Raw genomic sequence first — 121,896 nt, 5'->3', positions numbered from 1 at the left:
TCTTTCCTATGCTTTTAGAATTGTGCCTGTGTACATGTGAACACCTGAGCCAGATTCCGTGTGAAGGTCAGAAGCCAACTTCTTTTGGTTTTTGTTTTGTTTTTTGTTTTTCAAGAAAGGATTTCTTTGTGTGGCCTTGGCTGTCCTGGAGTAGCTTTGTAGACCAGACTGGCCTTGAACTCACAGCGATCCTCCTGCCTCTGCCTCCCGAGTGCTGGGATTAAAGGCGTGCGCCACCATGCCCAGCTTAGAAGACAGTTTCTAGAAGTCCGTTCTCTCCTTCCACTCCGTTGAGGCAAGGCCTCCCGGTTTCTCCGGCTGTGCTGTGTGGTACAGGCTAGCTGGCTTATGAGCTTACAGGGGAATTCTGCCTTAGGAGTGTGGGCTCTGGGATTCGCGCCTCTACATCCGGCTTTTCACATGAGTCTTGGGAAGCTTGCCTCATCAGGACCATGCGGCTCATCCTCCCCAGCATCCTTTGCGCCCCTCCCACGGGCACTGGCGACCTTGAACTTCTGCTTCCAGTGATTCTGCAAGGCTAATCCGTATGAACTCTCAACACCTTAGTGTGATAAATGTGTGTTTCTTTTCTACTGGGGAACATAATTCTACCCCTACATAATTCTGCCAGGACAACAGGGGCATGTCATCAAATATACAATTTACTCTTTTATGATGTTTTATTGGCCAGGCGGTGGTGGCGCAGAGGCAGGTGGATCACTGAGTTCGAGGCCAGCCTGGTCTACAAAGAGAGTCCAGGACAGCCAGGGCTATACACACACACACACACACACACACACACACACACACACACACACACACACAAACCTTGTCTGGAAAAAAACAAAATTAAAAGCAACCAAACAAAATTAATGTTTTATTTACTATAACTCTGAATTTTGGAATGGGGCACGGGCACAGGCTCTCTCTGTAGCCCTGGCTGGCCTGAGGCTCTCTATGAAGCCCCAGAGGGGCCTCAAGTCTCAGCAATCTTCTTGTGCAGTGTCAGCCTCCCAGGTGCCGAGAGACCCATGCGCAGTGCACGCCTGGCTCTGATTGTAATGACTCTGAGAGAGACTGGGCTGGCACTGTGATGCTCTGGCCGACGCCTCTAAAATACCGGGGTTACAGACTCACCCCGCATCGAAGCCCTTCTTCCTCTTCTTTGCGTTTTTTCACATTTATTTTGTGTGTGTGCTTTGCCTTCATGCGTGTACGTACATGTAACACATGCATGCGGTGCCAGTGGAGGTCAGAGGGAGGAACCCAGGTCCTCGGCAAGAGCAGCCGGCGCTCCGAGCTGCCCAGCCATCTCACTAGCCCGTTCTCTATTTTTAATCCTGTCTTTTTGTTTTCATTGGTTCATTTGTTTTGCTGTTGTTGTTTTATTTTGTTAAGACCGGGTTTCACTAGGTAGCCTTGGCTGTCCAGGAGCTCACTGTGTAACCCAGGCTAGCCTTAACCTCAGAGAGATTTGCCTGCCTCTTTCCCCGCCCTGCCCTGCCCCCCCCCATCCCCTAGTGCTGAGATTAAAGGTGTACACCACCACACCTAGGTTTTCTTTTCTTTCTTTCTTTCTTTCTTTTTTTTTTTTTGTTTTTGTTTTTGGTTTTATTTATTTATTTATTTATTTATTTATTTTTGAGACAGGGTCTCTCTGTGTAGCCTTGGCTGTCCTGGAACTCACTTTGTAGACCAGACTGGCCTCGAACTCACAGTGATCCACCTGCCTCTGCCTCCCGAGTGCTTGGCTTTTCTTTTCTATGACACATTTTCCTCAATACACGCGTGTGTAACAATATCTCTTGTGAGATTTTTGACATTTGCATGGAACCCCACCATTTTTGGTGGGTATAGACAGGAGAATCTGAAATTCAAGACTAGTCTGAGCAACTAAAGCTGCACAGAGAAACCTGTCTCTGAAAACAAAACAAAACAAACACAAAACAAAAAACCCAAAAACTGGGCTGGAGAGATGGCTCAGTGGTTAAGAGTGCCACCTACTCTTCCAGAGGTCCTGAGTTCAAGTCCCAGCAACCGCATGGTGGCTCACAACCACCTATAATGTGATCTGATACCCTCTTCTGCAGATAAAGCACTCATATGCAATAAATAAAATAAATAAATCTTTAAAAAACAAACAAACAAACAAACAAAAACAAAAACAAAGCAGGTCATGGTACTCTTTCCTGCAATCAGAGTTTTTAGGACGCTGAGGTAGGCAGGAGGATTTCTGGGAGTTTAGGGGTAGCCTAGGCTATAATGTGAGATCATGTCTCAAAACAAGGGCTGGCACTGCAGCTCAGCGCTGAAGGGCTGCCCAGAAAACTCGAAGCACTAGGCCCAACCCTAACGTCAACCGCAAAAGCAACCAAGACGTCAGGTGGCCACACCTGTCCGACACAGGGGGACCGCAAGCCTGAGGCTAGATAGTAGTAAAATCAAAACAGAACCAAAGTTCCAGCCTTTCCCTTGGTCCTTATAGGCGCTTGGTGTGTGACTTCTAGAGCTGGAAATCCTTGCTGGATTATTCTCCGGATTCTCATTAACCCGGAATCATTTTTTGTTTTGCTTCCACCAGGCCTCAGAGACTGTTGTCATCAGGGCTGCCAGTGACCTCCTGGTCACAGTCCCCTCTTAAGCCTTTATCCTGTTGTCCCCTTTGTGGCATTTGACCCCAACGACCTCTCTCTCCTTCCTTGGAAGTCTCTCATCTTTGACCTCAGAGGGTTATTTTTCTCCTGACAGAGACAAGTGGCTTAATAAATATTTCTCAAATCTGTGAATGGCTCCCTTAGCCTCTCCTTAAGTGTGGGTGGTCTCCGAGGTCACGTCTTTAGACACCCTCTTTTGCTATGCATTGACTCTAACAGCGATAAGGCCCACCCCACTACTCCCCCACGACCCCCCCAACCCCTCCATTACAGCAAGTGCCTGTGTACTGTCATCAAGAAGCTCAGGTGTCCAGCTAAGGTCTCTGTTGAGCTTGAGTCTCACATAGATCATGATTTGCTGGGTACGTCCATTTGATTTTTATGTACAATGTGTGCCTTTTTTTTTTTTAAGCTTTCTGTTTGTTTGTTTTTTGTTTTTTGTTTTTTATTTTTTTGGTTTTGGTTTTTCGAGACAGAGTTTCTGTATAAGAGCCCTAGCTGTCCTGGACTTGCTTTGTAGACCAGGCTGGTCTCAAACTCAGTGATCCACCTGCCTCTGCCTCCCAAGAGCTGGGATTAAAGGTGAGCACCACCACGCCCGGCTTGTTTTTGTTTCTTGTTGTTTGGGCTTTGTTTGTTTGCTTGCTTTGTTTTTTCAGTGACAGACAATTGTGAGCCACCATGTGGGTGCTGGGAATTGAACTCAGGACCTCTGAGGGCCGCCAGTGCTCTTAACTGCTGAGCCATCTCTCCAGCCTTGTCAGGGTTACTTTTAATATGTATTCACTACTCAGTCTAAAAACAGGAATTTAGACAGGTATGGTGGCGCACGCCTTTACTCCCAGCACTCAGGAGGCAGAGGCAAGTGGATCTCGGTGAATTCTAAGGCCAGCCTAGTCTATAGAGTGAGACTGTCTCAAAAAACCCAAAACAAAACAAAACCAAAACAGCCTAAATAAATAAATAAAAACAGGAAATTTGCTCTTCCTGTTCTCCATCTTGGTGCAGGATCAAGTTGAGAAGAACGGGGCACAGGATGTTCATGTCCACATGCTCGCCCGCAAAGTCTGTGTGGGAGAGCAGAGACAAGCTGGCCTGGGCAGCCAAGGCCAGACACCAAAGCTGAAGACACCAGCAAGTCCTTAGGCCTCAGGAAAAATGAAAAGACTGCTGTTCACTGCAGAGGGGCCAGGGCAGACAAAAATTCTGGAGAAGGCGCTGTTACAAAAAGGGTAACTTCTCAGAGGCCGGAAGCTGCGGGGTTGGAGTCCAGGAACAGACTGAACTGGGCATCAAATACGGCTTCTGTGTGGCACTGGATAGGCCAGGTTTCACTGTCACAGACCAGAGCGCAGGACAGGCTGCATTGGAGCCAAACAGAGAACCAGCAAAAAGTCCAACAGGAGCCAGGCAGTGGTGGCGCACACCTTTAATCCCAGCACTCGGGAGGCAGAGACAGGCAGATCACTGTGAGTTCGAGGCCAGCCTGGTCTACAAAGCGAGTCCAGGACGGCCAAGGCCACACAGAGAAACCCTGTCTCAAAAAACAAAACAAAAAAACGTCCAACAGAAGTATGATGAGTCAGCTTCTGACTAATGAAGCCAAAGGCCGATACATTCTTCTCAGAAAAATGTAATAAATAAATAAAAACAGAAATTTTGGTTAAAAAAAAAAACAGGAAAAAAACCAACCAAACCAGGACAGCATGGCAGGGTGTCATTCTATAACCCTGCTGGCCTGGAAGTCGCTGTGCTGTTTGTCACTGTGTAGCCACACTGGGCTTTTGTTTGTTTGTTTTTGTTTTTTCGAGACAGGGTTTCTCTGTGTAGACCAGGCTTGCCTCAAACTCACAGCGATCCACCTGCCTCTGCCTCCCGAGTGCTGGGATTAAAGGCGTGCACCACCACACACAGGTCCCCCTTTCCTTCCTAAGAATGGTGTTTTGTCAAAGGGACAGAAATTCTGAGACAGGCCAGTGAGATTCTGCCTCAAAGCAAGTGAACCATACCAAGTTCCTGAGTATGACATCAGAAATTTCCTCTGGTCTACATATGCACACACATTCATTTAAAAGATGCCAGGGCGTGGTGGCGCACGCTTTTAATCCCAGCACTCAGGAGGCAGAGGCAGGTGCATCACTGTCAGTTTGAGGCCAGCCTGGTCTACAAAGTGAATCCAGGACAGCCAAGGCTACTCAGAGAAACCCTGTCGGGGTGGGGGGAGATTTTATGCGTCTGTGTATGCCCAAGTGTATGCTTGCCTCCTGTGTTTATGCAGGGGACTCTGGAGGCCAGCGAACATTGGAACCCTGGAGCTGGAGTTGCAGGCAGTTGGCTATATATATAACTTTTTTTTATTTTATATGCACTGATGTTTTGCCTGCATGTATGTCTCTGTGACAGCGTCAATCTTGGAGTTACAAACAGTATAAACTGCCATGTAGGTGCTGGGAGTCGAACCCTTGTCCTCCCGAAGAAGACTCAGAGCTCTTAACCACTTAGCTGTTCTCCAGCCCCGGTGTGGTTGTTTTTTGAAACAGGGGCTTCTCTATGCAGCCCTGGCTGGCCTGGAGCTCACTGGGTAGACCAGGCTGGCCTTGAACTCGGAGAGCCACCGTCTCTTCCTCCAGAGTGCTGGGATTAAAGGCGCGGTTTTACCTCACTGGAGACGCGTCCTGTAACAGCTGCTATGCAGGCCTCCGGCCTCGGGTGTTTCAGCTCGATGCTGCCACCTGCCGGCCACATATGAATCAGCAGCCTTAGCCTTGGCACCTGCCTCCTGCAGATACCGAAGGTGGGGACAGTCTAAGCCAGCCTTACCTGCCAGGGCCTCAAGATGGTTGTGATAACTCTGCCCCACTACACCGCTCGATCGTCTTCGGTACTTCCCTTGCTGCCTCCCACATTAAAAACTCTGCTTTCTCCATGGCCCTCGGTACCACAAGAACATTAGGCAGCAAGAAAGAAGCAGACCACTTAGGTGGGGGGCGAGCTGAGTCCTTTCCAGCTCAGAGCTGCCACCGCCTGTAGAATTCCATCCCTTCTGACCTTTGTCTAGGCTGCTCTTAGGGCACAGGGCCTTCTTGGTGACAGTTGTGATGAACCGGAGGTGGAGAGTAGGTAGGCGGGACTTGGGGTGGGGCTAGACCAAAGGGCCTCTGACTTAGGAGCTTCTCTATTCTGTTGGCGCTGAGGAACATCCAAGGCAAGGCTGGCACCCAGCACCCGGCAGGTGAGAGAGTAGAAATGACAGACGGGCAGCTTTCTGGGGGACAGAGACAGGGCATCCCCACCCCCTTTACCCTTACCTTTCTTTCCATTTTGTGACACTCTCACCTGTGGAAATCTTGTCATCTCTTCCCTCCCCCGCCCCTCCCCCCAAACACTTTCAGTGGATGGAGGGAGGTGTGTCTGAGAGTGAGACCGGGCTTGGGGTGAGGGCTGAGGGATGGAGGTGCACGTCAGGGTGTGACAGAGGCTTAGGCGTGTAAAATATCTTCAGACATTGGAGTTCAGTGACTCGAAGTGAAAGCTTGGCTAGGCTAGAGGTTCATGAGGATGACTGAGAGGCTAGAAAAAGAAAGCGAGTGACAGAAAGCTTGAGTCCTCGGAGAGCCGAGTGGAGGAGACGCAGCAGGGGCCACAGAGAGCCAGGGAACAGGAAGGCGAGGCGGGAAGGAAGGGGTGCAGGCTCATCAGAGCGGTCACCTCCACTGTGTGGGACAGTCCGAGGAGCTCAGGGCGAGCCAGTGACAAACCAAGATGGCAGCTCCCCATTGGGATGCCTCGGCTGGGGAGGGAGGCCCCCGCTGGCCTCCCTCTGCCTCCTCAGACTCCTGTTTTCATTTGGGGGGAGAGGGTGAGGTTGCTCCGCACTGCGGTCACAGCCACATCCTGCAGAGCAGGGGAGGGGGAAGTAACAAGTAAATCAACAGAAGACGGGCAGCCGGGGACCTCGGGGAGAGGACCCTGGCCTCAGGCACAGGCTGTACCACCGGCCGGAGGTGTTGGCTCTCCCTGGGGCTGGAGGTACAGGCGATGGTGAGGTGTCTGTGAGCGGCTGACCCGTCTCTCCAGCCCCCTGCAGTCATGTCTACTAGGCCAAGCTGCTTTCGATCTCTTAGCCCTGCTGGGAAGTGGCCTCACACCGACCTTAATCCCAGCACTTGGGAGGCAGAGCCAGGCAGATCTCTGACTTCAAGGCCAGCCTGGTCTACAGAGCAAGTTCCAAGACTTGGTTCCAGGGCTACACAGAGGAAACCCAGTCTGGGGGGTGGGGGGGTGGGGCAGTTCTTTTAGCTTAGAGATTTTTCACTGTAAAATGGGACTGTTACCCTAATGGAGTTGGGAAACTGACACGGTCCATACCAAGTACTTGGCATCCAGTAGGTTCTCAAAGAAAAACGCCAAGGGCTCTTTTTAGGATTCTGGAGACTGTATCTTCTTCTAAGGCTAGACGGAGCCCCCGCTGACATGGCCTCGTGATCCCGAGCCTGGAGACAGGGCAGCTGTGCCAATTCCCTGCCCAAGGGGAATATCATGCTCTCCATGTGGCAGTAGCCCCGACCCGCCCCTCCAGCCAGGCCTCCCCTTGCTCTTCTGGGCTGTTCTGGAGACAGCACGAGAGGGAAAAAAGCAGAAGCCGGGCTCACAGGATGGAGGGGGCCAGGGGAGAGGGAAGGCAAAGCCGTCAGAGCAGTGAAAACGGGGGAAAGCCGCTTTTCTCTTCTTCTCTAAGGAAGCGGCCTCTTCTGGTGACTGACGTGACTGACCACACGGCCACCCCAAGTACCATGGAGTCCTTCAGCTCCAAGAGTCTGGCTCTGCAAGCGGAGAAGAAGCTACTGAGTAAGATGGCCGGGCGGTCAGTGGCTCATCTCTTTATCGACGAGACCAGCAGCGAGGTCCTAGACGAGCTTTACCGGGTGTCCAAAGAGTACACGCACAGCCGGCCCAAGGCACAACGGGTGATGAAGGACCTCATCAAGGTGGCCGTCAAGGTGGCCGTGCTGCACCGCAGTGGCTGCTTTGCTCCCGGGGAGCTGGCTCTGGCTACACGGTTTCGCCAGAAGCTACGGCAGGGCGCCATGACGGCGCTCAGCTTCGGGGAGGTGGACTTCACCTTCGAGGCTGCCGTGCTAGCGAGTCTGCTCACCGAGTGTCGGGACACGCTGCTGCAGCTGGTGGAGCACCACCTCACGCCCAAGTCACACGAGCGCATCAGACACGTGTTCGATCACTACGCCGACCCGGCCCTGCTCGCCGCCCTCTACGGGCCTGACTTCACTCCGCACCTGGGCAAGATCTGTGCCGGGCTGCGCAAGCTGCTGGACGAGGGCAAGCTGTGAGGGCCTCCGGCAAACCCACTGACGGGGCAGCCGAGGCTCTCTAACCTGCACTGACGCTTCCCCGTCCCCTGGCTTTGTCCTCTTCCCGGGGCGTTGCTGACACCTTCGCCACCCCCACTCCCAAACTGCTGGCTGAGCTGAGCGAGCCGCTCTCCCAGGCAGTGCCGGCAGAGGAAACAGCTGACTGAAGAAGAAGAAGAAGTGAAACTAGGATCTGCTTCTCCCGGCAGGGCTGCCCGGAACAGGGGCGCCTCCTCCTCCACAAACCCAAGGAAGGGGACAATGAAGGCCAGAAGCAGGTGGCCATCAGAGACCTCCTGGGTGTCCTGGAGCTGGCGGCAGCACTCGGACACATACCAGAGGCTTCGTTCCAGGGTTCCTAGCCGGGGCTGGGGGAGGGGAGCCACAGGGAAATAAAACCACCAAACCACGCACAGGCTCGCTGTTTAATCTCCGTAGCGCCACACTCAGGCAGAGGCCAAGAAACACATCTCAGCTCTCCCCTCGCCGGAGCAGCACACAGGCCGACTCCCAGCACCACTGAGCTGCCATGTCTATTTCCTCAGCTTAAGGAACGAAAGACAAACTGTCCTGCAGATCAGGGCTACAGATTACAGATAAATACGAAGTGAGAACAAGGCATAGGCAGGTTTGGGGGTGTGTGAGAAAGACACGACGTCTGGGACTGTCCTCCTCTGACCCCCACGGCATCGTCTTCCACCCCTTAACCCCACCGTGGGCCGAGCAGAGGAGGGCTGAGTTGGCCTGCGGAGAGCTCAGTCCGCACCTACTCTGCTGCTGCTTCTCAGAGCCAGGAGGGGAAAAAGGTTTAGGAATTACTTCATTCCGACTGAGCCCTATCCTTTCGAGTGGGGAAGGGGCCAGCACAGTGCACCCTTCCACCGCACTGCCTCTCCCGGCCGCCGCGGCGCTTGGCTAGGAAGGGGGGAGAGGTGAGGAGCCAGTCACCCCTCACTCGCTGCTCGGGTTTTCCCTCTCTTCAGTGATACGGAAACCCCATTTTTTTTTTCTTCAGTTAAGAGGAGGAAGGAGTTGGGTATAGCAAATAAATATTACTTCAATATAGCACCAAATAAATTAGGTAACATCACGGGAGATGGCGAGGGGGTCTCTGCTTCCTTGCTCTAAGGCCAAGGAATAGTAAAAGGGACAGCAAGGGCACACAAGGACCTCTGGATCTAAAGGACAGCTCCAGATTCAGCCCGTTCCCTACTCTACCAAAAAGTGTCCCTGGCTGAGGAAATCTTGACAAAGAGGTTGGGCAAGAGGGCTGGAGGGAGGTGAGGCAGGCTGGGAGCTCTGCGCATGAGCCTCACCTCAGACTCCTCTCTGCCTCCAGCTGCTCCCTCAAACACCCAGCTTCTCTCGTCAGTCCTGGGAACATCAGAGTTTAAAGATTTCATCTTCCTGGTCCCGTAGTGTCTGGGTCCGAGATGTCCGGGTTAGAGGCACAGGACCAAGGACGGCTCGCTGCTGCATCCGAGGGGAGCTGGGGAAGAGACCTGCATCCTCCTCGAGTATCCTGCGGGTGAAGAAAGGGAAAAGGAGCAACAAATGGCAGCAAGAACCCAAGAATGGGATGGTGTAGTGGGGCGCTGCCCTCCTCTCTGCATAAGCTGGATGGAGTCTCAGTGTCTTCTGGGAAACTAGTCCTGGGCCTGGAGAGATGGCTCAGAGGTCAAGTGGGCTGGCTGCTCTTCCAGAGGTCCTGAGCTCAATTCCCAGCAACCACACGGTGGCTCACAACCATCTGTAATGAGATCTGCTGCCCCCTTCTGGCCTGCAGGTGTACATGCAGCCAGAATATTGTGCACATAAGACACAAATCTAAACAAACAAAAAACTAGCCCTAACACTTGGGCACAGTTCTTGCATTAGGGAGAAGACAGCACCCACGGAGCCTATCTTCACCCCGCCTCATCCCACTCCAGCCGCCACTGGCTCTGTTCACAGTCTTGTAATCAGAGGGGGGAAAGATCCCCTCTTGCTTCCTCGGCGGCACTTTGGCTACTTATTAGTTTATGCAGGGACGTACAGGGGCCGGCTGGAGACTCACCCACTTTCCCCTCTCCTCAGCTTCCGGGCGGCAGCCTTCTTTGACAGGCTGATTTGTGAGTCAAGCTTCTTAAGAAAATCAGAGGCAGAGAGGTCGTGGATGGGCGTGGAGGTTTCCTGGCGAGGTGGGAGGGCCGCGCCATTGGCCGGGCCTGAACTGGGCTGTTCACTCTTCCCCTTCACTGACTGTGAGCCGACAGCATCCTTACTTGGGTGGACCTCTTCCTCTCCATCATTTTCCTCCTCGGAATCCAAACCATTAAACAGGTCTCTGGGCTCTGTCAGGATGGGGATGTAGACAGTTTTCCTCAGGAAGATGGAGTCGTTGGTATAAAGGCGATTTGTACGCTTAATCTGTTCCATCTTTAAAAAAAGAAAAATCACCCGAAGTCAATGAATGACAGTAAAATACACTGATCTTATATAACATATCAAGTTTTTTCTTTTTTTCCCTTTATTTTCACTGTGTAAGCCAGGGGAAATCTTGGGATCTGCCTGGTTTAGCATCTCAAACTTTTATTACTGGTGTGTGTGCTGGGGAGACATGCACACTTGGGTGAGAAGCCTGAAGTCGGACGTCCCTTTCTTTTCTTTCCTTCTTCTTTTTATTTAATTTTTTATTTTTCTAGACTCGCTATGTAGACCAGGCTGGCCTCAAACTCACAGCAATCCATCTGCCCCTGCCTCTTGAGTGCTGGGATTAAAGGTGTGCTCCACCATGCCCAGGCTCATACTTTCTAGTCTTAAGACACCTTCAGGGCTGGAGAGATGGCTCAGAGGTTAAGAGCACTGGCTTCTCTTCCAAAAGTCCTGAGTTCAATTCCCAGTAACCACATGGTGGCTCACAACCGTCTATAATGTGATCTGATGCCCTCTTCTGTCCTGCAGGTGTACATACAGGCAGAACACCGCATACATAATAATAAATAAATCTTAGAAAAAAATCAAACAAACAACAACAAAAATAAATAAATAAAAGACACCTTCATATTTCTAAAAATTGAGGGGGGGAAAAAAGAGAAACTAACAACCAAACCAACCCACAACCCTTTCATTTATTTATTTATTTTGATTTTTCGAGACAGGGTCTCTCTGTGTTAGCCTTGGCTGTCCCAGACTCGTTTGTAGACCAGGCTGGCCTCGAACTCACAGTCTCTGGGAATAAAGGCGCCTTTCATTTATTTAAACACTACCAAAACAGGTGTGGTAGTGTAGGCATATAATCCCAGCCCTCTGGACATACAGTGGGAAAGAACTTGAATTCAGGGTCATTTTTGGGTGCCTGAGTTTGAGGCTAGCTGGGGTTCCTTGAGGCCCTGTCTGAAACAAAACAAAACAAGCTACTAGTATTTAAAGTCCTCCTAACTAGCCAAGTTTCGAGACCCTGTCTGGAAAAACCGAAAACAGAAAAGTCTTCCTAACTAAAGCTGAGGGGCTGGAGAGATGGCTCAGTCTGGCAGAGGAGGGTTCAGTTCAGCCATCTGTAACTCCTGCTCCAGAGGATCCAGCTCTCTTCTGACCTCTGTGGACACCAGGCACACTCATGGCACACAGACATACATGAAAGCAAAACACTAAAGCTAAATTTAAAATAAAAAATAAACAAATAAAGCTGAGCCAGGTATGGTAGTGCACTTTTTATTTTTATTTTTTGAGACAGGGTCTCTGTGTAGCCTTGGCTGTCCTGGACTCGCTTTGTAGACCAGGCTGGCCTCGAACTCACAGCGATCCGCCTGCCTCTGCCTCCCAAGTGCTGGGATTAAAGGCATGCGCCACCACGCCCAGCTTTTTTTGTTGTTGTTGTTCTTTTTTTTTTTTGGTAGTGCACTTTTTATTGAGACGGGGTTACTCTGTTTAGCCCTGGCTGATGTGGAACTCACTGTGTAGACCAGGCTGGCCTAAAACTCAGAACTCCACCTGCCTCTGCCTCCCCCGAGTCCCCGAACTGGGGTTAAAGGTGTGTGCTACCACTCCCTGCTAATAGTGCGTATCCTTTCTCCCAGCACTTGGAAAGCAGAGGTGGGCAGTTCTCCCAGTGTGAAGCCAACCAAGCTACATACTGAGACCTTGGCTAATGATAGACAGGCAGACAGACAGACAGACAGATCAATCTGGATGGGTGTACAGTTATAGCTCCATAGTACAGGGCTTGCCTAGTATGCGCAAAGTCCCTAGCAGACCTCCAATAATAAATAAATAAAAATCTCACACGCAGCCAGACGTGGCAGTGCATGCCTTTAATTCCAGCACTCGGGAGGCAGAGGCAGGAGGATTGCTGTGAGTTTGAGGCCAGCCTGGTCTACAAAGTGAGTCCAGGACTGCCAGGGCTACACAGAGAAACCCTGTCTCGAAAAACCAAAAAAAAAAAAAAACCCCTCACATGTGTTTTCACATTCTTGCCCACAAACACCACACTTAATTGCGCTTCCTCTTTCAAGGCCACATGTCTTTACTAGAAAAATCAATCTGATTAACCCTCTAGCTGGCTTAGCAACTTCCTATGGCTCCTCCTCGCTGCCTAAACAATAAAATCCAAATGAGGACTCGAGGACTTTCTCCATGCAGCCCCCACAGGAAGTGTCTAGCCTTGTCTCTTTTCTGCACCCTACCACTGAGCTACACCTTTACCTTCCACCCCACCAGTTCCCTTGGGCCGCTGTGTGCGCGTAGCTGGCCCCACTGTGTGTGCGCGTAGCTGGCCCCACTGTGTGTGCGCGTAGCCTTCGCATGCTGAGGGCTGAGACAATAGGTTTGTGTCACCAAACTTGGCTTTCAGACTCCACCCCCACCCCCACCCCCCGCATTAAGAAAGGGTTTCTCTGTGTAGTCCTGTCTGTCCTAGAATTCACTGGGTAGACCAGGCTAGCCTTGAACTCAGAGATCTGGCCGCCTCTGCCTCCGAGGGCTGGGATTAAAGGTGTGCGTTGTCATGCCCCGGAAGCTTTCAGGGGTCTCCTAACGTCTATGTGATTGGACACCATGCCAGAGCTGAGAGACATAAAGTTAAAAGGAAACTATTCCTGCTCGGAAGGAGTTTGGGGACTGCTAGGAGACAAGTGGGTTCAGCAGATGTGCCGAAGGGAACAGAGGGAAGGCTCTAAGTCTCCAAGGCCCAGAGCAGCGCTACTCCTAAAGCCTACACTGCAGAATGCAGTGGTCACACTCCAATCTCAGCACTCATGAGGCAAGAACACCGTAAATCCAGGCCAGCTTGGGCTACACAGCAAAGAACTTTCTAGAAAATCCACCCTTCCCCGAAAAAAGCACATCAACTAATACTCACTTCTAAGCAAAAATCAGCTGGACGGTGGTGGCGCACGCCTTTAATCCCAGTGCTTGGGAGACAGAGGCAGGTGGATCGCTGTGAGTTTGAGACCAGGCTGGTTTACAAAGCGAGTTCAGGACAGCCGAGGCTAAAACATAGAAACCCTGTCTCAAAATACCAAAAAAAAAAAAAAAAAAAAAAAAAAAAAGCCAAAATTTAGAAGTTTTGGATTTCCCACCCCTTGTGAGTATTCTTTATGCAATCGCTGCTTCTTCCCCATTTCTCATGAGAATTTAAATTACACGAGTACACCAACATACATTCATGCTTTATCTCCAAGGAGGGTTAGCATCAAGCTTTAAGTACAGCAAGCACTGTCTAAATTCAACATGTCTGTATGTGGTAAAACAGGATATAGACGGGAAGGCTGAAACCTTAATGCAAATATATATATATTTTTTTGGTTGGTTGGTTGTTTTGGTTTTTTGAGACCAGTGTCTCTCTGTGTAGCCTTGGCTGTCCTGGACTCTTGTAGACGAGGCTGGCCTTGAACTCACAGCGATCCGCCTGCCTCTGCCTCCCGAGTGCTGGGATAAAAGGTGTGCGCTACCACGTCCAGCTGCAAGATGTATTTTTTGTGCCCATCAAACCTGACCTGAAATACTTGGTGTCTGTAGAGGGTACACAAAGAAGGCAGAGCGCTGGAGTGGAGATAGGACTAGGGTTAGTTACCTAGGGAAGCTAGCTCTTCCAGCCTGTAATCCCAGCACTCGGGAGGCAGAGGCAGGAGGATCTCTGTGAGTTCGAGGCCAGCCTGGTCTACAAAGCGACTCCAGGACAGGCAAGGCTGCACAGAGAAACTCTGTCTTGAAAAACCAAAACAAACAAAACAACAACAACAACAAAAAGGTGCTCTTCCTTACTTGCTGTAGATATTTAGTAACTCTCTGTTTTGTTTTTTTCTGCATGGTTAATCCTATAGGCCTGAGAGTCAGACAGATCTATCTGACACTCGAGTTACTTGACCTCCTTTTTTATTTTTTTAAAGATTTATTTATGTTATGTCCTATTACAGATGGTCATGAGCCACCATGTGGTTGCTGGGAAATTGAACTCAGGACCTCTGGAATGCTCTTAACCGCTGAGCCATCTCTCCAGCCCTGGTTATCAGACTTAAGTTGATAGAAGCCCCGCCCCCACACCTCCCCCACAATCCACAGGCTCTGCTCCTCCTACTGGGATAGTAGAGCAGACGCGTCCCAACTAGATGGTGCTACACTGAGATGTGGAAACAAAGTACGGGAGGGGGTTAAATAAAACAGACCGTAATATAATTAGACTGTCGGAGGCGGCGGCTTAGCGGGACACCCACTTTCCCTTGGGCACCGCATCTCTCCTAAATGGTCCCCACATCTCAATCCTACAAGACTCACCGTCACCCCATATTTGAGGGCTAGTCCAGCCAAAGTGTCTCCAGGCTCCAGGTGATGCTCCAGGCGCCTTTCCCTCACCGGGGAGCAGGACGACTGGACCAGGCTTCCGTAAGAACGCGCACGACTGCCGCGCAGCAGCCCCGACCCCCCGAGTGGAGGCTGTCTCGAGGGGGAAGCCATCTCCTCGGGCTGCCAAGATCTAGGCTCGCAACCGAGCAAAGCCCAGCTGAGTGTGGCCAAAAATGCCGGCCGAACCCAAGGATCCAGGGGATTCGTTTTCTCTTCTCTCCTCCCTCTTCAGTTTCCCCGCTCTCGAGAGACTACATTCGTCCTCCTCCTCCTCCTCCTCTTGCTGCCGCTTACCGAGCGTGGGGTTACAGTCCGCACCCTAAGAAGTATGCCGGGACGGTTCCATCTGTCCCTCCTCAAGCCCTTTGCCCACACTCGCCTCGCCCGAGCCGTGAGCCGCGGACGCCTCTGGCTTTCGACGCCCCCTCCCCAGCTCCCCGCAAGCCTGAGCCCTGGGCCCCCTCATCAACACCCTCCCCTCGGCGTGTGTCCCCCGACCTCCAGCAGCCGGGGCGCCGGGAGCCCCCACATCCTCCCTGTTCCAAGTCAGGGCCACCACCCAGGTAGGTTGTGGCTGCGGAGGGTGAGCCCGAGGGCGGCGAGAGTCCGCAGCGTACTGTCCGCCGCGATCCCCGACGCCTCGCTCCGCATCAGGAGGGCCCCACTCTGAAACTCCAGCTCCTCGTACTGGGTCTTAGACCCCTGAGCACCTGGATCCTTCGAGATGCGAGGGCCTGAGTCCAGGTGAGCGGTAAGCTCGTTGAAAAAAATAAAAATAAATAAATAAATAAGTAACCAGAAGACTTCATTTCCCAAAAGGCACAGCGTCCTCAGTGCATCATAGGAAATGCAGGCCCCGCTCAGGGCGCTGGAGGCGGGCCTTCCGGCTCGCGCGGTGCATGCGTGGAAACTCATCCCCGGAAGTACTCAATCCGAAAGAAACCGGAAGCAGGGGAGGCGATAGCGTACTCTTCCTACGGTGGCCTAAAGGAGCGGCGAAGTCGCCGTAGGAGAATTTGCCATTTCTGGGTCTCACAGTTGCGATGTCTTTCAAGAGGGAAGGGGACGACTGGAGTCAGCTCAATGTGCTCAAAGTAAGCCCTGTGAGAGTCTGACCAGCGTCAGCGCCCTGTTGCTTTGTTTTGTTGCTCGGGCGACACCGGGGGGCGGGGTTTAGGGGGCCAGGACTGAGTGACGACCCCTTCTTCTTCTACCCTAAGATCTGTGTGGCTCCGTGGCGTTTGACTCCCTATGCATGTTATTTCCCTTGCATCCGTCCCTCTTACTCATTTCTCCTGTCCTGCAGAAACGAAGAGTCGGGGACTTGCTGGCTAGTTACATCCCGGAGGATGAGGCGCTGATGCTGCGGGACGGACGGTGAGGGCGAAGAGTGGATCAAGCCTGGGGGTTCAGAGGCTCAACAAACTTAAACTTCTTTACTAAGATGATCAAGAGTATAATAAGCCGGGCGGTGGTGGTGCACGCCTTTAATCCCAGCACTCGGGAGGCAGAGGCAGGAGGATCGCTGTGAGTTCGAGGCCAGCCTGGTCTACAAAGCGAGTCCAGGACAGCCAGGGCTACACAGAGAAACCCTGTCTCAAAAAAACAAACAGACAAACAAACAAACAAACCAACAAACACACACACAAAAGTATAATAGGCTCCCTGGCGGGAAGTGAGCGTTGAGAGGAGATGAAGATCGGGAGAGGGGGGAGTTGGCGGGGCGCTGGGACCCGCGAATACTGCAGGCTCTGACGCACACACCGGTTTATCATCACCACTTACTGTTTGTTTGTTTGTTTGTTTGTTTGTTTTTCTAGACAAAGTTTCTCTGTGTAGCCCTGGCTGTCCTGGACTCACTCTGTAGACCAGGCTGGCCTCGAACTCACAGAGACCCACCTGCCTCTGCCTCCCGGGTGCTGGGATTATAGGCGCAGGTGCCGCGACACCGGCCGTCATTCCCTTTTCTTGTTCCCCTAGTTTTGCTTGTGCCATCTGCCCCCATCGACCAGTACTGGACACCCTGGCCATGCTGACCGCCCACCGTGCAGGCAAGAAACATCTGGCTAGTAAGTGTAGGAGAAGCTGGGAGGGTGGGAGGAGAGAGAAAGCTCGCGAAGTTTTGGCAAGCCCCCGGCATTGTGTTTTCATTCCCTTTGCTTTATTTATTTATTTATTTCTTATGTATACCATGCTCTGCCTGCATGTACACCTGCAGGCCAGAAGAGGGCGCCATATCACATTACAGATGGTGGTGAGCCACCGTGTGGTTGCTGGGAATTGAACCCAGGACCTTTGGAAGGGTAGGAGGGGCTCCCAACCACTGAGCCATCTCTCCAGCCCCCCTTTGCTTTTCTCCTCAGGTCTGAAGCTGTTCTATGGCAAAAAGCAGTCGGGTAAGGGAGCAGAGCAAAATCCAAAACCTCAGACTGAGCCGAAGACAGATAGCAAAGCTGAGGTGAGAGAGAGCAGGTCAGATGTTGTTCAGACAGGGCTGAACTGCACCGAAGACTTGAAGGGACCTTTGCTCCTCACAGCTCTGACTCTCTCTTCCCTCCATAACCAGGCTCCTTTGCTAACCCAGACCCGACTAATCACCCAGAGTGCTCTACACAGAGCTCCCCACTATAACAGCTGCTGCCGCAGGAAGCACAGGTCTGTGGAGTGGGAAAGCCCGCAGTGGGAGAGGGAGGAAGAGCTTGACCGCTCGAGAGTTATTGACTTCCAGATCGTATTCTGAGAAACACTGATCTGTGGAGATGTTGTTTTTTTTTAAAAATGGTTTATGATTTTAAATTACATTTTAGGAAGCGGAGAATTGCAGCATTGTAATCCTATTTAAGAATAGTAACGTTGGGCTGGAGAGAAGGCTCAGGGGTTAAGAGCACTGTCTGCTCTTCCGGAGGTCCTGAGTTCAGTTCCCAGCAACCATATGGTGGCTCACAACCATCTGTAATGAGATCTGGTGCCCTCTTCTGGCGGACAGGCACTTGTGCAGGTGGAACATTGTATAATAAAAAACTTTTTTTTGTTGTTTTGTTTTTCGAGACAGGGTCTCTCTGTATTAGCCTTGGCTGTCCTGGACTGGCTTTGTAGACCAGGTTGGCCTTGAACTCATAGCGATCCTCCTGCCTCTGCCTTCTGAGTCCTGGGCTTAAAGGCGTGTACCACCACGCCCAGCCCCATAATAAATAAATCTTTAAAAAAAAAAATAGTAACATTACCAGGCAGTAGTGGCTCACACGTTTAATCCCAGCATTCAGGAGGCAGAGGCAGAGGCAGACAGATCTCTGAGTTTGAGGCTAGCCTGGTCTACAGGTTATAAGACAGCCAGGGATACCCAGAGAAACCCTGTCTAAGGGGGGAAAAATCAAATGTGGTGGGGGCAGGGATAGTAATGTTAGCTGGGCTTGGTTGTACACTTGTTTTGTTTATTTGTTGTTGGGACAGGGTCTCTTTTTGTAGCCCTGCAGGTCCTGGAACCTTGCTATTTAGACCAGGATAGCCTCAGTCACAGAGATCCACCTGCCTCTGCCCCTCAGGTGCTGGGATTAAAGGCATGCGTCACCATGCCTAGCTGGAAAACCTTAAGACAAAAGCTTAGAAAGATTAAGCTAGTTTTCCTCAAATTCCTTTTTTTCCTTATTTATGTATTTATTTATACATTGGTGTTTTGCCTGCATATATGTCTGTGTGAGGGTGTCAGATCCCCTGCAGGTGGAGTTGCAGACAGGTGTGTGAGCTGCCGGGTGGTTAATGGGTATTGAACCAGGTCCCCTGGAAGAGCAGCCAGTATTCTTACCCTCTGGGCCATCTCTCCAGCCCCCGCTTTTCTCAGATTCCTAATTTCAAGATCTTTCATATGTAGAATACTTGAGATCTTAAGAAACTAGAACCAGGTCATGGGGGCGCAGCCTGTAACCCCAGCACTCGGGAGGCAGAGGCAGGCGGGTCGCTGTGAGTTCGAGGCCAGCCTGGTCTACAGAGTGAGTTCCAGGTCAGCCGAACAACACACAGAGACTCTGCCATGTTTGTTTGTCTGGTTTTTCCAGACAGAGTTTCTTTTCTTTTCTTTCTTTCTTTCTTTCTTTCTTTTTAAAAGAGATTTATTTACTTATTATGTATACAGTGTTCTGCCTACACAGAAGAGGGCACCGTGTGGTTGCTGGGGATTGAACTCAGGAGCTTTGGAAGAGCAGCCAGTGCTCTTAACCTCTGAGCCATCTCTCCAGCCCTCCAGACAAGGTTTCTCTGTATAACAGCCTTAAGGGTCCTGGGCCTGCTTTGTAGACCAGGCTGGCCTCGAACTCACAGCAATCCACTTGCCTCTGCCTCCCAAATGCTGTGATTACAAGCGTGCGCCACCACCCCCGGCATGAAGCCCTGTCTTGAAAAAAGAAAAAAAATCTTGAGGAGCTCAGCTTTGGCACCACTGCGTTCTGGGCTCGGGAGGCCGCGGGAAGCCGCTCTTTCCCTCCGCTGCTTTTTACCGCCTCTTGTTCTCCGTCCAGACCAGAAGCCCCAGCTCCCTCTGTCCCCGCTTCTCCTTTGCCAGCACCAGAGGTCGGACTCCGGAGTTCAGCGACAAGTAGGGAACCCGAACCTAGGGCAGGATCGCGTGCCAAAGAGTCAGCGGCTCCCCTGGCTTCCGCACCCCTGAGCCCCACAAAACGACGGGCCCTGAACCATTACCTCACCCTCCGCAGGTGAGTCTGTGCGTCCGCTCCTCGGCTTCCTTCTGTCTCCCCTGACCTGCCTTTTTTCAAGCCAACTCAACTGCTTTTTTCTTATCACCAGTTACTTTTTAAAAATTATATTTGCCTATTTATTTATGTAGGGGCATGCTTATGTAAGCCAGAGGGCAGCTTCTAGGACCGGGATCTTTCTACCCCGTGGGTTCCCAGGATGGGATCGGCACCATGAACCTTTTTCATAAAAGCATCCCTAACCGGCTGTCTTTGCGCTCATGTTTCCAGCTCTGGATGGGTCCCAGATGGGCGAGGCCGATGGATAAAAGATGAAAATGTTGAGTTTGACTCTGATGAGGAAGAACCCCCCGATCTCCCCTCGGATGAATAACCCTGTTCGTTCCACAAATAAACCTACAGTGGGGTCCTGGGAGTACACCGGCCCTCGAGTCACGTTCCTTGTTCAATTTCAGGATTTCAAATCTGCTCATCCTCAGGCCGCCCCCCCCCTTTCCCACAATGCACATGGCTCCCTTACTTCTGACCCCTCCCCCACTTTCTCCCAGCCAAGCGTCAGCTGCATTCAGCCCGGTGCCCTATTAATAAGTCTGTGAGAGCGAGGTCGCTGCCTTTCGTGTGGTCTGATCCCTCCCTGCCACCACGCTAAATTCTCTTCAGATCACAGGTCGACTGTGGGTAGGGCACTGAGGGGCTCCGGCCACCCCTGTCTGCAGAGAGGACTGAGGCCAAGTACCCTGTGGAGGGACTAAAGCCTTTGGCAGATTTATGGGGAGCACAAGGGGCAGCGCCCCTCCTGCTGTAACCTGAAGCTCCCGGCCTAGTGTATAAATAATCCGAGAAGAACTGGCAGTGACCCGCGGAGGGCAGCGCCAAGATCCACCCGGGAAGGAGACGGGCGGCGTGAACAAAAGGGATTTTATTTACAGGAAAGGGGAGAGAGACTAGGGTTCCTGTGTCCGCGGCTCTCGCCTCTTGTGGGGAAAAGGGAAAGGGAAGGGGAGGCTATGTCTTCTTCTGCTGCCGACCTGTAAAGGGAGAGTAGTAAACAGGTCCGTCTCTTGTTTGGACAAGGCCTGTTTCTCTTCCTCCTTTTCCTTAGGCGCGTAAGGGCCTCTGCCTCTGCCTCTGCCTCGTGCCACCTGATGGGCCTGTTCCATGTTAACAAAGCAAAGTCTGGAACACACCCTGAGCGTAAAGGGGCCGCGCCTCTGCAGGTTCCCCGCACGCTGGCTGCCCACCTCGTGTGGCTGTGTGTCAGGGAGGAAGGCTTTTCTGCCTCCACCTGTGTGCCGGCCGCCCATGACGTCACGACGCCGGCCTTCAGGGCCCGCGCTGTCTCGGCCCCTGCCCTCCTCCCCCTTCTCCCCCTCCTCCTCCTCCCCCTCCTCCTCCCCCTCCCCCTCCCCCTCCTCTTCCTCCTCACGCGCGCGCGGGGTCGGAGTTACTCACGCAGCTCGTTGTTCCGGGTCATGGCCTGGGCCGCTCGAGCTCGTGGTCCTTGTTGTGTGAAGTGGTACCCGAAACGGACAATAGAGGGACACTGCTCCAGCACGGTGGCCATCTCCATCTCCACCGCATCACCAGGCCACTGGCGCTGAGGGGGAAAGGGTGAAGCCATCAGATATGTGTGGCGGTCACCGCCCCAGCCGCGGGCCTCTGAGCGCTGCGCTGGCTCCGCTCGCTCGATGAGCGGCCCGCGCTGACCTGGTTGTCCACACGGAGCTCGGTGAGGGTGGCGTTTTCCCGGACCGCCTTGAGCACAGCCATGAGGCCTGTGCTGCTGATGAAGTTGGACTCAATGTTCAGGCTCTGGAGACTACGGTTCTCACGCAGCATGGCGGCCACCGCCTGTGAGGGAGGGGCGCGTTAGCCTTCGGGCCAGTTTCATAGGTGACTGAGGAGACAGAATAGGCGCTGGGCGACAGCCGGAGGGAGACAGCGCTTTGAGGTGACTTGAACTGTGAGGCAGGACGCACCAGGGTTGGGGAGTTGGTAAAAGCATGGAGATTAGGTTGCTGGTGGGAGTCATAGCAAGTTCCAGGGCAGCCAGGGGTAGGTGTGGAGAGAGACCCTGCCTCAAACACAGCTGAGGAGGAGGAGGGGGAGGGGGAGGGGGAGGAGGAGGAGGAGGAGGAGGAGGAGGAGGAGGAGGAGGAGGAAGAAGAAGAAGAAGAAGAAGAAGAAGAAGAAGAAGAAGAAGAAGAAGAAGAAGAAGCAGAAGCTGCAGCAGCAGCCAAGGGGTGGTGGCCCACGCCTTTAATCCCAGCACTCGGGAGGCAGAGGCAGGCGGATCACTGTGAGTTCGAGGCCAGCCTGGTCTACAGAGCGAGTCCAGGACAGCCAAGGCTACACAGAGAAACCCTGTCTTGAACACCCCACCCTCAAAAACGTTACTGCAATCGAGGGTGTTGAAGAAGCTTGTTTTGGGGGGAAAGGACTTTGGGAGTAGTGAGCCGGGGCGGTAGGGTAGGGATTTTGAGGGCTCCCATAAGAAAACCCGATGGGAACAGCACCCCCTAGTGTGACCCCTAAAGGTGGCCCTTGCCAGGGGATGGGAAGAGGGTGGGGGTGCCAGCTGGCCTTACATTGGCGATGGGGTCCCCACTCTTTGTGGCCACCAGACTGAAGCTCCGGACATACGTGTTAGTCTTCATGGCTTCACACAGCTCACTCAGCACAGGTATCGGGATGTCCTGTGGGGCGGGGACGGCGGGCTGAGGGGCCTCAGCATCAGGGGGCGCGGGGGACGGCGGGCTGAGGGGCCTCAGCATCAGGGGGCGCGGGGGACGGCGGGCTGAGGGGCCTCAGCATCAGGGGGCGCGGGGGACGGCGGGCTGAGGGGCCTCAGCATCAGGGGGCGCGGGGGATGGCGGGCTGAGGGGCCTCAGCATCGGCAGTTACTCTTGATACTATCTGGGGAAGGCCGCCAAATACCTGTATATTATTGAGGTTCACCTCCTCCAGCTCTTTGTCATTGCTTTGCACCCTCTTTAGCATTTCCTCAATGTTTGTGGGGTTTGGGGGTTCATCCGGTACCGGCTTGTACTTGTCAGGCTGCACCACACCTGGGGGTGTAAGAGCAGAAAGGGAGCCCCAGCATCCCAATGTCACACCTCCCCACGGGGCGGGGCAGGGCGGTCAGGGTTCCCCAGCGCACTCACTGCTGATGCCTTCCGTGTTGCAGATCTCTCCACTGCAAATGGCATCATAGTATTGCTTGTTGCTCATTAACGTGTACATGCCCAGGATCGCTGGTGAGGGTAAGCAGAGGTGCACGGCAGGTAAGGTGCACGCACGCCCAGCCCTGCCTCCTGCCTCCCGCCGCTGAAGCCGGTTTAGATCTTGCAGAGTTTCTCACCCCCCCTCGGACATAAACCTGCTGTGGCAGTGATTTCTAAGACACAGAGGCCTCAGAAGGCCCTTCAGGAGCCAGGGGGCGGAGGGGGACGGGGGAGTGAGGACCACCGGCAGACAGCCCCGCTCTCATCCCCCTCACAGTCCCTGTAAGGCTGCTCTTGAGATGTTAACTTACTAAATTAAAAAAAAAAATGAAGCCAGGTATGGTGGCGCACCCTTTAATCCTAGCACTCGGGAGGCAGAGACAGGCAGATCTCTGTGAGTTCGAGGCCAGCCTGGTCTACAAAGTGTGCTCCAGAGCCAGGGCTACACACGGAATCCGGCGGGGGGGGGGGGGGGGAGCACCGCCTGAGGCTCAGGCCTGCCCTAGTTAAGATAAGGACGCCATAAGCTCCATCCTCCCTCAGCTCCCCACAGCCGCCCACCTGCAATGTCACACATTTCAGCATCTGTGGCATGGGACAGCGCCTCCTCCAGCTCAGGCTCCAGAGTGATCTGTTCCTGTGCTGGAATTTCTCTCTTGGGCTGAATGTAGGGTTTTCCTGATAGAGAGATGAAGGACAGTTCAGGTAGAGGTGACTTCTTCCAGGACGGTGACCTCATCTTCTGTCCCCTTGTCCATGTGGGGTCAGACTAGATCACCAGTGGACACCAGAAAGCCTGAATTCTCTAGAAGCACCGGGCTCTTCGGTCCTCTGCTCTCTCATAAGAATTGAAGAGTAGGGCTGGTGTGGTGGCTCACGTCTGTAATCTCAGCATTCAGCAAGCTCAGGGAGTCCTAGTTCAGGGCCAGCCTGGGCTACACAATGAGATCCTAGCTCAAATATTAAAAAACAAAACAAAACAATAACAACTGAAGAGACTAAGTTAGCAGGCCGCTGTCCTGGGCCTGAGCCCTGACCCAGTAGCTGCTGGAAGCGGTGAGGGACGCTAACGGGGAGATGCAGCAGATGGCCACCTTGTTCCTCGGGGCACAGATGTTAGGGTGCCATACCCTTCTTTTCGCCGGTGAAGGGCACCAAGTCATCACGCTCTTTGACTTCTAGCGCCTGTTGCTCCAGGTATTGCAATAGGGCGTCTCTGTCTAGCGGCCCTGTCGGGCTCTTCTTCGTCTGGTCACGCTGTCTCAGTCCGGCTGGCAGGAGCATATTCTTAGGGATGAGTTTTGGGAGGAACAAATCAGGACTCTCCAGACATCTTTTCTCCTGGCTGTTGATAGTCTTATTCTTAGGTACCCAGCACCCTCTCCTTCCCACATGTGCAGGGACACCCTGACCCCTGACCCCTACCTCAGGCCCTGGTCACAGCCACCAAATACGCACTCCTTCCCACATGTGCGGGGACGCCCTGACCCCTACCTCAGGGTCCATTTCTTGTAGCTCGCCGTCCAGCTGTTCTAGCTCCTCGGGGCTCAGGGACCGCAGGATCTCATCTTCATCTATGTCTCTGTATTTCTCCAGTTCCTTCTGATATGATGACATGGTGGCCCCTCCCCCCGCCCCGCTGTGTGACACTCACAGCCTGGGGGAACACAGGAAAAGTTGTTGGACATGGACACTGAGGACACAAAAAGTCCAGCCATAACTAGAACACAGACCTAGAGGCTACCAGGGATGGGAACATCAGATATGTCACTGTGACAATTAGTTTCCCTCCCGGTTTGGTTCCTGCCCTTGCCGGCCAGTCTACATGGGGACTCTGCTCCAGGCTGGGTCTGTCTGTCCACCACGGTGTGACAGAGAAATGCTGGCAGCATCCACCCCTCCAACCCTACCCGGCAGTGTCTCTTGCTCTAACACAGCTGCTGAAGGTCCTGTCAGCACAGCTGGCTCCTTGCCCAGTTCCTACCGAAAGGTGGGAGGGGGTGGCAGAGAGCTTCGTGGCCTCCCTCCCCCCCTCCCCGTCACCCAGGCCTTTTTTGAAAGCGGCTTTGAAGCAGGCAAGGCTGGCTGGGTTAGAGCGGGGGCCGCCTATGCTGCCCTCATCTTCTCCTTTACCGGAAAGGACCAAGACTTCACTTTCTGCGTTGGCTAAAATTCTGAACCCTAAGGGAAAGTAAGGCTTGGAAGCCAGGGCGCTTCCAGACTGGGGGAAGGGCAGTATGGCCTCAGAAGGCGTTCAGTTCCCATAATCTGTCACCAGAAAGGTGACACTAGAACACTGGGGGGAAAGTCTTCTAAATGGGGTAGTGGGGTGATTAAACTTGCACAATCTTTTAGTGTGAAAAATGCACTCGAGTCCTAAATATACACCATGCCAAATATGGAAGGTGGTTCTGAACGTGAGACACTGACAACATAAGCTGTACAGGGTGCACACAGGGCAGTGACAGAAACGCACACGGAGTGACAGCGGCACGGACACACCAGCTCACTTCCCCCAGGGCCACTCTACCCATCTCCCACCAGTCTCTGGCCCCTAGGACCCCTCCTTTCCAACCTACCAGTCCTAACGGCCACCTCTCACCTCCCCTTGTCAGTTGGTCCGTCTGTTGTACTGGGGCACTGTCCGGTCAGCAGGAGGAGCCTGGTGCCGGGGGAGAGTGGGGGAACAGTGAGCTCAGCATTTTATTATTTTAGCTCTGGCCAGGTGGGGAGTGGTGGGAGATCACATATACACAGACCCCATACCTTGCCCAGCCCTGAGAGCCCCTAGTGGCCAGTATCAGCCATGACACCTCCTCTTCTCCAGTGGAGATCAGATGACCACTGCAGGGTACCTGTTCCCTTCAAAGCACTGACCGTACCAGGCCAGGCCCAGTGCGTCTCATCTGCGTTCCTTCCATCGGGGAGGCTGAGGCAGGGCTGCTACAAGATAAAGAGCAGCCTGGACTACGTGGTGAGCTCAAAGCCAACACGGGAATCATAGCAAAACCTTTTTTAAAAGGGGGAGTAGGCAGCAGGGCTCAGTGGCGCACGCCTTTAATCTCAGCACTCTCGGGAGGCAGAGGCAGGCAGGTGGATGCGAGTTCGAGGCCAGCCTGGTCTACAGAGTGAGTCTAGGACAGCCATGTTACACAGAGAAACCCTGACTCAAAAGAACAAAAACCAAAAAGGGGGAAAGGGTAAGGCAGCTGGGCAGTGGTGGCACACAGTGTCTGTGAACTTGAGGCCAGCCTGGTCTACAGAGCTAGTTCTAGAACAGCCAAGGCTACAGAGAAACCTTGTCTTGAAAAAAAAAGGGGGGTGGGGTGGGCTGAGGAGCTAGTTATGTCAGGTGCCTGGGAGTGTTTGCTGCACAATTGTAAGGACTAGAGTTAAATTCCAGCACCCACACACTGGTCATCTGGCACGTGGCTGTAACCTCAGCTCCAGTGGCTGGCAAAGACAGTATAACTGGGGGCTTGCTGGCTTCTGATAGCCTAGAAAACATGAGCCCAGGTTCAGAGAACCTGCCTCAAAGGAACAGGTAGACTTACAGAAGACACTGGCTGGCCTCCGCATGTGCATACCACCCCTGCCACATGCTCAAATAGACACACACATCCCTCTCACTCTCTAAGGTAAGCATTTTGTTTTGGTACTTAACTTTAGTTGAAAGACTAAATATGGATAACCTAGGTAAACGTAATAAAAATATATAATAACTTGAATAAAGGCATCTTTATGAAGCCCATACTTTGTGACTATATGCTATTTAAAAAGGACCAAGCAGGCCAGGTGTGGTGGCGCAAGCCTTTAATCCTAGCACTCGGGAGGCAGAGACAGGCAGATCTCTCTGAGCTCGAGGCCAGCCTGGTCTACAAAGAGAGTTCCAGGACAGCCAGCACTATTACACATAGAAACCCTGTCTTGAAAAGCCAAAAACATAAAAATAAAAATAAAAATAGGACCAAGCAGCTAACGGAGGTCCGCACCTCTAGGCCTAGCACAGGGAAGGTTGAGATGGAAGGATTGCTTGAGCCCAGGAGTCTGAAGTTTGGGACAATTCATAGCCTGTACAATTTAGCAAGAACTTGTTTTAAAAAAAACTTTTTTTCAAGACAGTTTCTCTGTGTAGCCTTAGCTGTCCTGGACTTGCTTTGTAGACCAGGTTTGCCAGAGAACTCACAGCGATCCACCTGCCTCTCTGAGTGCTGGGATTAAAAAAGTGTGTGCCACCATACTGGCTAAAAGTTATTTTTAAAAAGGGAGGCTGGAGAGATGGCTCTGGCTGCTCTTCTAGAAAACCAGGGTTCAATTCCCGGCACCCACATGGCAGCTCAGTGTCTGTAACGTCATCTGAGGCTTCGATGCTGTGGTCTAGCCTCTACGTGCACCATGTATGCATATGGTGCGCACGCACAGAGAAGAAGGAGGGGGCCCGCTCACAGCTAGTGCCGTCTAACAAGGAAAGGCCAAGCCTGCCTGTGGCAGCACACTAGCACTTGGGAGCAAAGGCAGAGAGAGCGTACCTGAGGCCAGTCTCAAAAGAGAGAGGAGAAAAGGAGACAAAGAGGAAGAAAACAAACAATGGTCATCTTAGTGGGGGAACAGCTGTCCAGCACAAACAAGGCCACGTGTTCAATGTTAGTGAAAACAAAGCCCAAACAAGCCAAATATGCAAATACACTCACATATTCATAAATACATCAGACATAAAGGAGTTTTACCATTTTATTAGATTAAAAAAACAACAAAACAAAACAGAATAAACTAGGGAGGAAATGATGAAAACATCAGAACAGAGATCAGTCGAGGCCGTGTCATGAGAGGAACCTGCCGACCTCTCTACTTGATGACAATTTTCTGACGCAAGGCTCGGGGCCCAGCACCAGGGAGTGGCTCGGGGGGTGGGGGGCCAGGGCCCAGCGCTGAGGCAGCGGGCGGCAGTCCATGGGCAGTGATGTATTTCTTGTACGCCTCACGGATGATCTTGAAGGCTCGAGCAGTGGCGTAGGGTATGTCTGTAACAGGGTCCCGGTATAAAGCGGGACGATGGGTCACTGGGCAGACCTCCCGTACGGGGACCTTTGGGGGTCGCCCCTGGGGGAACCACTCTTCAAATGTCGCATCGTCACTGAATGTGATGAAGGTGCGTGAGCAGTAAGCAGGGGCGACGGCAGGCCCAGGCCCGGCGCGTGCAGTCAACGAAGAGGACGCAGGCACAGGGTCAAGTCTGTGGGTGAAGAGGAGCAGGGAAGAGACACAGGAAGGAACAGGTTAGGCTGGGGGTGGGGGGGAGTTGGGGGTCCTCAGCGGCATGGGTGGGGCAGAGAAGAGGAAGACGGCTGCTCTCTGGGAGGACATGGGTTTGAGTCCTAGCTCCCAGACAGCGCTCACAACCACCTGGAACTCCACTTCTGATGAACCCGTCACCCTCTTCTGGTCTCAATGGACACCAGGCTAGAGGTACATGCAGGCAAAACACCGACACACTTTACAAAAAACAACAAAATACAATAGAAATGTGGGTGCGGTGATTCACATTTGTGCTCCCAATACTAAGGAAGGAGAGGCAGGTGGACCATGAGTTTTGGACTAGCCTGGGCTACATAATGACTTCCAGGCCAGCCAAAGCTACAGAGACCAGCTCAAGAAAACAAGACACCAGGAAGGAATCGGCTGAGGTCCAGACCGAGTGCAGCGAAGCCAGGGGCGCGGGAGTCACTCACCCTTCCACGTCCACATTCTCCTCCTTGGGCGCAGGCTCCCCTACGAGGGGCACGGCCAGCGAGTGGTAGGTGACCACTGGCCCCGGGCACTTGCGCTTCTTGTGAACCTGCTTCTTCTTGTCAGCCTCCAGCCTCTCATAGGTCTCTTCAGATCAAAGTGAGAAACGACAGAGGCTCAGTTTCCCTTTCCCCGCACTCTGCCTCTCGCCCGGGAGTTAGTCATGTATTTATGAATGCGCCAGTCTGTGTGTGCACGGGACACACGTGCATGCGTGTGTAGAAGCCGGAGGACAACTTGCTGGAGTCAATTCTCCTGCTTGTGTCATGTGGATCACAGGGATCAAACTCAGAGCCACACGGTTGGTGGCAAGTTGCCTTCACCCACCAGCCACCACAGATCCCACTGAGCTCTGTCCTGTGATTTTGTTTGTTTTCATTTTTTTTTCTTTTGTTTGGTTTTTTTCGAGACAGGGTTTCTCTGTGTAACAGCCTTGGTTGTCCTGGACTCGCTTTGTAGACCAGGCTGGCCTCAAACTCACAGAGATCCTCCTGCCTCTGCCTCCTGAGTGCTAGGATTAAAGGTGCCTGCCACCACTGCCCAGCTGCTTTAGATACTCTTTACTGCCTGATGCCCTGCTACCAGTGCACGCTCTCATTTCGTCTTTGTGTGTGTGTGTGTGTTTTCTTTTTCATTATTTGAGACAGCTCTTCTATGCAGCTCTGGCTGGACAGGAATGAGTTAAGCAGACAGGCTGGCTTTCAACTCCCCAGCACTGGACTGTTAACTGTGAACTTTCCCCACTTCTCCCAAGCACCTCAGTGTCTCCCCCAATTTCCCCAAACCAGACTGACCAAGTGAACGTAAGTTGAGCTCCTCAGTGATCTTGGCCTCCCTGAGCAGCTCTTCCTGGGTTAGTGGCCGCTCACAGTGGGGACCCTTTCGCCTCCGGGACTGTCCTTGCCGCTCTTGAACCCGAAGGAACGTTTGTCGTGTGTGCTCAGCCGTGGACTGACGCATGGACTTCCGACCTGCAGAGAGTGGACGGGGAAGAAGCCTCTGAATTAATTTCTATTTTATTTGCTTCCGCCTCTGGAGCACTGGGATTAAAGGCCCCTGCCACCTCATCTGGCATATTTCTAGTTTCTTTTCCTTTTCTTTCTTTCTTTCTTTCTTTTTTTTTTTTAATTATTTATTTATTATGCAGAAAGGGCACCAGATCACATTATAGGTGGTTGTGAGCCACCATGTGGTTGCTGGGACTTGAACTCAGGACCTCTGAAAGAGCAGCCAGTGCTCTTAACCCCTGAGCCATCTTTCCAGGCCCCTTTCTTTTTTTTTTTTTTTTTAAAGGGGTGGGGGTTCAAGACAAAGTTTCTGTGTGTAGCTCTTGAAACTTGTTCTTGGACCAGGCTGATCTTGAACTCTGTCTCCTGGGTACTGGGTCTATAGGGGTGTGCCATCTTGCCTGGGTTGGCCCAGGAGTAGTATTTCCTTTCTTTCTTTTTAAGATTTATTTATTATGTATACAGTGCTCTGCCTGCATTACACCTGCAGGACAGAAGAGGGCACCAGATCTCATTATAGATGGTTGTGAGGCACCATGTGGTTGCTGGGGATTGCATTCAGGAGCATTGAGAAGAGCAGTCAGTGCTCTTAACCCTCCAGCTCCGGCCCAGGTGTATTTCTAAGAACAAAGACTTTCCTGGGCTAAAGAGCTGACTCAGTGGTGTTAAAAGTGCTTTTTGAGGGGCTGGAGAGATGGCTCAGAGGTTAAAAGCACTATTTGCTCTTCAGAGGTCCTGAGTTCAATTCCCAGCAACCACATGGTGGCTCACAACCATCTATAATGAGATCTGGTGCCCTCTTCTGTCCTGCAGGTGTACATGCAGGCAGAGCACTGTATACATAATAAATACATCTTTAAAAAATAATAAAAAATTAGCCAGGCATGGTGGCACACGCCTTTAATCCCAGCACTCAGGAGGCAGAGGCAGGTGGATCGCTGTGAGTTTGAGGCCAGCCTGGTCTACAAAGTGAGTTCAGGATAGCCAAGGCTACACAGAGAAACCCTGTCTCCAAAACAAAACAAAACAAAAAAACCCCAAAAACCAAAACTAAAAAATAATAAAAGATTTAAAAGGTGCTCTTCGGGCACTCATGAGCACTGGAGCTCAGGTAAGAAGCCTGCAACTCTAGCTCTTCTGGCCCATGAATGCACATACACTCAAGCAGGCAGGCAGCAGGACTCTCTCACATAACAGTTACTAACCTTAGGAAACTTCACACAGAGCAAACAGTTAATTGTGACATTTAACTCACCGTCAGAACTGTCATCCTGTAGTTCCTGCAGCAGCAGTGTCTTCTCCTCTCTGGTCTTCTGAGAGCTACTTGCTGGGGTGCTGACCTTTCGGGGCCTCAAGCTCTTTAGCGGCTCCTGGGGACAAATTAGAAAAAGTCACCAGAAAACAAGAGAGATAAGGGTGAAGGTGAGGATTTTATCAGAGAAAACTAACCTAGTAAGAGTAGGAGAAACACATTAAGATAGTCAGACCTGGTGTAGTAGTGCACGCCTTTAACGCCAGCAGTTGGGAGGCAGAGGCAGGCGGGACTCCTGGAGTTTGAGGCCACCCTGCTCTACACAGCAAGATCTTGTTTCAAAAACAAACAACTCCCCGCCAAAACAAAAACAAAAAACCAAAATCCCACCCCACCCCACCCTGCAAGGGGGAAAAAAGGTACAAGGAAACCAAGGCCCCTTTTGTACCTTATAGGCTTTGGTGACGACTCTGCGCTTCCTCCTCGGCTCCTCGGCTTCCCCATCGCTGGATGGCTCGTCTCCTTCATCAATGTCGAAGTCAGAGTCCACCTCGTCCTCTGTGTCAGACTGGTCCCCTTGGTACTCATCATCTCCAGATTCCTGCGGACACAGAGCGGTGAGGACCGCTGGCCATGGCACTGCTAATGTTCCTTGAGGAGGAAGTGGACTCATTCACTCCCCACAGACAGAGCCTTTCCAGGACCACTGCCTTCCAGTGTTCCTGACCTCTGACCTCGGTCATCCAGAAGCCATGGGAGTTCCTGGGGACCCACAGCACGTGGCTCGCCCTCCCTCACTGTAGGGGGACCCACAGCACGTGGCTCGCCCCCCTCACTGCATAGAATCCACAGCACGTGGCTCGCCCCCCTCACTGCATAGAATCCACAGCACGTGGCTCGCCCCCCTCACTGCATAGAATCCACAGCACGTGGCTCGCCCCCCTCACTGCATAGAATCCACAGCACGTGGCTCGCCCCCCTCACTGCAGAGGGACCCACAGCACATGGCTCGCCCCCCTCACTGCAGAGGGACCCACAGCACGTGGCTCGCCCCCTCCCTGCAAGGGGACCCACAGCATGTGGCTCGCCCCCCTCACTGGAGGGTAGGACATTGTTCTGAAGAAGCTGTAGCTGAGCCACGGGACATGATGAATCGTGACTACAACCCCAGCATGAGGGAGGCCGAGGCTCGAAGAGGGCTGCTGTGAGTTGGGGGGAGCTTGGGTTACAGTGAGGTCGGGCTGCTGTGAGTTGGGGGGAGCTTGGTACAGTGAGGTCGGGGACAGCATGAGCTACAGAGTGAGATTCCAAATAAATAGCTAAGTTATAACAAAGAAATAGAAATAAAATTCCTTGGCTTACTGGAGGGTCAGATCAAGCCTGAGGCTGGGAAACTCTTTTTCTTTAGGATTTTATTTATGTGTGCATGTGTGTGTGTGTGCATGTGTGTGTGCGTGTAACTGAGTTAAGAGCTGCTGGGTAAGTGCTCTATCACTGAGCCGTCGCTCTGGCCCCTTGGTTTTTTTTGTTTTGTTTTGTTTTAATAAAAACAGTCCCACTTTGCTCAAGCTTGTCAAACCCTACGTAGCCAAGGATGACCTTGAACTCCTGATCCTCTTGCCTCTTCGGCCCAATCGCTGGGGTTACAGGCCAGCAGGGAAGCTCTCTACATAAAGTGGCACATTGCAGCAGGCAGCGGGGCTGTGTGGTGGCGCCCGCCTTTATTCCCAGCACTCAGGAGGCAGATGTTTGTGAGTTCGAGGCCAGCCTGGTCTCGAGTCTAGCACGCGTGCTTTCTCTTCTATCAGCCACACCACTGATGGATTAACTGTGTACACATGCTGCCAAAGCAAACGAATAGCAAAGGGCTGCAACTCCAAGCCAGCCAGAGTTCAATCCCACACAGATGATCACTGTTTTTCCTAACTAAAGTTTGTGAAAGAGACTCAGAACACACCGAGTCCCTCAGCTCCACTCTGGAATTAAACCACATCACCAGAGGGCACATCACATTCCCGCAAGGTCACTGCCCTATCTTAGTGTTCTGACTGCACTAAGATTTGCTGTCGTAGCATTACGCTCTTTTCTAGTTCTTTGTTTTTGTTTGTTTGTTTTGTTTTTTGGTTTTTCGAGACAGGGTTTCTCTGTGTAGCCTTGGCTGTCCTGGACTCACTTTGTAGACCAGGCTGGCCTCGAACTCACAGCGATCCACCTGCCTCTGCCTCCCGAGTGCTGGAATTAAAGGCGTGCGCCACCACGCCCGGCTCTTTTGTTTTTTTGAGACACGGTTTCTCTATGTGGCATTGGCTGTCCTGGACTCACTTTGTAGACCAGGCTGGACTTGAGCTCACAGAGATCCACTTGCCTCATCCCTCTGAATGCTGGGATTAAAGGCGTGAACTACCCCTGCCTGGCTCTTTTCCAGTTCTTAACACCCAACAACGGAATGTTCTACATGTACCAAATCCCTGATTACTTTAGTTGTACCTCGTAAGTAATGAGAAATTCTCCCTAGAATCTCCCTAGAATTTAATGCTAAGTAAGTTTGTTTTTCTTTCTTTTATTTTTTATGTTTTTCGAGACAGGGTTTCTCTGTGTAGACCAGGCTGGCCTCGAACTCACAGAGATTCTCCTGCCTCTGCCTCAAGTGCTGGGCTAAAGGCGTGCGCCACCATACCCGGCAAGTTTGTCTTTCTTGAATATCCTGTATACTTCAGTCTTATAAAAGGACAAATTCAGTTTGGCTGCTAGGAAACACAAGGCTATCAAATGCCATTTCCATTTTCGCATAGATTGTTGGCAAAATTACTTTTAATTTTTAAAACAAATACATATTTGTATTTATTCTTTGAAAATGTCATACCTTGATGCAGTAATTCTGCTCTGCTCATTTTCTACTTTTACTGCTCCTAACTTTCGTTTCTATTGTAAGCCTCCTTAAGTCCTTTTTGGAAGCATGAGGTGCACATATTAAATAACGACTCATAAAACGACAGGAATAGGAAAATGAACCTTGGAGGAAGAATGAGAGAGACCTATTTTAAAACTTGTTGATTAAGGCTATGTACGTAGCAGCTCCTAGTTAGTCATGAAGTCTTAGCCACTCTTTTTCAAACACTTTCAGTCCTATTCAACACTGTCCCATAATCCACCTCCACCCAACCAATCTTTATTTTCAGAGAAGAGCAGACGTAGGAGTCACTCCAGGGCTTGGGTGTCTCCACACTCCACCTCACCTTCCCCAGCTGGGCCGGACTCTCCACCTCACCTTCCCCAGCCGGGCCGCACACTCACCTCACCTTCCCCAGCTGGGCCGCACACTCACCTCACCTTCCCCAGCTGGGCCGCACACTCACCTCACCTTCCCCAGCTGGGCCGCACACTCACCTCACCTTCCCCAGCTGGGCCGCACACTCACCTCACCTTCCCCAGCCGGGCCGCACACTCACCTCACCTTCCCCAGCTGGGCCGCACACTCACCTCACCTTCCCCAGCTAGGCCGCACACTCACCTCACCTTCCCCAGCCGGGCCGCACACTCACCTCACCTTCCCCAGCCGGGCCGCACACTCACCTCACCTTCCCCAGCCGGGCCGCACACTCACCTCACCTTCCCCAGCCGGGCCGCACACTCACCTCACCTTCCCCAGCCGGGCCGCACACTCACCTCACCTTCCCCAGCCGGGCCGCACACTCACCTCACCTTCCCCAGCCGGGCCGCACACTCACCTCACCTTCCCCAGCCGGGCCGCACACTCACCTCACCTTCCCCAGCCGGGCCGCACACTCACCTCACCTTCCCCAGCTAGGCCGCACACTCACCTCACCTTCCCCAGCCGGGCCGCACACTCACCTCACCTTCCCCAGCCGGGCCGCACACTCACCTCACCTTCCCCAGCCGGGCCGCACACTCACCTCACCTTCCCCAGCTGGGCCGCACACTCACCTCACCTTCCCCAGCTGGGCCGCACACTCACCTCACCTTCCCCAGCCGGGCCGCACACTCACCTCACCTTCCCCAGCTGGGCCGCACACTCACCTCACCTTCCCCAGCCGGGCCGGACTCTCCACCTCACCTTCCCCAGCCGGGCCGCACACTCACCTCACCTTCCCCAGCCGGGCCGCACACTCACCTCACCTTCCCCAGCCGGGCCGCACACTCACCTCACCTTCCCCAGCCGGGCCGCACACTCACCTCACCTTCCCCAGCTGGGCCGCACACTCACCTCACCTTCCCCAGCTGGGCCGCACACTCACCTCACCTTCCCCAGCTGGGCCGCACACTCACCTCACCTTCCCCAGCTGGGCCGCACACTCCGCCTCACCTTCCCCAGCTGGGCCGCACACTCCACCTCCAGCGCTTCTCCCAACCAAGGCCTAGTTCTCATAATTCCCTCAGTTCAAGGGCTACTTCCTTCCCAGGGCTGACTAACCCTGAACAACTAACCCTTCATGATGGCTCCGTAGGCAAAGGAGCTTGCTGGATAAGCCTGACCTCCTGAGTTTGGTTCCTGGGGCTCCTATGACGGATACAGAGACTGAACTGCACAGGCACACAAATATAATACAATTTTAAAAACAAAATAGAGGCTGGAGAGATGGCTCAGCAGTTAAGGGCACTGTCTAGTCTTCCAGAGGTCCTGAGTTCAGCTCCCAGCCGTCTGTAAAGGGATCTGCTGCCCTCATGCATATAAAGCACTGATATACGGTGGTGGTGCACGGTAATCCCAGCCCTCGGGAGGCAGAGGCAGGTGGATGGATGTGAGTGCGAGGCCAGCCTGGTCTACAAAGTGAGTCCAGACAGCCAAGGCTACACAGAGAAACCCTGTCTCAAAAAACAAAACAAACAAAGCACTCATATACAATAAATAAATCTTAAAACAACAACAACAAAAATATAAGCATCTCACTTGTACCATAGCAATCTATGTGTCTTTGACATTAAGTCTTTATCATACCATATCTTAATAGGCTGTGAGCCCAGACACTTTCACTGCAGGGTGGGGCTTCCTTTTTTTGTTTTTAATTAAATTAAATTAATTAAAAAATTTTGTTTCGTTTTTTGAGACACAGTTTCTCTCTGTAGCCTTGGCTGTCCTGGACTCGCTTTGTAGACCAGGCTGGCCTCGAACTCACATCCATCCATCGCCTCTGCTTGCCAAGCGCTGGGATTAAATGTGTGGGCCACCACCACCACCCGGCCCGTGCCCTGCCCCCCACACCCCCTTTTTAAAGTATTATTATGTATACAATGTTCTGCCTGCATGTACACCTGCAGGCCAGAAGATGGCATCCGATCACATTATAGATGGTTGTGAGCCACCATGTGGTTGCTGGGAATTGAACTCAGCACCTCTGGAAGAGCCGACAATGCTCTTCACCTCTGAGCCATCTCTCCAGCCCAACGGTTTATTTAAATTATTTTATGTGCACTGGTGCTCTGTTTGCATGTATGTCTGTGTGAGGGTGTCAGATCTCGGAGTTAGAGCTGTGACTTGTCATGTGGGTCCTGGGAATTTAACTCAGAGACCTCTGGAAGAGCAGTCAGAGTTCTTAACCGCTGAGCCATCTCTCCAGCCCCAAAGAACAGTTTCTTTCTTTGCTCAGTGTTTTTCGAGACAGGGTTTCTCTGTGTAGCCCTGGATGTCCTGGAACTCAGAGATCCGCCTGCCTCTGTCTCCCAAGTGCTGGGATTAAAGGCGTGCGCCACTGTTCATGGCCAGTGATCGCCTATTAATAAAGATTAGACAAGTGTCACCCCCTGAACATTTAAAAAACAAAACAAAACAAAACAAAACTGAACCCTATTGTCACAGACCTTACAAACAGACCAGAAAATGAAAAGTAAAGCAAATTTAATTGCAAACTGAATATTTTGTTTCTATGACGGAAAAAAAGAAAGAAAGAAAAAAACCACGGGGATTCTGTTTGGACACTCAATAAAAGATCATCTAAGTACGCGGTGATGAAAGCTGAAAAGAGAGGTACTCTAACTTTGTTTCTGGAGCGATTCCTTTTTATAAATACTTCGACAGGAGGACAAGACAACTGCAAAGCCGACACGCGGACACACACACAGGACAGGACAATTGCGAAGCCGACACACGGACACGCGGACACACAGACACGCGGACACACAGACACGGGGACACACAGACACACACACAGGACAGGACAATTGCGAAGCTGACACGCGGACACACGGACACACCGACACGCGGACACACGGACACACGGACACACAGACACGGGGACACACGGACACGCGGACACACAGACACACGGACACGAGGACACACAGACACGGGGACACACAGACACGGGGACACACAGACACGCGGACACACGGACACACAGACACGCGGACACACAGACACGGGGACACACGGACACACCGACACGCGGACACACAGACACGCGGACACACGGACACACCGACACGCGGACACACGGACACACAGACACGGGGACACACAGACACGCGGACACACGGACACACAGACACGCGGACACACAGACACGGGGACACACAGACACGGGGACACACAGACACGCGGACACACGGACACACAGACACGCGGACACACAGACACACGGACACGAGGACACACAGACACGGGGACACACAGACACGCGGACACACGGACACACAGACACGCGGACACACAGACACACGGACACGCGGACACACGGACACGCGGACACGCGGACACACAGACACGCGGACACGCGGACACACGGACACGCGGACACACAGACACGCGGACACGCGGACACACGGACACACCCACGCGGTCAGGAGCGCGGCTTTCAAAGCCTCTCACTCCCCGCCCCCTTCCTCTTTGTCCCTCTAGACTCCTCCGCTTCCTCCCCGCCTCTTCCTGGGCCCGGCTCTTGCCTCAGTGAAACCCCCGTAGGTCGTCTGGTAGAACTCATCTTCCTCCTCTGCTTCCAAGAGCCCAGAGAGCCGGTTCCCGGCGGTTTTCCGCGGGGCGCGGCCCCCGGCCAAGCTCATCCCACCAACAGAGGCTGCGCCGCAACCGCAGCCCCTCGCTCGGCTCCGGTTCTCGGCGCTCAACACTGTCACCTGCGTGCGGCCGCCGTTGGCGGAAGTCCGGCGTCTGCAGGCAAAAGCAGCCGAGCGCCGAGCGCCGAGCGGCCCTCCCTCCCGTCTCTAACCTTTCTACACAGCGCTGCTTTGCCGGGTCTTAGGCGGCGCCTAGAAGTAATACCAGGGTTCCCTTCCGCCTCACCCACCTTTTTATGTGCCCCCCCCCCCCGGTTTTATTTATTTTTGTTTTTTCGAGACAGGGTTTCTCTGTGTACCTTGATTGTCCTACACTTGCTTTGTAAACCAGGCTGGCCTCGAACTCACAGCAATCCTCCTGCCTCTGCCTCCCGAGTGCTGGGATCAAAGGCGTGCACCACCACGCCCAGCTTTTTTGTTTTGTTGGGGGGGGCGGTTGGTTTGTTTTTTGTTGTTATTGTTTTGTTTTGTTTTGTTAGACAGAGTCTCAATTAACACTTCTGGCTTGCCTGGAATTATCTCTGTAGAGCAGGCTGCCCTGGAACTCATAGAGACCCTCCTGCGTCTGTCTCCCAGTGCTGGATTTAAAGGGGTGCACCACCAGGCCCCATAGCAAGCTCCTTCTCCCTCCCCACCCCCACTCTGTTTTGTTTTGTTTTGTTTTGTTTTCTGCTAATAGCAGCCTTTCTAAAAATCCTGCCCTCTTCACTCCGCTCCTCTGAAACTCCCGTGGCAGCCAGGCCTATACTCTCAGTAGCTCTGGGCATGAGAATCACGAGTTCAAGACCAGGCTAGGCAGTGGAACAGAATTCTGTTTCAATTTTAAAAAATAAAAAGGAGGCTGGGGTGGGGATAGCATAGTGGCCCCCTGGATTTTATCCCTATGCAGGCCCAAAACAAAGCAAAACTCCAACAATTCTGTGATTAAGAAAAGAACTTCGGAGCCTGCTGAGGTGGCGCACGCCTTTAATCCCAGCACTCGGGAGGCAGAGGCAGGAGGATCACTGTGAGTTCGAGGCCAGCCTGGTCTACAAAAGTGAGTCCAGGACAGCCAAAGCTACACAGAAAAAAAAAAAAATCCCAACAACAACAACAACAAAACCTGTCTTGAAAAACCAAACCAGAACAATACAGAACCAGAAAACTAAAACAAACCCACAGGCAATTAGTTACCTGCCCTGGTGTTACACACCTTTACACCTTTTTGATTCTAACACTCAGGAGGCCAGGGAGCTCTGTGATTAAAGAGGCCAGCCTGGTCTACATAGCAAGTTCCAGGCCAACAGGGGCTACAGAATGTGAGGCAGCCTTGTAAATGAACAGTAACAAAACCAAGTAGCAGCAGCAAAAGCCCAGCGTAGTGCCTTAGGCTTGACGTCCCGCCCGCACTTGCGAAGGAGACCGAACTGGAAGATCTGGACAAACAAGACAAATCCATAGACCTCGCTTGAAAGCCCTTTAGCAGCGTGACCCAGACTGAATCACACAGTTTTTCATCTGTAAAATGAGACACGATCTCTACATTTTGAAGATTTGTTGAGATGAAGGGATATAATCCTTGTAAACTGCTTAGACTACAGTTTAGTAAGCTCATAGTAAACATTCATAAGAAATGATGATTACAGCTCGGGCTGTTACACAAGAGGCACCATGCTCAGGAAAAACCTTCAAAAAGCTGGGCGTGGTGGCACACAACTTTAATCCCAGCACTCAGGGGGCAGAGGCAGTTGGATCTCTGTGAGTTTGAGGCCAGCCTGATCTACAAAGTGAGTCCAGGAGAGCCAAGGCTACAAAGAGAAACTCTGTCTCAAAACAAAACAAAACAGAACAAAACAAAAAACCCCAACCAACCAAACAAACAAAAGAAATGATGATTAGAAGGTCATCGGTATGATCTTCTAGGTCAGAGGTTTACTGTGTCTCCATCCCTTTGGAGGTCAAATGACCCTTTCACAGGCCTGTCCCCATTTGTGAGTGTGTGTGTGTGTGTGTGTGTGTGTGTGTGTGTGTGTGTTCTTTCTTGGAGACAAAGTCTGTATAGCCCTGGCTGTCCTGGAACTTACTCTGTAGACCAGGCTGGCCTCAAACTCACAGAGATCCACCAGCCTCTGCCCCCTGAGTGCTAGGATTAAAGGCGTGCGCCACCCCCGCCCTGCTGTTTTCTTAAAACAGCGTCTCATGAGGGTCTCTCTATGCAATCCAAGAAAGTTTGGAGCCAGATGCACCCAGGCCAGTCTCAGACTGATCAACTGGTCTGCTTTAGTCTTCTGAGTGTGTCATGCTACTAGGCTGAGGGAAGATTTGGGTTTTTTTGTTTTTTGTTTTTTTTTGTTTGTTTGTTTTTTGCTTTTTTGGTGATTTCCACCACCATCTCCATCACTGGGAATTGAACCCAAGGCCTGAGGAATGCTAGGGAAGCACTCTATTACCGAGGTAAATCCTGAGCGAGGACAAGGGTTGTATCCATCTCTACTAGGAATTCTGAGTGCCTGGGATAAAGCTAGGAAAATCACTGAATGAAGAAGGTAGTTATTCATTTACTGTTTTTGTTGTTGTTTGTTTTTTTCCAGTGCCAGGGATTAAATTCAGGGTCTTGTATAAGATACGCAAACTCTCTTAACACTTAGTTACAACCCTTGTCCCCGAAGGTGCTTTGATAAAGCGCGCTCACATGCACTCAAGACAGGATGAACGGCCTCCTGTGAGGTCACCGGGTTGCCTCTCTTTTCAAAGTATGCACTGGTGAACTCCCTTTTCCATTTCCTCAGAATCACCGAGCCAACCCGGGCGGCTCTGCTTCCACGCCTGCTGCCTCACCCGGCTGACTCGGCTATGCTTGGAATGGTTGTAGGAGAGCAGCCCTGTGACTCAGGGGATACCTCCTCCAGGATGGAGACAGAGCTGCGGCAGGCTGGCTCAGGGGTACAGTGGAACCTGCTCCCTAAACATCCCTAGCTCTCCCTTTTGTGTATTGACGGTTGATAGAAGGGCATGCTATTTTGCCTATTGCCCAGGCTCTTCTAGAAATAAAGATTTTTTTGGGGGGGGGTAAGAAAAAGGGAAGGAAACTCAAAGGACCTTAACTCTCTGAGTAGCTGGAACCTCAGGCATGTGCCACCACACCCAAATGTTCAAAACACAAATTGTTGTTATTATTACTATTATTATTACTATTAGACAGTCTCACATATAACTGTGGCTATCCAGGCATTGGCTACGTAGACTATATTGGCCTTCAACTCACAGAGATCAGCCTGCCTCCTACTTCCTAAATTCTGGGATTAAAGTCATGGCCTATCGTGTCTAGCTCCACTACATATCAATTCCAACTCTTTTTATTTTTATCTTTTTTTGGGTCTCTCTGTGTAGCCCTGGCTGTCCTGGACTCACTTTGTAGACCAGGCTGGCCTCGAACTCACAGCGATCCTCCTGCCTCTGCCTCCCGAGTGCTGGGATTAAAGGCGTGCGCCACCACGCCCAGCCCTGTTTTTGTGTGTTTGTTTGGTTTTGGAGACAGGGTCTGGGAACTCACACTGTGGAGCAGGCTGGCCTCTGCCTCTGGAGTGCTGGGATTAAAGGCATGTACAATCACTTCCCTGCTGAAAATTCTGTTTTTAACTGCCTTAGTCATTCAAGGTTTTTTGGCCTACTTACAATTTCAGAGTCAGGAATAGTAATCTCTACCTCAGCTGATTTTTAGAGCAATTTAGGAAATAGAATTGACTGAATTAACACTTAATTAAAGTGTGTGTGCACTTGGGCACGTGGAGGCTGGAGGAAAGCTGCAACAAACAACTCTTTTTTTTTTTTTTTTTTTTTTTTTTTTTTTTGGTTTTTCGAGTCAGGGTCTCTTTGTAGCCTTGGCTGTCCTGGACTCACTTTGTAGACCAGGCTGGCCTCGAACTCACAGCGATCCTCCTGCCTCTGCCTCCCGAGTGCTGGGATTAAAGGCGTGCGCCACCACGCCTGGCAACAAAACAATTCTTTTATCCCATCGTGGGTCCCTTAGGGACATAACTTCGGGCATCGGGCTCGGAACCTCTATCCGATGAGCCGTCTTGACCGTCCCAGGGAACTGAATGCCTTTTCTGGTAATATGGACACTTGTTTATTTATTTTGGTTTTTCCAGATAGGGTTTCTCTGTGTAGCCTTGGCTGTCCTGGACTCACTTTGTAGACCAGGCTGGCCTCGAACCCACAGCGATCCGCCTGCCTCTGCCTCCCGAGTGCTGGGATTAAAGACTTGTGCCACTAAGCCTGGCTAATATGGACATTTTATTCAACAGAATTTACTGAGTGCCTAAGAGACACGTTTGCCTGTGAGTGGAAAGCACGAAGTCTAATTGCAGTGCTCTTCAGCTGGGCGACGGTTTCCGGTACAGCACAGCACCCAACACTTCAGTGCTACTCAGAAGCAATGCGGTTGAATTAGGAATGCTGGCTCTATTCGATGAAGTTTGTCTACTTTCAGTACCCAAGGGAGCACAAAGAATCCAGCAGATGGCAGTAAAGGAAACAAAAATTTCAGCTCTTGAAGGAAGAGGAAGAAATCGGAGTTTAAGGAATGGGAGATATCTGCTGCGGGCTTAGGGTCCCTTTGAAGGAACATCTGGGTCTGGGGGTTGTTTTTCCATGCGGTCTTTTAAAAAAAAATTCATTTCACAAATAATCATTGAGTGCCTGCCTTGCACAAAGACGTGACAGGCCGCGGACCTAAAGATGAAGAAGCAGCCGTTGCCTTTCAGAAGCCGTTTGTTCAGTGTGGGCCTCGCTAAGGCTCCCACAATGTTCCCAGCCGCCGAAATTCTCTGTAAAAACTGGGCAGAGTCCATATGCAGACCAGACTAGAACGGAATCCCTGTGTTTCTGTGCCCTTTGGAGTATAGATAAGTAGCAATGGACGCTAAGGCCGACTTTGGATGAACTTTGTGTGATACCATCTGATCAAGCTCTGTAGACTTTGTGACAGGTCTTTTAAACTTCGTTCTGACGTACTGTTGCTTCCCTTATTGTTGTATTGTTGACAAATCCTCACGGGCTTATTTACCAAACATTTGCATTTACTGAGCTCTTGTCACTAGCACTGTTTGACTCGAACAAAACGTCTATTTTCCTGTCCTGCAAAGGGAAGTCCCACAAGCCCTCACCTTAAACGGTAAAGCCGGGAAGAATTCTTGGTGGTTGTGATGTTTTGTAGGACACAAGTGCTTAGCGTTTCGGACTTGACAGCAGGGCTGCTGCAGTCGCGCGCAGCGTTCTTCCCAGGGCTGTCATCCGAAACGCCCGGTCCTTCGCAGCCCAGCCGACTTCCCCAGCCGAACGCCGCACGGTGGTCAAACACCACGAACCTATATTGGCCCAACCGAGCTACCGTAGGCGCACGGACTTCCGCCCGTGGATTCCTTAGGGTGTGGCGAGCTGGCAACACGTGACCCCACAGCCGCCTCCGGATTGGCTAGCATTTCCGGCTTGACGGACGGAGGCCGGGAGAAGGTGGGGCGCATGCGCAGTACTGTGGTTTTTTTTTTTTCCCCCCCCTCTTGGCCGCCCACCCAGAGCGGAGCCGCGGAGTTGGCGATAAACAGGCAGCGGCTGGGCAGGCGGGGGAGGGGGGCGAAGGCTCCGAGGGGAGACTCCGGTGCCCGGTCAGCGGGGGCCGCCCGGCAGCCGACGCCAATGTTTCCCGTCTTGCGGGAGAAGACAGCTTCTGTGGAGAACGGTTCAAGTTGCTAGGCGGGTGCGAGACCGGCGCGCTCCCTCCCCCCGCGTCCCCCCCCCCCAATGCCGGACGAGTGGTGCGGTCCTGAGCTTCTCCCCGAGCCCGAACGACGCCCGTGAGGAGCCCGCAGAACGCGGGTTCTGTGAAGAGACGTGGGGAAGATTCGATTCGGAGGAGAGGAAAAGCGGGATTGAGACGGGGAGCGAGGCCGCTGACGGGGAGGGGGCGGCCAAGATGGCGTCCGCCTCCTCTGGGCCGGCGGCGGCCGGGTTCTCGTCCCAGGATTCCGGGGTCCCTGCCGGTTCCGCGGGTGAGTCCGGTGTGGCCCGGGGGGGGGGCAGCTGGGGAGGTGACGGGAGCTGGAGCGGGCGAGTGCTGGGAGGAGGGGACCTGTAGCTGGGGATGCCCGAGGGGCTGTCGCCGCTGAGGAGGGCAGGACCGGACTTTGAAGTAGGAGGCCATTCTCCTGTTAGAGGAATTCGGGAAGGATGGGTGTCACGGAGAGAAGGGCAGCCTGTGGAAACACTCAACACTGTGTCTGAGGGGCGGCTTCGTCTAGAACTTTGAGGAGGGAGGATGGAGATTGAAGGTTGGGAGTTGAGAGGGAAACGGCAGAAATAGGAATGGAGAAACTCAGAGTTAATGGAGGCTGAGTCTTGTCCAGCACGCATCAGGCAGTGGGTTCAGCCCCCCAGGATCTTGATCAAACAACATAACCTAAATGGGGTATTGGTAGAGAGAGGGGGATCTCTTAGTGTGAGGTAGAGGCCAGGTTGATTGTGAAATTAATAGATCAAAATGTTCCGGGGGATTATGGGACTTAAAAGTATTGAAGAGTGCTTTTGACTGCTGAGGAGTTAAGTAATTGTGAATTTTACCGGAATTAAGAGTTACTGGAGTGGCCCTTACCCTCAGGCTCCCCTTAATGCGTCATTCCTCCCACCGTCAACTCTTGTCCGCTGCGGCGGCGCAGACACACACACACACACATACATACTTTCTCAAATTAACTCTTTTGGTGATTTCTATCTCTAGGCTGTACAGCTTTGGAAAGGAACGGGGAGTTTTCGTTGTTTGTGTTTTAAGACAAGGCACTTCCTAATGCCTTCCTGACAGGCTGAGATCCCTAGCGCTGGGATTACGGGAGCGCGGTACAGTCAGCACAGAAGGAAACATTTGAAACATGTGAAGGGTGAGAGGGGAGGTTAGGGTCAAGAGAGGGGATACATGAAATGGAGCCCGAGTCAGGCCCATGGTTTTAGGCTTTCTAAAAAGATGGGGAGGGGTGTGTGTGAATCTCAAGTGCTGTGGGGACACATTGCATAATAGGATAGAGCCTGCAGGAGTGCTTGGGGTGCTGTAGGAAGAAATCGCAGGGACTGGGCAGTGGAGAGAGGTCAGAGTGGTTAGGGATGGAGCGGGCTTGGGGGCTGAAAAGGCCCAGGAAGAAAAGCCACAGATTGTCTGTGGGAGGGAAGCTGTGTGTGCGGTGAATCAGAGCTGTTCTGGAGGCTCTGCCGGGAGTGCCGGGTGTTCTTCCTAACTGTGGGCCACTGGGCATCACATTCTTTTCTTGAGGGTTGATTTCCCACCCCCACCCCCGTGATTTTTTTTTTTTTGAGACAGGGTTTCTTTGTGTAGCCTTGGCTGTCCTGGACTCCCTTTGTAGACCAGACTGACCTTGAACTCACAAGGATCCGCCTGCCTCTGCCTCCCGAGTGCTGGGGTTAAAGGCGTGCGCCACCACGCCCGGCCACCCCCGTGATTTTTGTCCTTATCATTTTGAGTTGGCTTGAGTTCCCCCTTAAACATGACCACTTTAGAGGAAACATAGTCATAGATACCGTCCTCATAAGCTGCGATTTTATTTATGTGCCTCTATTTTTAGTTTCTTGGAGAGGGGACTTCTGCCTTTCCTCTGAAAGTATTAGAGCATAGCAGCTCTTGTTGCTTTCTAAATGTGAAAAAGGCTGATGTTTATAAAAGTGACAGTTTTTAAAAACTTGATTTATTACTTATTTGAGGGAGAGAGAGAGAGAGAGGTGGGGGTGGAGTGGGGGGAGGGAGGCTGTGTCGAGGCTGGTTCTCTCCCTCCATCTTTGTGAGAGTTCTGGTAATTGAGCCCAGGTGGTCAGGCCAGGACAGCAAGCACCATCACCAGCTGAACCGTCTCTCCCACTAGGATAACTTTTTTTCTTTTAATGCAGTGCCTTCTTTCCCCCCCGCCTTCCCCCCCGAAACAGAGTTTCTCTGTGTGGCCTTGGCTATCCTGGACTCACTTTGTAGACCAGGCTGGCCTCAAACCCACAGCGATCCGCCTGCCTCTGCCTCCCAAGTGCTGGGATTAAAGGCGTGCGCCACCACGCCCGGCTTGCAGTGTCTTCTTGAAATCTTACCTCATTTTCTAGCCAAGCATTTTCCTCTGCACCCACGTAGGGTTTCTCTGTTTTGTTCTGTTTTGTTTTGTTTTATCAAGACAAGGTTTCTCTGTGTATCCCTGGACTGTCCTGGAACTCACTTTGTAGACCAGGCTGGCCTTGAACTCAGAGATCCACCTGCCTCTGCCTCCCGAGGGCAGGGATTTGCTGCTGCTGCTGCTGCTGCCACCCCTCCCCTTTGTGTTTTTAAATGTCACTTTTAGAATTTCATTTTGAGAGTGTCTGTGTGCGCCTGTGAGTGGAAGCCAGAGGACAGCTGACAGGCGCTGCTTTCTCCTGCCATCGTGTGGGTCCTCCGCTTCCTCCTGTGTTACTTGTTGGCAAAAGCTTTTACCCACTGAGCATCCTTCTGGCCTAATGTAAACCACAACAAAGAACACTGGGCCCTACTGGTTGGCCCCTGGACTCCTGAGTCTTGAAGCAATCCTTTTGCCTTGTTCTACTGTATCTAGTAGCTGGTATACAGGTACACGTAGCTGCGCCTGGCTTTTCATAGTGTCATTGTTTTGTATTAAATGTTTATTTTTGCCATGGCTGTTTAAGCTCAGGGTCAGGTATAATTATAGTTTATTTTATAGGTGGTTAGTATCTGAGATTAGTTGGTATGTGTACTTAAAAGTTAGCTTTGAGAGTCAAAATAGTATGTTTTACTTGTTGCTGTCTGTGGACTCCTGGGTGATGCTAACTCTTCTGATTAATACCTTTGCTGAAGTCTGTGCTACCTAAAAGCTAGTAAATATTTTATTAGCTTGTTTTCTTTCTTTCTTTCTTTCTTTCTTTCTTTCTTTCTTTCTTTCTTTCTTTCTTTCTTTCTGGGATAATATAATGGAGACTATGCCCTGTGGTATGAATAGAGGTAACAAGAAACCCAGAGATGGGTATGGGGGACAAGGGTGTCTTTTTCTCTTGCTTGCTTGCTTTTTTATGAGGGAGATTTCACTAAGGTCTGTGAGCTTCTGCCTCCGCCTTCCTAGAGTTGGTTGAGACATCCACACTGAGCCATGAACTCTGGCTTTTTCCTGCCTTGAGATAGTCTTCCTGTCTTACCCAGGTTGGTCTTTAATTTATAATCTTCCTGCTTCAGCATCCTGAACTGAGAGTACAGGTGGGTACCACTGTCCTAATGTGACTTTTATCATTTTAAGTTCCACCTTTTTCTCTTCTAAATTTCTTTTTCCCCTTTGAGACAGTTTCACTGTGTAACCATGGCTGTAGAACAGAGTTACTTCTGGTCAGTAAGTAATTCAGTCTGCCTCTGCCTTCACCTGCCTTAGAAGTTTTGCGTATCCTTACTTTACGTGACATGAAGAAGATAACAAGATCGTGCACGCACACACAGTGAGCGCACACACACACACACACAGTGAGCACACACACACACACACAGTGAGCACACACACACACAGTGAGCACACACACACAGTGAGCACACACACACACGCACAGTGAGCACACACACACATACACACACACACACACAGTGAGCGCACACACACACACACACACACACACGCACAGTGAGCGCACACACGCACAGTGAGCGCACACACGCACAGTGAGCGCACACACGCACAGTGAGCGCACACACGCACAGTGAGCGCACACACGCACAGTGAGCGCACACACACACACACACAGTGAGCACACACACACGCACAGTGAGCGCACACACACACACACACACACACAGTGAGCACACACACACACACACACAGTGAGCACACACACACAGTGAGCACACACACACACGCACAGTGAGCGCGCACACGCACAGCGCGCGCACACACACACACACAGTGAGCACACACACAAAGTACATATAAAGTAAGTGAGTGGATGAATGAAGGCAGGAGGGCAGCTTTGGTGGTGGACAGTCCTTAGTGCTGACACTTGAAAGTGAAAGCAAGAGAATTGGGTAGAAGCCAATCTGGGAACATGAGACCCTGTCTTAAAAACAAGAAAGATTAAAACTACAAGCTCCCTTTTTTTGTCTCTTCTTTCTGTGGGTGCTTTTTTCCCCCAAAGATAAAAACTGTGACGTACAGTTTTTTCCATAGTGAGCCAGGTGGAGGGAATTTTTTTGTATATTCCAAACTAATCCCAACAGAGTCTCAGAGACATGTTGGCTAGATGACGGGGTCGGGGTGTGTCTGGGGAGAAGGCAGAGGCCTCTTAGAACATGTAATTAACTACAGAGTATGAGCCCATCTCTGTGCAGTGTAAACAGACTTGCTAAACACCAAGTTCTCACGGCCAAGAGCTCTATAAAAGGGACCATGCATTTATCTATTTGCAGCTCAGGGACCATTTTGTTAGCATTTAAGGGAAAACAGTAGGGCAGACAAGCTGAAAATCCTAGTACCTGCCAGGGAGGAGGTGGGAGAAAGTCAGGTTTTTGTTTGTGTGCGTGTCTGTGTAAGCCCTGTGTTCAGGTGCCTGCAGAAGTCCGAAGATGGCTGAAGATTCTTGGGGCAGAAGTTGCAGGTGATGGGAACTGAACTCCTATCCTCCGGAAGAAAGGCCAGTAACCGTTGAGTCCCCAGAATCATGCCTTTGAAGTTAGGCGTGGAGGTCAGAAAAACTGAGGCAGTCCAGTGCTTCAGAGAAAGCATCACTCAGCTTTGGACCAGTATCTGGAAGAAGGAAAAGACAGAATTAGGGTTTTTGATTCTGACTCAGGCAGGCTGCGTGGAGAAAGCTCCATAAGCAACTGCCTATTTGCGGGTGGAGGGAAGTGCTGTTTGGGCAGTTGGTGCTGGTTCTGCCATTTTAAAGGGTAAGCTTTTTTCCTTATATAAGCATGCATTTTGTTCATCCCTAGCCCCTTCCCCCACGTGCCTGGGATTGAATGCAAGCAGAAGCTAGTAAGCTAGTAAGCTCAACCACATTTCAGTCTTGGAGTGTGTGCGTGATAGTCAAGCAGAGCTCCAGATAGAACTGGGGTGGAGTGTGATGTGGCATATGCCTGAGTTTATCAAATTCCCAGGACTCAGGCAGAAGCAGGAATATTGCCACAAGTTTTTTTATTTTTTCACAGAGATCTGCCTGCTTCTGCCTCTGCCTCTGCCTCTCAAGTGCTGCGATTAAAGGCATGCACCACCATGCCTGAGTCTGGTGGTGGTATTTTAAGACAGGGTTCTCTATGTAGCCTTGGCTGTCCTGGAACTCACTATGTAGATCTGGCTGTCCTGGAACTCACTATGTAGATCAGGCTGTCCTGGAACAAAGAGATCTATCTGCCCGCCTCTGTCTCTCAAGTACTGGGACTGAAGGTGTGTGCCACCACCATACCTGGCCAGTTGTAAGTTTGTTATTATTTAACTTCTTTTTTCTTTTCTTTTCTTTGTATTTTTTTTGGTTTTGAGACAGGGTTTCTCTTTGTAGCCCTGGCTGTCCTGGAGTCACTTTGTAGACCAGGCTGGTCTTAAACTCACAGTGATCCCCCTGGCTCTGCCTCCCGAGTGCTGGGATTATAGGTGTGCGCCACAACACCCGGCCTTGTTTAACTTCTTGAAACACAGTCTTCCCGTGTAGCCTCTTTTGGCTGTGAGCTTGAGACCCTCTTATCTCTTTTCTCAGTACTTAGATTACTGGCATGTGCCACCACATGCCAGAATCATTCCTTCTCTTTCTTTTAACATTGTCACTTAAAACTGCGTGCTCCCTCAGTACTTCTCAGAAGCATGCTGGTATTTCTGAGTATTTTCATTTGGAGAACATTACTGTGCCTCCCACCTGAAGGAGTATAGCTATAATGATTCTCAGTATTCCAGATTAGGGGAGCAAAGAGGTGCTCTGGACAGTTCGACAAACACACTAGCGGGTGTGTGTTTGTTGCTTTAGAGAATTTTTAGCTTTTGATTTTGCTGGGTGTTTTGTTTTGTTTCGAGGCAGGGTTTCTCTGTGTAGCCTTGGCTGTCCTGGACTCACTTTGTAGACCAGGCTGCTCTCGAACTCACAGCGATCCTCCTGCCTCTGCCTCAGTGAGTACTGGGATTACAGGTGTGCACCACAAAGCCTGGCTTTAGTTTTTAATCTTTGTAGCTCTTGATCTTATCAAACTAGCTCCTAAGAGCATGTTGACTTTGAAACATTTAACTAGTAGTATTGGTAAGCATTGGATTGAGTTTCTGGAGGTGCCTGATGGGTGCAAGTTGGCTAGCCTCTAGCATCCACAAATTACGTGTGTACTTCAAACACTGAAGTCATTCATACAGCGTCTTTTGGTTTCTTGTCTGGTAGATGATGTCATCTCATCTCCAGGAAATGCTTCTCCTCTGAAAGTGTTGGGAGAGGTTTCCTATTGAGGCCAGAGCTGTTTGTTCCACATACTAGTGAGCCAGCTCACTTCAGAGCTACTTACTGTCTGAAAATAGCTCCTTTAAATTATCATCTTTATTTTTAAAAATTTGCTTTTATTACCTTATGTGTTTGTGTGTGTGTGTGTGTGTGCGTGCACCATGTGTATGCCAGTGTCCAAGGGGGCAAGAGGAGGGCATTGGGATCCTTTGGAGCCTGAGTCACAGGCTGGTGTAGCCCCCTTGTGTGTGCTAGTAGCTGAACTCACATTTCTCAGAATTACATTGATAATTTTTCTCTCCTGTTTCTTCTTTGACTTTTTTTTCAGTTTAGTGTTATTTTTACCATTATAGGTATTTTGCTTTCACCTGTGTCTGTGTACCACATATGAACTTGGTGCCCACAGAAGCCCGAGAGGATGTTGGATCCCCTCAAACTGGAGTTATAGACAAGTGTGAGTCACCGTATGGGTGGCTGAGCCCTGTGGAAGAGCAGCAATTCTCTTAACTGCTGAGCCGTCCATTGTCCCTCTATCACACGCTCTTTTTTTTTTTTTAAGTTTTCTATTTTTCTTCATTTGAAATTTTAGTTTCAAGTTGCCTGATATTACCAAGCAAATTTATAGAGATTAACAATGATGTTTTGCAAAGTGACTAGAAACCAGTCCTTCAGTATCTTTTTCTCCACAAACATAAGAAAGGGTCCTGCAAAGGACCAAACTGGACGGCCTCCCTAACTGATAGAGAGCTGTTGAGATGGTTTGAAATGGCTAGGTGTGGTGGTGAACGCCTGTCATCTTAGCTACTTGAAAGACTGAGGTAGGAGGACTACTGTGAGTTCAAAACCAGATTGCTACACAGCGAGTTCCAGGCCTCCTGGTGATAAAGTAAGGTGTGTTTTTGTTGTTGGATTATGTTTTTAAAAAAGGGCAGAAAGCCAGGCATGGTTGAACACGCCTGTAATTCCAGCAGTTGGGAGCTGGAGGCAGGTGGATCACTGTGAGTTCGAGGCCAGCCTGGTCTACAAAGTGAGGCCAGGACAGCCAGGGCTACACAGAGAAACCCTGTCTTGAAAAGTTAAAAACGGGGGGTGGGGGGGGTGGGCAGGAAAGGTGGCTGCTCTTCCAGAGGACTGAGGTTCAGTTCCCAGCACCCATAATGGCAGATCTCAGTTAGCTGTAGCTCCAATTCCAGGGCATCTGAAACCCACTTTCGGCCTCCACAGACACTGGACATACACACGGTGCAGGGACACACAGCTAGGTAAAACAACCCATAAGGTAAACATGCAGGTGTACATCTAAGAGAGAGAGAGTTATGTTGTGGGGTGTACATGCCTGTAGTTCTAGCAACTGGGAAGCAGAGGCAGGAGGAGTGGGAGGCCGGACCGAGCTGTCTGAAAAGACCTTGCTTAAAAAACTGCAAAGGAGGGCTGGAGAGACGGCTCAGTGGTTAAGATCACTGCCTGCTCTCCCAGAAGTCCTGAGTTCAGTTCCCAGCAACCACATGGCGGCTATCAACCATCTATAATGAGATCTGGTGCCCTCTTCTGGCCTGCAGGGTACATGCAGATAGAGCACTCAAAATAAATAAATAAATCTTCCAAAAAAAAAAAAAAAAAAAGCCCCAACCAACCAAACTGCAAAGGTAAGTAAGGATAGGGAGAAAGAATTGATTGCCTGCACTTTGGTATTTGATATGGCTCCTTCAATTGTTCTGACGTCATTTTGGTAATAGTGGTTTCTCATCTTATTTTTATACCTTTAAAAAAAAAATTTAAGATTTATTATGTAGTGTTCTGTCTGCATGTACGCCTGCAGGCCAGAAGAGGGCACCAGATCTCATTATAGATGGTTGTGAGCCACCACGTGGTTGCTGGGAATTGAACTCAGGACCTTTTACATGCCTTTAATCCCAGCACTTGGGAGGCAGAGGCAGGCAGATCTGTTACAGTTAATTTACCAATATGGCCTAATAATGTTTATTATTAGGCCTATAATTATTATTACAACAGTTTTTTCTAATCCATTAGCAGTCAATCAAGACAGACACCTGTTATTTATTTTTGTTTTTTTTTTTTTTTTGTTTTGTTTTTTTGAGACAGGGTTTCTCTGTGTAGCCTTGGCTGTCCTGGACTCGCTTTGTAGACCAGGCTGGGCCTCGAACTCACATCAATCTGCCTGCCTCTGCCTCCCGAGTGCTGGGATTAAAGGTGTGCACTGCCACACCCGGCTGACACCTGTTATATTTTAAAATAGCTTTAGTTATCCTGGGGCAGGGCAGATATTAATCCCCTAAACTATTTCCCACAGTGGGGCATTGATCGGATCCCTGCCCCAATCCCATGCCATCTGCTTCTAATAATTTCTATCAAGCTACCTCCCATCCATAATCCCAAATACTTGCTCATGTTCTTCATCTGGGCCAAGTCTCCATCCACGCTGGCCACGTGCTTCTCCACCTACCCTATGGTGGCACAACCTTCCTCTCCTCTCCTCTGGTGTCTCTTTTTCCCAAGATTCTCTCTGTTTCCCCAAGCCCAGGAACCTTAGCCACGCCTATCCCATTTGCCCTGCCCAGGTGTGATGGCCTTTTATTGGTCAAACAGGTTATGCTCTTAGGCAAGGTAGGCCACAGAGACAGCAGGCAGCATCAAACACATCAGACCAACTCCAACAGATCTCTGTGCATTCGAGGCCAGCCTGGTGTCTCGCCCTCCCGCCGGCAGGAACGACGCAGACACCAGGATTCTTCTCAATCGCGCTTTATTGGGATTGCCCTTGAAGCTGAAGCGAAAGACCCCGAATGCCCACGAGCACGTCGTTTAAATACTGTTTGTACGTGGCGTGTCAAAGTCTCATTGGTTGCATTTGGATGCCTCATTAGCATGCCCACAGTCGAGAGGGCCGTGTTGGAGTGCTTCATTTGCATACCCCTGTTCGGGAGGGGTGCATTGAGAGGGCTCATGTCTGCGCATGCCCGGGTGCGTTAACGGTCGCCGCCGTTATCGTGTGCGGCTGCTTCTTACAGCCTGGTCTACCAAGCGAGTCCAGGACAGTCAAGGTTACACAGAGAAACCCTGTCTCAAAAAATCAAAACAAAAACAAACAAAACGAAGATGGTAGGGTATCCCATAGTAATATGACCTTATGAAAGATGGTCTGATATATGGACTTGCTACTTTTTTACCTTGTTTTATAGGTGCCATTGGCGGCGACGGCTGTTTCTCCATCACTTACTTTATTCCCTGTGTAACAGTGTTTTGCCTGCATGTAGGTCTGTATGAGGGTGTTGGTTCCCCTGGAACTAGAGTCACAGACAGCCATGAGATGCCATGTGGGTGCTGGGAAGTGAACCCAGGTCCTCTAGAGGAGCAGCCGTCTCTCCAGCCCCTGAAAGACTCTTTTGTTTTTTTAAGATTTATTTATTTATTATTATGTATACAGAACTCTGACTACTTATACACCTATAGGCCAGAAGAGGGCACCAGATCACATTATAGGCGGTTGTGAGCCATCATATGCTTGCTGGGAATTGAACTCAGGACCTCTGGAAGAGCAGTCTTAAACTCTGAACCAACTCTCCAGCCCACAAAGATTCTTACTTTGAATTATGTGTGTACGTGTCTGTGTGGGTATGTTCACTTGAGTGCAGGTGCCCTCAGATGCTAGACGCATAAGATCCCCTGGAACTGGATTGGCCATTTCTCCAGCCTCCTCAACTATTTATTATTAATTTTTTTAAATGCCCCCCTCCCGTGTGTGTGTGTGTGTGTGTGTGTGTGTGTGTGTAAGTGTGTGTAAGATATGTAGGAATCAGTTCTCTTTCTTCCCCGACCCACATCAGTCCCAGGACTAAACTCAGGTTGGCAGGCACATGGCAGACACCTTTACTGGTTGGTCCCTAGCCGTATATTTTCAGTTTTCCCTTTTAACTTATTTTGTAGCATAGGGCAGTGCTTTTGTTATGAACTTGAATTGATGTGTATCTGGGTGCTTGGTGGTGGTTGGGTGGGTGGATGTTGAAGTAAGGCTGTAAAGCAGAGAATGACACTGCCGCCCACATTAGCATACTTCTTGGGCTGGAGAGACGGTGCAGCAGTTAAGAGCACTGGGGGTTTTTCCAGAGGACTTAGGCTCAGTTCCCAGCACCCACATGGGGGCTAACAACTGTAATTCTGGTTCCAGAGAATGCAACACCCTCATCTGGCCACCAGGGCACAGGCATACACGTGGTGCACAAACATACTTGCACCCAGAACACTTATAAAATAAAAATAAATCAATCTTAATCCAGGTCGTGATGATGCACACCTTTAATCCCAGCAGGCAATCTCTGTGAGTTCCAGAACAGCCTGGTCTACAGAGCAAGTTCCAGGACAGCCAGGGCTGTTGCATAGAGAAACTCTGTCTTGAAAAACAAAAAACAAAATAAAACAACCCCCGAAGAGTGGGGTTTTTTTTTGTTGTTGTTGTTGGTTTTTTTCTCTTTGACACAGGGTTTTTCTGTGTAGCCTTGACTGTCTCGGACTCGCTTTGTAGACCAGGCTGGCCTCGAACTCACAGAGATTCGCCTGCCTCTGCCTCCCGAGTGCTGGGATTAAAGGTGTGTGCTACCGCCTGGCTAGTATTCCATTTTTTAAAAATACTTTATTTTTATTTTGTGTGCATTCATGTTTTGCCTGCATGCATGTCTGTGTGAGGGTGTCGGCTCTTGGAGTTACAGACAGTTGTAAGCTGTCATGAGGATGCTAGGAATTGAACCTAGGTACTTTGGAAGAGCAGTCAATACTCTTAACTGCTGAGCCATCTCTCCAGCCCTGATTTATTTATTCTTGTTTACTTTCCAAAACAGTCCCTGTACATTTACACTTACTACATATAATGCTGCAGTGACTGTCCCTGTATAGAAGCCTGGGTGTGCAATAGCTTTAGAGCTGGAAAGTTCCTCCAGTTGGAATTCACTGGAGAATAAAATGATTTTGTGTCAAAGTTCTGTGACTACTAGATTTTCTTTCTCATTTTGTGTTATTTTAAAAAATGAAAATCCTAGCCGGGCGTGGTAGTGCACGCCTTTAATCCCAGTACTCGGGAGGCAGAGGCAGGAGGATCACTGTGAGTTCCAGGCCAGCCTGGTCTACAAAGTTAGTCCAGGACAGCCAAGGCTACACAGAGAAACCTTGTCTCGGAAAACAAACAAAACAAAACAAAACAAAAAGGCTGGAGAGATGGCTCAGAGGTTAGGAGCACTGGCTGCTCTTCCAGAGGTTCTGAGTTCAATTCCCAGCAACCACATGGTAGCTCACAACCATCTACAATGAAATCTGGTGCCCTCTTCTGGCCTGCAGGTGTACATGCAAGCAGAACACTATATATATAATAATAAATAAATATTTTTTAAAAAGAAAGAAAAATCCCAACCGTTTGATTTTAAACCAATAAAGAGCCAGATGCTGGGGTGAAAAACTGCCAGCTCAGAGACGCATAGGAAAGCACTCAGTTGACCTTCCCGCTCAGCTCACATCCCAGAGGAAAAAACAAAGAGTTTATTGGTCAGCTGACAGCCCAGGAGAAAAAGCCCAAAAAACTAAAAGCCAAAACGCTTGCTAGCTCAAAGCTCAAAAGCCCCTTCTTAGCCACACTGCTCTTAAACTCAAAGTCCCTCCTGCTCTCTGCCTCTTGACCTAGCGTTAACTTTATTAAATCCTGTGTACAGAAAGTTCGTGGGTTAAAGGTGTGTGCTAGGGCTGAGCCACAGTGAACAAGTTTTTATAGCTCACAGTCTCAGGGTTCACAAATATCCTGCAAGAGTTTTGCTTTGAAACAAGGTTTCTCTGTGTAGTCTTGCCTGCCCAAGAACCCACCCTGTACGTGAGGCTGCCTTGAGCTCAGGTCACCTGCCTCTACTTCCTAATGCTGGTATTGAAGGCGTGTGCTACCCCTGCCTAGCAACTCCTTTTGTGCCAGAGCTACACATGTTGGGTAGAAGCAATTTACCTGGGATGACAGAAGCATGGGGTTCATAGTGTGGTGCTGGAAACTGAGCACCGTGCTGTACACAGGGGGTTTTATTAATTACTGTGAATATGTGTAGCCTACTATAAGCAAATGGAACCCCACAAGAAAGCGATAATTTTCTGTTTTCCTTTATTAGGTTTCAACTTTCTGTGCTGTGGGGTCCACCGTAAGAGAGGTAGATCTGCTGTGTGTCTGTGCTGACTACGCATGCGCTCCTCGCAGTGACTGGCAGCCAGCTCTTCCCTGTAACAGCTGTAGTAGAGTATGTGGTGTGTCTTTGCCAGGACAGTGCTATCTTAACATGAAGTGCACCCTGCCTTGTTTCATTGCGTAAATTTGTCCCAGCTGTTTCTTTTTCCTTTTCTTCTATTAGTTCAGCTCTTTGTTCTTCTTCACTTGTGTTGTGTTTATTTCTCTTGGTTTTTCCCGTTCTGTAGATGGGGCTTCAAGATGGATGGTTATAGCTGAGCGTGGTGTCTCACGAGGGGGAGGCAAAAGAACTGGCCAAAGTTCAAGACTAACCTGGGCTACATAAGTGAGTTGTAGGTGGAGCTGGGCTACAGAGTAAAATCTTGTCTTGGGGGCAAAAAGACCAAAACAAGGAGATTTAATGGCTTAATTCTTTTTTTTTTTTTTTTTTTTTTTTTTTGGTTTTTCGAGACAGGGTTTCTCTGTGTAGCCTTGGCCATCCTGGACTCACTTTGTAGACCAGGCTGGCCTCGAACTCACAGCAATCCGCCTGCCTCTGCCTCCCAAGTGCTGGGATTAAAGGCGGGCGCCACCACGCCCAACTTCTTTTTTTTTTTTTTTTTTTTAATTTAGTTCTTATGTATACCGTGCTCTGCCTGCATGTACACCTGCAGGCCAGAAGAGGGCACCAGATCTCATTACAGATGGTTGTGAGCCACCATGTGGTTGCTGGGAATTGAACTCAGGACCTCTGGAAGAGCAGACAGTGCCCTTACCTGCTGAGCCACCTCTCCAGCCTGTGTCTTGATTCTTAAAAGAACTTTGGGTTGCAGGAGATTGACCATATAGATTTGAATATACTCTATGGTAGATGGTTTGTATTAGTTCCAGGCCCTATTTCAACATTTTATAAATGAAAACACGGCCTAGAGAAGTTTAACCAAACTGCCCAAGTAAGTTAGTCAGTAAATGTTGAATCCCATGTTGAGACCTAGCAGATCTAGCTGCCCAAATTGTAAAGCCCCCTTTTCTCTCTCCTCCTCCTCCTCCCCCTCTTCTTCCTCTTGCTCCCCCCCCCTTCTTCTTCTTCCTCCTCCACCCCCTCCCCTCCCCCTCCCCTCCTCCTCGGGAGCACATATTCTTACCCACTGTGTTATTGCTGCCCCCTACTAGTCTATTTTTCCAGCTCTGCAGATCAGTCCCAGTGTCTGCACAAGGAAGAGAGCTCTGCAAACTTCCTGCTCTCCCCTTGCTAATCTTTTTTGTTTTGTTTGGGGGTTTGGTTTGTTTGTTTGTGTTTGTTTAGCTCCTTGCTAATCTTTGGTTGCTGTGTGAGCTAACTTGGTTGTAGACTAGCTGTTTCTTACTGAGTGTATTCTGTCTGAGCCAGAAGTCTATGATGAAGGAGAGAATAGCACAGAAAGGAATTCATCTTTCTGGTTTCCTTCAAAGCGGCAAAATTCTGAGTTCTTGTAGAATGTGAATTGTTAGTCATTTTTTCAGAAACTACTTTAGAAGTTAACAAGTCATTTAAAAAATGATCTATTTATTCTTATTTTATTGTTTTATGTGTATGATATTTTCTTGAATGTATTTCTATGCATACTTGTGTGCCTGGTGCCCGTGGAGGCAGGAAGTGGGTATGGAATCCCTTGGAGCTTGAGTTATAGATGGTTGTAGCCACCCTGTGGGTGCTGGGTCTTGATCCAGGTCCCCTGGACGAGCAGCCAGCGCTGGAGCTGCCCACCCGTCTTTCCAGCTCTGTGAACAGACGTTTTGCCAAGAGTTAATAACTAATCTGTAGACAAGTTCAAATATCTAAGAAGGACTCTTGAATTTATCTACTGGCAAGTCTTCTTTTGGTATAATAAAAACAGTAGTGAAAAGCCATACTGTTTTGCTTTCTTTTTTTTGTGTGTGTGGTTTTTTGAGACAGGGTTTCTCTGTGTATTCCTGGCTGTCCTAGACTCGCTTTGTAGACCAGGCTGGCCTCTAACTCACGGGGATCCACCTGCCTCTGCCTCCCGAGTGCTAGGATTAAAGGCGTATGCCACCACTCCCGGCCTCTGTTTTGTTTTCTAATTTTATTTATTAAAATTTATGGTGTGTGCCAGGTGCAGTGGCTCATGCCTATAATCCCAGCACACGGGAGGCAGAGGCAGATGGATTGCTGTGAGTTTGAGGCCAGCCTGGTCTACAAAGCTAGTCTGGGACAGCCAGGGCTACACAGAGAGACCCTGCCTTAAAAAAAAGATTGTGAGTGTGTAACAGCTGGTGCTTGGCTTTAATCCCAGCACTCGGGAGGCAGAGGCAGGCGGAGCTCTGTGAGTTCGAGGCCAGCCTGGTCTACAGAGTGAGTCCATGGCAGCCAAGTCTATGTAGAGAACCCCTGTCTCAAAAAACGAAAGACATGTACCGTCTTGCTGTTCAGTCCTTCCCTGGCCTAGCACTGTGTGCCACAAGCTGGCTTGGAGCTCACTGCAGTCCTTCCGCAGCCTTCGGGTACTGGGGTATTAGTGTACACCAGTAGGCCTGCTTTCTTGTTGTTGATGGGTTTTTTGAGACAAGGCCTCTCTATTTAGTCCTGGCTGCTTTGAATCTTTGTGTGTAGACCAGGCTGGCGTTGAACTCAGAAAGATCCTCCTGCCTTTGTCTCCCAAGTGCTGGGATTAAAGGGATGTGTCACCATGTCTTGCTAAAATGTACCTCCCCACACACCCTACCCCCACCCCCACACAGCCTTTTTTTCTCTTTTTTTACAATTTATTTATTTAGTATACAGTATTCTGCTTGCATGTGTACCTGCCTGGCTGCCAGAAGAGGGCACCAGATTTCATGATAGATTGTTGTGAGCCACCATGTGGTTGCTGGCAGTTGAACTCAGGACCTCCGGAAGAGCAGTGCTCTTAACCTCTGAGCCACCTCTCCAGCCCCGTACTTTTTTCCTCCCTTGTTCGTTTTTTGGGGTTTGGTGGGGTTTTTTGTTTGTTTGTTTGTTTGTTTGTTTGGTTTTTTTTTTTTTTGAGATAGAGTTTCACTGTGTGGCTCTGTCTGTCCTGAAATTTGCCGTGAATGCACAGAGATGCACCAGCCCTCCTGCCACCCTCCCTCCCCTCACCATGCTGAGATCAAAGGCATGGGCCACTGAGCTTGGCCAAGCCCAGCTTTGTTTTTGTTGTATGTGAAACAAAGTTGGTTTGTTTGTTTATGCTCTTTTGAAGCCTTAGAACCCGTCTGTCTGGCAGTTAGAGCCTTCTGCCTCTGCCTCTCAGAATGGTGTGAGCACAGCTTTCCCGCCCGTCTCTTTTTCCTCCCCAACTTTACTTCCTATTCCCACTAGCTTTCCCCCTCTCGGTTTTGTTCTCTTCATTCCTCTCCCCCAGGTTCTCCCCTCCCTGGCCTGCGATGTCTTAAGTTAGTCCAGTTCTGCAGTTTCACTGGCACTCACGTCAGAACTTCCGCAGTCCTGGTGTGAGTGTGCCAGACTGCAGTTCTGCCGTGGGGGAGGTAAATACAAGAGGGTCAGGAGCTCAGGAGCGTCATTGCCTAGGGAATTGGAGGCCATCTAGACTGCAAGAGACTGCCTCAAAAACCAGCAAGGGGGAGGTTGTCTCTATAGACACACAGTCTTTTTCTGATGGTGGAAGGAAGGCTGTAACCTAAGTACAGTATCATTGTTATGTCTAAGCACTTAACAGTAATTGTGCCTAGAAATGCAATTCAGTGATAGGACATTTATTTATTGTGTCTGCATGTATGTGGGGAGGTCACAGGACAGCTTGAGTCAGTTCCCTCCTCCCATTATGGGGTTTCATGAGACTTTGGCAAGTACATTACCTCTAAGCAGTCTTCCCAGCCCGAAGCCTTGGATTTGTTCCCTGGTGCTGCAAAAGAATAATAATAATAATAATAATAATAATAATAATAATAATAATAATAATAATAATAATATAATAATAATAATAATAAAAAGTTAAAGTCGGGCGGTGGTGGCGCGCACCTTTAATCCCAGCACTCGGTAGACAGAGGCAGGTGGATCTCAAAACCTGGTCTACGAAGTAAGTCTAGGACAGCCAAGGCTACACAGAGAACCTTGTCTCAAAAAAGAAAGAAAAAAAATTAACATTTAAACTTTCCCTCTTAAGGCTTTTATCTACATTTAAAAATTATTTCATTTATCTTGTGGGCAGAGGGTGTTGTGTGCCATGGCACACTTTATGGAAGTCAAAGCAGAACTTGGCAAGTATTTGCTCCCCCCCACCCCCCCATATACGTCCTGGGATTAGACTTCAGCGGCAGGCACCTGCACCCACTGAACCATCTTGCTTGCTCTGTCTTGTCTCTCCTCACCCCCCCCCCCCATGAGAGAGGGTTTCTCTTTGTAATTTTGGCAATCCACTGAATTTGTAGACCAGGCTGGCCTCAAACTCACAGGGATCCACTTGCTTCTGCCTTCTGAGTGCTGAGATTAAAGGCGTGCGCCACCGTGCCCAGCTACTAGGAACATTTTCTATAGTCTGCTCTATTATTGTATGAAACGGCCTCTCAGGCTCTCCTTGAATTCACTGTGTAGCCTGTCATGACCTTGCCCCTGTTTTCCAAGTGCTAGGCTTACAGGCAAGTGCTGTCAGTCCCCCAGCCAGTCCCCGTCCACCCCAGTACTGGGAAACAAATCTAGATCTTAAATATTCTAGGCAAGTGTTCTGTCCCAGCCTGTATTCCTGTGTTTTGTGTTTGTTTTTTTCAAGACAGGGTTTCTCTATGTAGCCCTGGTTGTCCAAGCGGGCCTCCAACCCACGGAGATCCACTTGCCTCCGCCTCCCAAGTGCTGGGATTACCGATGTTCAGGTTTTAGCTATGGAAGTAAATCTTAACTGTTTTCTCAGGGCCCGGGTTTACTGTTTAGCATATTTTGGCCTTGAATTAGCAATGCTTTGATAATCTTGCCCCAGCGTCCGAAATGCTAGAGCTGTAGATGTGGGGATGCTGCCACACCAAGCCCATGGCTCTCTGTCTCTTGGGCTCTTTCTCCTTCTGCCATGGTGTCACCAACATTTTCTATGGTGGTTAAATGTATTAAACCCAGAACCCAGCCAGGCTCGGTGGCATGTGCCTTTTAATCCCAGCATTTAGGGAGGCAGAGGCAGGCAGATCACTGTCTGGCTAGCCTTGTCTACAAAGTTAGTCCAGGACAGGGAAGGCTACACTGAGAAGCCCTGTCTTGAAAAAAACCAAACAACAAAACAAAACAAAACAAAAATCAAAGCACAGAAGTCAGGAGTGCCCTTTAATCCTATCACTCAGGGAGGCAGAGACAATCAGATTCGTGTGAGTTCAAGGTCTACAAAGCAGTCCAGGACAGCCAGGCCTATAGGAGAAATCCTATCTTGAAAAGTAAAAAACAAACAAACAACAACAACAATCAAACAAACAAACCCAACAACAGTAAAAAGGAAAATACTAACACTGGGCGGGTGAAATAGCTCTGTGCTTGTTGATGCCCTGGGCTTGATCTGCAGCCTCCACAGTAGCCAGCCTGGTCTGCAAGCGAGTTCCTGAATGACCAAGGCCACACAGAGAACCCTGTCTCAGAAAAACAAACAAATTTAAAAAACAACAAATTTAAGTTGCCCTCTGACTACGATGTGTATGTCTTGGTTCACATGGCACACATACCAAACATCTAACAGAAATTATGAAAGGGAATGTGACCGTGTGAACTAGAAAAGAGGATAGAAGACTGAGACTGTACCATGCGTTGAGGCCCGTGTGAGTATAGAAGAGGAAGCAAGACCATTTAGAAAGTGCTGTTGGGCAGGGACGGCTCGGCTGGTGTAAGCACTCGCCATGCACTAACCATGCAAGCCCAAGTACTCAGGCTTATTCCTGAATGTGGTAGCTCACTTCCGTAATCCAACAAGAAGGGAGATAGAGGAGATTCTGGGGAGCTCAGGAAGCAAACAGCTCAGAGGCAGAAAGGAGACTGCCTCCAAGTAAGGAAAGGCAGAAGGCAAGAGCCAGTTCTTCACAGTTGCCCTCTGACGTCTGCATGAAGGCTGTGCTACACAAGTGCACACATGAACTAGGTGTGCACACAATAATAGGTCAGTCAGTAAATTTTATTTTAAAATGAGCTTTCTTAAAAAGTGCTATCTTACTGGACGGTGGTGGCTCATACCTTTAATCCCAGCACTGGGCGGGAGGCAGAGGGAGGTGGATCTCTGAGTTCGAGGCCAGCCTGGTCTACAAAGAGAGTCCAGGACATCCAGGGCTACACAAAGAACCCTGTCTCGAAAAACAAAAACAAAAAAAAGTGCTATGCAAAAGGATTTGGTATTAGCATGATTAGTTCATTACCATGTTGAGTTTTACACAAACTTTGCTCCTCACAGTGAGGACTGTATTTATATATGCTTAAGATTTTTCCTTGATTGATTTTTTTTTTCTTTTCTTTTTTGTGTTTCTTCTCTTCTTTAAGCAGCAGCATCTGGAATCAAGAGGCCCACAGGCTCTGAGGTGAGTTTCCTGTTGATTCACTGCTTGCTAAAAGTGTATTCTGAGATAGAGAGTGTCTGTCCAAGCATGTCCAAACTAATGACATCACCACACACTGCTGTCACCTACAAAATTCATACTTGAGGACTGTGTAGTTAAGTTACAAGAAAAGAAAACGGGGCCTGGAGAGATGGCTCAGAGGTTAAGAGCACTGTCTGCTCCTCCAGAGATGGCCTATAGGTGTACATGCAGGTTGGGCACTCATATGCTAAATAAATCTAAAGAAAATGGTAAAATATCTCATGATATTTTAAGTAAGTTTATGGTTTTGTGTTAGCCATATTAAAAATTATCTTGGGCCTTATGCAGGCTGTGAGTTAGACACAGATATCATTTTCCCTTTGCGTACATCTTGGAAAGTAGACAGGATGTGTGTGTGTGTGTGTGTGTGTGTGTGTGTGTGTGTGTGTGTGTGTGTCTGTGAGAGAGAGAGGGGGGGAATATTTATTTGACATGTTTTTATTCAAAGAAAATAAATGCAACTGCATAAAAAGAATTATTTTCATATTCCTAAACACAGCCATAGTCATATGTAATGTACAAATAGTTGTAGATTAGACTGTAGGATCTAGTGCAAACATCACACTGTACTGAAAAGTCTGAGACTGCACATCAAGGATCATCACCCTAGGCTGTGGTCGGCTCTTGGCCTGTCTTGTTTTATGTTTTTGTTTTTTGAAACAGGGTTTCTCTGTGTAGCCCTGGTTGTCCTGAACTCACTTTGTAGACCAGGCTGGCCTTGCGAACCCACAGCTATCTGCCGCCTGCCTTTACCTCCTGAGTGCTGGGATTAAAGGCGTGCACCACCATGCCCGGCTCATACAGTGGTGTTTTTGCATCTTTTTGGTCCACTAGAAATTAGTACACAGCTCAGCCGGGCATGGTGGCGCATGCCTTTAATCCCAGCACTCGGGAGGCAGAGGCAGGCGGATCGCTGTGAGTTCGAGGCCAGCCTGGTCTACAAAGCGAGTCCAGGACAGCCAAGGCTAAGACAGAGAGACCCTGTCTCGAGAAACCAAAAAACTAAAGAAAGAAAAGAAAGAAATCAGTACATAGCTCTTTTGACACAGGATGTCACCGCACAGCCCTTACCTTCCTTCCTCAGCCCCTGGAGCACTGAGGTTTTATGCACCACCACACCTGTCTACAACTCTATTTTTTTTTTTTTTAGTTTTTTAAAGATTTATTTATTATTTATACAGTATTCTGCCCACATGTGTGTCTGCTCACCACATGAAGGCACCAGATCTCATTACAGGTGGTTGTGAGCCCACATGGTTGCTGGGAATTGAACTCAGGACCTTTGGAAGAGCAAACGGTGCTGTTACCTCTGAGCCATCTCTCCAGCCCCTACAACTCTATTTTTGTTGTAGGGAATTTGTGAGGTGCTGGTGGTGGTTTTGAGACATGGTTTTTCTGTGTGACAGACCTGGCTGGTCTGTAATTCCAGGCCAACCTGAGACTCTGAAGTGATGTACCTGCCCCTTGCTCCTGAGTTCTGAGACTAAAGGCTGTGCTGCCACAGCAGCTTTTCTGTTGGTTGTTTGTTCCTGGTGTATAATGGGTGTTCCTGTGTGTAGAGATGGGAGGTTGATGTCAGGTGTTCCACACACACGCACACACAGTGAGGATGATCCTTCACCTCATATACTGAGGCAGAGACTGTTGCTGACCTTGGAGCACAGCGGTTGGGCTAATCAGCTGGCTAGCTTGACCTGCTGATCCTGTCTCTGCCTCTCATGTGTCTCAATTACAGTGGGCTGCTACGGCCACTCAGCTTTTACATAGGGATGCAGACACTGGTCTTCACGCTTAAATTGTCAGCTCTTTCTCTGATGGGCGACCTCTCATACAGTAGTAGCATATTGATATTTGTTTTCTGGTATAAGAGTTTATATGCAGGGGGGAGAGGGGAAGGGAGTTAGAGCCTAAGTGAAGCACGAGGACAGAGAGAGGCACAGTGAGGGGCTTTTGTTTTGTTTTGTTTTGGGTTTTTTTGACATAAGGTTTTTCTTTTTATTTGGTTTTTGTTTGTTTGTTTTGTTGTTGTTGTTTTTTGTTTGTTTTTTGTTTTTTGAGACAGGGTTTCTCTGTAGCCTTGGCTGTCCTGGACTCGCTTTGTAGACCAGGCTGGCCTTGAACTCACAGCAATCCACCTGCCTCTGCCTCCTGAGTGCTGGGATTAAAGGCGTGCGCCACCACTGCCCAGCCGGACATAGGGTTTCTCTGTACAGCTCTGGCTGGCTTTAAACTTATAGAGATCTTCCTCTGCCTCCAGAGTTCTGGGACTAAAGATGTATGCCACTATATCTGGCTGTAATATCATAGACCTAGTTGCTTCTACTTCCTCCCTGCTGAAATTCAAAGAGTAATTTTTCTGCCGAGCCTGAGGACCTAGCATCTAAATTCAATCTCTGAGACCCATTCCATGGAAAGAGAGAACCAACTTACTGATTATTTCTTTTGTTATTTTAAGTTTTATTGGATTGCTTACTTGTTTGTTTATTTATCTTTTTACTTTTGAGGCAGGGTCTCATTTAACCAAGTCTGGCCTCCCAGTGTGCTTTGTTTAAGCCCTCTGAGGTGTTGGCTTTAAACTCTAGATCCTCTGCTTTCCCCTCCTGAAGGGGTTTGCATTAGCTCGGCATACCCGGCTCCTCAGGGCTTCAGATGGAAGTCAGGGCTTCTTGCAGGCTGAGCAGGCACTCTGCCAGCTGAGACGGAGCTCGCTCTGTACTCAGTCTAGCCTGGTGTTCTCTGTAGAGCATAAGCTGACTTGGAGCTTTGGGCCTCCCACATAGTGGGATTGCAGGTGTATGCGCCTCTTTTCTGTGCAGTGTGTTCAGGTTGCTATACTTCTCCCGTAAGGAGATTTCCTAGCCCACCTTAGTTTTGTTTTCCTCTTGTACTTGGGTCAGAGTCCTCAGAAAGTTGACCTGGCACTTTTTTCTGAGATTTCAAGCCTTTCACTTCGAATATCTTTGCAGGTCTTTGAGGTGATACACTTCTTGTTTGCTTTGATTGTTATTATTTTTTAAACCTCATATGGCTCAAACTTGGAATGTAACCAAGATTAGACTTGAACTGCTAATCATCTCACATCCAGCCTCCCAAATACTGACTGTGTTTATAGGTGCTCACTACCAAAAAAAGTCTTTTTTACTAAAGATTTAAGGGCAAGTGTGGTGTCACATGCTTTTAATCCCAGCACTTGGGAGCTAGAGTTGGGTGATCTCTGTGAGTTTGAGGCCAGCCTGGTTTACAAAGTGAGTCCAATACAGCCAAGGTCACACAGAGAGACCCTGTCTTGAAAGACAAACAAGCAAAAAGGTGGTGGTACAGAATTTTCACGAGTCCTGTTCTGGCTTCCTAACGCGCTGCTGCCCTGGCATGCTGACTCCTGGGCAGCTGGTGAGAGGCCGCTCTGTGGTTTACTCCTCTTCTATTTCTGGAGCTGTGATGTGGGTGGAACATAAAGTCATATCGTGTACTTGAGAATCTCAAGTCTGGTGAGACGGCTCCTCCTGTAAAGGCATTTTGGGTTTTTCTTTTTGGTTTTTTAAGCCAGGGTTTCTCTGTGTAGCTTTGGCTGTCCTGGACCTTGCTCTGTAGACCAGGCTGGCCTCGATCCACCTGCCTCTGGCTCCGGAGTGCTGGGATTAAAGACATGTGCCACCAGTGTTGGGGGGTTTTTGAGATAAGGTTTCACTCTGTGTGTGTCTGACTGGCCTGGGACTCACAGACGTAGTTGCTTCTACTTCCTGCGTGCTGAAGTTCAAGGAGTGTGGCTCTACAGCTGCCTAGAGAGCCAGGTGACCTTCTGCCTGATTCAGCATCTAACTCAGGCCATGGAAAGAGAGAACCAGCTTCTGAGAGTTGCTGACCCGAACCCCAGCAAATACATATAATAAAACAGGATTCTCAAAAGTCTCTTTGGGGGTCGGAGATATGCCTCAGTGGTTAAGAACATTGACTGCTGCTGGTCTTGAGGACCTGGTTTCAATACCCACCACTCAACAGGACAGCTCACAACTGTCTGTACCTCCATTTCCAGGGGGCCTAACACTCCCATGCAGACATGTAGGCAAAACACCAATGCACACAAAATAAAATAAATAAAAATATCTTTAAAGTACTCAAGTTTCTGACTCTGAGAAGCCATTTTATTACTTTATTCCTTTTTTTCGTTTGTTTTTTGTTTTGTTTTGTTTTGTTTTTCGAGACAGGGTTTCTCTGTGTAGCCTTGGCCATCCTGGACTCACTTTGTAGACCACGCTGGCCTCGAACTCACAGCGATCCGCCTGCCTCTGCCTCCCGAGTGCTGGGATTAAAGGCGTGCGCCACCACGTCCGGCTTTCATTCCTTTTTTTTTAAAAAAAAAGATTTATTATGTATACAGTGTTCTGCCTGCATGTACACCAGCACACCAGAAGAGGGCACCAGATCTCATTATAGATGGATGTGAGCCACCGTGTGGTGCTGGGAATTGAACTCAGGACCAATTAATTTTAAATCGAATTGTTTGAGTAAGCGTGCAAGGTTAGAATTATGTTGAGTTATGGGGGGGAAGGAGGGTAGTAGTGACTTTTAAAGGCTTTTCCTTATTTTGTATTAAGTTCCACTGAGAAATTCCAGCCTCATCAATTATTTTTATGTACTGTCACTATAGCTGTTTATCATATCGTGTGGGAATGAGAAGCTATATTCCTCTGGGGGTTTTGAGACTTTATCAACGAGGTTCCACAGGTTAACATTTGGCTTACCAACTAGCCTAAGATAGCCTTTTTGTATTAACCATCCTTTTAACTAGTCCTCCCAAATGCTGGCCTTATAGGCATGCACCTCTACATGGCTATATATTAATCTTAAATTTTTCTTTTAGGGACCTTACGCCTCTATCCTGCCTGTCAAGAAAATAGGCCACCGAAGTGTTGATCCCTCTGGAGAGACTACATATAAAAAGGTAAGTCTGGCAGGCTGAGTGGAGCATCTTACTTTGTAACACATGGAGGGCTGCACTGTTTATCCTCCTGGGTTTGCAGTTCTTGTTTTTGAAATATTGTCTCATTCTAACACAGGCCGGCCTAGAATTCAGTATGTAGTTGAGGCTGGCCTTGAACTCTGAGATTATATGGCGAGTCACCGTGCCTGGCAGTGCTGCGCTTGATACTTGGTGCTGTTCTCCATAGACTGTACCTTTGTTGTCTTACTTTGTCTGTGGGTTCATGGTTTTGATTCATGAGACATGGTCTCTCAGGACTGGCCAGAGCTCACGGTGTAGCCCATGATGACTCAGACTCCCAGAGCTCTGCCTGCCTTTGACTCCTAAGTACTGAAATGAAAGGCTTGCCCCACCGCACCCAGCCCATTAGTTGATGATGAGCACTGAACATAATGTAACTTGTGTTTCAAAATTTAGTTCACAGAGGATGAATTTCTTTTTATGTGTATTTAAAGGAGACTGTTGCTGCTAATGAAAAATCTTGTGTTGGTTGATATTTTTAAAAGATGGGATCACTGTACATAGTGCTGGCTGTCCTCCAACTCACTATGTAGGCCAGGCCAGCTCCAACTCACAGAGATCCACCTGTCTCTGCCTCCCAAGTGCAGGGATTAAAGACACTACCATGTCCAGCCATGGTTGATATTTTCATTAAGTGGAAGAAATTGGATTTCATTATTAGCCACTTTTTTCTGGCTTGGATTTTTGTTGTTTTGTTTGTTTGTTTGTTTTTAGAGGCAGGGTTTCTCTATGTGATAATCCTGGCTGTCTTGGACTCCCTTTGTAGACCAGGCTGGCCTCAAACTCACAGAGATCTGCCTGTCTCTGCCTCTGCAAGTGCTGCATTAAAGGTGGGCGCCACTGTGTCTGTCTTTCCCCCCCCCCCACCCCCATAGGGTCTCCTAAACTAGTCCAGGCTAGCCTTGAACTTCCTATGTAACACTGGGTACCATCCATCCTACCTCTATCACACCCTTCTTTTTTTTTTTTTTTTTAATTATTTTTTTTTTTTATTTTTTTGATTCTTCTTAATTTGAAATTTCAGTCTCAAGTTGCTAGTATTACCAAGCACCTTGTAGAGATTAAAGATGGTGTTTTACAAAGCAGCTAGAAACCAGTCTCCAGTGTCTCTTTCTTCCATAAACACAGCCACGTGTCTTCAGTTGCAGGGGATTCAGTTCCTTCTTATGACCCGGATGCTGCACACATGCGGTGCACAGACATGCATGCCTGCAAAACTGCCACACATGTAAAACGGGGTAGAAGAGGACAGCGAACATACATGTGTGTGTTACATCCAGCTAGTGTAGATGCATGCATACATACCACACAGCCATCCAGACAGAAAAGTAGGGGTGTGTGTGTGTGTGTGTGTGTGTGTGTGTGTGTGTGTGTGTGTTGGCCTGGAATTCTATGTAGGCTATGCTGACTTACAATTACAGGGATCCACTTGCATCTGCCTCCCAAGTGCTAGGATTAAGGGTGTGCATCACCATTCCTGGCCATGTTTTCTTTTTTAATTAAGAGGTTTGTTAGTGTTGTTTTTTTGAGACAAGGTTTCTCTGTGTAGCCTTGACTGTCCTGGACTCACTTTGTAGACCAGGCTGGCCTCGAACTCACAGCGATCCACCTGCCTCTGCCTCCCGAGTGCTGGGATTAAAGGTGTGCGCCACCAAGCCCGGCCCAGTTTGTTAGTGTTGTACGTTTCTATTCTTGAAAGAAACACTTGTCCTTCTTTGAGAAGCCCAAAGCTTCTGTAGCTACAGTCAAATCAGAATCAGGCAGTAACACAGAGCTCTTCCCTGACTGAGGCCTGCACAGATGGCCCTCTTGCTACTTTGAATGTCCAGTTTTCTTAATCGAAGGTAGGTTTAATTGCAGTGCAGAGGACCGGATTGCTAAGTTTTATCTAAACTATTGGAAGGGATTGTGCTTTCAAGTGTTGCTGCTACAGTTTTCCTCAGGGGTTAGTGGGTTTGGTTGATTGGTTTAGTATTTTACAGCCAGGTGGAACCCAAGCTGACCTAAAATTTAACCGTGTAAATGGTGGGATTCCAGGTGTGTCACCATGCTCAAATTTCTCCTTAGTTTGTATTGGTATGGCCAGGCTTTTGTTTACTTTGTTTAGGTTTTTATTTTATTAGGGGTTGGCAGTTGAAGTAGAGACAAGGTCTCCGTTTGGCTTTGAACTGGATTGTAGGCATTGCTGCCATGCCCAGACTTCGGTTAGACTTGATACCAGAACATTCTCTGTAATTTCTTTATTGTTTCTTAGACAACTTCATCAGCCCTGAAAGGTGCCATCCAGTTGGGCATCACTCACACTGTGGGCAGCCTGAGTACCAAACCAGAGCGAGATGTCCTCATGCAAGACTTCTACGTGGTGGAGAGCATCTTCTTTCCCAGGTACAGAGCCCAAGTAGTGAATGCGCAGGAGAGGAGCCTGGACAGTATGACTGTTAAGCCAGCTGTAAGGCAGTTTTAAGGGCTCTCATCTAATTAAAGACTGTCTGTCCTTAATCTTGTTGTAAATAGGGGAAATCCAGGACAGCCAAGGCTACACAGAGGTTTCTCTAGTCTTGGCTGTTCTGTAACTTTCTTTGTAGACCAGGCTGGCCTGGAACTCACAGAGATTCGCCTGCCTCTGCTTCCTGAGTGTTGGGATTAAAGGCATGCGCCACCAATGCCCAACAAAATAAACTTTTAATTGACTTGATGTATTGCCTAGGAGGCAGTGTGAGTTCTGTGTCCTTTTTTTTTTTTAAAATATTTTATTTAATTTATGTGTGCTGGTGTGAGGGCGTCATATCTTGGAGTCAAAGACAGTTGTGAGCTGCCATGTGTTTGCTGGGAATTGAACGTGGGTCCTTTGGAAGAGCAGGCAGTGCTCTTAACCACTGAGCCATCTCTCCATCCTCGAGTTCTGTGTCTTATTCTCCTGTAACCCGCACACAAGTTGACTCATCCCCATCCCATGTCTCTAAGAAGTATGTTGGGCCGCCCTTTAAGCATCTGTTCAGGGTGGATTCCATGGGTAAGGTGTTTGTTTTTTTTTTTAAACTCATTTATTTATTAAGTATACAGTGTTTTGCCTGCATGCGTAGCAGAAGAGGGCACCAGATCTCATTATAGATGGTGGTGATTCACCACGTGGTTGCTGGGAATTGAACTCATGGCTTCTGGAAGAGCAGGCGGTGCTCTTAACCTCTGAGCCACCTCTCCAGCCTGGGTGAGGTTTTTTTAATGTTTCACCCCACAGTGAAGGGAGCAACCTGACACCGGCTCATCACTACAATGACTTCCGTTTCAAGACCTATGCACCTGTTGCCTTCCGTTACTTCAGAGAGCTCTTTGGCATTCGGCCTGATGATTACTTGGTGAGTTCCTAATCGCAGACCCTGTGACTTGAAGATAGGAGGGGTCGCTCAGGGGACACGCTTCTTGTACCTTCTCGTCTCCACGTTCCTTAAAATGGATGTGGATCTGTAGCTGACCTGGGCGTGGGCAGGCCCTGGCTGGTCATCTTCATGCGTGTCTTCTCTCACTTGCAGTACTCCCTGTGCAGCGAGCCGCTGATTGAACTCTCCAACTCTGGAGCTAGTGGCTCCCTCTTCTATGTGTCCAGTGATGATGAGTTCATCATTAAGACAGTCCAGCATAAAGAAGCAGAGTTTCTGCAGAAGTTGCTCCCCGGGTACTACATGGTGAGTGAGGAGCACTGCCGAGGCGGCGGGGTCCTCAGCAGGGCAGCAGTGCTGTTGTCTTGCTTTTGGTTTCTCTGTGTAGCCCTAGCTGTCCTGGAACTCGCTGTGTAGACCAAGCTGGCCCCCAACTGGTAGAGCTCCACCTGCCTCTCCCTCCCGAGTGCTGGGATCACAGGTGTGCGCCACCACCTGGTTCTGAGCCTTTTGGATCTGATCTGATCTTAGATGTGGAAGTCAGGACAGGGCTTGGTTGTTCTGGCTTCTGAGAGAGTTGTCTTCCATACTGGCCGTTTAGTCTCTGCCTCCCGAGTACTGGGTTTGAAAGCGTGTGCCAGCACACTGGGTTTAAGGTGCCTTGAGAGATTTTGGACAAATACATAGGGCAACACGTTTTACCTCAGTCCTTTGTAAAGCAGAGAAACAGTAGGTAGCAACTTTTGCCTTGAGTGTCACTGAAAGTCAGCTAATCTGTTCTACTGCTGTTAATTTTATGCCTTAGAATCTTAACCAAAACCCTCGCACTCTGCTGCCCAAATTCTACGGGCTGTACTGTGTCCAAGCGGGCGGCAAGAACATACGGATCGTGGTGATGAACAACCTCCTGCCGCGCTCTGTCAGAATGCACGTCAAGTACGACTTGAAGGGCTCCACCCACAAGCGGCGCGCTTCTCAGAAGGAACGCGACAAGACCCTGCCCACCTTTAAGGATCTGGACTTCCTGCAGGACATGCCCGACGGCCTGTTCTTAGACGCCGACATGTACAGTGCTCTCTGTAAGACTCTGCAGCGCGACTGTTTGGTGAGCTGTCGCTTCCCTCTATTTCAGACATGGGGATCCTTTCATTGAAAAACCCTGTGGACCACACGTGGTGGCACACGCCTGTACTCCCAGCAGAGACAGACAGGTGGCGCTCTGTAGTGTGAGGACAGCCTGCTCTGTAAACCGAGTCCATGTCAGCCAGGGCTTCACAGAGAAACCCTGTCTGGAACAGAACGACACAACACAGCACAAAAGAGCAAAGCCTTGTGATTCTCTGGCGGTCAGTCTGTGGGAGGAGGCGGGGCTCAGAGCGGCCCGTCATTGTCTTGCTCTTCCCAGCCTCCTTCATTGCCACGCCTGCAATACCAGGTTGTGTGTGATGTGTGCTTGCACTAGCCTTTTTTTTTTTTTTTTAAGATTTAATTATGAGTGCTCTGTCTGCTTATACACCAGCACACCAGAAGAGAGCATCAGATCACACTGTACACAGTTGTGAGCCCACCCTGTGGTTGCTAGTAATTGAACTGAGGACCTCTGCAACTAGTATCTTACTGTTTAGCCATCTCTCCGGCCCTTTTTAAGGTTTTTCAAGTCCTAGCTGTCCTGAAACTCAGTCTTTAGACCAGGCTGGCCTCAGACTCAGCGATTCACCTGCCTCTGCCTCCTGCGTGCTGGGACTAAAGCTGTCCACCACCATGCCCCCGGCTTTCTTGGTCTTACTTTTTATTTCCAGTTTGTTGTTCACGAACCTGTTTCAGTAATCTTTTTTAACCTTCTGCTGTGTTCTTTTATTATGTAAACATTTGTTGTTGTATTGCATTTATTTACATTTGTATTCAGTAAATGTTAAACTACCTTAAAGCTGATCACATAAAGTTCTTCCACAGATCTTTTTGGCCAGATCTTTATACAATGTACTCTTTTTTAAAAGATGTATTTATTTATTATGTATACAGTGCTCTGCCTGCATGTATGCCTACATGGCAGAAGAGGGCATCAGATCTCATTATAGATGGTTGTGAGCCACCATGTGGTTGCTGGGAATTGAACTCAGAACCTCTGGAAGAGCAGCCAGTGCTCTTGACCTCTGAGCCATCTCTCCAGCCCCACAATGTATTTTTTTCCTCCCTTGTTCATTTTTGGGTTTCGGGTTTGGTTTTTGTTGTTGTTGTTGTTGTTGTTGTTGTTGTTGTTAGTTTTTTGTTTGTTTTTGTTTTTGTGGTTTTTGAGACAGGGTTTCTCTGTGTAACAGCTCTGGCTGTCCTGGAACTCGCTCTGTAGACCAGGATGGCCTCGAACTCAAGGATATCCACCTGCCTCTGCCTCCCAAGTGCTGGGATTAAAGGTGTGCGCCACCAGCTGTTTGTTTTTTGTCTGCCTGTTTTGTTTTGAGATCTCGGGTAGCCCGAGCTGTCCTTGCGCTCCCTGTGTAGCTGAGGATGACCATGAGCTATGTCTGGGCACGCAGGCTTATGCACCATGCTCAGTTTGAGCTTAGATTCCCAAGCATCTAAGCAAGCACTCAACAAGCTGAGCTACGCCCCGGCCTGTGGTTATGGATGTTCCTTACAGTATAAATGCATCGTCCTTGGGCCTTGAAAAAGACACTGTTCTCTTCATAAATGACAAGTGAACTTGAAGAGATAAGTTGTATTGCCTACTTGGGTGGCTCAGCCCTATAATTCCAGTTATTTTGGAGTCTAAGGCAAAAGAAAGAATCAGGTTTAAGGCCAAAGTGGGAAACGTGGTGAGATCGTATCTCACAATTTACAGGGTAAAGGCAGACTGGGGATAGAGCTTAGTGAGATACACCAGAGACCTGTATTCCGTCTCCAGTACTGCAAAAACACAGTTCCAGTATTCAAAGAGGAGAAAGGCCGGGAAAGGAGTATAAGTACAGACACGCTGAGGGAGACCCAGCAGACGACACGCTCCTCAGGAGGAGCAAGAGCAAGGCTTCGTGAGCCATGGATGTGTGAGAACTGAGGAGGTCTGGACGCCTCGCAGATTGGGCCGTGTCCTCTCCCCCTTAGGTGCTGCAGAGCTTCAAGATAATGGACTACAGCCTCCTGATGTCCATCCACAACATGGACCACGCGCAGCGAGAGCCCATGAGCACGGAGGCCCAGCACGCAGCTGACACGCGCAGACCTGCTCCCCAGAAGGCTCTCTATTCCACAGCTATGGAGTCTATCCAGGGCGAGGCTCGGCGGGGTGGCACCGTGGAGACCGAGGACCAGTGAGTGGGCTTGGGAGCAAGGACCAGTCACACCTAGTCTCATCACACTTTGCGTTGTTGGCACCTCACTTCTGGAGTAGAGGGGCTTTGATTTGACAGCGAGGCTGACAGCATTAACGCTCATGGTGCCATTGCCTGATCTTTTGAAAGAATAGAAGAGGAGAGGTGTAGACGGTCTGCCTAACCTGACACGACTGAACCTGTTAACACTTAGAAGCTTAGATTTGGGGCTGGAGAGCTGGCTCAGAGGTTAAGAGCACTGGCTGCTCTTCCAGGTCCTGAATTCAATTCCCAGCAACCACATGGTGGCTCACAGCCATCTATAAAGAGATCTGGTGCCCTCTTCTGGCCTGCAGGTGTACATGCAGGCAGAGCACTGTATATTTAAGAAATAAATAAGTCTTTAGAAAAACAAAACAACAAAAGCAGCTTAGATTTTCATCTATAAATCACATTAGAACTTTCATCACAGCAGCCAGGCGTGGTGGCGGATCGCTGTGAGTTCGAGGCTCAGCCTGGTCTACAAAGTGAGTCTAGGACAGCCAAGGCTACACAGGGAGACCCTGTCTCGGAAAACCAAAAAAAAAAAAAAAAAAAAAAAAGAACTTTCATCATAGCTTATTGTAGGCTTCTTTGCCGATGGCCTCTTTCTGACTGTCTTGGGTTTACCCAGTGAGTGTGGTCACTAAAACTGTCAGATGGTTTCATTGTTAGGTGTCTTGTACCACGACTGCCAAGAAAAGTGTATTAGTGGGAACCAGTCAGGATCGGAAAGTAGCAGCTGTTTGCGTTGTTGATCTGGGGACTGGTCCTGCCATTGCTGCGCAGTGACGGTTCAGCTCTGGGCTCCAGGGGAGTACAAGGGGTTGCCGCGCGTGCACGATTGACTGGGGGAAGAGGAGCCCCGCCTGCTTCTGAGCAGTGCTCACCCTGCCTTCTCCTTCCCCAGCATGGGCGGCATCCCTGCCCGGAATAGCAAGGGGGAGCGGCTCCTACTTTACATTGGCATCATTGACATTCTGCAGTCCTACAGGTGAGGAGGGGTGCGGAGCTGGGCACTAAGAGCTCTGACTTTCCCCTTTAATTTTTCTCATTTTATGAATGGGTTTTGCCTTTTGTCTATGTATGTGCACCTGTCTACTGTCTGATGCCCATGGAAGCTAGAGGAGAGGGTTGGATCCCCTAGGAGGACATGGCTGTGAGCTGTCGTGTGGGTGCTGGGAACTGGGAACCCAGATCCTCTGCAAGAGCAGCCAGTGCTCCTAACTAACTGTTGGGCTGCTCGCTCTCCAGTCCCCAACACACTTCTTTTAGACATGTTCTTTGTAAAGTTCTTGGCTATGCAAGGACAGTGAGTCACAGTCTGGTTACCCGTAGATTTCAGGTGGTTTTCCTGCCTCACCGCCTCTTCAGCATGATCTACACTCTGTGGAATGCTGACTCAGTCCTCAGATAGAAGCCTAGGGTGGAGCGCTCCATCTGCCTGACTCTCAGTGAGAAGCCTGTGATTGAGTCATCCTCCACATAAGGAGACAGCTGGGAGCACAGGCTCATTTCCACAGAGGAAAAATAAGGCCTCTGAGTTATGTAAAAACGACGGCCTGCGAGCTAAGAGTCCATGATGTGATGGGAGGAGCTGCAGGTGTTGGGCTCCATGTTTGTCCTGACACAGTGAGAGATTAAGGCAGGCTGGTTCTTCAGGGTCTGACTTACTGATTATCGTCTCATTTAAACTTTTCTTTCCATTTATTTACTTACTGTGTGTTTCTATGTGCATAGTGAGCAGCGGGCATGCGGAGGTCAGAGGACAACTTGGGGGAGTCGGTTCTCTCCATCATGGGGACTCTGGGGATTAGACTCAGGTCATCAGACTTGGTGGCAAAGCCAGGCGTGGTGGGCGCGCGCCTGTGATCCCAGCATTGGGGAGGCAGGGGCAGGAGGATCACTGAGTTCAAGGCCATCCTGGACTACAAATCGAGTCCAGGACCCTAGCCAGGGCTACACAGAGAAACCCTGTCTGAAAAAAACCAAGCCAAACAAAAACAGAAAAACCAAAACAGACTTGATGGCAGGCACCTCTACCCACTGAGCCATCTCACTAGCCGCCTTACAAGTGCAGCTATACGTTCTCTGATTTACCCACTAGCTTTTTTTCCTTTTTCTCTTTTGGTTTGTTTGCTCTGTGTTTATTTTTCAGACAAGGTCTCACATTGTAGCTCAGGCAGACCTGAGGCTCGTGGCACTTCTCCAGACCCAGTCTCCCAACTGCTTGGTTACATGTGTGTGCCACTACACTTACCCTGCATACGTGCGTGTGCCACTACAACTACCCTGCCTTTTCTAGCACTTGAGCCCAGGCCCTTACATGTGTAGGCAAGTATTTATCACTGAACTGTCCTGCTCATCTTCCCTGACTGGACTCTGTGGAATAAGTACTATAACTCGGGGCTCTTTGGAAAGTCGTCATGTCACAGTGGTTGTGCTTGCCCAGTGGCTGTCTGTTCAGGGTTCGCAGATACCGTGGCCTCCTTACGCTTCTAAACTGAATAATGAGGCCAGTGTTTGCTTTGGGAACCACTGTGCGGTGCATTTTTCTTTGCAGGTTTGTTAAGAAGCTGGAGCATTCTTGGAAAGCTCTGGTCCACGACGGGGTGAGTGCATCAGCCTAGGCCTCCCTCCTTCCCACTTGTGCTTTTCCTGCCATTTGCCTCCGTCCTTCTGTGTATTATCTATGTCCTGCCTTGTGTTCCACAGGACACAGTGTCCGTGCATCGGCCAGGCTTCTATGCTGAGCGGTTCCAGCGCTTCATGTGCAGCACGGTGTTCAAGAAGATTCCCTGTAAGTGGCTTCTGCCAGGTGACCCCCCGTGGCTCCCTTACCCCTAGAGATGGGGGGCAGGACACCTCTGCCAGGGAGCTGCCAGGGCCAAAGGCCTCTCCTGCTCCGCCTACATCCTGTGGGCGCTGCTTCTCGCCCTTGTGTCCCTCACTGTCTGTCCCAGTCTGCTCCCAAGTTGTTGCTCCCCCTGGTTCTCCCTACATGTATCGCTGAGGTGAGGGCCATTTCTGGGGAGTTGGTGGGAATGGGAAAAACCATGCAGCTGTGACTGGGGACTGCGTGGCCCAGGCTGGGTTGTCTAGAAGCAGACGAACGGGCGAGGATGTTAGCAGTGCTCTTAACTTTCCTTCCATGACCAGGTGGCAGAAAGTCTCAGATTAGTTCAGGTGCAGCCGTCAGCCTTGCTGATGACAGTTGATGGCGTTTTTAGTCTTTCCATCAGCTTTCTCGATACAGAACTGCCAGTGTTCTTTTTTCAAACTTTCTGTGTCGTTGACACTGGCAGATTCCAGGTCATCCTCCTGTGCTCTCGTCCCAGGCATGAGTTGTCCCATAGTGAGGTGAAGATATCACAGACAGGCTTCGAGGCGCAGAAGTGCTTGCGAGTGAAGCAGTAGTGCAAGTTATAGTGCTGTTTGCACTGAGGCCAGGAAGGTGGACAGGTGTGGAGCCTCCTGTAGTGCTCACTGGGTGGCATTGGTGAGAGTCAAGCCAGAGAGGGCTGTGCTTGTGTCACTTTCCTCTTTAAGAGTTCTGTTTCTTTACAAAGTGAGGTGACTTGACCCTCTTCTCTGAGTAGTGCTTTGTAGGCCATCTTCCTGCCGTTCCCCTGTTTTCTGCCTTTGCTTCAGAACAGCTTTGGGTATGTGTTGGTGTCTGTCTTGGTGATGGTTTCTGAGGCGAGTGCTAAGCAGGCTCTCTCTTTCCCTTTTGAAGTGAAGCCTTCTCCTTCCAAAAAGTTTCGGTCTGGCTCATCTTTCTCTCGGCGAGCAGGCCCCAGCGGCAACTCCTGCATTACTTACCAGCCGTCGGTCTCTGGGGAACACAAAGCACAAGTGACAACAAAGGCGGAAGTGGAGCCAGGTCAGCGCCAGGGCTGGGTCCCCTTCTCCTTGTATTCTCAGGCTAGTGCGCCTATGCGCCCCAATTCTTTTTTTGTTTTTGTTTTTTTGTTGTTTATTTTTTGAGACAGGGTTTCTCTGTGTAGCCTGGCTGTCCTGGACTCGCTTTGTAGACCAGACTGGCCTCAGACTCACAGCAATAGCCTGCCTCTGCCTCCCGAGTGCTGGGATTAAAGGTGTGCGCCACCACGCCCGGCTCCGGGCCCCAATTCTACACAGTAAGGAACTAACTTGTGGGGCTGGAGAGATGGCTCAGCAGTTAAGAGCACTGGCTACTCTTCCAGAGGTTCTGAGTTCAATTTCCAGCAACCACATGGTGGCTCACAACCAACTATAATGGGGTTTGGTGCTCTCTTCGGTCAAGCATGCAAATAGAACACTCATATAAATAAATAATATTAAAAAAAAAAAACTAGCTTGCTAACTTGTCTTGTTTTGTTTAGGTTTTTGTTTCTGTTTTTCCAGACAGTTTCTGTGTGTAGCCGTGGCTGTCCTGGAACTCATTTTGCCTCTGCCTCTGCCTCTGAAATGTTGGGTTTAAAAGGTGTGTGCCACCACTGCCCAACTGTTGTTTGTTGTGAGACAGAGTCTCACTGTGTAGCCCAGGCTCTCCCAGAATGCACTGTGTATAGCCCAAGCTAACCTCAACCTCATGGCCGTCCGTTCTCAGCTTCCCAAGTACTGGGATGGCAGGAATGAGTCGCCATGTCCCTAAGTCACTGCACATTTCCCTCACCACGCTGTCCTTCCATTATTGATCCATTCTTTATTGATTGGTTGATTGATTTTCCTTTTTCTCCAGATCCACACCTTGGGCGTCCTGATGTCTTACCTCAGACTCCACCTTTAGAGGAGATCAGTGAGGGTTCACCTGTTCCTGGCCCCAGTTTCTCACCTGTAGTTGGAGAGTCTTTGCAGATGCTAACTTTGAGGTGGGTTTCTGGACTCCGTACTCTCTTCAGTTTCTTGGAAACCTTCATTTTTATGTTTTTCAAGAGTCTCTGCTGGGCAGTGTGGTGGGCTGAGGGGAGACCAGGGCAGCCAGGGCTATACAGAGAAGCCCTGTCTCCTGTCTTTCTGTCTGTTTTTCTAAGACAGGGCCTCTCATGTGTAGCCTTGGCTGTCCTGGACTCACTTTGTAGACCAGGCTGGCCTCGAACTCACAGCGATCCACCTGCCTCTGCCTCCCAAGTGCTGGGATTAAAGGCGTGCGCCACCATACCTCGCTTATACTTGTGTGTTTTTAAAGAAACCATCTATAAAGAGATCTGGTGCCCTCTTCTGGTGTGCAGGTGTACATGCAGGCAGAGCACTATATAGGTAATAAATAAATACTTAAAAAAAAAAAAAAAAAGGAAGAAACCAAAATTCAGGTTTGGTGGCAGACACTTTAGCCCGCGGAGCCATCTAGCTAGCCTTATCTGTGGGCTTGTGAAGTGTCTGACTCTGTGACCTAAGCTTGCCTTGCACTTACAGAAATCCTCTGCCTCAGCCTTCCCAGTTGTAGCATGACAGGCGTGAGGTACAACACCTGGCGAAGGTACTTACGTTTGAAGTCAGGACCTGCGGCATGGTAGACAAGCACTTTTGCCTCTGGGCTAGATTACCATTGGAGGGTTTTTGGTTTTGTTTTATTAAAGATTTATTTATTTATTTATTATATACTGCTCTGCCTGCATGTACCCCTGCAGGCCAGAAGAGGGCATCAGATCTCATTATAGATGGCTGTGAGCCACTATGTGGTTGCTGGGGATTGAACTCAGGACCTTTGGAAGAGCTCTTAACCACTGAGCCATCTCTCCAGCCCAATGTTTGTCAACCTACCTCTTCACATTTCATTTAGATTCAAAACACAAAGCTCAGTGGGTAAAAAGGTGCTTGCTGGGGCTGGAGAGATGGCTCAGTGGTTAAGAGCGCTGCCCGCTCTTCCAAAGGTCCTGAGTTCAATTCCCAGCCACTACATGGTGGCTCACAACCATCTACAGTGAGATCTGGCACCCTCTTCTGGTGGGCAGGCATACATGAGAAATGAAACATTGTATACTTAAATAAATAAATCTTTTTTAAAAAAAAAAAAAAGATGCTTGCTGAGCCAGGCAGATCTCTGTGAGTTCAAGGCCAGCCTGGCGTACAAAGTGAGTCTGGGACAGCCAAGGAAACCCTGTCTCAAACAAACAAACAAACAAACAAACAAGGTCCTTTGCTGCACAGGCCTGGCAGTTGCCGTGGAGGACGGCTAGGAGTGGAAGCAGGACTGTGCGTGCTGTACTGCTTTGCCACTGACCTACACCACAGCCCCTTTTTGTCTTCTAACTCTCTGCCTGTCTTTCCCTCCTGTTAGTCCAACCTTGGAAAAGCTTGAAGTTGCAGAGTCCGAGCTCACCCATGTGAGTACCTGGGGTCCAGGGTCACCAGTGGAGTGGAGCGAGCGCCGACGGGGAATGTCGGTGTGCTCCTGAACCTGGCTTTAAAAGTTTTAAATCCCAGTACTAGGCAGGCAGAATTGGAGTCCATCCTGGATTTTCCAGGCCTGCCGAGGCTACATAATAAGATTCTGTCTCCAAAAAATAAAAAAGGTTTGTGGTTTTAAAACTTTCATACTTGCCGGTTATGGTGGCGCACGCCTTTAATCCCAGCACTCAGGAGGCAGAGGCAGGTGGATCTCTGTGAGTTCGAGGCCAGCCTGGTCTACAAAACGAGTCCAGGACATCCAGGGCTACATAGACAAACCCAGTCTGGAAAATGTAAAAATAAAATAAAATAAAAGACAGGTTTCTCTGTGTAGCCGTGGCTGTCCCAGACTCACTTTGTAGACCAGGCTGGCTTCAAACTCTCAGCGATCCACCTGCCTCTGCCTCCTGAGTGCTGGGATTAAAGGCGTGCGCCACCATGCCCAGCCTCGAAATCCTGTCTTCAAAAAAACAGACAAACAAACAGAAACAAAAAACTTTTATACTTGGAAGCTAAAGCTAAAAAAAGAAGGAAAAACTGTCAGTTTTGTTAGCTAGGATGAAGCAAACCTGAGATCTGCTCCTGCCTTGTCTTGTATTTGTGGTTGACTGTGGGCTCTTTCTGTTGTCAGTGAGCCCTGAGCCTCAGAAGACCTGAAACACTCTACTACGGCTGTGAACTCTAGACGTCAGCCTTGCCCCAGGAGTGCTGAGTCATCAGGAGAGGAGAGGGCCGAGGGACGTGGAGCTGGCAGGGCTCTCCATCGCAGTCTCCCCTTCCTCGGGCGTTAGTGCCTTTGACACGAGGACAGCAGTGTCCCACCACTCCAGAATTGGGTGGAGTGAATTTTCTACTGGCCGCCATGGCTTCTACAAACCCTGTTCTCCGTGCTGTCCCTGGGGTTGCTGGACTAGGTGGTTTCCTCTCTTTCCCTTTCCCTGGAGCTGGACTCTTACTGGTTTCCTCAGGACGAGTAGCTGGACGTTGTTACTGCCTTCGCTCTTCCTCTGGTCTTTGAAAAGACCCCAGTGACTTTTATAAAGGTTTTTGGGGAAGAGTGAGGATGATCCTTACTCCTCCTTAAAAGGAAAAGGACAAACAGTGCACAGCGTGCGTCTGAGCCAGTCTCAGAGGCCCTGGCCGTGCAGAAGAAGAGCCCTGGTGTCTGTGAACCAGTGAGGCTCGGCTGCCGCCAGCAGCTGCTCTGCTCATCCCTCAGTTGAGGCTGAGGGAGAGGAGGGGCGTGGCCTCCACACCCATTATAGCTGGTGGGCAGCCACACTGGGAGAGCGGGCCTCAGCAGGGCCCTCCTCACTGCCAGGTCATATAATTATTACTATTTTGCAATTTGGAATGTATTCTAATAGTTTTTTAAAATATAAAGAATTATCAGATGATTTTAGACCATTCTCCAAAGGAGACTTCGTGTTCTTCCCATGTTTTCCAGCAGTGTTCTGCTCTTTGTGGAGCTGCGGTGGAGGGAGACGCTTGTCTGTGTAACAGGCAGTCTGTATCTGTGAGGCTAGAGAGTAGTGTCCTAATCGCTGGGGAGCGGCAGACCTCCTCAGCCATGCCGTTGCCATGGGCCCGTCTGCCCCCCCCCCCTGTAGAGAAGCTGGAAATGGGGCCACATGAGCCCCCTCCTCTCAGAGTCAGGGTCCTTCTGGTTGTGGCTGGCGGGGGTAGTGCATGGCGCTGGAATCCCGCGTTACTTCTCCGTCCCGTCTTACCATGATAGCAGGTTCGCCGACCCCCACGTAACTGTCTATATTAGACGCCCCAGCCAGTTTCTGGCTGCCTGTCTTTGCTGCCATGTTCTTTTTTACAAGAAGGAAAGAAACAATTCTTGCTATTTTTTTTCATAATTTACTATTTATGATGTATTTAAGTGTTTTATTCAGGACAGTTCTGTAAGGGGTGGGAGGGACTACTCGGAGGGCGGGGCGTGGGGGACATGGGTGTCAACATTTGTATGGAGTGTTGCTATTGCCTCTACTTTGTATTGTTGAAACAATGACAAATGCAATATAAAAGTAATAAATATCTGGTTTTAATGTATTAAATTCAATTATTTAGACCTACTTTTAAATGTTTTTATTAGCATGGTAGTAATAGTTTCATTACATCTCATCCGTGTACATAGTGTCCGTGGGCATCCCTGGGGCTGTTGGTGCTGGGGTTAAGCCTAGGACATGCGAGCTCGTGCTGAGCTTCACCCCAGCCCTCCTGGGTCTTGCACATCCCGTGTGCTCGGCTCTCCCTCTGCCGGGCTCCGGTTGTGTTAGCAGGACACACTCTTCACCTTCCATCCCTCTGCGTGAGTAACTCGAGCTGAGAGCAGCGGATTCAGTTCCCCGTCTGCAGCCCCTAGTATCGTAGCAGTTTGACCTTGATGAAGAATTGTAGAAGAATGTTAATTCAGAACATGGCTGTTCGGGCAAGAGATCACATCCAAAGATCTTCTAGGTCTCTGTGATCCAGCTGGAATACAAACACGCCTTTGATCCAGGAGACAGAAGTTACTTTTGGGCTGGAGAGATGGCTGGCTCAGCAGTTAAGAGCACTGATTGCTCTTCCAAAGGACCCAGGTTCAACTGCCAGCACCCACATAGGCAGCTCACAACTGTCTGTAACTCTAAGATCTGACACCCTCACACAGACATACGTGCAGACACAACACCAGTGCACATAAAATTAAAAAATAAATAATTTTTTTAAAAAGCCACTTTTACCTTGGGGGTGGGGGGAGTTACTTTCACAAAGAACTCTTGAATAGGTGGTGACTTGGTCTGGTTAAGAGAATGACTTGAGAGCCAGGCGTGGTGGCGCACGCTTTTAATCCCAGCACTCGGGGCACCCAAGAGGCGGAGGCTGGTGGGTCTCTGCGCATTTGAGGCCAGCCTGGTCTACACAGAGAAACCCTGTCTCGGGGAGGGGGGGATTTGAGATTCAAAGCTTCAAGAGTTCACTCGGCTGAGGAAGAGGATGAATGAGGAGAGGAAGCCTGTCAGTTGGCCTAGAATTCATTCTGACCTCACCTAGTGCATGTCCCACAGAGAATCGTAGGGCTTCCCCCTGGTTGCTTGCTTGGTTTTTTTGTTTGTTTTTTTCAAGGCAAGGTTTCTCTGTGTCGCCTTGACTGTCCTGAATTTGCTTTGTAGACCAGGCTGGCCTCGAATTCACAGCGATCCACCTGCCTCTGCCTCCTGAGTGCTGGGATTAAATGCATGCAGCACCTTGTTTTTTATGATAAAGGCTCTCAGCCAGGCGGCGTGGCAGAGCCTGGTCTAGAGATCCAGGGAGGGAGGGGAAGGGGGAGGGTGTCCCCACTTCTGCCTTCACCTTTCCTGCCTGCCCCCCAGCTGCTCCTGTAGCTTGCAGTACCTTTCCTGGAAACTTGCCTTTGGTTACAGTCTTTCCTGTCAACCAGTTCTGCCAGCGGGGAAGAAACGCCCTATAAGCTTGGGCCACTGCAGCTCAGACCCTTGGGAACCTCGCACACACGGAGTATTGGTGTGGGAATGAAAAATGCTAGCCGACCGCTTCTCGAGGGTGTCAGGACACCTCAGCTGTGCGGTATTTGCCGTGCGAGGATGATGCCAAAGTGGACCGAGGAAACCTGAACTAATGGCCAAAAAATACTGTAAACACTTAGGTAGCAGCTCCTGAGGCAAGGAGGTCGAAAGAAGTAAACCGGCTGTCAAGCGTTATTAGTGTCCAAGAGTAAAACACAAACCCCCAGCCGTTAGCTCCGGCACAGCTGGGGTCGGAAGTACTGTGCGTGGCACTCACACACAAAGGGGAAGTGAGAGGGGCTGGGAACACAGCTGCTGACAGCCGTGTCTAGATGCCTGAAGCTCTGGCGTAGTTCCCCAGCACGACACCAATAGCCTAGAGAGCAGAAGGGCGGGGCGTGGGGGCGCACGCCTTTATCCCAGCACTCCCGAGGCAGAGGTGGCGATCTCTGAGGTCCAGGCCAGCCTGGTCTACGGAGAGAGTTCCGGAACAGCCAGGGCAAAACAGAGAAACCCTGTCTCAGAACCAAAAAAGAAAAGGGAAGGGAAGAGGCTGAGGAGCTCTTGGCTGTCTTCTGGCTGTATAGTAAGCTGTGGCAGCCTGCTATACATGAGGTCCTATCTCAGACACAGAACCAGAGGGTCCCGGTGGGCCAGAAGTGTTGCGGGAAATCTCGCTTACGCACAAAGACCTCCAGTGAGAATGTCAGCGAGTTTTCTGAAGCAATTACGAGCGGGCTGGAATAGATCCAGGTAGACACGCAGGCCCTGAGGAACTTCTGTGGAGTTCTTCTTTTGTTTTGTTTTTTGAGACAAGGTAGCATTCTGTAACCTCTGCTGACCGGGACCTCGCTCTGTAGACCAGGCTGGCCTCAAACTCAGAGGTGCACCATCCTGTCCTGTTAACCCTAGGGTAGTTTCACACTTATTTTAGTAGGGTGGGGGCTGGGGTCGGCTTATGTGGCTCTCCTCTTCCTGGGCGGGGCTGTTGGCCACCAGCCCACTGAGGAAAGAGAAACAGAAGACCAGCCACAGGGGAGACACAGGGCCTGGCAGGCGGCAAGCACTGCGGAGACCGAGCACTCAGGGAACCAAAGGCTGAATAGCCCTTGCAGGCAGGGGCTTCCGGGATAGGTGTTCATAATTAGTTGAAATCAGGCACTTTAAGGATGCCTGCTTTGCATTTGGCGGCTCGCTGTTATCATATGACCCGGAACACAGTACCTAAGTATCCTATAGGCGCAGGGAGGGGTGAGCTGTCGGGGAGCTGTGTCAAGGGCCGTATACCAGATGTGGTTAGGGCTATCTAGGTCTACACTGCAGATGGAGTCAGGCAGAGAGAGAGCTGGAGGCCCTGCTGGGGAGAGGGAGTCCCGCACCTAACGCCAAGCTCAGAGTGGCCGTGCGGGCTGGGAGGACTGCAACCCCAAAAGCAGGGTTCTTCTGTTTGTACCATGCCCCTTGTGTGGAGGTCAGGGGCAACAGGAGGTCGGCAGGGTCTCCTCTACCACGTGGGTTCTGGGAATCGAACTTGGGGCCTTAGACTTTACCCACCTGGCCAGCCTGTGTTTTTGGCTGACCCACCATGAACTGACTAGGTCGAGAGGCTGGTTGTGAGCTACAAACAAACCTGCCCCTGCCTTCCCAAGGACATGCCCGGGTTATCAGTTTTTCGTTTTGAGTATTTTTTTTCTCATCACAACAGCTTTCAGGTTTTTTTTTTATTGTTCCTCACCTATGCATATTTCTTTTATGTGTTCATACGCATGTCTTGTTCATGTGGGTATGTTCGCCACGTGTGTGTCTGTTGCCCTGCAGTTGGACTGCTTGGTTGGCTCTCATCTCTGAAACTCATGAGTTACAGATGGTCGTGAGGTAGCACGTGGGTGCTGGAAATCCAGTTCCAGGGAATCTGACACCCCCTTCTGGCGTCTTTAAGTACTGCATGCATACAAACACCCATACGCCTAGAATTTAAAAATAAATTTATCTTTTGACTTTTTTCATTTATTTCCCTTTCTCCCCTCCAAGCCTTTCCTGATACTCCTCCTTGCTCTATTTCAAATTCATAACCTCTTTTTTTGTTGTTGTTGTTATATTCATGTGTGTACATGTATGTACATACCTGCTCCTGCTTTGTGTGTATAATACCACTCATGTGTATGTTTTCAGGGCTGACCAGTTGCGTGTTCTTCCTGGGGAAAGCCCCCTCCCAAGCTGCATTTTTTAGTTCCTTTTGTGTAGCGTTAAGGCCTCTTGGTCTTTCCCTGTGCACTTTGACATGTCTGTTGTGGTCCTCATTTTAGGCAGTCGTGTTTGTAAAAGTAACTTTTATTCTCCTGGCTCAGTTGTTGTCTGGGAGGCTCACTGCCTCCTTCTGCTAACCTAGGCCCAGTCCTGGAAGCTTCCAGCCTCTGTACAATCTAACCTAGGCCTAGAATGTTTTCGGCCTCTGAGACTTCCTGCTTAATAAGCTCACCCTTACTTGTTCTTTCTGAACTCTGGGCTGGCTGGTTCAGCTCGGCTGTTCTGGCTCAAACTCTTCTCCCAGCTGACTTATTTAATCTGGCTTCTCTCTCAGCCTGGAATTGCTCTGCTTGGCCTCAGAGTAACTCAGCAGTCTGCTCTAATCTTCTGGCTCCTTCTCATTTTCTGGCTCGTTCCATCTTCACCTGAGTTCTCTCTTTCTGCAACCCATCCCCCCTATTACTGTCTGGTAGAAACTGCCTCCTCTCTCTGTAACCCTGCCTCTGAAGTAGCTTCCCTTTCCTCTCTCTTCTCTGAGAGTTGGGCACATCCTATTTTGTCAAGTGAAGGAGCGATAACCTGTTTTCGTTATGATCCCAACTGTGGGATCGTAATGGTCTTGTGAGAGAACAGGTGAGGTTAATCCACTAGAAGACCAACCACCTCGTGCGGGAGCTTGATTGTCGCCAGCTGAAAAGATCCCAGACTTTGGGAGGAGATACATAAATGAGCCGAAAACTGGAGGCGGGGCTTTTTGGGAGACTTGGGATAGTTTTGGCTGTTCATCGCTGCACTTCAGGACGCTCCTAGAGAGAACCGCTCAAGGGAAGGCTTCAGGGCTCCGGCTCCTACTGAGGTTCTGGGTTCTGGTTACTCCAGGTTCCAGCAGAAGAAATCCTGCTGCTTACGCCAGGAGAATCATTCCTTGGAACTGATATCCTTATGGTTTTGTTCTTGTGTTCCTTAATCCTCTTTTCCTTTTGTTTTAGTTAGTCAGGTTATATAACGTACGCTCAGTTACTAAGTTGTTAATAAAATATATTGGGGGAGCTGGAGAGATGGCTCAGAGGGTAAGAGCACTGTCTGCTCTTCCAAAGGTCCTGAGTTCAATTCCCAGCAGCCACATGGTGGCTCACAGCCATCTATAATGAGATCTGGTGCCCTCTTCTGGCCAGCAGATGTACATGCAGGTAGAACACTGTACATAATAAATAAAATCTTTAAAAATATATATAGGTTAAGAAAATTGAGCCAGCTGGGCATAGTGGCTTTTAATCCCAGCATTTGGGAGGCAGAGGCAGGTGGATCTCTGTGAGCTCAAGGCCAGCCTGGTCTACAAAGTGAGTGCAGGACAGCCAAGGCTACACAGAGAGACCCTGTCTTGAAAAAAAAAATTGAGCCTACAGTCTACAGTCAAGTCTTCTCTGACTTGTCACCTTTTCTGCCACTCAATTAGACGTGACTTTCAAATACGGGTGCTTCTTCCTACAAACTAACTCTACTTTTGTTTAGGATTAAAGGCGTTTACCACCACGCCTAGACCTAAGCTTTTCTTTACCTGACACTTGCTCTATACCAGGCTGGCCTTGAACTCAGATCTGCTTGCCTCTGTCTCCTGGATTAAAGGCGTGTTTGCATTCCAGCCGGATCACAGAGACCTAGACACAGTCTCACAGCAATCCGAGTGATCCTCTACCTCCTATGATCTTTCCGCCCTCTCTTCTGCAATGCCCTGAGCCTTATATTTGGGAGCATTTTGTAGATGTACTCATTGGAGCTGCATTTTGGTTGGTCGCGGTTTTCTGTGATGTCTCCACAGAAGTTTCCTTGATGAGGGGAGAGGACTGCGCTTCTCTGGGGGGTTAGGGCACCTTAATGTTTAGACTGTAGTTAGGGTTTGTGCTGTTTCAGTAAAGTGCCTGGAGATTGTCCTCCAAGACCCATGGCTTCGCTAGTGCTGGCTTACCAGTACCAGGCACTGTTTACTCCTTGTTGAGCGGGTCTAAAGTCTAATCAGAGAGCCCTCGGTTACCACTAAGGTGTGTGTGCCACTACTGTACCCTTAGGGTTTTCATGCCATGATTGTCACTGATGCAGCTCATAGGTGTCAAGGCTGGGTAAGACTGTTAGTAGCTTCTCTCCTTTAAAAACTTGCATAGGGGCTGGAGAGATGGCTCAGAGGTTAAGAGCACTAACTGCTCTTCCAGAGGTCCTGAGTTCAATTCCCAGCACCCACATGGTGGCTCACAACCATCTATAATGAGATTTGGTTCACTCTTCTGGTGTGCAGGCATACATACAGGCAGAGCACTGTGTATATAATAAATAAATAAATAAATTTTTTGGTGCTTTTGTTTTTGTTTTTTTGTTTTTTGAGACAGGGTTTCTTTGTGTAACTCTGGCTGTCCTGGACTTGCTTTGTAGACCAGGCTGGCCTCGAACTCATATATGCATATGAGTGGTCTGTTTTCATGGACACCAGAAGAGGGAATTGAACTCAGGACCTCTGGAAGAGCAGTCAGTGCTTTTAACCTCTGAGCCATCTCTCCAGCCCCTGGATCAAACTTCTAAGGAGCCTGATGCCAGAGGACTTATTGCCAGCACATTTAAACATCGTACCGTTTGGGAAAATGTTTCCTGGTGTGATACAATCCCCAGTGCTCAAGGAGGCATAATTATGTCAACACTCAGAGACTGGCTACTTGTACTAGCTTAGGGGCCTGGTCTGGTCTGGTCTCAGTCTACTATTGTGTTTAGATTGCTAGCTACCTCTGGTCCTGTTTGCAGGAGCTTGACACGGCCTGGCCCAACAGATAACACAGCTCACCAGGCTACTAGTCACCTCTGTTCCCAGCCTGAAAGCAGAAAAACAGAGTTTATGTCTTTTCCATTGATAAGACAATTCTGGAGCTGGGCATAGTGGCTCATGATTTTAATCCCAGCACTTGGGAGGCAGAGGCAGGCAGATATCTGAGTTCATGACCAGCCTGGTCTACAAAGGGAATCCAAGACAGCCAGGGCTACACAGAGAAACCCTGTCTCAGAAGAAAAAAAAAAAACCTCATCATCCTTAGCAATTAGGCATGTACAAATCAAAATAACCTTGAGATTTCATATTATCCTACAAAACAACAATAGACAAATGAGGAGATACGGGAAAAACAAATTCATTTTTGCTTCTAGTGGAATTGCAAACTGCTGCAGTCACTGTGGAAGTCAGCGTGGAGAATTCTCACAAAAGATAAGAATAAATCCACCCTACGACCCAGCTATTCCAATCCTTGGCATCTGCCCAAGAGACTCCACACTCTGCTCCACAGATAATTGCTCAGCTCATGGCTGCTCTATTCACCATAGTTGGGAAATGGAAACAAACTAAATGCCCTTCAACTGATGAGCGGGTGATAAAATGTGGTGCACACACCGTGGGCACTGTTCTGTTGGGAGCACAAAGGTCCTTGTGCTGGAATTCAAGGCGTGTGCCGCCAGCCACCACCCGGCGATGCCCGTATATTTCTTAGCTTCTTTCTTTCCTTCTTTCTTTCTTTCTTTCTTTCTTTCTTTCTTTCTTTCTTTCTTTCTTTCTTTTGAGAACTCTATTCAGGTCCTAGGGCTATTTTTTTCCCAAATAGTTCATTTATTTTCTTTCTTTTTCTTTTTCTTTCTCTTTTTCTTTTCTTTCCTTTTTTTGGTTTGTTTGTTTTTTTTTTTGTTTGTTTGTTTGTTTTTTGTTTTTTTTTTTTGAGACAGGATTTCTCTGTGTAGCCTTGGCTGTCCTGGACTCACTTTGTAGACCAGGCTGGCCTTGAACTCACAGTGATTCACCTGCTTCTGCCTCCCGAGTGCTGGGATTATAGGTGTGCGTCACCACTGCGCCCAGCCATTTATTATTTCTACTCTCTGCCTTTTGAGGTTTATATATCCTGTATTTTAATCCTCTGTCAGAAGTACACCCGGCAAAGCCCCTCTACAGTTCCGTGGGCTCCCTCTTCACTGATTGTTTAGCTGGGCGCGACGAAGCTTTTCAGTTTTTTTTGGGTCCCACTTGCCAAGGGCTGATCGTAATTCCCGTGCAAATGTAGTCCTATTCGGAAAGACCTTTCCCACACCTAGTTCACGCAGGATGCTGCCTATGTTTTCTCCCTGCAGGCTCAGTGCTTCCGGCTTCACGTTTAGCTCTTTGATGCGCTTGGAGGCGATGGTTTCTTGCATTGGCACTATGCGACACATACCACTAGAGGGCGCCTGTGATCAGATAAGGTTACCCACCCCATAGGCATTGAGATGGGAGTTTCTAATTTCCTTTTTCTGCGTGTGGACATACGGTTTTCCCCAGCACCACTTGTTGAAGATGCTTTCTTTTTCCCCAGCATATGTTTTGGAGTCTTTGTTAAATATTAAGTTGCATGCTGGGTGGTGGTGGTGGTGCAGGTCTTTAATCCCAGCACTTGGGAGGCAAAGACAGGCGCATCTCTATGGGTTCTAGGTCAGTCAGCTCTATAGGGCAAAGTTCCAGGACAGCCACAGCTGTTCCACAGAGATACTCTGTCTCGAAAGACCCCCTCCCCCAAATATATATAATTAAGTCGCTGTAGTTATGTGTGCTTGTGTTTGGGTCTCCAATTTTGTTCCATTGGTTTCCATATCTGGCTTTGTGCTGGCACCATGTTGTTTGGATTATTATAGTTTTGTTTCCTTGTTTTGTTTGGTTTCTGGTTTTTTGAGACAGGGTTTCTCTGTGTAGCCTTGGCTGTTCTTGACTCACTTTGTAGACCAGGCTGGCCTTGAACTCACAGAGATCTGCCTGCCTCTGCCTCCCGAGTGCTGGGGTTAAAGGTGTAGGCAACCGGGGGCTGGAGAGATGGCTCAGTGGTTAAGAGCACTGACTGCTTTTCCAAAGGATCCAGGTTCAATTCCCAGCAGCCACATGGCAGCTCACAACTGTCTGTAACTCCAAGATCTGATACCCTCACACAGATATACATTCAGGCAGAACACCAATGCACATAAAGTAAAAATAAATGTTATTTTTTTAAAAAAAGATGTGTGCCACCACGCCCAGCCAAAAAGAAATCTTTTTTAAAGGGCCCAAATGGAGTCAGACCCACATACACATACCTAAACTCCCAGCACTCAGGAGGCAGATGCAGGCGGATTTCTGCCAGGCTGGTCTACAACACTAGTCCAGGACAGCGAAGGCTACACAGAGAAACCCTGTCTCAAAAAAACAAAAATAAATAAATAAAAGGGCCCAAATTGAGAGGGTTCCCTGCCCCTGGAAAGCAAATGTAATGGAAAGTGTTTCCCTAAGGTCAGCTTACTGCTGTAGTTATGGGGGCAGGCACAAGAACTGACGTCAGAGCTGGTGATGTTCTCTGCTCGGTAGTGGTTCAGAAACATGAAAGATACAAGATTTGGGGGGCGATGAAGAGCAGCCGAGGCAGAGTCACTGCAGAGAGGCTCTGAAGGTGAAGACCTCAGGGTACTGGAAATGGCCAGGACTGTGTGAAGGGTGCCAGTTGGCTGCAGCTCCGGAGTAGAGCAGCCTAAGAGAGAGGCTGTGTTGCTGCAGGTGGCGGAGCTACCAAGTCCCCTGGAGCTCGTCTGATTGTCTCACAAGCTCCAGGTGCCTCACCTACAGCCGTAGCACTTGGTGTTTTCCCTACTGGAATGAAAACATTTTGGACTTTTTGTTCTTTCTTTTTTTTTTTTTTTTTTTTAAGAATTATTTATTTATTATTGTGTATACAGTGCTCTATCTGAACGTATGCCTCCATGCCAGAAGAGGGCACCAGATCTCATTATAGATGGTTGTGAGCCACCATGTGGTTGCTGGGATTGAACTCAGGACCTCTGGAAGAGCAGTCAGTGCTCCTAACCTCTGAGCCATCTCTCCAGCCCGGACTTTTTGTTATTTCAAAACAGGGTCTTTCTTTTTTGTTTTAGTGTTTTGAGACAGGCTCCCTCTAGCTGGCTGTCCTGGAACTCACTGTGTACATCAGGCTAGTCTTGAACTTACAAAGATCCACCTGCCTCTGCCTCCCAAACACTGGGATTCACTTGTCCTGAGACAAGGTATTTTTATGTAGCTCTGGCTGGCTGGAGCTTGCTATGTAGACCAGGCTAGCCTGGTTTCAAACTCACAGAGACCCAACTTTCTCTGCCCTCTGAGTGCTGGGATTAAAGCCGAGCACTACCAAGTCTGGCTTGAGACTTTTAACTTTTTTTGTTTGCTTAATCTTATTTATTTTTGAAATAGGGTGTTATTATATATATATACCACACAACAGATCTGGTACAAAGGTTTATTTTAAGGGGAAGGGAAGGGAGGAAACTTAGGGCCTGTGTGAGCCATGAGGGGAGGAAGAGAGAGAGAGAAATAGAGAGACAGTGGGAGAGCAGAGGAGGAGGGGGGAGGGAGGGAGAGAGAGAGAGAGCAGGAGAGAGAGAGAGAGAGCAGTAAGCTAGCCCATGGGACCATGGGATGATGGGCAAGTCTTTTACCACCCTACCACAACAGCAGTGGCAGGCGATGATGTCAGAAGTTGCTAGGCAACCTAGAAGCAGGCTGGTGGGAGTGCATATTCTCTGTGAAGCCTTAGCTATCATGGACTCCCTTTGTAGACCAGGCTGGCCTCGAACTCACAGAGAACTGCCCGCCTCTGCCTCTCTGAGTGCTGGGATTATAGGCATATGCCACCAAGCCTGGCTGTTTGTTTATTTTTATTTTTTATTTTTAAAGATTTATTTATTTACTATTATGTATACAGTACTCTGCCTGCATGTACACCTGCAAGCCAGAAGAGGGCACCAGATCCCATCATAGAAGGTTGTGAGCCACCATGTATGTGGTTGCTGGGAATTGAACTCAGGACCTCTGGACTCTTAACCTCTGTGCCATGTCTCCAGCCCATTTCTTTATTTTTTATTTTTTATTTTATTTTATTTATTTATTTATTTATTTATTTATTGGTTTTTCGAGACAGGGTTTCTCTGGGTAGCCTTGGTTGTCCTAGTCTCACTTTGTAGACCAGGCTGGCCTCAAACTCACAGCAATCCTCCTGCCTCTGACTCTCAAGTGCGGGGATTAAAGGCATGTGCCACCACCGCCTGGCTCATTTGTTTATTTCTTGAGACAGGGTTTTATATTAATAATAAGAAATAAGATAGAGCCGGGCGTGGTGGCACACGTCTTTAATCCCAGCACTCAGGAGGCAGAGGCAGGTGGATTGCTGTGAGTTTGAGGCCAGCTTGGTCTACAAAGAGTGCAAGGGCAGCCAAGGCTACACAGGGAAACCCTGTCTCTAAAAAACAAACAAAGAAAAAACCCAAAAAAAAACCAAGATGCCAGATTACATGAGTTTTATTAAATAAACAGGGGAAGACAAGAAAAGAGGGGAGAGACAGAGACAGAAACAGAAGAGAGAAAGAGGTAAGAAAGTAAGAGAGCCACAAAGAGGGTTTGGCCTTTTATAATCTTGGGTAGGGCTACGCCCCCGAGGCAGGTAGGCAATGACATCACAGATAAACCGACTGAAACAGATTCCTAACACAGGGTTTCTCTGTATAGCCCTGGATGTCCTGGACTCACTCTGTAGACCAGACTGGCCTCTAACTCACAGCGATCCTCCTGCCTCTGCCTCCGGAGTGGTGGCATTAAAGGGATTAAAAGCCACCACCTGGCTGAGATTTAACTTTTAAAATGTTGAAGTTGTTAATGACCATGGAAACCTTATAGCTGGGCTTGGGTGTGGTTTTCAATTGTCAGGTGACCATGGCTCGTGGAGGCAGAGTCAGGGTTTAACATGATGCACTTCTGTGTCGGGTTGATGGGGGGGGTGAGGGGGGGGGACCATGGAGAGGAGAGAGTTGTTGTGTGCAGAAGCAGATGGACCCAAGACTCAGAGGCCTTGATGAAAGGACAAGGGGAACTTCACTTTGGCGTCCTTGTCCAGGAGTCCTTGGCAAGTACAGCCCAGGGCTGGAATCAGTACCTATTGGGGTCAAGGCTGCAGATTCTGGGGGCCGCGCATCTTCCTCCTGGGCTGCAGTTATCAACTTGGGCAGCTGGGTCTGTAGTGTCCTGTGTTTTCTGCCAACACTGTCTGATTTAGCTCCCTGCTGACCTTGGCTGCTCACCCCCACCCCCGCCCACCCCTGCCAGGGGAATCATGGCGTCATTTCCGTGGGGAGGCTCTCCAGGAATCCCAGGTGCTTGCTGAACAGGTTCTGCCGGCAGATTGGGTGTTGGACCTGTAATTTCCCTAAGGTCTCCCTGACACCCCTCAGGCTTACCGTGGCCCACCGCACCCCCCATCAGGCAGAGAAGAGGAAGCCCCTGCTGACAAAGGGAGTCCATTTTATAGGCCTGGAAGAGAGGCGGAGGGGTGGAATTGACTAAGGGAAGCGTCTGACAGGTGAGAGCTGGGGAGATGTTCCGTGGACCAGGGCACTGTAGTCAGCAGAGATCTACTGCTAGATGCACAGAAAAACGGTCAGAGGCGCTAGGGTGCACAGTGAAGGGAAGTCAGCCATCAGCTGGTTCCGTGTGATCGTGGCCTTGATCTGTTGATGACCCATCTCCTGTTTTTCTTTTTGTCTTTTTTTAAATCTATGTACATTGGTATTCTGTTTGTGTGTGTGAGGGTGTCAGATCCCCTGGAACTGGAGTTACAGTTGTTATTATCATTAAAAATGAGATGGCACAGGGCTGGAGAGACGGCTCAGAGGTTAAGAGCACTGGCTGCTCTTCCAAAGGTCATGAGTTGAGTTCCCAGGAACCACACAGTGGCTCACAGCCATCTGTAATGAGATCTGGTGCCCTCTTCTGGTGTACATGCAGGCAAAACACCATATATATATGATAAATAAATAAATCTTTTAAAAATGATATGGCACAAAAATCCAAGTACTATAGATGTATCCAGAAGCCATATACTAATGCACTGTTCCCTGATATGGGGGGGCACAACACAGATATGATATGGAGAGATTTATTGTAGAAGTGGGGGAGGGAGGGGTGCCCAGGGGAGAAGAGACAGGGAAACAGGCAGAGAGAGAGAAACAGAGACAGAGACAGAGAGAGAGAGAGAGAGTAAGAGTAAAAAAGACAGAGAAAAGGATGGAGGTTTGTCCTTTTTATCCTGGACCATTGGTGCCAGGAGCAGGTGATGACTTCAGAGGTTGCTAAGCAACCTAGGACAGGTTTGTGAAGCTTCTTACAGGCTATGGGCGCTGGGAGTTGCACTGGGGTCCTTTGGCAGAGCAGCCATTGCTCTTAATCTCTGAGCCATCTCTCCACCCCTGAGGAGCTCCTCTTTCTTTCTTTCTTTTTTTTTTTTTTTTTTTTTTGTTGTTGTTTTGTTTTTGGTTTTTGGTTTTCCAGACAGGGTTTCTCTGTGTAGCCTTGGCTGTCCTGGACTTGCTTTGTAGACCAGGCTGGCCTCGAACTCACAGCGATCCTCCTGCCTCTGCCTCCCGAGTGCTGGGATTAAAGGTGTGCGCCACCACCGCCTGGCCTTGTATGTATGTATGTATGTATGTATGTATGTATGTATGTATGTATTTAGGTTTTTGGCCAGCCTGGTCTACAAAGTGAGTCCAGGACAGCCAAGACTACACAGAAAGACCCTGTCTTCAACAACCATTTTTAAAAAATTATTTGGAAATTTGGTATGCCAATTTTGGCCTCTGAATGCAGCCAGGTTTTTGTACTAGAGTGTCCGTTGAAAAAGAGAGGGAAGGGGTACATACTCCTGCAGGCTGTGGGATGGCGAGGGGCGAGCAGGTCAGTGCGGAGAGGCAGAGAGCCAGAGCTTAGGCGTTCTCTCAAGAGCAGCTGCTTGCGGTGGAGCAGGCGGCGGCAGGAGCAGGTGTGTGTTGCCCGCTCCGCTGCAACTCACTGCGCGGTTACGTTATACAGCACGGGGAGAGCGACCAGATGGAGTTTGGAGCAAGAAAAAGGCACAAAGAAGGACGAGTTCGGAGCCGGCTGGGATGTGTTAGCGCACGCCTTTAATCCCAGCTCTAGAGAGGCAGAGGCAGGAGGATCTCTGTGAGTTCGGGGGCTGGCTAGCTTGGTCTACAGAGAGAGTTCCAGGACATCCAGGGCTACACAGAGAAACCTTATCTCGGAAAAACCAAAAAAGAGGAGGAGGGAGACGGGGGCGGGGGCGGGGGCGGGGGGAGGAGAAGAAAAGAGTTGTTCGTGGTACGGGATGCCCTGGGCAGTGTGATGAGGCAAATTTAGAAGCTAGGTGTCTCCAAAAATCCTGGCGGTCTGGATGAGGACATCGTTGCCATGGTGAAGACAGAAGCCACAGCCCTGAACCTCGGCGTCTCTGAGGGCGCAGACGGGCTAGAGAGCAGTCGGTACCAGCTGGCCAAGCGGGTCATTCCGTGCTCGTCAGGGATCGAGGGCTGAAGCCTGAGCGGGCACGGTTTCACCCGGTACTAGGATTTTCCAGCTCGAGAGAGAGGGGAAACCATGCTGGCAGAGAAAGGCTCCAGAGAACTTACCAGTTGCTAGTGTTGGATGAAGCGCTGAGCGAGCAATCAGTGGACTACAGACGGAATCTGCTGCAAGTGGCAGCGCCAGTGTTGTATATGACAAATATGCCGCACTGCACATATTGCTCTAGGGAAGTTTATTCGGGAGGAGGAGGAGGAGAGGAATTAGGGCCTGGAGAAGGGGTAGAGGGTGACTGAACATGTGGGCAGACAGTCAGCTGGGGACAGAGCCATGAGGGCAGAGGGAAAGAGACTGAGAGACAGACCAAGAGAGACAGAGTGATAGAACAGAGAGAGAGAGAGAGAGAGAGAGAGAGAGAGAGAGAGAGAGAGAGAGAGAGAGAGAGAGAGAGAGAGAGGGAAGATGAGAAGATGGGGCCGCTCATGACAGAGAGTGAGGAAACCGAGAGACAGAGACACAGAGAGAGCAGCTGCCGGCAGCGGGTGATGACGTCAGAGGCTGCTAGGTGGCTGGAAGTAGGCAGGGCTGCTTATAAGCTAGCAGCTGTCCAACACACTGTGCGGTCTGAGCGCTGCCATTAAAGGTGTGCACTGCGGGGGCCCTGCAAGGGATTATCTTTAGTCACATTGATTGGCGTGGGGGGTGGGGGTGGGGGGTCCACTCACTGTGGGCGATACCGTTCCCTGGGCTCGGGGTCCAGGGCTGTATGCTTGGAAGCACATCTAGCATGCTGTGTGCATTAATTTTATTACTCTTTTCTCTTGACTGTGGGTATGGTGTGACTAGCTGCTTCGAGTCCCTACTAACGTCAGGCAGTGGTGGCGCACTCCTTGACTCCCAGGACTTGGGAGGCAGAGGCAGGGGTATCTCTGAGTTCGAGGCCAGCCTGGTCTATGGAGTGAGTTCCATGATGCCAAGGCTACACAGGGAAACCCTGCCTGGAAAAGCCAAGTTCCTCCTACCTTCTGGACTCTACCTGGTTGAGGGTTGAATAGACCCATCCTACCTTAGGGTCCTTCTGGGTACTTTATCACAGCAATAGGGAAGGAAGGAAGACACAACGCCCACAGCCGTTACAGCTTCCCTAAAAGGCCCACGAGGTGGCCCGGAAGGTGAAGCCACTTGCTACCCAGACTGAACCTAGAGACACGCGGCTATCACAACTTGTCTTTTGATCTTCACAGCATACTGTGGCGTGTGGACACCTGCATGCATTAGTGCACACACACACACACACAATTGTAAAAAATAAATAGAGCCATAGAGCCGGGCATCGTGGAGCACACCTTTAATCCCAGCACTAGGGAGCAGAGGCAGGTGGATCTCTGTGAGTTCAAGGCCAGCCTGGTCTACAAAGCGAGTCCAGGACAGCCAAGGCTACACAGAGAAACCTTGTCTTGAAAAATCCGAAAAACAATAAAAAGATAAATAAAGCGCCTGGCTGAACTTCTTTTTTGGTGGGGGGAGTTTTGTTTTGTTGTTGTTGTTTTGGTGTGAGTGTGTGTGTGAGTGTGAATAACCACAGAAGCCAGAAGTGAGCACCAGGTCCTCTTGAGCTGGGGTTATAGGAAATTGTAAGCCACCCCACATGCATGACAGGAACAGAATATGGGTCCTCTGCAAGACCAGAAAGTACTTTTTTTTTTTTTTTTTGGGGGGTTTTGAGACAGGATTTCTCTGTGTAGCCTTGGCTGTCCTGGATTTGCTTTGTAGACCAGGCTGGCCTTGAACTCACAGCAATCCACCTGCCTCTGCCTCCTGAGTGCTGGGATTAAAGGTGTGCACCACCACGCCCGGCTCAGAAAGTACTCTTTTTTTGTGTGTGTGATTTTATTTTTTTTAATATTTATTTAATTTTTAAATTTGTGTACATTGGTGTGGTGGTGTCAGATCTTAGAGTTACAGACAGTAGTGAGCTGCCATGTGGGTGCTGGGAATCGAACCCCGGTCCTTTGGAAGAGCAGGCAGTGCTCTTAACCACTGAGCCATCTCTCCAGCCCCTTTTTTAAAAAATTTATTTATTATTATGTATACAGTGCTCTGCCTGCATGTACACCTGCAGGCCAGAAGAGGGCATCAGATCACATTATAGATGGTTGTGAGCCACCATATGGTTGCTGGGAATTGAACTCATGACCTCTAGAAGAGCAGTCAGTGCTCTTAACCTCTGAGCCATCTCTCCAGCCCCTCAGAAAGTACTCTTAACCATGAGACATCTCTCCAGCCCCGCGTCCCCATTTTATTTTGAGACATCTCTCACTAAATTGCCAAGGTGACCTCAAACTTGTAATCCCTCCACTATGTAGTTGGGGTCACAGGCACGTGCCTCCCCCTCGCCCACAGGGTCTCACTGTGTAACCCTGGCTGCTCTGGCACTCATTACATGCACCAGGATGGCCTCAAACCCACAGATCTGCCTGACTCTGCCTCCCAAGGGTTGGGGTTAAAGGTGTTGATTAACTAACCAAAATAAATTTCTGGTTCATCTTTCATTCTTTGGGTGATCGCATTGTTTTGATTGGGGGCTGGAGAGATGGTTCAGTGGTTAAGAGCCCTGTCTGCTCCTTCAGACGTCCTGAGCTCAATTCCCAGCAACCACATGGTGGCTCACAGCTGCCTAGAACTCCAGTTCCAGATCTGATGTCATCTTCCAGCCTCTGCAGGCACCTGAACACACACACACACACACACACACACACACACACACACACACACACTTAAATAAAAAAAAAACTTTTTTGGTTGCTCAAAACTTTTCTGGATTCCTGCAACCTTTCAGACTGAATACAGGAGTTAGGGGACTGAAAAGTTTAATTTTTTTCCCCTGTATTTAATTAAATGCAGGCAGTACATATGTAAATTGAATTTGAGGGTATAAGTGTTTATAGCTGTTGTTATAAAAACAAAAATCCCAAATCATTTAATTTTTTTTTTTTGCCAGTGAAGACTCAAGAACTAGATGTTGGGGTGAAAACTTGCTAGCTCAGAGAGGCAGAGAAAGCACCCAGCTGACCTTCCTACTCAGCTGTTGGCAGTCCTAGCCTCACCTTACAGACCAGGCTGGCCTTGAACTCGCAGTGATCTGCCAGCCTCTGGTTCCTGAGTGCTGGATTAAAAAACTGTGCCCCCATGCTCAGCAATCCTGATACTTTTTACATGATCATGCTCCAACTGACACATGTACAGTCTTAAGTGTACATATGCGCTCCTGTGTGTCTGAGGCAGTCTCAATACACAGCTAGGTAGCCCATGATGATGTTGGTTCAGGGAGGAAGCTGAGAAAACTCACTTTAGAGACAGAAGCTGTATTTTCTGTGTGTGCAGGAAGGCAGCCAGCTCATGGGAGATTTTTAAAGGGTGGGAACAGAGCGAGGGGGAGTGAGGTCGGCGCTGGCATTGACCAATCACGGTTTGACACAATGGGTGTTAAGCAAGGACTGGGCCTTTCCAGGTCACCTGGTTTCAGGAACCGTGAATCAGCTCTTTGCAGTTGGTCCCCTCCTGGACTCTGACCTGGAATTTAGGATGAGATCACAGCGGGGGGCAAGCTGCAGGTAGTTAAGTCACAACAGGCGACACATTTACCACTTGTGCGCCTCAGTTTAGATAACGGATAATGGCAACTTCCCTCTTTACATCCGTTCCTGGTTAACAGACAAACGTGGAAATACCTGAAGAAGGCACGCCTTTAATACCAGCACTAGGGAGGCAGAGGCAGGCAGATCGCTGTGAGTTCGAGGCCAGCCTGGTCTTACAAAGCGAGTCTAGGACAGCCAAGGCTACACAGAGAAACCTTGCCTCCGCTTTAACCATGCCAGCAAAATGTAACTTATTCCATGTCTGGGTCCAGAAAACTGTCTCCTAGCTGCTGGCATCAAAACTGCAGTTCAAATCTGATCACGATGCTGTCTGTACCTTGTAAACAGCACTGAAAGTGAGCTCCACAGCGAATTTGCAGCCGCCCTTTCTCAAACCTCAACAACAAAACCAACCAAGCAACCAAACAGAAAAAGAGAGCAGAGGAGAGGGTGAATTAGAGCTCTCCTGCCTCAGGCTGCAAGTGCCACCAGGCCCAGCTGTGCAGTGCTCCACTGCGTCCTGAACTGGTTGCCAACCAAGCTAAGCGGGATGCGCAGGTAGTCGGCGCTCCTTGTTAAATCCGAGGCGCCTACAAGTCCCAGAACTCATCGCGGGGCGCAGAGGCGGGACGACGTGAAGGCCGAGTTCTATGATTGGCCACGAGCGCCAGGCCAATCGCAGGGGCTCTTGTTAGTCAGTCCCGGAGCCGGTCCACAGAGGGAAGGAGGCAAGATGGTGTTGGAGAGCACTATGGTTTGGTGAGGAGCTCCGGACATGGCTGGGGGGGCGCGCCCGGGTCGCTGGTGCGCGAGGCGCCGAGGCCCGAGGGCTTGGGGTGTGGACGGGGCCGCCGGGTGGGATGTGGCGTGGAGGCCCGGGGGAGGCAGGCAGACGACTCCCTGAGTCATCCCGGCCCAGGAACTCAGGCCCGGAACCCCTGGTTCCCGGACCCTGTCCTCCCTCCGCGCCCCGCGGAAAGCAGTGAGCAGCATTCGGGGCCTTTCCCTGCACCGTAGCTCGCCTACACCTCACAGCAGCGTTCAGGAAAAGTAGTCCTTCGTTTCATTGTGAATCCGGAGGACTAAAGGTGATTTGCTGTAGCCACAGAGCAAATAAAGTTCAGCACCACCGCGCAGTGAGTTAGCTCTTCTCCGGGGAATTAGCTCGTACCAGGTGTGTATGTCCCTATTAGGAGTCGGATTAGAAGCTGAGGCAAAGAAAAAAAGGAAAATCAGTAAAAATCAAAATGAGGACATATTCTTCAGGGCCACAAGAGGGTTTTTTCTTTCTTTTTGATTTTTTTCTTTTCATTTGTTTTTTGGTGTGGTTTTTTTGTTTGTTTTGGTTTTTTTGTTTTTGTGACAGGGTTTCTCTGTGTAGCCTTGGCCACCCAGGAACTCGCTCTGTAGACCAGGCTGGCTTGGAACTCAGGGAGATCCGCCTGCCTCTGCCTCCAAGTGTTGGGATTAAAGGTGTGTGGCTCCACCACCCGGGCTGAGGGTTTTGTTTTTCAAAGAGCCTTGTGAATGCTGGGAAAGTGCTCCACCAATGAGCCACACCCCTTCCTTAGTGCATTTGTTGTCACCGGCATTATTTTTTTAGATAAGAGTTTTGACATTGTAGCTCAGGCTAGCTTTGAGCTCTTTATTTGAGAAGATGTATAGGCTGGTCTTGAACTTGGAATCTTATGCTTCCACCTCCCAAGTATACAGAATTATAAGCCTGGGTCACCAGGCCCTTTGGAGATTGCCTAGCACTGCTTCTAAAATACAGAGTGCTGCCAGACTTGATGGCTCAAGTTTGTGTTTCAGCACTTGGAAGGTGAGACGGGGTTTTTATGCCAGGATTACCTAGCAAGACTCTCTCTTAAAACTAACACAATCAGGATGCCCAGGTAAATTTGAATTTCAGGCAAATAATGAGTGAGTTTTAGTATTAAAAAGTGGTTTTAGTACAACCCTAACATTGCTCTTAGAAGTTACCTGTTGGGGCCTGGTGTGGTGGCAGCACTTCCTTTATCCCAGCACTCAGGAGGCAGAGGCAGGCGGATCTCTATGAATTCGAGACCAGCCTGGTTCACAGCTAGTTCCAGGACAGCCAGGGCTACCCAGAGAAATGCTGTCTGGAGAAACAACAAAACAAAAACACAGCCACAAAGTAGTTGTTGTTGGGGCTGGAGGGATGGTTGAGTGGGTAAGAGCACTTACTGTTCTTGCAGAGGACCCCAGTTGGTTCCTGGTGCTCATCGTCCTGTTCATAGGTCTGGAAGATCCAGTAGGCTTGACCTCTGAGGACGGACGGACGGACGGACGGACGGACGGACACACACACACACACCTAAAAACAGTAAACATAAATCTCCAAAGTTGCTCATTATTTGTCTGGAGTTAAAATTTTGACCTCAAGTCCAACATTTTTGTTTTCCAAATTTGTATTCACTTCTGGGAGAGAGTGTGTTAAAGCAGAAAGATACAGATTTAGAATCCAGAACCTGTTGACTGACACTTACCTTTTGCGCATTCTTGGAGAACTGTAGTGACTTCTCCGTGTCTCCGAGTACAGGTAAGACGTGAGGAAAGTTCAGGAACGCGTGCACAGGTGGTAAGGCACCTGTATTTTTCCACCATCTCCTTCCCCGGTAATTGTGAGGACAGCACAGCTGCTTTCTGCTTTATTGTTCGCTGTCAGAAAGGCAGTTTTCTCTCTCTCTAAACTGCCTTCATGCTCTGACCATTTCCCCCAGCCGCATCTATTCCTTGGTCTTGCCCACCGCCCTTGTACTAGTAGGTGGTCCATCCAAACTATGCTAGAAGCCTCTATTATTTTTATATTTGGATTTACCACTTTATCTGAAGGTTGAGAGGCTGCCACACCCCTCCTGGGAGAGCATTGGGAACTGTCTCTTTAAAGCAGGACCTGAGTAATGTGGCCCATGGGGTCAGCTGCGTCTTCACAGAGGCTGTTCACAGGTGTGTGTCTGGGTCACCAGTCTCTCGGATTACTTCCTGTTTTGTGGTGGTGAAGCCAAAGCCACAGCATCATGCATGCAGCCTGTGCTTTTCTTTGCTAAGTGTTAGGTATGATGTTCAGTACTTCACATGCATATAATTCTCAAAACAAAGCAACCCCATATGGAGAATACAAGGAAAAACACGAAGGGTCTGGCAAAGTGGCTCAGCTGGTGAAAGTGCTTGCCTTGTGAGCCTGATGACCTTTGCAGTTTCTGGCACCCTGAGGGGAGAGATCCAGTTCCTGGAGACCATCCAGTTCCTGAAGACCATTTTTTGGTCCTATTTATTATCACGTAAAGCTTTATAAGGTGGAAAAAAGTTACCACTGAACCAGAATTTGGCTTTTGAATAGAATAAAGTATCTTGCTGTGGGCACCACTCCCTTCCCTTAGCACAGGCAGCGCTCCTGGCTCTAAGAACTCTCCTAGGCCTCAAGGGTCGTTAAGAGTTGGTCCCAGCGTCAAGAGTTGGGCTCAGCGGCTAAGAGCACTAGTTGATCTTCCAGAGGTCCTGAGTTCAATTCCCAGCACCCACATGGTGGCTCACAACCATCTGTAATGGGATCAGATGCATTCGTGTACATAAAATCTGTGAATAAATCTTAAAAAAGGAGTTGGTCCCACGCCAGGGATGTGGCTTAATGTAGATTGTGTAATTAACTCCCCTCCCTCAAAAAAAGGCAGGGAGCTCTGGGAAGCTGGAGTCTATTTTTCATATTATGTAGATTCTGGCTTTGTTTTGTTTTCTATTCTTTTGAGATAAGGACTCATGTAGCCCAGGCTGGCCTCACACTGACAGTGTAGTTGAGGCTGGTCATGTACTCCTGATCCTCTGTCTACTTAATTCTGGGATTGCAGCTGTGTGTTGCCTCACTTAGCTTGTATACTCTGTTAAGACAGAAAGTTCCAGGTGACTGTGTGTTCCAAGAAGCCTGAAAGTCACTGCTTAGTGCAGTGCGTCTGCCAGGAGGTGGTGAGGCTGTGTCAGGAGTCCTACAGTGGTTGTTTTCCTTCTCTTTTCTCCTAATCCGACAGTGTGGACAACAGCGAGTACATGCGGAATGGAGACTTCCTTCCCACCCGGCTGCAGGCCCAGCAGGACGCTGTCAACATCGTGTGTCACTCAAAGACCCGAAGCAACCCTGAGAATAACGTGGGCCTCATCACCCTGGCCAAGTACGTGGGACACAGAGGGTCTTTGAAGGTGGGTGGTGTTCCCCTTGGGTTTGGAGGTGGCTGCCTTTGGTTGGTAGCACAGGCTGTTTTTATCCTTCCCTGTGCTTTTCTTATTCCTCAGTGCAGCTTGTTGTGGTTGGGGAGGATTTTTTGGGGGGCAGGGTGGGGTGTCACACAGGGTTTTTCTTATAGCCCTGGTAAACTTCAAACTTGAATGTCCTTTTTTTTTTTCTTTTTAAGATATATTTTGTATTTTATGTATATGCATGTTTGGCCTGTACGTACAAATGCATATGCACCATGGTCACGCATGGTGCCCTCAGCGGTTTGGAAAGGGGTTCAGATCCCTGGAGCCGAGTCACACCTGATTGTGAGCCACCGTGGGGTGCTGGGAAATGAAGCTGTGTCCTCTGCAAGAGCAGTCAGTGCTCGTAATCAATGAGCCGTCTCTCCAGCCCCCTCTCTTGTTTTTGGAGACAGGGTTTCATGTCTGGCATCAGGCTCAGATGTATTGTCTCTGCCTCCCAGATGCAGACTAAAGGTTTTCACCATCTTGTCCTTCAGGAGGCCATATCTTAAAAAGGATAAAAGTTTTTAGGTCTCTGAAGAAAAGAGGAATAGCTAGGTGGTGTGCACGCCTTAATCTCAGCACTGGAGAGGCCAGCTGGGCCTACATAGTGAGTTCCAGGACAGCCAGCAGTACCAGAGAAACCCTGTTGCGGGGTGCGGAGAAGAGAAAAGCTGGGTGGGAGTGGTCGGGGGGGGGGCACGTGTGTTCTGTGAACTCACTGAGTGCTTTGCTCACACCCAGCGACTGTGAAGTGCTGACCACACTCACCCCCGACACGGGCCGCATCCTCTCCAAGCTCCACACTGTCCAGCCCAAGGGCAAGATCACCTTCTGCACCGGCATCCGGGTGGCCCATGTGAGTCCTGCCGCCTCCCCGCCGTGAGGATCGGTGCTCAGTTCTCCAGAGGTGTGATCCAGAGCTAGGTAGAGCGAGGAGAGGCTCTAGACCTCCCTGACACTGAGGCCCCTCACTGTAGTGCCTCTTGTGGTGACCCCAACCATGTGGTTATGTTTGGTGCTACTCACAGCTGCAGTTCTGCTCCTGTTATGAATTATAAGGAAATGTCTGACACACAGGACATCTGATACGTGACCTCTGTGAAGGGTCACAACCCTTACAGGTTGGGGATTGCTGACCTGAGGTTGCTTACTCAGTCTACAGAGAGTGGGGCAGCAAGAGTGAGGAGGATGGAAGGAAAAGTTAGACCTGCGGATTGGACCCGAGGGTTGGTCTGACAGTTGGTCCACGTGAGGCACGACCGCGTCGGTGCCTGTCCTGAGTGAGCATGGTGCTGGACTATTGAGGGAAGGCCCTGGTGCTCCCTGACCTGACTGGGCGCGTCTCTCCTTCCTCAGCTGGCTCTGAAGCACCGGCAGGGCAAGAACCACAAGATGCGCATCATCGCCTTCGTGGGCAGCCCTGTGGAGGACAGCGAGAAGGACGTGAGTGCACAGACAGGACTTGGATCTGGGCGGGGTGTCGGCTGTGTCGTCTTGGGGGCGGGGCATGTGTGACCTCAGTCAGGCCGACCTGTGGTAGGTGCTGGGTTTCTGTGCTTCATAGGCAAGTGCAGTCCTCACTGCATAGAATCAATTTCTTGATTTTCCCCCCATTCCTTCCTAGCTGGTGAAACTAGCTAAACGCCTCAAGAAAGAAAAAGTGAATGTTGACATCATCAATTTTGGGGAAGAGGTGAGTCAGGCCCACAGGGTATGGGACTTGATCCCCTCGGATGTGAGCAGGCCCGTCCTCTCCTTTCCTAGAGTCCCACTGGGGCTCTGCAGGCAGCTGCAGCTCTGGACTGAGGGGGACTCAGTGACGGTGGTGTCTGTCTTGTGCTCTGCTCTGCAGGAGGTGAACACAGAGAAGCTGACAGCCTTTGTGAACACACTGAACGGCAAGGACGGAACCGGGTCCCATTTAGTGACAGTGCCTCCTGGGCCCAGCTTGGCCGATGCTCTCATCAGTTCTCCTATTCTGGCTGGTGAAGGTGGTGCTATGCTGGGTCTTGGTGCCAGTGACTTCGAGTTTGGAGTAGATCCCAGTGCTGATCCTGAGTTGGCCCTAGTAAGCAGATGTTGCCCTGGGGCTCTGATCTTTCTACAGTCCTGAGTACCTCCATAAGACCCTTTTCTTTTGTTTTTTTGTGTTTTTGTTTTTCCAGACAGGGTTTCTCTGTGTAGCCCTGGCTATCCTGGACTCCCTTTTGTAGACCAGGCTGGCCTCGAACTCACAGAGATCCGCCTGCCTCTGCCTCCCGAGTGCTGGGATTAAAGGCGTGTGCCACCAAGTCCGGCCCATAAGACCCTTTTCATATCCTCTGTAATTCCGTCTTGGTTTCGGAGGGTACCAACACATCTTTGTGTTTCTAATTAAGGCCCTGGCCTCCCCAGCTTGTTCCATTTTCCCCTTACCACTTGTCAGGGTTAAATCTTTCTCCCCATGTGGTAAGCCAGAAGGTGCTGTCCCGCCTTCTGACTGTAGCCGCCACTGGCTGATCTTGTCTTGCTCCCTGCCAGGCCCTTCGCGTTTCTATGGAAGAACAGCGACAGCGGCAGGAGGAGGAGGCCCGGCGGGCGGCTGCAGCCTCTGCAGCCGAGGCTGGGATTGCTCCATCTGGGACTGAAGGTGAAGGAGGTGGATTCGCAGGTCCCGGCCTGAGGGTGGTGGCCAGTTCAAGCTAGAGTGAGGAAGGTCGGGCTGGGTTTGGAGTAGCGTGGGCAGCCCTGTGGAACGCCCACTCGGTCTACCCTTTCCTGTTCCTTCCCAGACTCAGATGATGCCCTACTGAAGATGACCATCAGCCAGCAGGAGTTTGGCCGTGCTGGGCTCCCCGACCTCAGCAGCATGACTGAGGAAGAGCAGATAGCCTATGCTATGCAGATGTCCCTGCAGGGAGCAGGTAAGCCAAGGCCTGTGTGCAGGGCCTGGGCGGAGGGGTGGGGTGGGGGAGATAGCACTGAGCAGATTGCTGCTGTCCTTTCCTCAGAGTTTGGCCAAGCAGAGTCGCCTGACATCGATGCCAGCTCAGCCATGGACACATCTGAGCCAGTGAAGGTGAGGGCCAGCAGTAAGCCTCTGGTCCCATCAGGTCTGAGATCCCCTTGTATTCCGACCGGCAGCCTTTCAGAGCCAGGGCCTTTGCTCTAGGCCTTCGAGAGCAGAAGGAAAGACGTGGGCGCGTGTTTCTTTGTAAACCTTGCCGAGGCAGCAGAGTGAGGTGGAGAAGTGGAGTGGTCTGGGGAAGGAGAGCGGCTTGTGGCGGTGTCTCAGGCTTTGCTGTTGTCAGCAGCGCTCACTGTTTATGGGAACGGGACGTGCTGACTTCCCTGCCCCTGCAGTCAGGCGTGGGCAGCACTGTGTCTCTGCCCCCTGCCGCGTGTGCGGCCCTGTGGGCCCCGGTTCATGGTTGCCCTTTTTCAGGAGGAGGACGACTATGACGTGATGCAGGACCCAGAGTTCCTTCAGAGTGTCCTGGAGAACCTTCCAGGTGTGGACCCCAACAATGAAGCCATTAGGAATGCAATGGGCTCGCTGGCCTCCCAGGCCAACAAAGACGGCAAGAAAGACAAGAAAGAGGAAGACAAGAAGTGAGGCCAGAGGGAGGGTAGCTGAGTCTGCCCAGGGGCTGTAAAGACCCTGCCTGGACATAGACTTAGATGTGCTGTCTGCAGCCTTTACAACCTGAATAAAGCTTCAAGTTTCCCCCCTTTGCTTCTAATAGTGGCAGCTTTGCATGTGAAAGGGAGGCGTGGACACGAGGCATGCCTGCCACATCCTCTGCAGACGGCTCTTCCCGTCCTCTCCATCACTGACAGTTCCTCAGGCTCTTTTCCTTTTTCATTAAGAGGGTTCTGCTGAGGACCCACTCTTTTTTCTCAAGACAGGGTTTCTCTGTGTAGCCTTGGCTGTCGTGGACTTGCTTTGTACACCAGGCTCAAACCTGCCACTGCCTCCCTGGGTGCTAGCATTAAAGGTGTGTGGCACCATGCCCGACTGAATTTTCTAACTTTTAAGAGGTCTAAAACAAGTTGGACTGGTGCGCTTGCGTAGGTCCAGCACCTAGGGAGGTGCAGGTAAGATGATCACCACAAGTTCAAGGCTAGCCTGTGCTGAATAACGGGTTTGCTCTCAAAGACACCCTTGGCTATCTTACCCTGAATGAAGAAAAACAAAACAAAACAGTTTTGCTGCTGCTGTTATGAGCCATCTAGCCTGCCATCTGACTTAAACCCTAGAAGTAACTCTTTTTATGCAACAGGAGCTATGAGACATAGCCTTCTATCCTGAGAGATAAGGAAGTGATTTTAATTGGAGATATATTAGAGTAATCCAGGTCATATTTTCAAATATACTTCATTAATGTGCCTAAAAATTTAGTACATCACTCCTTGTTCTTAGTGACATCTGTAGGCTTCGACCTTTTCCAAACCTGTTTTATTTGGGGTTCTTTAATGCTTGCACCTCCCTTCCAACCCACCTACCCTAGACAGGAGGGGAAAGAGGTTAATGGGAACAGGAGAAGTAGATCCTTTTTGGACTCAGTTCCTGGGAGCGATTCCCCTTACATAGTTGGCAGGATTTCAGCAGACCAGCAACTCAACCAAAGTTGCTGCTGGAACCTGAAGTATTCTCTGGAGCGGTTCTCTCTAGGAGACTCTTGAAGTGGAGCGATGAACAGCTAAACAATGCCAAGACCCAAAAAGCCCACTTGCTGTTTGGGGCTCATATATATATCTCCTCTCAGAGTCTGTAATAAGTGTTTCAGCTGGCAAAAAACCAAGCCCCCCACGAGGTGGTTCTTCTAGTGGATAAACATCACCTGCGATCTCACAAGTCTTCCCCATCCCACACTTGGGATCAAAACAAAAACGTGTACATCCACTACATATACCCCTTTCTTTTAAAAAATAAACTAAATGTAGTAAAAATAATTATGGTAATTATCCAGTAAAAGTTATTTACAGCTGGGCATGGTGGCGCACGCCTTTAATTCTAGCTTGGGAGGCAGAGGCAGGTGGATTGCTGTGAGTTTGGGGCCAGCCTGGTTTACAAAGCGAGTCCAAGACAGCCAAGGCTACACAGAGAAACCCTGTCTCGAAAAACCAAAAGAAAATAAAAAGTAACATTTACAAGGATCAGTCCATTTGTATTTGACAATCTTGGAGACATTATTCCACTATCTGTCCTATCCTACTGAGTCTTATCACAGTGTCCAAAGTTTTCCTGAATCACTTTATTATAATTTACATTTATCAACCTCTAAACATGTTTTTAGCTCTTAAACTAATGCTTATATTAATACTATAGCTAGTCTTCAACCCCATCGGAGACCTAAGAAGAAAATATCTAATATGAAGGAAGTACAGGCAAGCAACTTCCAACAGTATAGACAGGACAGAGCGTGGACTGCCTGGCCAGTCACAGGTTTTCTCTATCCTTGGGACACCCAGTCTTCAGCCTGCCAGCCCAAAATATCTGACAGACTATTCTGTGAAGCAGGAATTTTGAAGGACTGGCCCACCTAGCCTCTGCAAAGCTGGACAGCTAATTTCTCAGTGTAATGCTTGATCACGGTTTGGACAGTCAGTCTGCTGTCAGCAGAGAAAAGAACAGTTCCTCAGGCCAGTGGCTGGTCTGCCACACTTGTTTCTTTGAGGTGCTGCCAGGAGCAGACATGTCCCTGTGTTATTAAATGCCCTATTCTGTAGATCTGAAGTGTTTTGAGACCATCTATTTACTATAGTGCACAGTCATTATCCTGTCCATGCCCTACCTGCTTAACCTTGAAAACATGCAAGAAACTAAAGCTTCTATAATTAAACTAGTATCTAACGACTACAAATGAGATTTATGGGTGAGTAACTACTAACGTATCTCCAGCCATCCTGAATAGTTACAGTTTGTAATAATTTGTTCTCATGAGACTAGAACTTTACTTCACTTTGTTTTTGAGACAGGGTTTCTCTGTGTATCCTTTGCTGTCCTGGACTCGCTTTGTAGACCAGGCTGGCCTCAAACTCACAGTGATCTGCCCATTTTTTTTTCTTGATCCACCCATTTTTAAGTGAGTTGCATATGAACAATACATAAAGCAAATGTTGAACAAAATCAATATACAATATGTACAACACACAAAGCAAAACTTGAACAAAATAATCTTAGTTTCTATCAATCTACAATACCAATGTAAAATACTTGAGGCTAATAGAGTCAATAATCTACCTTTTATCCTGTAGTTCTATATCCTCCCTTTTTTTTTTTTTTTTTTTTTTTTTGGCTTTTCGAGACAGGGTCTCTCTGTGTAGCATTGGCTGTCCTGGACTCGCTTTGTAGACCAGGCTGGCCTCCTGCCTCTTGAGTGCTGGGATTAAAGGTGTGCGCCACCACGCCCGGCTCCCCGGCTCCTCAGCTCCTCGGGCTAGCCCTCTTAAAGTTGACATGCATACAAATTCTTGAGGAAACAGTAGCTGAGGCAGTATTTCAGATTGAATCACCTGGGCTTCTTGCTTTGTCTTCATTATTATCTGGGTTTTTTGCTCTGAAAATAAGCAAACTTTTAAAAGTATTCTAGGTACATTTCTACACGTATATGGACTATGCAAGGTGTACAAATTAAAGATAAGTGTCTGCCCTATTTTTGAGCAGGTGTAAGGCATCAATATTATACGTCTGTTTGAGCTGTAATATCCATGCTGTATAAAAGGATGCCATGTCATAAGGACCAGGTGTCCCATAAGATTCCCTTGCTATATGAACACATTCACGTTTCAGGTAATAGGAGGTCTTCCCTGGTCAGATCTATATAAGTTTTGTCAGTAACAATATTTTTTCACTCCCTGTAGATACATTCTTTCTACTGGAGCGGCTTTGCCCTTGGTGTAAGGAAACAGTAACAGCTGAGCAATTCTACCCCCTGCATTCACTTGCGTCTCCTTTACATGTGCCAGGACTTTAATTTCTTCCTTACAGTCCCCACCTATGATACCAGATGCACAATGGAGCCTTGAGAAATTCATCCACTTCTTCCCAGCATTGTTCCTACAGTGAGGGTAAAGGACCGTAGACACCAGTGGTTATCTTCTAACAGTCAACCTGTGGGGACAGTGGAAGAAGTTTTCAGAGGCCAGACCCAAAGCTGGCTGCCTTCAGTAGCATGCATTAAATCATCGATACCTAGTCTTTGTTTTCCAGCAAGTTTGTCACCTCCTGGCTGACCAAAGAAAGACAGCTCTTATTGTTTGCTGCAGGGCCTCGAGCTAACAGGCCCCTCCTTTCATTTCCCAATGGCAAGATATTACCTCTTGCGTCTCTCCCTAGAGCAATGTTTTCCCTTCCCGCAGCAGCTACAACCCCATGGGAGTCTTGGCACATCATCACCATCACGGCCAGAAGCTCCTTGTACTCTTCTCCGAGTACCAGTTACTCCAGAGTGAGTGCTCCTGTTAGTTAGGGGTCTGCAACTTATAACCTTACAGGGTTTTTGTTGTTGTTTTGTTTTTTGTAAATGGCCCAGTTAAGCACCGGGTGCTTTGATATCTGAGACTTCTAGCTATAGCTTGTCCTATGATATTGTTTTGATGCTCCTGAGAGCTAATACTGTCTCTCTTGCCCACTCAGAGGGTGTCTGTGTAGCCCTTAGAGAATTCCTCCATCGGAACACTTGTCTACAAAGCCTTTTCGGCCTGTCTGCTTTCTCGTTCCTCTAGAACCTTTACTGCCCCTCTGGCTTCCCGTTTCTTTCCGCCCCTTTCCACACTCTGGTGCTCTGGACACCTGGCTCGTGGAGCAGAGCTGGGCGGCACTTGTGGGAAACACTGGCTCCCGGTGACCAGGTGTTTGCCCTTTACCAACACCGCTTTTTGCTTTCCAAGTGCTTCAACCTCTGCCCGCAAATTCTCTAGTTGTACAGCCAACTCGGCAATCCTTTCCAGAACGATAGGATTTACTGACCTGTCTGGCTTTCGTATCTTATCAGTCTTTCTTCCAAACTTTAAAAAAATGTAATACAGTAAAAAGACAAAGAAAGAAACAAAAAATTCCCTCTGGCTATAAAGCAGGAAAGAACTTTGCAACAGCAGCTGTGATTTTGCTGACACCCTGAAACAGCATCTGTGTATCTTCCTCCACAACATTAGAAGTTAAGTTACCCACTCTGCCCAAAGTACGTTGGAGACCACCTGTAGGCTTCGACCTTTTCCAAACCTACTTTATTTGAGGTTCTTTAACTCTTTAATTTATTTATTTATTCATTTTGGTTTCTCTGTGTAACCCTGGCTGTCCTTAACTCGCTTTGTAGACCAGGCTGGCCTTGAACTCACAGCGATCAGCCTGTCCCTGCCTCCTGAGTGCTGGGATTAAAGGCTGTGCCACCACGCCTGGCTATGAGGTTCTTTGATTCTTACACCTCCTTTCCAACCCACCTACCCTAGATAGGAGGAAAAAGAGGTTTTGGGGAACAGGAGAAGTAGACCTTTTTGGACTCAGTTCCTGGGAGCGGTTCCCCTGGTGTAGTCGGCAGGATTTCAGCAGACCAGCAATTCCACCGAAGTTGCTGCTGGAACCTGGAACAGCAGCCGGAACCTGGAGCCCCGAAGTGTTCTCTGGAGCAGTTCTCTCTAGGAGAGTCTCGAAGTGGAGCAATGAACAGCTAAACAACACCAAGACCCAAAAAGCCCTCACCTGTTTTGGGCTCATATATATATCTCCTCTCAGAGTCTGTAATAAGTGTTTCAGCTGGCAAAACCAAGCCCCTCACGAGGTGGTGTGTCTTCTAGTGGATAAACATCACCTGTTTTCTCACAAATCCGTTCCCTGTCTCACACTTGGGATCAAAACAAAACCGTGTACGTCCGCTGCGACGCCCTGCTTTGCTGCATTGGGGGTTGAGTGCCCAGGGCCTGTGTGCACTGGTAAGTGCTCTGCCTCCCGTCCATGTTCCCAGCCCACAGTCTGTATTTGCATCTGCAAATTGTAGGTAGAGGATAGGAGAGCGGTGGCTGCAGCTCACGGGCGGGGTGCGGTCTGGGGAGGCCTCCAGGCGAGGCAGTGCCGTTGTGGGGGCGGGCTGCCCTCGTCGCAGCATCACCATCTGATACAGTCCGTGTCTGGTGCTGGGTACAAGTGTTGTTGCAGAGCTATAAACACGGCTTGTGATAGTAAAGAAAGATGGGATTGCCCTTGATGTGATGGACAGGGCCCATGAAGGTTGTGGAGCTCAGGCAGCTTTCATGTCAATGGAGGAAGAAGGCTTGTGGGCTCATCACTCGCCCCGTGTGATGTGTACTTGGTCTTTGTTTGTTTGTTTTTTTAATGTGCATTGATGCTTTTGCCTGCATGTATCTGTGTGAGGGGTGTCAGATCTTGGAATTACAGACAGTTGTGAGCTGCCATGTGGTTGCTGGGAATTGAACTCAGGACCTCTGGAAGAGCAGCCAGTGCTCTTAGCCACTGAGCCACCTCTCTGGTCTTCTCTTGTTGGTATATTATCTGGGGTGAGTGGACATGGTCATATACCTGGGGACAATCAAACAACTTACTAGATGCCTGAACAGGGACAGACAGATCCACATGAGTCTATAGAAGCTGCACACCCCACCCCCAAGGGCTGATGGTGCAGCAATTTGAATCTGATGTAATCTTTCATAGGCCAGCACATGAGCAGAAGACCATGAGTGCTGGACACTCATGAAACCAAAGACCAGTCGGGGCTCTCAGTTACAGAAAAGACACTGAGGGAAAAGAAACTCCTGAGAATGGGAGGGCTCCTAAGAGAGGAAAAAACAAACAAACTGCTGAACTTTCTTGTCTGAGGTCTTTATAGGACAATGGCAGAAAGCAGAGAAAGGCTGAGTTGCTAAGATTGGTCATCTCTCTGAGCTGCCATGTCTGAACGGGTGGAGGTCCGCGCTGCGCACGTCCTGATGTGATCTGATGGTGTGCGGGCATTGTGCTGCCTGCCTGGTTTACTTCACAGTGCTCGGGGCTTCCTTTGTCTGTTTGATATTGACCTTGACTGTTGGCTAGCTGTGGCTGGTGTCAGTCCCTGGGCTGCTGTCACTAACCCCTGACCTTACAGGTGTCTCCTCGTCCACTATACTGAACACTCTGTCCCTCAGAGTCACCACAGTGCCGCTGCAGCCCTTCTGAGGTAGTAGCTCCTAATGCACAGGGTGGTCGGGGTTTCTTTTCTGAAACAGGTACAGGCTTGTTAGAAGTCATCTCTCAACAATTTAGTCGGTTGTGAATGTGCCCTGGGGTGACAGCCAGTCTGCTTTGCCCTTCCTCATACTCAGCTGCCACCATTTTCGGCACTCTAGACTTCCGCCATACTAATTACCCTACTCTGCCTTTCAACCTCAGCCTGCCCACTCTGCGGCAGTGGCTGTGTACAGCAGGCATTTTCACTGTGGGCGTTTCCCCTTTCCCGCCTTCTCCCTCACTGAGACATGCAGTCACGCCTGGGCTGTAGAGACAGTGGGGACTGAGGGGTGCAGTTGAGGTTGATCCATGTGAGGGTGGAGCGTCTGTTGTTAGACCAGGCTGGCCTCGAACTCAGAGATCCATCTGCCTCTGCCTCCTCAGGGGTTGAAGGTGTGCAGCACCACTGCCACACATCTGCCACGACTTCTCCTCCTCACATGGGATGGGATGGTGTCCCTCTTTGCTGTAGAGGTTCTTACGTGCTCTGAGATTCATCCTAGGCTGTGTTGTCTGAGAACGGAACACCTTTAGGTGCAATCCTGAGGTGGTGTGTGGTGGCACACACACCTTTCTTATTTTTACTGGACACAACTTGATGAGTCAGTTCTGTCCCATGAGTATGGGGACACTTTGAAAACGGCTAAAGCCGGGCGTGGTGGCGCACGCCTTTAATCCCAGCACTCAGGAGTCAGAGGCAGGCGGATTGCTGTGAGTTCGAGGCCAGTCTGGTCTACAAAGCGAGTCCCGGACAGCCAAGGCTAACACAGAGAAACCCTATCTTGAAAAAAAAAAGAAAGAAAAGAAAAAGACTAAGTACCAAATGGCTAGTCCTTCAGAGTGGCACTCAGTGCTGTGAGACTTGTGGGTCTCTGCTTCCCTGGGGGGCGGTGGGCTGAAGGGAAGTCACAGGGCTGCAAAGGCCGTGAGCACGGAGAAGGAAGACTACTCCAGGAAGCCCTTCAGGGAGATAATCTCCAGCTTTATTTGGGGGAGAACAAAGGCTATATAGTCCCGGGCAGCGGGTGGGGGCTCCCAGGACAGGTGTACGGAACTGGTTGAAATTAGGCGCTTTAATAATGCTTGATTTGTGTTTGGCCGCACGTTCCTACCGTGTGAACGGGAACACGGCACCTAATTAGCCTACAGGCGCAGGGAGGGGAGAGCTAGCAGGGAGCTGTGTCAAAGGCCGTGTAGCAAATGTGCTCAGAGGTATCTGTGCCTAAGGACACTGTCCAGATGAGGTCAGGCAGCGAGCGGGAGGCCCTGCTGGGGAGAGGGAATCCTCTGTCTAGGGCAGAGCTCAGTGTAGCTGCCCGGACTGGGATGACTGCAGCCTCAAACATGAGTCTTTCCAACAGAGATTCTTTGAAAGCACAGTATGATGCATGACTGAGGCCCAGAGGGAAGGACGCGTGGCCAGCACCTTCACATTAGCCTTTGATGAGGCAAAAGGGCTCAATCAGAGAACATGAGATCCGGAGGCGTTGGCTTGCTCTTTCTTAGGCTGGCAGGGGTCGGGCGTTGGGGTGTGTGAGAGAAGAACAAGCAAGCAAGATGGCTGTTGAGAGCCCTCCCTGGGGCTGGGGGCAGCGGTGCACACCTGTAATCCCAGCACTCGGGAGGCAGAGGCAGGTGGATCACTGTGAGTTCGAGGCCAGCCTGGTCTACAGAGCGAGTTCCTGTCTTTTAGTCTCTAGTCCTCCAGTCTCAGCCTGGCGGCCTCTGCTCCATCTTTGTCTCCATTGTCTCCTCTATGGCGGCCTCCTTCTCCGCCCTCTCTCTCCCTACTGGGACCCCCAGGCAGGGAGCAGAAGTCCTTTGCCCAGTCATACATAGGCTCCTTAGTTGTTTCTTCTTCTTCTTCTTCTTCTTCTTCTTCTTCTTCTTCTTCTTCTTCTTCTTCTTCTTCTTCTTCTTCTTCTTGTTTTTTGAGACAGGGTTTCTCTGTGTAGCCTTGGCTGTCCTGGACTTGCTTTGTAGACCAGGCTGGCCTCAAACTCACAGCGATCCTCCTGCCTCTGCCTCCCAAGTGCTGGGATGCTCTTCAGCTTCTTTATTAACCAATCAGAGATAATTGGGAAGTAATTTTTACAAAACTTTGAAACAGGAGATTCCTCAATAGCAATGACAATGCCAGAACCTGTGAGCATTTAGTTCACTGCCTGTTCAGCAATTAACAATCAATTGTATATACAGAGACGTACCTTAATAAAATGTGAATGAAGGTAACCTCTACAGAAATCTTAGCTCTAAAAACAAAAACAAAACAGAGCCCGGTGTTGCTGTTAGCTTAATGGTATGGCCTAATGTTTATTAAGCTTATAATTATTATGGTGGCATTATTTAACCCACTTTCAATCAATAAAAGACAGAGATGCCTGTATTTGCATTTTTTTTAGAATAGCCTTATCACCTGGGGCAAGGTAGACATTACCTCCTAAGCTGTCTTCATAATATATCCCGGCCTCCACCCCATGCCATCTGCTTCTGATAATTTCTATTTGGGCCGCCTCCCACCCACAGCCCTCCCACACTTGCTGAGGTTGCTCATCTGGGCCGTTTCTTTCCATGGGGAGCTTCCGAGTTCCTCCTCTGGGCTCGTATGGCTCCTTCCTGTCCAATGGCCATCCTCCTCCTCCTCCCTCCTGTGGTACCAGTCTGCCTCTCCTTTCCAAGATCCTCTGTCCCCCAGAGCCCACAGATTTTTGCTCTGCCCCTTCCTTCTGCCCTGCCCAGGTATCAGCTTGTTATTGGTGAAACAGGAATAATTTCTCAGGCAAGAGATACACAGCAAGGACTGGTGTGCTCTAGATCTTGGGAGCCGGTAACTAGCATCGAAACACCCAGCACCGGGCCAGCCTCCAGCAGCCCTGAGTCATGGACCCATGGAAGAGTCAGGCAAAGCTCAGCCACCTTGCTGTGCACAGCTGGGTTCCACAGAGGAGCAGCCACTGCGGGCAGGTGCTAGCTGAAATGGAAATCAGACTAAGTGGACGACGGGAAGGAGGCTTGAGACAGAGAAAGGCAGCTCTCTACGAAGGGTTTGACGGCCAAGAATTTCATGCAGCTGGGGAGGGCTCACAAAGCCCCGCCCCTCCTTGACCATGTGTCCTATAGATTTTATCGGCAGTTAACGTTAGCTGGTATTGGGGAGACATTTTCTTTAGTGATGTAACCACGGGTAAGGCGCTATGTTCCTATAACCTCGTACTGTTCTCAGTGCTCCTGTAAGCACCCTAATGAAGTTCACTGAGGCACAAGCAAGTAAAAAAAAAGAAAGCAGAAGGTCGGGAGACAGGGGCAGGCAGATCTCTGTGAATTCGAGGCCAGCCTGGTCTACAAAGCAAGTTCAGGACAGCTAAGGCTACACAGAGAAACCTTGCCTCGAAAAACAAAACAAAATAACCCCCCCAAAAAAACCCCTAAAAACCAACCCCTCCCCCCCCAAAAAAAGAAGAATGGGGCCAGGTGGTGGCGGCAGCGGCACAGGCCTTTAATTCTAGTGCTCAGGGAGGCAGAGGCAGGTGGATCTAAGTTCGAGGCCAGCCTGGTCTCAGAGTAAATTCCAGGACAGCCAAGGCTATACAGAGAAACCCTGTCTCAAAAACAAACAAACCCAAAAACCAAAACAAAACAAAATAACTAAACCAAACTAAACCAAACCAACCAAAGTAGAAAGGGTCAACTGGGAAGAGGAGATGGATAATAGAATTTGTATGAAAATGTAATAATTCCAGCACTGAGGAAGCAGCGGCAGGGTGATTTCTGTGGGTTTGAGGACAGTCTGGGCTACACAGTGGGACCTTGTGTGTGGGGGGGGAGGGAAACTAATTGTTATATAGAAATAACATATGGGCTGGAAAGATGGCTCAGAGGTTAAGAACCCTGGTTGTTGCTCTTCCAGAGGTCCTGAGTTCAATTCCCAGCACGCACATGGCAGCTCACATCTGTCTCTAACTCCTGTTCCAGGGGATCCGACACCCTCCCATATATGCAGGCAAAACACCAGTGTACATAAAATGAAATAAAAATATTAAAAAATAATATATGGTTAAAAAACATTAAAGGGGGCTGGAGAGATGGCTCAGTGGTTAAGAGCACTTGACTGCTCTTCCAAAGGTCCTGAGTTCAATTCCCAGCAACCACATGGTGGCTCACAGCCATCTATAATGTGATCTGATGCCCTCTGCTGGCCTGCAGGTGCACATGTAGGCAGAGCACTGTGCATAATAAATAAATAAATAAATATTTTAAAAACCATTAAAGGGGTGGAGAGATGGCTCAGCGGTTAAAAGCACTTGTCTCTCTTGCAGAGAACCCATGCTCAAGGTCCAGTATCCACAGGGCAGCTCAAAACATCTGTAACTCTTGTTCTCTAATCTCCATGGGCACTGCACATACATGGTGCATACACACATGGAGGCAAAACACTCATCCACATAAAAGCAGTTTAAAAAGACATGACAAGCCGGGCGTGGTGGCGCACGCCTTTAATCCCAGCACTCGGGAGGCAGAGGCAGGTGGATCGCTGTGAGTTCGAGGCCAGCCTGGTCTACAAAGTGAGTCTAGGACAGCCAAGGCTACACAGAGAGACCCCGTCTCGAAAAACAAACAAACAAACAAACAAACAAACAAGACATGACAAAAGGGGCTGAAGAGATGACGCAGCAGTTTCGAGCTAGCGCTGTGGGATGATACGGCAACATCAAAGGGGATGCAAGGGGAGTTTCCTGATCCGCGACAGCAAGAGTGAGGACTGGCCAGATGGCTATGGGGGCAGCATGTGTGTCAGCGACAGCTGTGCCACGCACCTGTTCCTGTGTCAGCTGGCACCCACCCACAGGATGCTGCGAGGAACTCTAGGAGTGAGTTTACAAAAAAATGAACACCTCTGAGCCTTTAAACCCAGCACTTGGGAGGCAGAGACAGACGGGTCTCTAAGATCTCTGGTCTACAGAGTGAGTTCCAGGACAGCCAGGGCCACACTGTCTTGAAAAACTAAAGCCAACCAGCTGTGGTAGCAAACACCTTTGAGTTCAACACTTTGGAGACAGAGGCAGAGTCATAGTCATAGTCAGAGGCGGGCGGATCTCATGAGGGCCCCTTTTTGTTTTGTTAGACGGGGCATCACTGTGTAGTGCTAGTTAGCCTGGTCATTCCGACATGAGCCAGACTGGCTTCAAACTCACAGAGATCCACCTGCCTCTGTTTTTGGCGTGCTGAGGTTAAATGTGTGGGCCATCACACCAGGTGGAGGGCCTTTTACACACTAGCCAGAACCGTGTGCCCTGGAAAACTGTCAGAGATGTCACCACCACTGTACTACTCCGGGGACTAACACTGGAGGCAGAGGCAGGGAGAGCTGGCTGATATTTAACAAGTCGGCGACATGGCCCAGCAGGGAGAGGCCCCTGCAGCCTGATGAGCAGAGTTCAGTCCCTGGATGACACGGAAGAAGAGAGTAACAACTGCCATAAATTGTCCTCTGGCCTCTGCAGGTTCCCACCTCTCCCTTCTGCGCCCTACATGTGCATAGACACACACCAGCCAAATGCAGTAAATTATAAATTCTCAAATCACTTCTTTGCTAGCCTTAGTATCACATATCTGAAGTCTCAGAACTTCAGAAGTTGAGGCAGGAGGATTTCCAGACCAGCCTGATCTACACAGTGAGTTCTAGGCCAGCCTGGATTCCAGAGTGAAACTTTGTCTCAAACAGACAGGTGCTCATCAGTATGAGGCTCAGGTGGGAATTCTGATTCTACCCACCCCACCCCTCTTTGTGTGTGTGTGTGTGTGTGTGTTTTTGAGACAGGGTTTCTCTGTGTAGCCCTTGGCTGTCCTGGACTCGCTTTGTAGACCAGGCTGGCCTCGAACTCACAGAGATCCGCCTGCCTCTGCCTCCCCAGTGCTGGGATTAAAGGTGTGCGCCACCACGCCCGGCCAGATCCTGCCCTTTAGAGCGCTGGGGGTACGGGTGTGTGCCACCTGGCCTGCTTATTTTCTCATTCTTACACGTCTCAGCTCTAGAGACACTGCCATAGGCACTAGAGACCAAACATCACCCAATGACCAAGTCCCTCTCCTTAGCCTTGCCTATTTTCACCCCCCACCCCCACCCAGCACTGGAGTTACTGGTGGTTGTTAGCCTCCATATGGAAATTGCTCTCTGGAAGAGCGGCCAGCACTCCTAACTACTGAGCCATCTCTTGAGCCCCTACACAGCATTTAACAAAAATTGTCCTTGATAACTGGAACTTGGAATTTTTCTAGGAAACGGAGCAATAATACAGCGTCAACTGTCAATGTACCGGATCTATTCTCATCAAGATCACTGATGAGGGGCTGGAGAGACAGCTCAGAGGTCAAGAGCACTGACTGCTCTTCCAGAGGTCCTGAGCTCAATTCCCAGCAGCCACATGGTGGCTCACAACCATCTGTAATG

General features: G+C 49.6%; 7 protein-coding genes across 12 annotated transcripts; 4 read left to right on the top strand and 3 right to left on the bottom strand.

Moving 5' to 3' along the window:
* The first annotated feature begins 5,780 nt into the window (after positions 1 to 5,780).
* Positions 5,781 to 8,434, top strand: TNFAIP8L2 (TNF alpha induced protein 8 like 2). The gene is made up of 2 exons (XM_084768825.1): positions 5,781 to 5,886; positions 7,393 to 8,434. Exon 2 carries the CDS (start codon positions 7,448 to 7,450, stop codon positions 8,000 to 8,002), a length of 555 nt encoding a protein of 184 aa, XP_084624951.1. The 5' UTR covers positions 5,781 to 5,886; positions 7,393 to 7,447; the 3' UTR covers positions 8,003 to 8,434.
* LYSMD1 (LysM domain containing 1) lies at positions 8,435 to 14,956 on the bottom strand (the record flags this gene model as incomplete). Its single annotated transcript, XM_084768824.1, has 3 exons — positions 8,435 to 9,545; positions 10,080 to 10,441; positions 14,777 to 14,956. The coding sequence occupies 3 exons, from the start codon at positions 14,954 to 14,956 to the stop codon at positions 9,407 to 9,409; spliced, it is 681 nt and encodes a 226-aa protein (XP_084624950.1). The 3' UTR covers positions 8,435 to 9,406.
* Positions 14,957 to 15,797: 841 nt separating this feature from the next.
* LOC311590029 (sodium channel modifier 1) lies at positions 15,798 to 19,969 on the top strand. 2 transcript variants are annotated; one of them, XM_084768823.1, is made up of 7 exons: positions 15,798 to 15,939; positions 16,152 to 16,222; positions 16,826 to 16,896; positions 17,209 to 17,303; positions 17,412 to 17,500; positions 19,357 to 19,551; positions 19,822 to 19,969. In XM_084768823.1, the coding sequence occupies exons 1-7, from the start codon at positions 15,889 to 15,891 to the stop codon at positions 19,922 to 19,924; spliced, it is 675 nt and encodes a 224-aa protein (XP_084624949.1). In that variant the 5' UTR covers positions 15,798 to 15,888; the 3' UTR covers positions 19,925 to 19,969. The 2 variants fall into 2 exon arrangements, with proteins under 2 accessions (XP_084624949.1, XP_084624948.1); XM_084768822.1 differs by having other exon boundaries at positions 16,826 to 16,914.
* A 485-nt stretch (positions 19,970 to 20,454) lies between these two features.
* On the bottom strand, positions 20,455 to 25,505 carry TMOD4 (tropomodulin 4). 2 transcript variants are annotated; one of them, XM_084768821.1, is made up of 10 exons: positions 25,378 to 25,505; positions 24,270 to 24,432; positions 23,906 to 24,062; positions 23,337 to 23,453; positions 22,716 to 22,805; positions 22,489 to 22,619; positions 22,140 to 22,247; positions 21,259 to 21,402; positions 21,004 to 21,148; positions 20,455 to 20,579 (listed from the first exon to the last, which is right to left on the bottom strand). In XM_084768821.1, the coding sequence occupies exons 2-10, from the start codon at positions 24,390 to 24,392 to the stop codon at positions 20,557 to 20,559; spliced, it is 1,038 nt and encodes a 345-aa protein (XP_084624947.1). In that variant the 5' UTR covers positions 24,393 to 24,432; positions 25,378 to 25,505; the 3' UTR covers positions 20,455 to 20,556. The 2 variants fall into 2 exon arrangements, with proteins under 2 accessions (XP_084624947.1, XP_084624946.1); XM_084768820.1 differs by having other exon boundaries at positions 25,355 to 25,499.
* Positions 25,506 to 27,492: 1,987 nt separating this feature from the next.
* Positions 27,493 to 37,926, bottom strand: VPS72 (vacuolar protein sorting 72 homolog). The gene is made up of 6 exons (XM_084768438.1): positions 37,719 to 37,926; positions 31,270 to 31,422; positions 30,825 to 30,939; positions 29,357 to 29,533; positions 28,505 to 28,649; positions 27,493 to 28,008 (listed from the first exon to the last, which is right to left on the bottom strand). Exons 1-6 carry the CDS (start codon positions 37,833 to 37,835, stop codon positions 27,621 to 27,623), a joined length of 1,095 nt encoding a protein of 364 aa, XP_084624564.1. The 5' UTR covers positions 37,836 to 37,926; the 3' UTR covers positions 27,493 to 27,620.
* Positions 37,927 to 43,352: 5,426 nt separating this feature from the next.
* PIP5K1A (phosphatidylinositol-4-phosphate 5-kinase type 1 alpha) lies at positions 43,353 to 83,254 on the top strand. Of its 4 annotated transcripts, XM_084769563.1 has the most exons (16): positions 43,356 to 43,876; positions 56,456 to 56,494; positions 62,987 to 63,024; positions 67,946 to 68,026; positions 70,341 to 70,471; positions 71,325 to 71,442; positions 71,617 to 71,769; positions 72,269 to 72,568; positions 74,563 to 74,768; positions 75,718 to 75,801; positions 77,371 to 77,419; positions 77,523 to 77,607; positions 78,544 to 78,690; positions 79,531 to 79,660; positions 81,070 to 81,115; positions 81,811 to 83,254. In XM_084769563.1, exons 1-16 carry the CDS (start codon positions 43,801 to 43,803, stop codon positions 81,811 to 81,813), a joined length of 1,686 nt encoding a protein of 561 aa, XP_084625689.1. In that variant the 5' UTR covers positions 43,356 to 43,800; the 3' UTR covers positions 81,814 to 83,254. The 4 variants fall into 4 exon arrangements, with proteins under 4 accessions (XP_084625692.1, XP_084625689.1, XP_084625690.1 ...); XM_084769566.1 differs by lacking the exon at positions 78,544 to 78,690 and having other exon boundaries at positions 43,353 to 43,876; XM_084769564.1 differs by lacking the exon at positions 56,456 to 56,494 and having other exon boundaries at positions 43,358 to 43,876.
* An 18,365-nt stretch (positions 83,255 to 101,619) lies between these two features.
* Positions 101,620 to 108,969, top strand: PSMD4 (proteasome 26S subunit ubiquitin receptor, non-ATPase 4). The gene is made up of 10 exons (XM_084769568.1): positions 101,620 to 101,749; positions 105,037 to 105,177; positions 105,989 to 106,103; positions 106,604 to 106,690; positions 106,872 to 106,940; positions 107,100 to 107,315; positions 107,768 to 107,876; positions 108,019 to 108,150; positions 108,238 to 108,305; positions 108,672 to 108,969. The coding sequence occupies exons 1-10, from the start codon at positions 101,724 to 101,726 to the stop codon at positions 108,840 to 108,842; spliced, it is 1,134 nt and encodes a 377-aa protein (XP_084625694.1). The 5' UTR covers positions 101,620 to 101,723; the 3' UTR covers positions 108,843 to 108,969.
* The last annotated feature ends 12,927 nt before the right edge of the window (positions 108,970 to 121,896 follow it).

This window comes from Acomys minous (genome assembly GCF_964271855.1).
Source record: "Acomys minous genome assembly, chromosome: 19".
NCBI classification, from domain to species: Eukaryota; Metazoa; Chordata; class Mammalia; order Rodentia; family Muridae; genus Acomys; species Acomys minous.
The sequence above is the reverse complement of the archived record's forward strand: the minus strand, read 5'-3'. Positions and strand labels throughout refer to the sequence as shown.

Excerpts from the sequence above, each read along its gene's own strand:
- PSMD4 (XM_084769568.1), top strand. The coding sequence starts at position 101,724 with ATGGTGTTGGAGAGCACTATGGTTTG. Across the intron at positions 105,178-105,988 it reads GGCCTCATCACCCTGGCCAA|CGACTGTGAAGTGCTGACCA; the intron begins GTACGTGGGACA and ends GCTCACACCCAG. Across the intron at positions 106,941-107,099 it reads TCATCAATTTTGGGGAAGAG|GAGGTGAACACAGAGAAGCT; the intron begins GTGAGTCAGGCC and ends TCTGCTCTGCAG.
- LOC311590029 (XM_084768822.1), top strand. The coding sequence starts at position 15,889 with ATGTCTTTCAAGAGGGAAGGGGACGACTGGAGTCAGCTCAATGTGCTC. Across the intron at positions 16,223-16,825 it reads CTGATGCTGCGGGACGGACG|TTTTGCTTGTGCCATCTGCC; the intron begins GTGAGGGCGAAG and ends TTGTTCCCCTAG. Across the intron at positions 16,915-17,208 it reads AGGCAAGAAACATCTGGCTA|GTCTGAAGCTGTTCTATGGC; the intron begins GTAAGTGTAGGA and ends TTTTCTCCTCAG.
- TNFAIP8L2 (XM_084768825.1), top strand. The coding sequence starts at position 7,448 with ATGGAGTCCTTCAGCTCCAAGAGTCTGGCTCTGCAAGCGGAGAAGAAG.
- TMOD4 (XM_084768821.1), bottom strand. The coding sequence starts at position 24,392 with ATGTCATCATATCAGAAGGAACTGGAGAAATACAGAGACATAGATGAA. Across the intron at positions 24,063-24,269 it reads TACAAGAAATGGACCCTGAG|AATATGCTCCTGCCAGCCGG; the intron begins GTAGGGGTCAGG and ends CTCATCCCTAAG. Across the intron at positions 20,580-21,003 it reads GACCCGGAACAACGAGCTGC|GTCGGCAGCAGAAGAAGACA; the intron begins GTGAGTAACTCC and ends CTCCCTTTACAG.
- PIP5K1A (XM_084769563.1), top strand. The coding sequence starts at position 43,801 with ATGGCGTCCGCCTCCTCTGGGCCGGCGGCGGCCGGGTTCTCGTCCCAG. Across the intron at positions 56,495-62,986 it reads TGGGGTCCACCGTAAGAGAG|CAGCAGCATCTGGAATCAAG; the intron begins GTAGATCTGCTG and ends CTCTTCTTTAAG. Across the intron at positions 72,569-74,562 it reads CTCTGCAGCGCGACTGTTTG|GTGCTGCAGAGCTTCAAGAT; the intron begins GTGAGCTGTCGC and ends TCTCCCCCTTAG.
- VPS72 (XM_084768438.1), bottom strand. The coding sequence starts at position 37,835 with ATGAGCTTGGCCGGGGGCCGCGCCCCGCGGAAAACCGCCGGGAACCGG. Across the intron at positions 30,940-31,269 it reads TCGTCACCAAAGCCTATAAG|GAGCCGCTAAAGAGCTTGAG; the intron begins GTACAAAAGGGG and ends ATTTGTCCCCAG. Across the intron at positions 28,650-29,356 it reads GCTCAACTTACGTTCACTTG|AGACCTATGAGAGGCTGGAG; the intron begins GTCAGTCTGGTT and ends TTTGATCTGAAG.